Raw genomic sequence first — 144,179 nt, 5'->3', positions numbered from 1 at the left:
TGGGTGGCTCCCCTGTGGTTCATGCGTGCTTCACGCATGGAACATGTGTGTTTCACAGGTTCTTCAGATGTGCGTCAAAGGTGTCTCCCATGTGGTTCCTGCATGGCTCACACATGGTTCGGGTGTAATTCAGGTGTGGATCTCACATGACTCGTCTGGGTCACATATGGTTGAGGACACTCTCACACGTGGTTAAGGCAAAGCTCAGCCCTGGCTCACACGTGATGCAGGCGTGACACAGAACTGGCTCCCATGTGGCTGACACATGATACAGGCTTTGGTCACACATGGCTCACACATGGTTCATGTGTGGCTCATGCTTGTCTGTGGTGTTGGTCTGGCCGGGCTCACATGTGTTTGTGGCATGGGTGGCACGTGGTTCAAGCATGGCAGGCAAGTTGTGCCAGTGTGGCTGACACTTGCGTTAAGTGAGGCTGACCTGTGCTTCAAGTGTGACTGGCACTTGGTTCAGGCCTGGCTGGCACGTGACTTGGCGCGGCTGAGCCTTGACACAGGTGTGGTTCAGACATTGTTCAGGCGTGGCTGACACATGACTCAGGTGAGCTGGAAACGTGACAAAGGTGTGCCTGAAACGTCACACAGGTGTGGTTCACACATGGTACATGCATGGCCTTCGTGTGGTTCAGGTGTGGCTGGTGCATGGTGCACGCATGGGTGGCAGGTGGTTCAAGAGTGGCTGAAATGTGATTCCGGCATGTGTGAAACAGGACTCTGGTGTGGCTATGTGACTCAGGCATTCATCGCCCAGTGGCCATGTGTGACGGAAAGTTGATCACGCAAGAGTCACATGCCGTACATGGGTGGCTCCCACGTGACTACAGGTTGCTGAACCCTGGCTCCCACATACTCAGTCATGGCTGCCACGTGGCTCACGCATGGCTAAGCTATATCTCATGGGTGGCTCCCCTGTGGTTCATGCGTGCTTCCAGCATGGAACATGTGTGTTTCACAGGTTCTTCAGATGTGGTTCAAGGTTGTCTACCATGTGGTTGCTGCATGACTCACACATGGTTCAGGTGTAATTCAGGCGTGGATCTCACACGACTCATCTGGGTCAACTATGGTTGAGGACACTCTCACACTTGGTTCAAGCATAGCTCAGCCATGGCTCACACGTGATGCAGGCGTGCCACAGAACTGTCTCCCATGTGGCTGACACATGATACAGGCTTTGGTCACGCATGGGTCACACATGGTTCAGGTGTGGCTCATGCATGTCTGTCGTGTTGGTCAGGTGTGGCTCACATGTGTTTTTGGCATGGGTGGCACGTGGTTCAGGCATGGCTGGCAAGTTGTGCCAGTGTGGCTGACACATGCTTCAAATGAGGCTGACCTGCGGTTCAAGAGTGAGTGGCACTTGGTTCAGGCCTGGCTGGCATGTGACTTGGCACGGCTGAGCCTTGACACAGGTGTGGTTCACACATTGTTCAGTCGTGGCTGACACACGACTCAGGTGAGATGGAAATGTGACACAGGCGTGCCTGACACATCACGCAGGTGTGGTTCACACATGGTTCATGCATGGCCTTCGTGTGATTCAGGCGAGGCTGGTGCATGGTGCACGCATGGGTGGCAGGTGGTTCAGGCGTGGCTGAAATGTGACTCCAGCATGTATGAAAGATGACTTCGGTGTTGTTGACACATGTGTCAGTCATGGCTGACACGTGACTCAGGCCTTCATCGCCCAGTATCCATGTGTGACGGAAATGTGATCAGGCAGGAGTCACATGCCATACATGGGTGGCTCCCACGTGACTACAGGTTGCTGAAACTTGGCTCCCACATACTCAGACATGGCTGCCACATGGATCACACATGGATCAGCTGTGTTTCATGTGTGACTCCCCTGTAGTTCATGCGTGGTTCCAGCATGGAACATGTGTGTTTCACAGGTTCTTCAGATGTGTGTCAAAGGCGTCTCCCATGTGCTTCCTGCATGGCTCACTCATGGTTCGGGTGTAATTCAGGTGTGGATCTCACACGACTCATCTGGGTCAACTATGGTTGAGGACACTCTTGCAGAGGGTTCAGGCATAGTTCAGCCCTGGCTCACACGTGATGCAGGTGTGCCACAGAACTGGCTCCCATGAGGCTGATACATGATACAGGCTTTAGTCACACATGGCTCACACATGGTTCAGGTGTGGCTCATGCATATATGTGGTGTTGGACAGGCGTGGCTCACATGTGATTTTTGGATGTGTGGCACATGGTTCAGGCATGGCAGGCAAGTTGTGCCAGTGTGGCTGACACGTTCTTCAAGTGAGCCTGACCTGCGGTTCAAGAGTGACTAGCACTTGGTTCCGGCCTGACTGGCATGTGACTTGGTGCGGCTGAGGCTTGACACAGGTGTGGTTCACACGTTGTTCAGGTGTGGCTGACACGCAACTCAGGTGAGGTGGAAATGTGACACAGGCGTGCCTGACACGTCATGCAGGTGTGGTTCACACATGGTTCATGCATGGCCTTCGTGTGATTCAGTTGTGGCTGGTGCATGGTGCATGCATGGGTGGCAGGTGGTTTCGGTGTGGCTGAAATGTGACTCCAGCATGTATGAAACAGGACTCCGGTGTGGCAGATACGTGTGTCAGGCATGGCTGACACGTGACTCAGGCATTCATCGCCCAGTATCCATGTGTGGCAGAAAGGTGATCATGCAGGTGTCACATGCCATACATGAGGGGGCTCCCATGTGGCTACAGGTTGCTGAAACGTGGCTCCCACATACTCAGTAATGACTGCCACGTGGCTCACGCATGGCTCAGCTGTGTCTCATGGGTGGCTCCCCTCTGGTTCATGTGTGGTTCAAGCATGGAACATGTGTGTTTCACAGGTTCTTCAGATGTGGTTCAAGGGTGTCTCCTAAGTGATTCCTGCATGGCTCACACATGGTTTGGGTGAACTTCTGCCGTGGATCACACTCAACTCGTTTGGCTCACATATGGTTGGGGACACTCTCACACGTGGTTCAGGGATAGCTCAGCCATGGCTCACACTTGATACAGGCGTGCCACAGAACTGTCTCCCCTGTGGCTGACACATGATACAGGCTTTGATCATGCATGGCTGACACATGGTTCAGGTGTGGCTCATGCATGTCTGTGGTGTTGGACTGGTGTGGCTCACATGTGTTTTTGGTATGGGTGGCACGTGGTTCAGGCATGGCAGGCAGGTCGTGCCAGTGTGGCTGACACGTGCTTCAAGTGAGGCTGACCTGTGCTTCAAGTGTGACTGGCACTTGGTTCAGGCCTGGCTGGCACGTGACTTGGCCCGGCTGAGCCTTGACACAGGTGTGGTTCACACGTTGTTCAGGCGTGGCTGACACGTGACTCAGGTAAGGTGGAAACGTGACACAGGCGTGCCTGACACCTCACGCAGGTGTGGTTCACACATAGTTCATGCATGGAGTTCGTGTGGTTCAGAGGTGGCTGGTGCATGGTGCACACATGGGGGGCAGGTGGTTCTGTGGTGGCTGAAATGTGACTCCGGCATGTGTGAAACAGGACTCTGGTGTGGCTGACACATGTGTCAGGCATGGCTGACACGTGACTCAGGCATTCATCACCCAGTATCCATGGGTGACGGAAAAGTGATCACGCAGGAGTCACATGCCATACATAGGTGGCTCCCAAGTGACTACAGGTTGCTGAAACGTGGCTCCCACATACTCAGTCATGACTGCCAAGTGGCTCACGCATGGCTCAGCTGTGTTTCATGTGAACCACAAGGTAGCCACTCGTGAATCATGGCTGGGCCATGCTAGAGCCACTTGACAGCCACGTTTGAGTAGGTGGGAGCCATTTGTCAGCAGCGAGTGAGTCACAAGTGTGCCACAAATGAACGACATGTAACCCATGCATGAAAAACATGTCTGTCAGGCACGGATAATGTGGGATGAATGCCTGAGTCACGTGTCAGCCATGCCTGACACATGTGCCAGACACACCTGAAACACCTGGAAGCCATGCGGGAACTGCGCACCAGCTACACCTGAGCCATGTGAAGGCCGTGCATGAGACAGGTGCAAGCCACAGCTGCCTGATATGACAGGCACGCCTGTGTCACATGGCTGCCTCATGTGAGTCATGTGTCAGCCATGCCTGAAATACATGTGAGCCACGCCTGAGTCTCATCTCAGCCATGCCGAAGTCACAAGCCAGCCACAACTGAAGCACGTGCCAGTCCCAATTTAAACACACACCACATCACTTGAAGCACATGTCCACCGAGATGGAGCCACCTGCCTGCCATGCCTGAACCATGTGCCAACCATGCCACAATCAATTGTGAGCCACGCCGGAGCAGCACCACAGCTATGCATGAGCCACACCTCAGCCATGTGGGAGCCATGCATGACAAACACCTGAATCTTGTGTCAGCCACATGTGACCCAGTTCTGTGGCGTGCCTGCATCACGTGTGAGCCTTGGCTGAGCTGCACCTGAACCATGTGTGGGCCATGCCTAAATCATGTGTGAAATTCCTCTTCAGCATTTGTGACGCACACAAGGCATGTATGAGCCATGCCTGAATTACATCTGAACTGTGTGTGAGCCACCACTGAACCATGCCTGAACCAGATGTGAGGCATGCTTGAACCACATCAGAACTGCATGAGAAGAGCCCATGTTCAATGCTTGAGCCACACATGAACCTTAGGTGAGCCACACATGAAGCACAGCTGAGGCATGCATGAGCCAAGTGCCAGCCATGACAATGTGGCGGCCACGTTTCAGCAACCTGGGAGCCACAGTTTTACGAGCTGTCCCACGTGTGACCACATTCCTGCCACACATGGATAAAGTGCGATGAATGCCTGAGTCCTGTGTGGGCCATGCCTGTGTCAGGTGTCCATCGCACCTGAAACACCTGGCACCCATGCTGGAACCACGCACCAGCCACCGTGAGCCAAGTCAAGACCGTGCATGAACCGGGTGCGACCCACACCTGCGTGTTGTTTCAGTCATGCCTGTGTCACGAGGCTGCCTCACGTGTGTCATGAGTCAGCCATGAATGAAAAACGTGTGAGCCACGCCTGAGTCTCATCTCAGCCATGCCAAAGTCACATGCCAGCCACGACTGAACCATGTGCCAGTCCCAATTTAACCACATGCCCGCCTCACTTGAAGCACGTGGCAGCCACGCTGGAGCCACCTGCCTGCCATGCCTGAACCACGTGCCAACCATGTCACAATCCATTGTGAGCCATGCTGGAGCAGCACCACAGCCATGCATGAGCCACACCTCAGCCCTGTGTGAGCCATGCATGAGAAACGCCTGAATCTTGCATGAGCCACATGTGACCCAGTTCTGCTTCATGCCTGCATCACGTGTGAGCCTTGGCTGAGCTGCTCCTGAACCATGTGTGGGCCATGCCTACATCATGTGTGAAAGTCTCCTGCACCATTTGTGACCCACACAAGTCACGTGTGAGCCATGCCTGAATTCCATCTGAACGTTGTGTGAGCCACAACTCAACCATGCCTGAACCACATGTGAGGGCCCCTTGAACTGCATCTGAACCTCATGGGATGCATGCATGTTCAATGCTTGAATCACACATGAACCTCAGGTGAGCCAAACATGAAACACAGCTGAGGCATGCATGAGCCACGTGCCAGCCATGACAGAGTATGTGGGGGCCATGTTTCAGCAACAAGGGGGCCACACCTGTATGCCATGTCCCACATGTGACCACATGCCTGCCACACATGGATAATGTGCGATTAATGCCTGAGTCACGTGTGGGCCATGACTGCGTCATGTGTCAGCCCTGCATCAGAAAATTGCCAGCCACATCTGAATCACCTGTCATACACATCTGAACCACATGTCAACCACGCCTGAGCCATGTGTCAACAGAAACACACCAAGTGTCAGCCACACAGCAATCACTTGTGACTGGAGACTGAATGAAGCATCACATACCACTGGAACCTGTGTGCAACACGCCTTAATCCCATGCCTGAAACACATGACCACAACGTCTGAATCTCATGTCAGACATGCCCGAGCCACGTGGCAACCATGCCAGAGCCACACCCCAGCATGGCGGGAGCCTCACCTGAGACATGTGTTAGCCATGAGTGACATACTCCTGAAGCATGTGTCAGCCACACCTGGCCCCAGTCTGAGGCTCGCCTGAACTACAGGTGAGCCATGGCTGAGCCATACCTGCACCACGTGTGAGCCACGCCTGAATCAAGGGTGAAACACTCCTCAACCATAGGTGACATGCACATGAACTGTGTGTGAACCACACCTGGGTTACACCCAAACCATTTGGGAGCCACACCTGAACCATGACTGAACCACATGAGACACACTTGAACCACATGGGAAACACGTGTGAAGCACACATGTTCAAGGTGTGAACAACAGGTGAACCACAAGGGAGCCACTCGTGAATCATGCCAGGGCCATGCGTGAGCCACATGCCAGCCACGTCTGAGTAGGTGGGAGCCATGGGTCAGCAGCAAATGAGTCACATGTGTGCCACACATGAACGCCAGGTAAGACATGCATGAAACACATGTGTGCCAGGCATGGATAATGTGCAATGAATGCCTGAGTCACGTGTCAGCCATGCCTGCGTCATGTGTCAGCCACACCTGAAACACCTGGGACCCCTGCGTGAACCATTCACCAGCCAGCCCTGAGCCACGTGAAGGCCGTGCATGAACCAGGTGTGAGCCACACTTGCATGATGTGACAGGCACGCCTGTGTCACATGGCTGCCTCACCTGAGTCATGTGCCACCCATGCCTGAGAAACGTGTGAGCCACGGCTCACCAACACCAAAGTCATTCATGAGCCACACCTGAACCATGTGTGACACATGTGTGACCAAAGGCTGTAACATGTGTCAGCCACATGGGAGCCAGTTCTGTGGCATGCCTGCGTCACGTGTGTGCCATGGCTGAGCTATGCCTGTACCACGTGTGAGAGTGTCCTCAACCATATGTGACCTAGATGAGTCGTGTAAGATCCACGCCTGTATTACACCTGAACCATGTGTGAGCCATGCAGGAACCACATGGGAGACACCCTTGAACCACATCTGAAGAACCTGGGAAACACACATGTTCCATGCTTGAAGCACGCATGAACCACAGGGGAGCCACACATGAGACACAGCTAAGCCATGCGTGAGCCATGTGGCAGGCATGACTGAGTATGTGGGAGCCACGTTTCAGCAACCTGTAGTCAGGTGGGACCCACCCATGTACGGCATGTGACTCCTGCGTGATCAGATTTCAGTCACACATGGATACTGGGCGATGAAGGCCTGAGTCACCTGTCAGCCATGCCTGACACATGTGTCAGCCACACCAGAGTCCTGTTTCACATATGCCAGAGTCACATTTCAGCCACGCCTGAACCATCTGCCACCCATGGGTGAACCATGCTCCAGCCACCCCTGAAGCACACAAAGGTCATGCATCAACCATGTGTGAACCTCACCTGCGTGACCTGTTATGCAGGCATGTGTCACGTTTACACCTCACCTGAGTCATGCATCAGCCTTGCCTGAACAACGTGTGAACCACGCCTTTGTCAAGGCTCATCCACGCCAAGTCACATGCCAGGCCGGCCTGAACCAAGTGCCAGTCACACTTGAACCACAGGTCAGCCTCACTTGAAGCACGTGTCAGCCACACTGGCACAACTTGCCTGCCATGCCTGAACCACGTGCCACCCATGCCACAAACACTTGTGAGCCACGCCTGAGCAACACAACAGACATGCATGAGCAACAACTGAACCATGTGTGAGCCATGCATGACCAAAGCCTGTGTCATGTGTCAGCCACATGGGATCCAGTTCTGTGGCACACATGTGTCACGTGTGAGCCATGGCTGAGCTATGCCTGAATGTGGATGCTGTGAACCTGCTGTAAACACAGTGATCCTGCAGTGATTGCAGTGCACCTGCATTTCCTCATCAGCTGGAAGCAGTGTTGCTGCAGTTGTCGCAGTGCCGCCTTCTGTGTCCCTGAAGGTGAATGAAGTGCCCATGCAGTGGAGGTAGTGTACCTAAAGGTTTATGCAGTATGTTGTTATGGAGGATGCAGGGCACATGAAGGTGGAAGCAACATCCCTGCAGTGATTGCAGGGCTCCATGCATTGTGCTGGAATATGGATGCAGTGGTCATGCAGTGGATGCAGTGTCCCACAATGTGCATGCAGTATGTTGTCATGGAGGATGCAGTGCCCATAAAGGTGGATGCATTGATCCTGCAGTGGTTGCAGTGCCCCCTACAGTTCCCTGAATATGGATGCAGTGCCCATGGAGTGCATGCAGTGTCCCACGAGCTGGATGCAGTATGTTGTGATGGAAGATGCAGTGTCCACGAAGGTGGATACAGTGAACCTGCATTGATTGAAGTGCACCTGCAGTGCCACTTCAGCTGGATGCAGTGTTGCTGCTGTGGTGGCAGAGCCAACAGCAGTGTCACTGAACGTGGATGCAGTGCCCATGCAGTGGATGCAGTGTCCCACAATGTGCATGCAGTATGTTGTGACGGAGGATGCAGTGCCAATGAAGGTGGATGCAGGGATCCTGCAGTAGTTGAATACCCCCTGCAGTTTACCTGAATGTGGATGCAGTGATCATGCAGAGGATGCAGTGTCCTTCAAGGTGGCTGGCTTATTTGGTGATGGAGGATTCAGTAATCATGAAGGAGCATGCAGTGATCCTGCAGTCATTGCAGTGCACCTGCAGTGCCACTTTAGCTGGATGCAGTGTCCCTGCAGTGGTTGCAGTGCACCCTGCTGTGTCCCTGAATGTGGATGCTGTGAACATGCAGTGGATGCAGTGATCCTGCAGTATTTGCAATGCGCCTGCATTTCCTCATCAGCTGGAAGCAGTGTCCCTGCTGTGGTTGCAGTGCTGCCTTCTGTATCCCTGAAGGTAAATGCAGTGCCCATGCAGTGGATGCAGTGTACCTAAAGGTGTATGCAGTATGTTATGATGGAGGATGTAGTGCCCATGAAGGTGGATGCAGTGTCCCTGCAGTGGTTGCAGTGCCCCCGGAATTGTGCTGCAATGTGGATGCAAGGGTCATGCAGTGGATGCAGTGTCTCACAAGGCGGATGCAGTATGTTTTGTAGGAGGATGCAGTGCCCATGAGGGTGGATGCGGTGAACCTGCAGTTGTGGCAGTGCCCCCTACAGTTTCCCTGAATGTGGATGCAATGCCCATGCAGTGCCTGCAGTGTCACACAAGGTGGATGCAGTATGTTGTTCCGGAGGATGCAGTGCCCACGACGGTGGATGCAGTGAGCCTGCAGTGATTGCTGTGCGCCTGCAGTTCCACATCTGCTGGATGCAGTGTTGCTGCAGTGGTGGCAGAGCAGACTGCAGTGTCCCTGAACGTGGATGCAGTGCTCCTGAAGTGGATGCAGTGTCTCACAATGTGCATGCAGCATTTTGTGATGGAGTATTCAGTAATCATGAACGAGGATGCAGTGATCCTGCAGTCATTGCAGTGCACCTGCAGTGCCACTTCAGCTGGTACCGTGTCCCTGCTGTGGTTTCAGAGCCCCACTCTGTGTCCCTGAATGTGGATTCAGTGCCCATGCGGTGGATGCAGAGTACCAAATGTTGGTGTCCGTATGTTGTGACAGAGGATGCAGTGCCCACGAGGTGGATGCTATGAACCGGCAGTGATTGCAGTATGCCTTCAGTGCCACTTCAGGTGGATTTAGTGTCCCTGCAGTGGTTGCAATGCCCCCTGCATTGTCCCTGAATGTGGATGCAGTGCCCAGGCAGTGGATGCAGAGTCCTACAAGGTGGATGCAGTATGTTATGACGGATGATACAGTTCTCATGAATGTGGATTCAGTGTCCCTGCCATGCTGGCAGTGCCCCCCGCATTGTCCAGGAATGTGGATGCAGTAGTCATGCAGTGGATGCAGTTTCCAACAAGGTGGATGCAGTATGTTGTGATGGAGGATGCACGGCCCATGATGCTGGATGCAGTGATGCTGCAATGGTTGCAGTGACACCTACAGTTCCCTGAATGTGGATGCAGTGCCCATGCAGTAGTTGCAGTGTCCCAAAAGGTGGATGTCATATGTTGTGATGGAAGATGCAGTGCCCACGAAGGTGGATGCAGTGAACCTGTGCTGAATGCTGTATGCAGTGTCCCTGCAGTGGTTGCAGTGCCCACTGCATTGTCTGAGAACATGGATGCATTGCCCAGGCATTGGATGCTTTGTCCCACAAGGTGCATGCAGTATGTTGTGACAGAGGATCGAGTGCCCATGAAGGTGGATGCAGTGATCCGGCAGTGGTTGCTGTGAACCCTGCTGTGTCCCTGAATGTGCATGCTGTGAACATGCAGTGGATGCAGTGATCCAGCAGTGATTGCAGTGCGCCTGCATTTCCACATCAGCTGGAATCAGTGTCCCTGCAGGTGTTGCAATGCCTCCTTCTGTGACCCTGAAGGTGAATGCAGTGCCCATGCAGTGGATGCAGTGTCACTCCTGTGGTTGCAGTGCCCCTGGCATTGTCCTGGAATATGGATGCAGGGGTCATGCAGTGGATGCAGTGTCTCACAAGGCGGATGCAGGATGTAGTGACGGAGGATGCAGTGCCCATAAAGGTAGATGCAGTGATCCTGCAGTATTTGCAGTGCCCCCTGCAGTTTACCTGCTTTTGGATGCAGTGCTCATGCAGTGGATTCAGTGTCCCACAATGTGGAGGCATTGCGGTGTGTTGTAGTATGCAGTGCTGATGAAGGTGAATGCACTGATCCTCCAGTGATGGCAGTGTGACTGCAGTGCCACTTCAGCTGGATGCAGTGTTGATGCAGTGGTTGCAGTGCCCCCTGCATTGTCCGGGAATGTTTATGCAGTGCCCAGGCAGTGGATGCAGTGTCACAGGGTGGGTGCAGTATGTTACGACAGATGATGCAGTTCTCATGAACGTGAATACAGTGTCCCTGCAGTGCTTGCAGTGCCCCCCGCATTGTCCGGGAATGTGGATGCAGTAGTCATGCAGTTGTTGATGAAAATAATCCATATCCAATATATAAATGAAATTTTGGGTGAGTTTATTCTGAGCTTAAATCTGAGGATTATAACCCGGGAGAGTCTTTCCACAAAGGAACAGAGCACTCCAATTAGGTGGGGGGGTATACAGGGTCGTTATATACCCTCAAAGAGGATGTTTCACATATGATTGGAATGTCCCTTTTACAAAAGTCGTGAGACTACTCTGTAGGCACACCGATTGATGGAAATAGCAGGTAGGTTTTCTGTCTCAGTGAACACAGCAGGGTGGCAGTGTGTTGTCTCCAGTTGGGTGGTCACAGGTGAGGTGGGAGGTGAGTGCAGCAATCAGTTCCTAGCCTAAGGAAAAACGCTAATGTCGGGGGGAAGTTGCATCTTTATCTCAAGGGCCTTTGTTCTGGCCATAGGAAATGTCTAAGCAGATATGCAATGCGTGCACAAAAGCCAGTCAGGCCCTTATGGAGGAAAATAAGAAGTCAGGCCGAATTAGGTTTATACAAAATGGCTTCCTCATATACTCCAATATATCCTATTGCTTGCTATTTTTATTTGTCACAGTGGATGCAGTGTCCCACAAGGTGGATGCAGTATGTTGTGATGGAGGATGCAGGGCACATGAAGGTGGATGCAGTGATGTTGCCATGGTTGCAGTGGCCCCTACAGTTCCCTAAATGTGGATGCAGTGCCCATGCAGTAGTTGAAGTGTCCCACAAGGTGGATGTCGTATGTTGTGATGGAAGATGCAGTGTACACGAAGGTAGATGCAGTGAGCCTGTGCTGAATGCAGAGTGCCTGCAGTGTGACATCAGCTGTATGCAGTGTCCCTGCAGTGATTGCAGTGCCCACTGCATTGTCCCAGAACGTGGATGCAGTGCCCAGGCATTGGATGCAGTGTCCCACAAGGTGGATGCAGTATGTTGTGACAGAGGATGCAGTGCCTATGAAGGTGGATCCAGTGATCCGGCAGTGGTTGCAGTGCACCTTGCTGTGTCCCTGAATGTGCACACTGTGAACATGCAGTGGATGCAGTGATCCTGCAGTGGATGCAGTCCCCCCTGCAGTTTACCTGACTGTTTATGCAATGGTCATGCAGTGGATGCAGTATCCCTCAAGGTGGATGACTTATGCTTTGAGAAGGATTAAGTAATCATGAAGGAGGATGCAGTGATCCTGCAGTCATTGCAGTGCACCAGTAGTGTCACTTCCACTGGCTGCAGTATCCCTGCCGTCATTGCAGTGCCCTGCTCTGTGTCCCTGAATGTGGATGCAGTGCCCATGCTGTGGATGCAGATTATCAAAAGCTGGTTTCCGTATGTTGTGACAGAGGATGCAGTGCCCACGAGTTGGATGCAGTGAGCTGGCAGTGATTGTAGTATGCCTTCAGTGCCACTTCAGCTGGATACAGTGTCCCTGCAGTGGTTGCAATGCCCCCTGCATTGTCCGGGAATGTGGATGCAGTTGTCATGAGGTGGATGCAGTGTCCCACAATGTGGGTGCATTGTGGGGTGCTGTAGTATGTAATGCTGATGAAGGTGAATGCAGTGACCCTGCAGTGATGGCAGTGCACCCGCAGTGCCACATCAGCTGGATGCAGGGTTCCTGCAGTGGTTGCAGTGCCCCTGTGTTTTCCGGGAATGTGGATGCAGTGCCCAGGCAGTGGATGCAGTGCCCCACAAGGTGGATGCAGTATATTATGATGGATGATGCAGTTCTATGAACGTGGATGCAGTGTCCCTGCAGTGCTTGCAGTGCCCCCGACATTTTCCGGGAATGTGGATGCAGTAGAAATGCAGTGGATGCAGTGTCCCACAAGATGGATGCAGTATGTTGGGATGGAGGCTGCAGGGCACATGTAGGTGGATGCAGTGATGCTGCAGTGGTTGCAGTGTCCCCTACCGTTGGCTGAATGTGGATGCAGTGCCCATACAGTAGTTGCAGTGTCACACAAGGTGGATGTTGTATGTTGTGCTTGAAGATGCAGTGACCACGAAGATGAATGCAGTGAGCCTGTGCTGAATGCAGTGCACCTGCAGTGAAACTTCATCTGTATGCAGTGTCCCTGCTGTGGTTGCAGTGCCCACTGCATTGTCCAAGAATGTAGATACAGTGCCCAGGCATTGGATGCAATGTCCCACATGGTGCATGCAGCATGTTGTGACGGAGGATGCAGTGCCCATGAAGGTGGATGCAGTGAGCCTGCAGTGATTGCAGTGTGATTGCAGTGCCCCTTCAGCTGTATGCAGTGTTGCTGCAGTGGTTGCATTGCCCACTTCATTATCCGAGAACGTGGATGCAGTGCCCAGGCATTGGATGCAGTTTCCCACAAGTTGCATGCAGTATTTTGTGAGCTAGGATGCAGTACCCATGAAGGTGGAGGCAGTGATCCTGCAGTGATTGCAGTGCACCTGCATTTCCAGTTCATCTGGAAGCAGTGTCCCTGCAGGGGTTGCAGTGCCGCCTTCAGTGTCCCTGAATGTGAATGCAGTGCCCATGCATTGGATGCAGCGTACCTAAAGGTTTATGCAGTATGTTGTGACAGAGGATACAGTACCCACGAAGGTGGATGCAGTGAGCCTGCAGTGATTGCAGTGCGCCTGCATTTCCTCATCAGCTGGAAGCAGTGTTGCTGCAGTGGTTGCAGTGCTGCCTTCTCTGTCCCTGAATGTGAATACAGTGCCAATGCAGTGGAGGCAGTGTACCTCAAGTTTTATGCAGTATGTTGTGATGGAGGATGAAGTGCACATGAAGGTGGATGCAGTGTCCCTGCAGTCGTTGCAGGACCCCCAGCATTGTGTTGGAATGTGGATTCAGGGGTCATGCAGTGGATGCAGTGTCTCAAAAGGTGGATGCAGTATGTTTTGTCAGAAGATGCAGTTCCCATGAAAGTGGATGCGGTGAACCTGCAGTGGTTGCAGTGCCCCTACATTTTCCCGGATCGTGAATGCAGTGCCCATGCAGTGCATGCAGTATCCCACAAGGTGGATGCGGTATGCTGTGACGGAGGATGCAGTGGCCACGAAGGTGGATGCAGTGAGCCTAAAGTGATTGCAGTGCGCTTGCAGTGCCAGTTCAGCTGGATGCAGTGTTGCTGAAGTTGTGCAGACCCAGCTTCAGTGTCCTGAATGTGGATGCAGGTCCCATGCTGTGGATGCAGTGTCCCCAAATCTGCATGCAGTATGTTGTGACAGAGGATGCAGTGCCCATGAAGGTGGATGCAGTGATCCTGCCGTGGTTGCAGTGCCCCCTGCAGTTTACCTGAATGTGGATGCAGTGCTCATGAAGCAGATGCAGTGTCCGTTAAGCTGGATGCCTTATGATGTGTTGGAGGATTCAGTGATCATGAAGGAGGATGCAGTGTTCCTGCAGTCATTGCAGTGAACTTGCAGTGCCACTTCATCTGGCTGCAGTGTCCCTGCAGTGGTTGCAATGCACCGTCCTCTGTCCCTGAGTGTGGATGCAGTGACCGTGCAGTGGATGCAGAGTACCAAATGTTGGCTGCCGTATGTTGTGACAGAAGATGCAGAGCCCTGGAGTTGGATGCAGTGAGATGGCAGTGATTGGAGTACGCCTTCAGTGTCACTTCAGCTGGATGCAGACTCCCTGCAGTGGTTGCAATGCCCCCTGCATTGTCCTGGAATGTGGATGCAGTGCTCATGCAGTGGATGCAGTGTCCCAAAATGTGGGGGCATTGTGGTGTGTTGTAGTATGCAGTGCCTATGAAGGTGAATGTAGCAATACTGCAGTGATGGCAGTGTGACTGCTGTGCCACTTCAGCTGGATGGGGTATTGCTGCAGTGGTTGCAGTGCCCCGGGCATTGTCCTGGAATGTGGATGCAGTCGTCAAGCAGTGGATGCGGTGTCTCACAAGGCGGATGCAGTATGTTTTGTCAGAGGATGCAGCGCCCATGAAGGTGGAAGCGGTGAACAAGCAGTGCTTGCAGTGACCCCTAGAGTTTCCTTGAATGTGGATGCAGTGCCCATGCAGTGCATGCAGTGTGCCACAAGGTGAATGGAGAATGTTGTGACGGAGGATGCAGTGCCCATGAGTTGTATGCAGTGAGCCTGCAGTGATTGCAGTGAGCCTGCACTGCCATTTCAGCTGGATGCAGTGTTGCTGCAGTGGTTGCAGAGCCAACTGCACTGTCACTAATCGTGGATGCAGTGCCAATGCAGTGGATGCAGTGTCCCGTAATGTGCATGCAATTTGTTGTGATGGAGGATGCAGTGCTCATGAATGTGGATTCGGTGAATCCTCAGTGGGTGCAGTGCCCACTACACTTTCCCTGAATGTGGATGCAGTGCCCATGCAGTGCATGGAGTGTCCCACAAGGTGCATGCAGTATGTTGTGATGCAGGATGCAGTGCCCACGAAAGTGGATGGAGTGAGCCTGCAGTGATTGCAGTGCACCTGCAGTGCCACTTAATCTGGATGCAGTGTTGCTGCAGTGGTTGCAGAGCCCACTGCAGTGTCCTGAACGTGGATGCAGTGCCCATGCCGTGGATGCAGTGTCCCACAATGTGTATGCAGTATGTTGTGACAGAGGATGCAGTGCCAATGAATGTGGATGCAGTTATCCTGCAGTTGTTGCAGTGACCCTGCAGTTTACCTGAATGTGGATGCAGTGCTCATGCAGTGGATGCAGTGTTCCACAAGGTGGATGACTTATGTTGTGATGGAGGACTCAGTGATCATGAAGGAGGATGCAGTGATCCTGCAGTCATTACAGTGAACCTGCAATGCCACTTCAGTTGGCTGCAGTGTCCCTGCAGTGGTTGCAGAGCCCCGTTGTGTCTCCCTGAATGTGGATGCAGTGCATACAGAGTACCAAAAGTTGCTTGCCGTATGTTGTGACAGAGGATGCAGTGGCCAAGATTAGGATGCAGTGAGCCGGCAGTGATTGCAATATGCCTTCAGTGCCACGTCGGCTGGATGCAGTGTGATTGCAGTGGTTGCAATGCCCCTTCTTTGTCCTGGAATGTGGATGCAGTGCTCATGCAGTGGATGCAGTGTCCCACAATGTGGAGGCATTGTGGTGTGTTGTAGTATGCAGTGCCTATGAAGGTGAATGTAGTAATCCTGCAGTGATGGCAATGCAACTGCTGTGCCACTTCAGCTGGATGTGGTGTTGCTGCAGTGGTTGCAGTGCCCCTGGCATTGTCCTGGAATGTGGATGCAGTGGTCAAGCAGTGGATGCAGTGTCTCACAAGGAGGATGCAGTATGTTTTGTTGGAGGATGCAGTGCCCAAGAGGGTGGTTGCAGTGTTCCAGCAGTAGTTGCACTGCACCCTGCCATGCCCCTGAATGTGGGTGCTGTCAACATGCAGTGGATGCAGGGATCCTGAAGTGAATGCAGTGCGCCTGCATTTCCACATCTGCTGGAGGCAGTGTTGCTGCAGTGGTTGCAGTGCCGCCTTATGTGTCCCTGAAGGGGAATGCAGTGTCCATGCAGTGTATGCAGTGTACCTGAAAGTTTATGCAGTATGTTGTGACGGAGAATGCAGTTCGCATTTAGGTGGATGCAGTGTCCCTGCAGTGGTTGCAGGGCCCACGGCATTGTGCTGAAATGTGGATGCAGTGGTTATTAAGTGGAGGCTGTGTCTCACAAGGCGGATGCAGTATGCTTTGTCCAAGGATGCAGTGGTCATGAAGGTGGATGCGGTGAACCTGCAATGGTTGCAGTGCCCCCTAATGTTTCCCATGCAGTTTCCCACAAGGTGGATGCAGTATGTTGTGATGGAGGATGCAGTGCCCACAAAGGTGGATTCAGTGAGCCTGCAGAGATTGCAGTGACCCTGCAGTATACCTGAATGTGGATGCAGTTGTCATGCAATGGATGCAGTGTTCCTGAAGGTGGATGGCTTATGTAGTGATGGAGGATTCAGTGATCATGAAGGAGGATGCAGTGATGCTCCAGTCATTGCAGTGCACCTGCAGTGCAACTTCTCCTGGCTGCAGTGTCCCTGCAGTGCTCGCAGTGTCCCGTTGTGTGTCCCTGAATGTGGACGCAGTGCCCATGCAGTGGATGAAGAGTACAAAAAGTTGGTTGTTGTATGCTGTGACAGAGGATGCAGTGCCCAAGGGTTGGATGCAGAGAGCCGGCAGTGATTGCAGTACACTCATAGTGCCACTTCAGCTAGATGGAGTGTAGCTGCATTGGGTGCAGAGCCCCCTGCAATGGCCCTGAATGTGGATGCTGTGCCCATGCAGTGTCTGTCAGGTGACTCAAGGTGGATGCAGTATGTTGTAAAGTAGGATTCAGTGCCCATGAAGGATGATGCAGTGATCCTGCAGTCATTGCAGTACAGCTGTAGTGACATTCATCTAGTTCTCCACAGTGCTCTTACAGCCTACCGGCAACATCTCTTACCAAGGCCTGGGAAACGCAGTTGCTTCCCACCCCGGATCTCGCTGAAGGAGAACTTCTGCTCTGCCATGTCCTACATTACCCTAAGCCTGCAAGGCACAAACACTGCCTTGGGTCCTGAAGGGGAGAGAGGCCCTAAAGCGTCTGGCTTCCAGCTCTCTGGGAAGATAAGAAACTCACTCTCCACAGAGCTCTTACAGCCTACCGGGAACATCTCTTACAAAGACCTGTGAAACGCAGTTGCTTCACAGCCCTGATCTAGCTCAAGTAGAACTTCTGCTCTGCCGTGTCATACATTGCCCTAGAGCTGCAATGCACAAAGCCCTGCATTGGTTCCTCAAGGGGAGACAGGCCCCAAAGAGTCTGATTTCCAGCTCTCCGGAAATGTAAGAAACAACTCGCTCTCCACAGTGCTCTTACAACCTACCGGCAACATCTCTTACAAAGGCCTGGGAAACGCAGTTGCTTCCAAGCCCTGATCTCGCTGAAGTAGAACTTCTGCTCTGCCGTGTCCTACATTTCCCTAGAGCTGCAAGTTACAAAGCGCTGCCTTATTTCCTCAATGGGAGACGGGACCCAAAGCGTCTGGCTTTCAGCTCTCTGGGAACCTAAGAATTAACTCGCTCTTCACAGTGCTCTTATAGCCTACCACCAACATCTCTTACAAAGACCTGTGAAAGGCAGATGCTGCCGAGGCCTGATCTCACTCAAGTAGAACTTCTGCTCTTCCCTGTCCTACATTGCCCTAGAGCCGCAAGGCACAAAGCCCTGCCTTGGTTCCTAAAGGGGAGACAGGCCCCAAAGCGTCTGGCTTCCAGCTCTCTGGGAAGCTAAGAGACAAATCACTCTCCACAGTGCTCTTCCAGCCTACCGGCAACATCTCTTACAAAGGGCTGTGAAACGCAGTTGCATCCCAGCCCTGATCTCGCTGAGGTAGAACTTCTGATCTGCCATGTCCTACATGGCCCTAAGCTGCAAGGCACAAAGCCCTGCCTTGGTTCCTCAAGGGGAGACAGGCCCCAAAGCGTCTGGCTTCCAGGTCTCTGGAAAGCTAAGAAACAACTCCCTCTCCACAGTGCTCTTAGAGCCTACCTTCAACATCTCTTACAAAGTCCTGTGAAATGCTGTTGCTTCCTACTGCTGATCTCGCTGAATTTCAACTTCTGCTCTGCCTTGTCCTACATTGCCCTAGTGATTCAAAGCACTAAGTCCTGCCTGTTTCCTCAAGGGGAGACACGACACAAAGCATCTTGCTTCCAACTCTTTCGAAGATAGGAAACAACTCGCTCTCCACAGTGCTCTTACAGCCTACCGGCAACATCTCTTACAAAGGCCTGGGAAACGCAGTTGCTTCCCAGCCCTGATCTCGCTGAAGTAGAACTTCTGCTCTGCCGTGTCCTACATGGCCCTAGAGCTGCAATGCACAAAGACCTGCCTTGGTTCCTCAAGGGGAGACAGGCCACAATGCGTCTTGCTTCCAGCTCTTTCGGAAGCTAGGAAACAACTCACTCTAGAGAGTGCTCTTACAACCTACCGGGAACATGTCTTACAAAGGCCTGTGAAACGTAGTTGCTTCCCAGCCCTGATGTCACTGAAGTAGAACTTCTGCTCTGCCGTGTCCTCCATTGCCCTGGGGGTGCAAGGCACAAAGTCCTACCTTGTTGCCTCAATTGGAGACACGCCACAAAGCATCTTGCTTCCAGCTCTTTCGGAAGATAGGAAACAACACGCTCTCCACAGTGCTGTTACAGCCTACCGGAGAGATTTCTTACAAAGGCATGTGAAACGCAGTTTCTTTCCAGCCCTGATCTCGCTGAAGTAGAACTTCTGTTCTGCCATGTCCTACAATGCCCTGGGGGTGTAAGGCACGAAGTCCTGGCTTGGTTCCTCAAGGTAAGACAGGCCACAAGGCGTCTTGTTTCCAGCTCTTTGGGAACCTAAGAAACAACTCACTATCCACAGTGCTCTTACAGCCTCCTGGGAACATCTCTTACAAAGGCCTGTGAAATGCAGTTTCTTCTCAGCCCTGATCTCTCTGAAGTAGAAATTCTGCTCTGCCATGTCCTACATTGCCCTAGCGGTTGAAGGCACAAAGTCCTGCCTGTTTCCTCAAGGGGAGACATGCCACAAGCGTCTTGCTTCCAACTCTTTCGGAAGATAGGAAACAACTCACTCTCCAAAGTGCTCTTACAGCCTACGGGGAGCATCTCTTACAAAGGCCTGTGAAACGCAGTTTCTTCCCAGCCCTGATCTAGCTAAAGTAGAACTTCTGCTCTGCCGAGTCCTACATTGCTCTAGAGTTGGGAGGCACAAAGCCCTGCCTCCAGCCCTCAAGGGGAAGCAGGCAACAAAGCGTCTGCTCTGCCATGTCCTTCATTGCCCTATAAGTGCAAGGCAAAAGTCCTGCTCTGTTTCCTGAAGGGGAGACAGGCCACAAAGCGTCTTGCTTCCAGCTCTTTTGGAAGATAAAAAACAACTCGCTCTGCACAGTGATGTTACAGCCTACCGGGAACATCTCTTACAATGGCCTGTGAAACTCAGTTTCTTGCCAGCCCTGATCTTGCTGAGGTAGAACTTCTGCTCTGCCTTGTCCTTCGTTGCCCTGGGGGTGCAAGGCACAAAGTCCTGCCTTTTTACTTCAAGGTAGTCAGCCCACAAAGCGTCTTGCTTCCTGCCCTTTGGGAAGCTAAGAAACAACTCGCTCTCCACAGTGCTCTTACAGCCTACTGGGAACATCTCTTACAAAGGCCTGTTAAACACAGTTTCCTCCCAGGCCAGAGTCTCTGAAGGAGAACTTCTGCTCTACTGTGTCCTACACTGCCCAAGATGTGCAAGGCACAAAGTCCTGCCTTGTTGCCTCCAGGGGAGACAGGCCACAAAGCGTCTTGCTTCCAGTTGTTTGGGAAGCTAAGAAACAACTCACTCTCCACAATGCTCTTACAGCCTACTGGGAACATCTCTTACAATGGCATGTGAAACTCAGTTTGTTCCCAGCCCTCATCGCGCTGAAGTAGAACTTCCGCTCTACCGTGTTCTACATTGCCCTGGGGGTGTAATGCACAAAGTCCTGCCTTGATTCCTCAAGGGGAAACAGGCCACAAAGCGTCTTGCTTCCAGGTCCTTGTGAAGCTAAGAAACAACTTGCTCCCCACAGTGCTCTTACAGCCTCCCAGGAACATCTCTTACAAAGGCTTGTGAAATGAAGTTTCTTCACGGCCCTGATCTCGCTGAAGCAGTACTTCTTCTCTGCCGTGTCCTACATTGCCATGGGGGTGGAAGGCACAAAGTCCTGCCTTGTTTCCTTAAGGGGTGACAGGCCGCAAAGCGTCTTGCGTCCAGCTGTTTGGGAAGCTAAGAAACAACTCTCTCTCCACAGTGCTCTTATAGCCTACCGGGAACATCTCTTACAAAGACCTGTGAAACGCAGTTTCTTCCCAGCCCTGATCTCGCTGAAGTAGAACTTCTGCTCTGCCGTGTCCTACATGGCCCTAGACTGCAAGGCACAAAGTCCTGCCTTGTTTCCTCAAGGGGAGACTGGCCCCAATGCGTCTGGCTTCCAGCTCTCTGGGAAGCTAAGAAACAACTGGCTCTCCTCACTGCTCTTACAGCCTACCGGCAACATCTCTTACAAAGGCCTGTGACACGCAGTTGCTTCCCAGCCCTGATCTCGCTGCAGTAGAACTTCTGCTCTGCCGTGTCCTACATTGCCCTAGACCTGCAAGGCACAAAGTCCTGCCTTGTTTCCTCAAGGGGAGACACGCCCCAAGGCGCTGGCTTCCAGCTCTTTGGGAAGCTAAGGAACAACTTGCTCTCCACAGTGCTCTTACAGCCTACCGGGAACATCTCCTGCAAAGGCCTGTGAAACTCCGTTTGTTTCCAAGCCTGATGTTGCCACGTTAGAACTCTTCCTCTCCGCCATGTCCTACATTGCTCTAGAGTTGGGAGGCACAAAGCCCTGCCTCCAGCCCTCAAGGGGAAGCAGGCCACAAAGCGTCTTGCTTCAAGCCCTTTGTGAAGCTGAGAAACAAGTGTCTCTCCACAGTGCTGTTACAGCCTACCGGGAAACTCTCATACAATTGACTGCAATGCATTTGCTTTCCAGCCCTGAGCTCGCCATATTAGAAGTTCTGCTCTCAGCCGTGTCTTACATTGCTCTAGAGATGGAAGGCACCTCGGCGGCCTCCACCCCACAATGGGAGGCAAGCCACAAATAGTCTTTCTTCCAGCTCTCTGGGAAGCTGAGAAACAACTCTCTCTCCACAGTCCTCTTCCATCCTACTGGGAACCTCTCATACAAAGGCCTGTGAAACACAGTTTCTTTCCAGCCCTGCTCTTGCCACATTAGAACTTCTGCTCTCAGCTGAGTCCTACATTGCTGTAGAGGTGGGAGGCAGGAATCACTGCCTCTGTCCCTCAAGGGGAGACAGTCCACAAGCTGTCTTGCTTCCAGCTCTTGGGAAGCTGAGAAAGAACTCGCTCTCCAGAGTGCTCTTACAGCCTACTGGGAACCTGTCATACAAAGGCCTGAAATGCAGTTTGTTTCCAGCCCTGATCTCGCCGCCTTAGAACTTCTGCTCTATTCCATGTCCGCCATTGCTCTAGAGGTTGAAGGCACAAAGCACTGAGTCAGTGCCTCAAGGGAGACAAACCACAAACGGTCTTGCTTCCAGTTCTCTGGGAAGCTAATAAACAACTCGCTCTCCAGAGTGCTCTTACAGCCTCCCGGGAACATCTCTTACAAAGGCCTGTGAAACGCAGTTTCTTCCCAGCCCTGATCTCGCTGAAGTAGAACTTCTGCTCTGTCGTGTCCTACATTGCTGTAGAGGTGAACGGCACAAAGTACTGCCTTGTTTCCTCAAGGGGAGACAGGCCACAAAGCGTCTTGCTTCCAGCTGTTTTGCAAGCTGAGAAAGAACTCGCTTTCAACAGTGCTCTTACAGCCTACAAGGAACATCTGTTACACAGTCCTGTTAAATGCATTTTCTTCCCAGCCCTGATCTCGCTGAATTAGAACTTCTGCTCTGCCATCTCCTACATTGCCCTAGAGGTGCAAGACACAAAGTCCTGCCTTGTTTCCTCAAGGGGAGACAGACCACACACGGTCTCACTTCCAGCTCTTTGGGAAGCTAAGAAACAGCTCGCTCTCCACAGTGCTCGTAAAGCCTACTGGGAATATCTCCTGCAAAGGCTTTTGAAACTCAGTTTCTTTCCAAACCTGATGTTGCCACATTAGAACTTTTTCTCTCCGCCGTGTCCTACATTGCTCTAGAGTTGGGAGGCACCAAGCCCTGCCTCCAGCCCTCAAGGGGAAACAGGCCACAAACCGTCTGCTTCCAGCCCTTTGGGAAGCTGAGAAACAAGTGTCTCTCCACAGTGCTCTTACAGCCTACCGGGAAACTCTCGTACAAAGGCCTGTGAAACGCAGTTTCTTTCCAGCCCTGATCTCGCCACATTAGAACTTCTGCTCTCAGCTGAGTCCTACATTGCTGTAGAGGTGGGAGGCAGGAATCACTGCCTCTGTCCCTCAAGGGGAGACAGTCCACAAGCCGTCTTGCTTCCAGCTCTTGGGAAGCTGAGAAAGAACTCGCTCTCCAGAGTGCTCTTACAGCCTACTGGGAACCTCTCATAAAAAGGCCTGAAATGCAGTTTCTTTCCAGCCCTCCTCCTGCTGCATTAGAACATCTGCTCTCAGCAGTGTCCTCCATTGCTCCAGAATTGAAAGGCAAAATGCACTGCCTCCATCCCTCAAAGGGAGACAAGCCACAAATCATCCTGCTTGCAGCTCTTTGGGAAGCTGAGAAAGAATTCGCTTTCCACAGTGCTCCTACAGCCTCCTTGGCACCTCTCATACAAATGCGTGAATCGCAGTTTCCTTCCAGCCCTAATCTCACTGCATTGGAACTTCTTCTCAGCCGTGTCCTACATTGCTCTAGTGGTACAAGTCACAAAGCACTGCCTTCATCACTGCAGAGGAGACAAACCACAAACCTTCTTGTTTGCAGCTCTTTGGCAAGCTGAGAAAGAACTTGCTTTCCACACTGCTCTTACAGCCACCTTGAACCTCTCCTACAAAGGTGGCTTAAACACCATTTCTTTCTGGCCCTGCTCACGCCGCCTTAGATGTTCTGCTTCTGCCACATTTCCATGTCACCAACCCTGCTCACAGCAAATGCCTACATCTTCCCCTTAAGCACCACAGCCTAGTACTTAAGGATTGTGTTTCCAAATGCTTAGGAGCTGAGACACAAGAGGCTTTTAACCACCCAGCCTTGTTCACTGGTGGAGACAGTGTCAGAAGGCACCTATATCAGAAAGGTCCCTTTGCCCTCACCCGTGCCCTACATTACTCTAGAGATGGAGGGCACAAAGCACTGCTTCTGTCCTTGAAGGGGAGACAAGCCACAAATCATCTTGCTTCCAGCTCTTTAGTAATATGAGAAAGAACTCACTTTCCACAGTGCTCTTTCAGCGGACTGGCAACCTCTCCTACAAAGGTGGCAGAAACACCTTTTCTTTCCAGCCCTGATCTCACTGCTATCGAACTTCTGCTTTGGCCACATTTCCATCTTGCCAAAGCTGCTCAGACCAAATGCCTGCATCCCCCCTTAAGCAACACGGCTGATGCCTGGATCATTGTGCTTCCACATGCTCACCAGGAGAAAGACAAGAGGCTTTTAACCAGCCGGCCTAGTGCACTGGTGGAGAGACTGTCAAAAAGCACCTATGGATGAAAGGCAACTTCGCTCTCAGCCATGCCCTACTTTGCTCCAGAGGTGGAAGGCACAAGGCACTGCCTCCAGCCCTCAAGGGGAGACAAGCCACAAACCGTCTTGCTTCCAGCTCTTTAGTAAAATGAGAAAGAACTCACTTTCCACAGTGCTCTTACAGCCCACCGGGAAGCTCTCCTACAAAGGCGGCTGAAACGCCGTTTCTTTCCATCCCTGATCACGCCACTTTAGAAGTTCTGCTTCTGCCACATTTCCATGTTGCCAACCCTGCTCACAACAAATGTCTACATCTTCCCCTTAAGCAACGTGGCCAAGGCCTGAAGAATTGTGTTTCTAAATGCTTAGGAGGAGAGAGACAAGAGGCTTTTAACCACCCACCCTTGTTCACTGGTGAAGACAGTGTCAGAAAGCACCTAGACCAGAAGGCCCCTTTGCCCTCAGCCGTGCCCTACATTACTCTAGAGCTGGAAGACACAAAGCACTGCTTCCGTCCCTGAAGGGGAGACAAGCCACAAACTGTCTTGCTTCCAGCTCTTTAGGAAGCTGAGAAAGAACTTGCTTTCCACAGTGCTCTTACGGCCCACCGGGAACCTCTCCTACAAAGGCGACTGTAACGCTGTTTCTTTCCAGCCTTCCTCTCACCCCTTTAGAACTTCTGCTTCTGCCACATTTCCATCTTGCCAACCCTGCTCACTCCAAATGCCTCCATCTTCCCCTTAAGCAACGAGGCCCAGGCCGGAATGATTTAGATAAATGCAGTGGTGTTGTCATTCTGGATCGACAGTGGAATTCTGTCCCTTGAATGATCTCCTTTTGGGAAACTTTGGTCACTTGGTGTCCTTCCCTGTTTTGGAAGGGAATGCTTCAACTCACACTATGAAGGTGTCTATGAGTACTCTAGTTACTTGACATTCCCAGAGGCTCAAGGCATCATGTTAGATTCCAGTTGCATGTCCTCACTGGGGACAACTCCTGAATGTTGAACCCCCATATTCAAGGAGAGCAGCCCTGTCCTGGGATTCTTTTTGGCACAGATCACTCATTTTTAGTAACTTTCTGAATGGTTCGTTGCAAGTTAGGACAAATTAACCACCTTGATCCACTGCAAGGTGGCCTCCTTCCCATAGTGAATGCTCTGATGCATTTGATTAACACTTTCTCCCAGAAGGGCTTCAGGTACTAAGATGAGTCTTTCTGACATACATTTATATCCTGGATACTCCACAGATGAGGAGTCAAATCTCCATGCCTTGGCTCTCTCTAAATCTTTCTGTGTGTAGCTTTGCTGGAATTTAGCAAAGTCAATTTGGGGAACTAAGGGACCCAAGAGTGCCCTGAAACTCATAGTCCTAGGAGCAGTCTTCACTGCCTGATCAGCCAGTTGATTATGTCGGGCTTCCAAAGTGTCCCCTTTCTGATGTGGAGGGCAGTACATGATGGCTACTGCCATGGGTCATTAATGGCCTCTAATAAGGTGACTATTTCCTGGGAATATTTTATGTCCCTTTTTCCAGCAGTCAAGTGTCCCCTCTCTTTCCATATGGCCCCAGGGGTGTAGACCACTAAAAAGGCGTATTTTGAGTCTGTGCTCTTGTGTCTTTACCTATTTGAAGAGCTTTAGTTAGGGCTATTAGCTCAGCCTCCTGAGATGAAATACCTGGAGGCAGAACTTTGTTTCCATGGTGTGCTGTAGGGTGACAACTGCATACCCTGTTTGATGTTGCCCTGATCCAAGAAGCTGCTTCCATCAGTGAACAGTCCCAAGTCCAACTGCTGCAACAGTTGGACAGTCAAATCAGGTCAGCTCTAGAACACCTGTTCAATGATCTGAAGTCAATCGTGAAAGGGGTCTTGTTGACTCGATGGGTAGAAGGGTTGCAGGTTTTAAGGTAGAAATAGCCTTTAACTTTACTTCTGAGTTGTCTGATAAAGTAGCCTGATCCTGAGGTTAGCCAAGATCCTCCTTTCTGTTCTTTTCTTAGAGGACTCATAGAGGGAGGACACAATGGGGAGTGTGCACCATTGTGACCTGTGCCAATGTGAATTTTTCAGCTTCTTGTAGTATGTTACAGATGGCGGCAATGGCTCAGAGGCAAGACAGTATCTTTGACCACCTGATCTGACTGCGTAGTAAAATAGGCCACAGGCTTCCTGGTGGGTCCAAGGTTCTGAGTCAGGACTCACAGACTAAGGCCCTGTTTTTCCTTTACAAAGAAATCAAAGGGCTTTCTCAAATCTGGGAGTCCCAAGGCTGGGGCAGTTAATAATTTTTCTTTAACTTGATTGTACTTAATGGGGTTCAGGGAAGGCCGTTCCAAGATGCGTCACTCTGGTATGAGGATTATTTCAAGCTGAAGACAATAAAGGCTCAAACTCAGGAAGAACATTTGACATTTCCCCCCTAACTGACTAAAAGAAATTAAAATGAAGTCCTGTCCCTAGGACAGGCCATCACCATAGTTAACTCTGGGTTTCAGCAGACTGGAAAGATCCTTGCTAGGCCCACTCTTATCAAAGTCCTATTTACCATTTACTTTTCCATTTCCATGTGAGTTGTCTTCCTCCCCTTTGAAGCCCCAAATTACTACCCCAAATATCATCCTTGTCTGTAGCTGAAGATATTTAAACAGGCAGCCTCAGCCTCTTTAACTCAGTTGGCTGAGTTACTCAGTTTCTCCTGAGTTTATCCCATGTATACATGCTATTAAACTTTGATTTTTCTCCTGCTGACCTTCCTTTTTAGTTATTTTACCAGCCATAAGAACCCTAAGGAAAAGTCAGGGGGAATTCTCCCACTTCCCTGACAAACAAATTCTGGCACTCTCATGTCCACATCAAAGGCTCGAGGTCTCCTCTCATTAAGTCCTCAAATAGAGATTTTAACATTAATCTAAAGCTGACTATCCAAATTCGACAGAAGCCTGACATTCCTTTAAAAAATCTCCACAATTATCGATGGGTAGTAGGAGTTCCAACTCAAGTGATTGCTTCTCTCCTGTCTTGGAGCAGGATTCTCTGGGCTTCTGACAGTTCAAAATCTAAGTATTTAACAGTATTTGTCACTATTTGTGACACTATCTACCTAGAGATAGCCATCAGATCCTACAAGATTACCCCTTGCCTTCCATTTTAGATGCCAATTGCAAGTCCAGGTTGTCAGCCATCCTTCTGACCAACCTGCCACAGACCAGAGGTTTCCATGAACACCTTCCTTTGGATTTGATTAAACAATTTTTATAGAGCAGCTCACAGAACTCAGGAAAACATTTTACTTAACAGCCAGACCGAAGAGATGCATAGAGCACAATATGTGAGAGAGGGATGTGGAGTTCCCAAGCTCTCTCTGGGTGTGCCAGTCTCCCTGAGTCTCCCCATGTTTGCAACTCACAAGCTCCCTGAACTCCATATTGTACTCAATCCTCAGCCCCTCTCCCTACCTCAGAGGTATAAGGAGGGGGATGGGGCTGAAATTTCCAACCCTCTAATCACACAATTGCTTCCCATGGCTAACAGACCCCACCATTAAGGGCTTTCCAAAAGTCACCTTATTTACATAAGTTCAGGTGTGGTTGACAGGGACTTCTTGTGGATAACAAAAGACACCCATGTTACCATTATTAACCTGCAGTTATTTCAGGAACTGAGGACAAAAGTAATTGTTATAACAAAAGATGCCCCATGGCTCTTATATCAGAAACTACAAGAGTTTTAGGAGCTCTGTGCCAGAAACGAAATGAGGGTTTTTTTTTTTTTACTATAAATCACAATATCACACCAACCTCAGAATTCCCTGCTGAAGGCAAAGAATGGTGACCAGACATCACTTGGTGGTGGGAGGGGTTGAGGATCCAAAAGCATCTTTTGAATCTGGCACTGTATAGCATTGACAGCCATAATGCCTTCAACAAATCTATATTCCCTTGTTTCCAGCCTTTTAATGGGTGAAATGGGTGTGTTCCATGGGAATCTCCTGATCAATCCCTGTTCTAAAAGTGTATTGATTAAAATAAGGGAGTCCTCTTATGGCTTCTGGCTTCAAGGGGTATTGTTTCACCAAGGCCAATGATAGGGGAACCTCTTCTCTCTCAGGCACTGGTGTATCTTTCAATAAGGCCGTGTGTTCAATTCCCCAACTTTTAGGGGCTTGGATCTCTATCTTGTTCCAGCCTAATAGGACCCCTAACTTAGATAGCATGTCCCTCCCTACAGGGGGAACAGGGCAGTCTGGTACATACAGAAAAGAATGCTTCTGTGTTTAGAACCTATTTCACAGGTCAAGAGCTCCAGAAATCTTTTGGTCTCTCCTTTTCCTGATACCTCTTTTATGTCATCAGGAACTATAGCCAACTTTTGGAGTTTCCCCATGGATATCTGGAGCACCTTAAGATATGACGTAGTGTCAGGACAGGGAAAATCCCTTTTCTTCCCTTCTTAGGTTCCTATGGCCAGACTAATAGTAAAACTGACACAAGACCAGGTTAACAGGAGAAAAATCCAGTTTAATACATACCTTTTGGAGAACATAAAGAAATGTTGCTGAGAGAGTGAACAAAACAGGCAGTATATATATCTTTTAAACCAAGAAACATAAAATTGTTGAAAATAGACAGAGCAAAGAAACTTAGGTGTGGGGCATGTAAATGGTGGGGAATTTAGCATGAAATAGTAAATTAGTAAGGTTTGTTTATGCAGGCTTCTCAGCCCTCAATCCCCTAGCTCTGGTGATAAGGATGCAGGGAGAACACCTTTCTCATGGGAGATTCATTTCCTGCTTTCAGGGGAACAGAGACAGTAGGCTCAGAAAGCCCTTTTTGCTCCACAAGTAACTTTAAATCAAAATAATCAATAAGCCATTGTGGCATATTTTGGGGTGGCCTGTCCTGGACCCCAACAATAGGTATTAACTGCACTTCCCTGGGCCTCAGGGTATATAGTCCAAGGCAGTCCCACAGCCTCTGGGACAGCAGAAGGGTTGTCCTCAGGGCCTTGCTGGACCTCTCCTAATTTAGACCAATTAATAGATGGCTGGCTTACTATATGTGTGGCTTTCAAAAGCAGATTCCCAAAATATTCTAGCTTTTCTTGATCATCAGGGTTATTGTGATTCCACTCAGGGTTAGTCCCCAGCACAGCCTTCGCATCAGGCCCGTGAAATTTTGACCCAGGGACTTATTTTTTCTGTTTCCAGCCATCCCACAGGAAAGTGACTGGGGACCCAGCCTCTCCTGCCACTGCTGCCACTGCCACTGCTCATGACTCCTGGGCCAAGCCAGGCTGGCTTGAGCAAAAAGGAGCCCATCTGCCATCAGGATACCCCTCCCACCACGACCATCACTACTGCTGTTGGGGCCACCGCTGCTGCCATGAAGGAGCAGGGAACATGGGAATGCCCCACTCCATCCTCCTCACTACCTTCCAATGTGTGCTGCCTACCCCTGTGACCACCACCACTACCAATATCTCTGAGGACATGTTCATTTTAGTGAACCCAACAAATACACTTACACACACACAAGACAAACGCATCCACACAAAGACAAATCCTACTCCTGCAGGTCAAAAACAAAAGGTGAAGTCTAACAATGCCCTGGATCTCTTCCAAATGAGGGTCCCTGCTTTCACGCATTCAAAATGCAAATAGAGATACAGGGACTGATGACTGGGAGTGCCGTATTGACTCACTGAGCAAATGGCAAACAGACTCCGGCAGGACAAAACACAAGGTGACGTCCAACACTCCCCTGGATCTCTCCAACATGCGGGGCCCACTTCTCACACAGAATGCAAATATAAAGATGGGGTATTCATGACCACACTTCTCATGGTCACTCACCTGACAGGCAAAACCAATTCCTGCAGGACAAAAACAGATGATGAAGTCCGACAGACATCCCCTGGATCTCTCCCAAATGAGAGACCCTCCTTTCCAATGAATCACTCACACAAAATGCAAATAGAGAGACAGGAGATTCACCACTGCACATGTCACGGCAACTCAACTGACAACAGACTCATATACAAGACAAAAGCACACTCACACACAAAGACTGAAGCCCAACATGTTTCACCACTCCAAGGGAGCATCGTGCCTAGGGCGGCAGACACTGGCAGGAAGGGAGGAACAGCAAGGGAAGCCCCCAGGCAAAGACTTCCCCCCAGCCCATGGGGACAGCCAACCACTGAAACCCTCACAAGGGCCATCCAGCCATGGGCGCAAGACTCCTGACTGGCTTGCCAAAATTGATACCGAACCTCTTAATCTCAAGTTTCTGTGCCCGATGCACAGGAAGCCAACACTGAGACATTGGTGGTTAGAAATGGAGAAATATTACTCAAATTGTCAAAAAGAATCAGGGGGAGCCTGGTTTCCCTCAAATCCACCTCCATAAGAACAGAAACAGGGAGATTTTATGGAACTGAGGGACTTGGCAGGAGGAGCTTCAGGGAAACAATTGGGTCACCCCCAATAGACCCCTGGGGAATCTGACTTCCGGGCTTCCAGGGCTGCTCAGAGCTGGCCATTTGATGATCACAACCTCCCCAAAGATATCCTTTTTTTCCTCAAAGCAAGCTCATAATTCCTTGAGCCCCCTGAATCGCCCCTCAAGTTAAACAGCAAAAAGAGTAAATTGGTTTAATGTCTACAGTACCCGTCAGGTACCTGGATTCTTTTCTCCTCCTTTTCCTCACCACCCCCACCCCCTTCTCCAGGGAGCTCCTTATTAAAAATTCCCATTGTCTGGGAAACCTTCTGGACAGCCCAGGCTGAGAAATTCCCCAGGCTGTAGAGAGTGTGTGTCTGGTGCTCAGAGAAGTTGCACTTGAAGTCTAGGTTTTGACTCATCCACGTAGAGGTATGAACCGAGGCTGTAAGAATCAGTGGGCAAAATAAAGGTGAGAAAGTAGAGATGGAAGAGAGGACATTGGTAACGAGAACCTGAGGTTTGACTGTAGGGTAATGTAGTTCAAAATGCCTCTCCCCAATATTTCTTTTTTTCAATTGTTTAAATTTTTTTAAAGATTGGCACCTGAGCTGACATGTGTTGCCAATCTTCTTTTTTTTCTTCTTCTCCTCAAAGCCCTAGAGTACATAGCTGTATATTCTAGTTGTAGGTCCTTCTCCTTGTGTTATGTGGGATGCCACCTCAGCATGGCTTCATGAGTGGTGCTAGATCCATGCCCCAGATCCAATCCAACAAAGCCCTGGGATGCTGAAGCTGAGCATGTGAACTTAACCACTTGGACATGGGGCCGGCCCCTCCAATATCTCATTTTTTAAATCAAGAGTTGGCTTAGTTTTCCAGGGCAGCCCTCACAGCATGACTTAATATGGTGAATTTATACTATTCAATGCACCGTGGAAACCAAACCCTCACTATTACATTGTTTCTCTTTGTTCTGGGTTCCAGCTGGGGATTCCAGAAGCTCATTTTTCTCACAATCCCAGAAATAAAAGTGCTCCCCTCTGACTCTCACTAACAACCCCACTTACATGGACCTACCTTTCTCTTGTGTCCTGATGACAGTGGTGGAAGATGGAGCACTGATGCTTCCTGGCATGGGCTGGACAGGAAAAGAAAGCACCATCTACGGAGTTGGTGGGAAGGAAGAGACAGCAGGAGCAGTCAGGCAAAGCCAGCCCAGGACTGTGATTCTCTATTTTTCTAGTTAAACAATGGTTTATTGCTTGAGTACATAGATAAATTTATGCAACCAGGGAGAGGCTGTGGATGACTCATATTTCCAATTGAGGGAGAGCACTCGTCTAGTCTTATATCTAGCCAGCTGGTAAATGTGGCTCTCAATCAGAATCAGATGGAATTTAGCATCCTTATCCTTTCTGTTCTTCTCAAGATGGTTTCAAACTGCAACAGCTTTCTTAAGTAAGAATTAAGACTTTGAGTCCTTTGTACTTAAGAATTCTCAAGATTTTATTGCCTCTCACAAAACATACTTGTTCAGTGCCATATGAGTTTCTCAGGACCACATCAATTTGTGAGGGAGTCAGGCCCTTATTGGCCAGTTTGTAGATCTGCTCTTTTGTGTCATCAGACATCATCTTCAGCCAGGTGGGGGTGCTGTGGCAGAGGGGCAGAGCCTACTGGGACAAGTCCTTCCCAGGAACATACATGTGACCCATGATGGCAGTGGTCAGGCAGCAAAAAAAATGCCCCAGGGCTGCAGTTCTCAAGAAAAAGCTGGCTCCCCAGGGGATTGGGCAGAGCACTTCTGTTTTTCCCACAAGTGTTACAAAAACTAGTCTATATTATTAATGATTGTTTCTTTTCTTACTCAATATCATTTCAGACTCTATGTCTCCATTCACATAGACTACCAGATAAAAAGCATCACATCAAGTCCTTTTGGGTTGCTTGTTTCCTCATTTCTCTTATTTAATACAAGATCTATTCTGGGTCTTAAGCAGAGCATTGGAGGTGGGAAGGAGCATGTGGTCCTGGTCTACACTGCCATCTGTGGAGAGAAATACTCACAGCTCCTACTACTTGTCCAATGTTTGGAGACGGGATTTTTTTTCATGAGGCTGCCACTTCTGCCTTCATCAGCTCACACGAGTGTGACCTGTAAGTTGGGATTAACACATAGGTACTGCAGTGGACTGAATGTTTATGTCCCTCCCTCAAATTCGTATGTTGAAATCCTAACTTCCAAATGATGGTATTTGGAGGTAGAGCCTTTGGGAGGTGCTTAAGTCATGAGGGTGGAATGCTTGTGAATGATATTAGTGCCCTTAAAAATGAGGTCTTAGATGGCTCCCTTACCCCTTCAACCATGTGAGGACACAGTGAGAAGATGACTATGAACCAGGAAATGGGACTTCACCAAATACTGAATCTTCTGGTGCCTGACCTTACACTTTCTAGCCTCTAGAACTGTGAGAAATTTTTCTGTTGTTTATAAGCCACCCAGTCTGTGATATTGTGTTATAGTAGCCCAAATGTACTCGGACAGGTACTCTTAGTTTGACCTGCACATTTGAGCCAATTAAAAATTGAGTTTTTAACTTAAACTTTGATGTAAAAAATTGAAAAGGGGGCTGGCCCTGTGGCTGAGAAGTTAAGTTCACATGCTCTCTTTCAGTGCCCTAGGGTTTTGCTGGTTCAGATCCTGACCAAGGGCATGGCACCAGTCACGAGGTCATGCTGAGGCTATGTCCCACAGAGCACAACCAAGAAGGACCTACAACCAGAATATACAACTCTATAGTGGGGGCTCTGGGGAGAATAAGAAGCAAAAATCAAAAAGTCTGGCAATGCTGGGCCCCTGCTCCTGTTGCATAATAGTAGGCAGACCCTGAGTAACAGCTGTTCCAGGATGGCATGGCCCATCACTCCTTCATAGTCCTTTACAACCATTGTGCTTCCCTCCTTTATGTCACCTATGTAGCCCATGTAGGCCTCTGAGTTGTAACTCCTGGCCTAGATACAATTATTTTCTGGAATCTTACCTATTCCTATCCCTCTTCCCTGGCCCACCAACCAGCTACTGAGAACAGTATGTAGGTTATTTCTGTTCTGGGAAATCAAAAGCTCTGGTTCTCCCTCTGATGGCCTCTCAGGCTTTCTCTCCCTCATCACTTCAGTCAGGTGGCATCTTTCCCTAGTCCAAAGGAGACTCTACTTTCCTCTTGCTGCTGAATGAAACATTTTGTTTATGCACATAATAAATTCTCTCCCCCGAGGGCTTATGATTTTGGAACACAAAAGCCAGAAAGCTTGGAAGGTTTTTTAAAAAAATTCTGTTACATTCCTTGAGGAAATGAAGGACAGAAATTTCTCAAATAAAGAGAAGGGAATAGGAGGGGAAAACTCCACTGTAACTTAATATATAATAATATTATACAGCCATGATTACTTATTTAACAAAATAATACATGCTCATTGTGGAAGTTGAAACTTTACAGAGGTGATGCATTGGGAAAGGAATGTACCCAGATATCCTTCCACCCAGAGATGACTAGCATTCACATATTCTTTCAGAGTTGCTGTTTGTAATCTTTTTTCAGAAATAGGTTCATACTCCTATATTTCTCTGTAGCTAGATTTTTTCCACTTAACAATATATTGTGAACACCTTTCCATGTCAGTCCATCTGATTTATCTCATCGTTTTTATTGGCAGCAAGATTCTTTGTGTATGATTGAACTACCAATTTCTCCAATAACTAGTGGTGGATCTTTTTGTTGTTTTAAATTTTTATTATAACTGAAGCGGTGAAGGTTCTTGACATACATCTTTACAAACCTTTTAGAAGTATGTCCTGGAAGAGGATCTGCTGGGTCAAGGAACGTGTACATTTAAAATTGTGGTAGACATTGCCAATAAACCCTCCAAATTTTACAGCATCAGTAACACTGAATTAGAATTTCTATTTTCTCCACCCACTTGCCAACATTCAGCTGTACCAAGTAAAACTGATTTCAATCATACTTTGCAATTAAAAATATGATTAAAATGTATTTTTCTGCCTTAGAATCTGGAAGGTAAATCAGTGACATTAGAAAATTTCCTTTAATAAGATTTTTGATGTGTTTCATTTCATGAAAAATTAGCAGAAAGAAGAAACAGGAATGAAGAAGTTACAGAGATTGAATCTAGCCTGGTTTCTAGATGAGACCATGACCAAACCTAGTGATGGAAACCAAGGGGTTGGGCAATTTGAGAAAACCAGAGGGCAAAGAAGGGCAAGGGAGACATATGTTTAGGGGGACACCAGTCAATGGGGGAGAAGCAAGGTCAATTTTGCACTGATATCGTCTTTACACTTAAGTATCAAATATGTGTCCAAAACGTAGTTTCAGAGAATCTTTATAGATTAGTAGGAAAATGTTAGCATAGCAAGAGAGAATGTATAAAAACATTACGTTGAGTCATATGTATCAGCAGGTGGCAGATGGGGACCCTCTCAGAAATGAAACAAAAGAGAAAAAAAGGAATTTTAGTAAATTCAACTCATTTCTCAGATCTAAGTTTAAAACTACGGCTGTGTTCTGAAACACTGCAGATCAGACCAGGTCCCTGGAATCTATTATGTCTCTCTGTTCTTTATACAATTCATCACAATTTGTGATCATTTTATTAATATTCACCTCTCTATCCAACCATAAATTCTAATATTATGTTCCCATTGCCTGATAGAGTGTCCCACATATAGTAAGTGTCAATAAATATTTGATGAATGAAATAAAGAAGAAAGAGAATAAGAGAGGGGACAGGGGAGATGGAGAAAAGAAAAGGGGAAGGGAGAGGAGAGAGGAAGGGAGAGCAGAGGGGAGGAGAGGAGAGGAAAAACGAGAAGAGAAGAGAAAGAAAAAAGAGATGTGGAGAGTAGTACAAACCAGTGGTGTACTCAGGCTGGTGCACACAGTATGGAATGGAATCTCACTGGCTATCTGTGCCTTGGGGAGATGGAGGAGGCTGGAGTACATTAAAGATCTGGGCATTAGGGATTGGTGGATATCCTAGCTTCTTTTTTGTTGACTTTGTTCAGGTCATATTGGCTCATAACGTGGTGTAAGTTTCTGGTGTACATTACTAAATATCAGTTTCTGTATAAACAGCATCGTGTTCACCACCAATAATGTAGTTTTCATCCATCATGATACATATGTACCCCTTTACCCCTTTTGCCCACCCCACCCCTATCCCTCTGGTAACCATTAATCTGTTCCCCTTATCTAAGTGTTTATCTTTCACAGATGAGTTTTGTCTTTCTCTGACTGATGTATTTTGCTGAGTATAATATCCTCAAGGTCCACCATGTTGTCACAAATGGCACGATATTGTCTTTTTTTTGTGGTAAGTACTATTCCATTTTTTATGGTAAGTAGCATTCCACTATATATATATATATATATATATATATATATATATACCACATCTTCTTTATCCATTCACCCATTATGGGCACTTGAGTTGCTTCCATATCTTGGCAATGGTGAATAATGCTACAATGAACATAGGTGTGCAACAAATCTCTTTGAATTGTTGATTTCATGTTCTTTGGATAAATACACAGTAAAAGAATTTAAAGCAAGTTTTAAAAGAACTAAGTGGAGAAATTGGCAGCAACACAATAATTGAAGGAAGTCTTAGCACCCCACTTATGTTGTTTCTTTTTTGTTTTCTTTAAGGAAGTTTAGCTCTGAGCTAACATCTGTTGCCAATTCTCCTCTTTTTGCTGAGGAAGACTGGCCCTGAGCTAACATGTGTACCCATCTTCCTCTACTTTATATGTGGAACGTCTACCACAGCATGGCTTGCCAAGTGGTGTCACGTCTGCACCTGGGTTCCGAACTGATGAACCTTGGGCCGCCAAAGCAGAACATGTGAACTTAATTGCTGCCCCACTGGGCCGGCCCCTAGATGCATTATTGTGTGTGAGCAAACTGGGGAATAAAAATATGTGAAGTGCAGTATTGTTCTTAATAAAGAAGACACAGAAGCAAACAATGCTCATCTAGTTTAAATTCATGAACCAAATCCATAGCAATCAAAATAATTAAATGTCCAAATCTTATGATTGAGCAAAATATATATGTATGTGCCAATCACAAAATGATTTAAACATCACAAATCTAATTATATAAATTTAAAGATTTTATTTTTTCCTTTTTCTCCCCAAAGCCCTCTGATGCATAGTTGTATATTCTTAGTTGTGGGTCCTTCTAGTTGTGGCATGTGGGATGCCGCCTCAGAATGGCTTGACATGAGGTGCCATGTCCACGCCCAGAATCCAAACCGGCGAACCCCTGGGCCGCTGCAGTGGAGCGCACAAACTCAACCACTCAGTCATGGGGCAGGTCCCTACTTATATAAATTTAAAAATCACATAACTAACAATAGGGAGTATAATTTATTTATCCAAGAACATAATGCTAAATTCATTTTATTTTTTCAGAAGGCAAGATGGATGAACGTTGAGGACATTATACTAAGTGAAATAAGCTAGCCACAGAAGGACAAATACTTCATGATTCCATTTATATGAGGCATATAAAATAGCCAAACACATAGAAGCAGAGAGTAGAATGGTGGTGGCCAGGGGCTGGGGGAAGGGGAAATAGGAGTTGCTATGTAATAGGTAGAAAGTTTCAGTTATGCAAGATGATTAAGTTCTAGAGATCTGTACCACATTGTGCCTATAGTTAGCATTACTGTATTGTATACTTAAAAACTTAAGAGTGTGGATCTCTTGTTAAAGTGTTGTTACCTCAATAAAAATATGAAAAGATTTGGAAAAATAGAAAAAAGATTCTAACACTTGATAGTTGTTGCCTCCAGACAGGGTAGAGGGAATGGGAATGGGGAACACTGTATGAGTGCAAATTTATTTTATAAGTAATTATGTAGTACTTTATTAATCTTATCAGGCAAAACTATTGTTTAATGTAGGTTATGGAAATATGGTCTCTATAATGTCATTTTCTGCATATTTACATATGTGTGTGTATGCATATGTATGTAGGTGTGTGTGGGTGTGTTACCTACAAATATTTAGCAAGGTGAAATTTTGTGATCCACGTGATGGTCGTGTCTTATAATTTTATCTGTTTGACCAAGGTAAGTTTATTAATAGCAAACCAAAACTTAGGAAATGTGAAATGCCTCTTGTACAATAAATGATAAGCTTCAAATGAGACATCAAGCTGTAATATAAAGCATCAATAACAATGGAAAGAGTAAAAGCAATACTTTTTTCAAAAAAGCTTTGCAAAATTATGGAAATGCTAACTAGATGAGGAAATTGACAGAGCTGATGTGGGAATGAAAGTATTGTTAACTGAGCATGGTACAGACTGCCTTTGGTCACACAACAGACAATATACAAAGGAAATGACACAGGAAGGAACATGAACTTCAGGTGGATATTTGGACTCTGGAGCTAACCTCAAGGATATAAATTCATTGTAATGAATAGCTCAAAGTTGGGAGAAATCTTTGTAATTTCCTCTGCATTGTCCACAGGTTGTCTGTTACTTCATTATTTTAGAGCCTAGAATGTGCAACATCCTTATTAGCTATTAGGAACACCAAAATGAAGAAAGAACACTTGTGTCCTCCCCTAAAATAGTAAATATTCTATAGAGTGATACACAAGTTGTCTCTGTTTCTTTATCAAAGTTAAAATCTCATTAAAGGTAGAATCCAGCACTGGGAACGAAAATCATATATTTTATTTCAGAATTTTAGAGTGTATATTGTATTCATTCATTCACTTATTCATCATTCATTCCATCAGTCAGCCAACAAATATCTTTTGAACATTGACTATTTCCTGAATGCTATTTTATAAGCTGTTAATACAAACCATTTAGACATACTCTTTTTTATGAAAAAGCTTATAGACTAGCAAATTCCAGACAAAAAGTAAAATAAAAAATGTTGTCGGTATTTATTACAATGCTTATTTTTGCTTGAAGAGAGATCACAGGTTTATATGAAAAAATATATTTTCTATCCAAATAATTTTTTACAACAAGCTGGAAATTGGGTGAGGTATATGATAGGTGCTTTATGAATTTCAATGAAAAATTGATATTCAGTATCATTACAACAATTCATATTTTGAATTTATGTTTTACATCCTCTGATTTTTATGGCAAATACACGAAGGCTTATAGCTTTTTTGTCTGAGGAAGATTATCCCTGAGGTAACATCTGCCAATCCTCCTCTTTTTTTCCGAGGAAGACTGGCACCGAGCTCACATCTGTGCCCATTTTCCTCTACTTTATATGTGAGACGCCTACCACAGCGTGGCTTGCCATGCAGTGCCATGTCCGCACCTGGGATCCGAACCGGCAAACCCTAGGCCGCTGAAGCAGAACATGCGCACTTAACTGCTGCGCCACCGGGCTGGCCCCTGAAGGCTTATTGTTGACATAAGAATTGAGGTTTTGCAAGCCAACCCTGATGGCCTAGCAGTTCAAGTTCAGCATGCTCCACTTTGCTGGCCTGGGTTCAGTTCCTGGGTATGGAAGAACACCAGCCGTGTGTCAGTAGCCATTCTGTGCTGGTAGTTCACGTAGAACTCTAGTTCTAGGACTTAGAACTACAATATACAACTATGTGCTGAGGCTTCGAGGAGGAAAAAAAAGAGGAGTATTGGCAACAGATGTTACTTGGGGTGAATCTTTCCCAGCAAAAGAAACAAAAGAAAAAAGAATAAAGAAAATAATCTTCTATTATTAAAAAGAAGAATGAAGGTCTGGCATTCAATTTTATTCATAATACTCACATTAAAATTAAACATTGGAGCCAGAATCCTTTGTTTTCCAACTGCTGGATTTGCTTGCATCCCTGGGCCAGAAGCAACATTTCCCAGCAAATGTAGGGTTACCATTCAAAACACACAAACAAAAAGTGGAATCATATCATGTGATGGTTATTCAAAATGATCACCTAAGAGAGTCCTGTGTCTATCTCCACTTTTTCACTCTAGTGGAGACTTTAGTAATGAACATTCGATTTGTCTTTCTTTCTGTGGGTAATGAGACCTTTATTTGGGAATTCTGGCCCTCATTCAGCGAATAGGGTCATAAATAAACATCTTTCAGTGTGAAGGTCTTCAGGACTTCAGACACTTCTGAAACTATTTTGCATGCTTCATGCAGCAAGCTCAGGAGTGGGTCTCAACAGATCTCTGTGTACGATTAGGTTAAATCAAATAATTTACTTATTACTAATTCTAGATGTGAAGACCAAGTACCTTGAAAGTTTTATCAATTCAAGTCAGACTCTGCTCTATTGCTATCTGCTCTAGTCTCTTTCCCTAGACTCAAATCTCTGCTCAGTACTAGGTGGACGTGGAGCTGTTATGACCTAAACAATAGAGTCCAGCATCCCTACTGATAAATTACAGGGCTTAGACATATACGGAATAATGAATAGTCGTTATAGGCAGTATATTTCACCTTAATATCAAGAGGAATGTTATCTGCCTTTGAATTGACAGGATTGATGGATGTTTTAGACAAGATAAGAAACTTCTCAAGTGTCTTTAAAATACAAGACTCTATGTCTCTAAGAAAGACCTATTAAATGACTTAACATCAATAAAAACAAATTTCCATTTTGCTCAGAGTGACAAATCATAAGACAGAATGATTCCTAGTGTCAACAGTCAGTCTCTATGTTGCTGGTGGACACCAAGAGCTCATATCAAGACGCAGTTTGTCTCTAATACAACCTAGGCTTAAATAAGTTTCAAATTCTACTGTTAGAGACCAATGGAACATACTCTTGAAATCATTTCAGAAGCTATTTATAAATTAATTTTCAATATTATTTCTCATCCACAATTGTAACATAAAATTATTAGGATCAGGTAATTTTTACAATTTATTGAGAATTTATTTTGGTAGAACTATAAAATATTTCTTTTCATAACAAACTTGTAAAAAACTATATGTAAAATATTAAAATAACTCTTATCAGGAACAAGTGCAAAATCAAACAAGATTCTAAAGAAACAGGAAAAAACTGGGATTGTTCTACAGAATCTTTGTTTCAGTGACATATACTTACTGAAATAAAAAGTCACCCTAGATTTGCCATCGGTTGTATTTCAGTAGAAGAGGGAATTTTAATAGGTCAGGATTTTTGCAAATAGAGCCAGCCCTGGTGGTCTCCTGGTTAAGATTTGGTGTTTTCACTTGCTGTGGTCTGGGTTCATTTCAGCTCAGGGAAGCATAGAACCTGTCTGTCAGTTTTCACCCTGTGTATGCTAGTGCAGTTCCTTTTAGATGTGGTGGTAGGAGACAAAAGATACAGGATAACTGATGCAACACCATCAGATCAGCTCCAGACACAAGCATTTATGGAAAGCTTCACCTAGAATGTTGTCTAAGCAGAGATGCTGATGCTCAGGTCAGGGATATTGATGCTGTCTGTGCCTCAGATATTAATGGTTTCTGATAGGGCTTCCAGTTATCCAGTACTGCAATATTATCACTATGTCTTATTATCAAGACTCCGTAGAGTGTCATTTGTGCTATAGATAAGTGTGGCCTCATTTTACTAATGGCATGCAAGAGACTAGGATTGTAAGAATGGAAATTGCCCCAAGAGCAGACCCTGAGGCAAGGACTTGGGTATACAATATTTATTTGGTAGGTGGTTTCAGGAAGCAAAAATGAGGGAATAAGGAATGTGCAGCTGAGAAGAGAGAAAGTTACTGAAATGTGCAATAAAGTATAGATTACTGTTGTAAGCAACTAAAGATCCATCACTTGAAATGCTTTGACACATCCTTCAGAACACTTCTACATTTCTAGGAATTGTTCAAAAGAAGACTAGGAAAGCTTCAGTGTTTATCCATTGGTTCCTGTCCCTTACTGGTTGAGTACTGCTCCTTGACACATGAGTCTCAGGCAATACCAAACTGTCTTACGTATGGTCTGAGCAAGCTGTCAAGACAGTCTGTCCTCAGGAAAAAGAAGTGAAATTTTCAAAGTGGGAAGCTTCCAGCAAGCCAGAAACAGTCTACCGTGACTGTAGGCCACGTCAGAGGTGGCTCAACGTGACAAGGGATGGGGAGACACAGTGTCTACTACAGTGATGTTTGCAATAGTGAAATGATGACAAAGCCAAAATAATATAACACAAACTTTTAACTTAGGCTATGTCTATGGCACCACAATAGAGGATGTTTAGAAAACGTCCTGCTTGTGGCTCTTTAATATCATCTTCATAAGTGACTTTTAATTCAATGCCGAGCAGTCTAGACACAGGCTCTCAAGCGCATGTGTGGAAGGAAAATTATGACTGAGATCAGCTTGCCAGAAGCTTCAAGTGACATTTTCCTAGGAGAGTTTTTAAACATTCCACTAGAGCTGGGAAAGAATATATCTCACACACAATCAAGCAAAGTACATTGTGGAGAAAAGCTCTGGAATTTAGCGGTTTAGGATCGTGCTAGTGAGAGCAATGACACACATTGCAGTTCATGCCTTCAGTCAGGCTCTCTCTCCCTTGATGTGAAAGCATGTTCCTGCTGAACTCAGCTGCCTGTAGCTGTGAAGGGATTCATCTAAAGAGATTGAAAACCCTTCACTACCTCTGGGACAGATTATCTGTAACTTTCAGACAATGCGGGTATGCAGTTTAGAAAGACTCCTGCCTGTGGCTCTTTAATATCATCTTCATAAGTGACTATTAATTCAATGCTGAACAGCCTACACACAGGCTCTCCTGTGCATGAGATGAAGAAAGACTATTGGTGACCTCACCATGCCAGGAGCTGCAATAGGAGAGTTATTACAAATTTCACTACAGAGGCCAGCCCACTGGCCAGCTTTTTTAAGTTCACATGTTCCAATTCTCGGCGGCCCAGGGCACACCAGTTCGGATCCCAGGTGTTCACATGGCACCACTTGGCACGCTATGCTGTGGTAGGCGTCCGACGTATAAAGTAGAGGATGATGGACATGGACGTTAGCTCCGGGCTGGGCTTCCTCAACAAAAGGAGGAGGACTGGCAGTAGTTAGCTCAGGGCTAATCTTCCTCAAATAAAAATTTCACTACAGCTGGGAAAGAATATCTATAACACATATTCAAGAAAAGTACTCTATACTGAAAAGCCCTGACTTCTACTTGTTTCAGATCATGTAGGTAAGTGCCTCACACATTGCAGTCCACAGACTTCACTCAAGCTCTCTCTCAAATGTCAGGAAAGCACATTTCTTTCTTATTTTTTTTGAAGAAGATTAGCCCTGAGCTAACATCTGCTGCCAATCCTCCTCTTTTTGCTGAGGAAGACTGGCCCCGAGCTCACATCCGTACCCATCTTCCTCTACTTTATATGTGGGACGACTGGCACAGCATGGCTTGCCAAGCAGTGCCATGTCCGCACCGGGGATCTGAACTGGTGAACTCCGGGCTGCCAAAGCTGAACGTGCGCACTTAACTGCTGTGCCACTGGGCTGGCCCCTAGGAAAGCACATTTTCATTGAACTGAGCTACACGTAGCTGTGAAGGAATGTCTCCCAAGGAGACATTGAAAACCTTTCAGTAGCACTGCAACAGACTGTCTGTAACTTTCAGGCAATGCTGTTATATGGTTTAGAAAATCTTCTGCTTGTGGCACTTTAACACCGTCTTCATAAGTGACTTTTATTTCAATGCTGATCAGTCTACACAAATATCTTACACTCACATCATGAATGCAAATGACTGCCACAAGTTAGTTACTGGAAGGAACTAAATGGTAATTTGGGGTATTTCAACTTTTCCACATTGTTCTTCTTCCTTTTGTTATGTTTAGGAGATACCACCACCAACCATCGTGAACTGGAACAGGTCTGACCATGAAAGCTGTGCCTGTGACCTTTGCATTATTTTTAGTGCTAAGATCTCTCCTGGTGGAGCTTAGGTCTTATTACCATCAGCTGCAGTGTGTGTGAAATCATATTTCCCAACAGAGCCTGTGCAAGAGGATATCCACCTCTCTTTTCAATATTCATTCCCCAGCCCAAATAAATGTCCCTTCTTCCCTTTGTATGGGGACGCCATGACTATGGAAATGATTCCTCATGGTCTCCTATTTACCGCAAATATACTTTAGTTTGTGAGACAGCTACTTCTGGTGTAGAGTCTGATTTAGCTCACCAGGAGGGAACCCACTTCGGTTTCGATGACAAGTGGGCTTCCAATGGGGCACTGGCCCCTTCATGGTGCCTGTGCCACCATCTTCATGTCACTGCCCCCTCAGGAGACCCAAGAGCCACACTGAGCACTTTGCTTGGTGGCTCTCTCAATGGAGGAGGTGGTGGCAAACCCATTGCATGGCTATAAGAGGTCTTTCTTTAAGTTGTCTCACAAAAACATGCCTGTTGGGGCCTGGATTTGGGGTTTGAATCCCCATTTGGGGGTTGACAGGCTTAGGGGAGGGAGAGTCGGCTTTGGTTGGAAGGACCACAGGACTTGTCCACTCTGGAAGGGCTGATGCTTGACTCTGGCAAAATGGGAGCAATCCCTGTTGACTACTCAGGGGTTTGAGTCTTTTACAGAAATAATTTCCCTTGAGTGACGAGGTGGGGATTTGAGCTACCCCTGCAGACACTGATTCTGTCTTTGAATTGGGTCTGTGATGGGAGAAGGGCTCCCCTTCGATGGAGTTAAACTGTCCCTGAAGTCGCTGAGTCTGTCTTTGTGTTGGGCCTGTGACCTGAGGAGAGGTCCCCTAAAATGGGGTCTATGCCCCTCTGGAGTTGCTGAGTCTGTCCTTTTTGGTCATTGGTTTGTTTTTGTCAAGGACGCTAGACATCCATATTGTTTTTTCACAGTCTGGCTTTTCTGGACTCCTAGGTCTCCTTTTTCTGTTCCTTGCCCTCCCTTATGACACGTTCCTGGGTGAAAGCTAGCATCCAACAGTTTTCTTTTCCTTTTAATGTATTAGTGACTTGACCTTTGTCTCATTTTAGACTATTAGGGTGCCAAATGTGTTCTGGGCACAGATTTGTGACATCTGAGTCTCCACTAATCATTACAAACAGCGCCTGGAAAGTTGGAAAGAGACCATGAGAAAAGATGCTATAATAAGAGGGGGAGAAATCTCCATCCCAGAGAAAAGCACATTGTGCTGTGTACTCTAGAACTACAAGGTGTTCAAGTGTTCACCCATTGGCCAGAGAGGAGATGGTCTTTTTATATATACAACCTGACTGCAATATTCACTGGAATATAGGTAAATATGTCAAGAAAGGGGCTCTAAAGTTAATGCCATGCTCTAATGAGATCTAAGTTGCAAAAGAAGCAAGAAAGAGGAAGAAATTCCTTATGTTCACTGTATCGAGGCAGTATGCTTCAAAGAAGGGATAAAGGTTGACTCTAAGATTGATTATTCTGAAGAGGCCAACAAGATTGGAAAAAACAAAAATGTGAAACTGAGGCAAGCCGACGTTACCCACATACACCAGATTCAACCCCACACTTAGACCAGTTGGTGAGCCCTAGCGGACCTCCACCTCATCACCCTACCTTATCCCTGCTTGAGCCAGAGGCCGGCACAGGTCCAAACCCCTTGCTGTTCTTCCCTCGCCATCCCCCTAAGGGAAATTGGACACTGGCACAAGCCGAGACCCTCCCCCATTCTCTTCCAGAGTGCAAAGCCAGATTAGGAACAAGTGACACACCTGGGAAACAGCCCGTAAGACAGGTGCCTGATGGTGAGGGGACACTTGTTGATGTGCACGTCCCCTTTTCCACCTCTGACCTATGTGATTGGAAGGCACACACAAAAGGACTGAGCGCTGCCCCAGAGTTCATAAGCCCGACTGAGGGAATCTTCTGCACTCATGATCCAACCTGGGCAGATATTCCAAGCCTGTTGATTACACTCCTCATGCCTGAGGAAAAGTCATCCGTTCCATTTGAAGCCAGAGAACAAGCGGGTAAGGAAGATGACCCAGGATCAGACATCTGCAGGCCTGGTGGACAGGCTGTGCCAAAGACTGAGCCAGGGTGGGAGCCCAATCATTCTGAGGATCGAGGAAAGGGAGGATATTTTCAGGGTCCGCTTCTGAAAGCCATGAAAAGAGTGAGCCATCCACTCAATAAATGGCCTAAATTAAGACAGGTCCAATAGGGCTCTGAGGAAAGCTGCCACCCCCCACACACACTTTGTTCCAGAGGCCACAGGACTGCCTCAGGCGATACACAAATTGGGATCTGGAGGCCCCGGGCAGTACAGTGATCCTGAATCTGTATTTCAGATCTCAGAAGTGCTCCAGACCCCCTTGGGAAACTCCAAATGTTGGCGATCGATCCTGCTACCAGTCCTGCACAGCTACGAGAGGCTGCATGGAGGGTGCTCTATAACCGGCTTGAAGCTGAGGATGCAAAGGAAGACAAGAAGATGAAAAGGCAGGCCGCCCTGCTTGCTGTGGCTCTCCAGTTTCCTCAAGGTAACCTGAGGGAGAGGAGGCATATGCCATGGGTTGGTAACCCTGGCCCCCACCGAGGGGCCAGGAGGAGACCAACAACGTCAGGGGCTAATCGGTATGCGGGCTGCCAACAGGAAGGGCGTTGGTGGCAGGATTGCCCGAACCGTCCCCAGGGAGGGAAGGGATCAAAGAAGACTGAGCCGTGGCAGTTTCCTTTGACTACAGATGAGACGTGATGGGGCTGAGGGATCCCCCCCCCAGTTGGCTCCAGGAGGCCCTGGCGACCTTGGCAGGAAGGAGGAGAGCAGGCTGAATCTTTGCTCCCTAGTGAAGCCATGTTCTTGTGTTGAATGCCCACAAGGGAAACCTTTCTGAAGGAAAGTGTGAACTGAAGGAGGTCTCAGGAAAGGGAGAGACCAAAAGATTTCTGGAGCCCTGGACTCTGGGGAGTGGAATTTGCTTGCCCCTTGATGAGAGACATTTGCATTTATGAAGGAAGTCTCCATCTATAGGTGTGTCTCCCTCTCTGCACCAGGAGGAAGGGGGGATGACCTTATCTCTAGAAACTCTTAATGGGGATGGCAAGGACTTAAGTCTTGTTTATTGTGCTTGTCTGGTAACCTCACATAGCTGACTCCCCCGACCACCAACATGCTCCGGGAAGCATAGAACATCCTGACTTAATCTGGTCTGATTCTTATCTAAAGTTATAGGACCACCCAATAACCAGACCCCACCTGCACTGATACCATCTTAACAACTTCTTACATATTCTTTCCTTTGTCTTGTAAAGAGATAACTCACACACCTATGCTTTAAATTTAGCCCTACTGTCAACTCATGTTTGCAGCAACAGCTCTTACTGCCCATGGATCCTGTCCCCATAGCAGCAGCTGTGACTGCCCATGGGTTCTGTCCCCATGCAGCAGCAGCTCTGACTGCCCATGGGTCCTGTCCCCATGCTTTTCCACACTATTCTCTAAATAAAAGAGCACTACCGGCAGACCTTGAGAGTCCAAGAAATCTTTCATTCAACTCCTCGGCTCACCGACCCTGCATCAATTCTTATTTAACTCACCCAGAGGCAAACCCACTTGTTTAGGTAACACAGGACCTCCCCATCAGTGCTCCCTGGGTGACACCCAGGATCCACCAGTTTGATTTTCCCTTTAAGTATTTAGTTTAGCCTGAGAAAAACAGCCTGAGGAAACTTGGCCTGACCCTAGTTTCGGGTGATTAAGGTACTAAGCTTCCTCTGGGCACAACCTTGTGGCAACTGTATCACCACTAACCTTAGAAGTTTCCCCTGGGATGTTGGAAACAGACCATCAGAAAAGATGCTAGAAAATGAGGGGACCAACTTCCACACCAGAGGAAAGCTCATTGGGCTGCATCCTCCAGATTTGAAAATCCTTTGTATATTCCCCATTGACTCCAGAGGATAATGATCTTATTATGCAACACAGCTGGTTGCAATATTCACTGGAGGATGGGGGAAAATGGCCAGAAAATGAGACCCTAAGTGTTAACACAATACTAAAATTAGATCTATTTTGAAAAAGAACCAAGAAATTGGAAGAAATCCCTCGTGTCCAGTGCTTCATGGCACTACGTCTAAGTGAAAGGTTAAAGGTTGAATCGAAGACTTATCTTTCTGATGAGGAGGATCTGCTCCTCCAAAGAAGGAAACACGGGACTAAGGAAAGCCCACCTCAGAGTCCACCAGCTTTGGCCCCATCGGTAGACCAGCTGGTGAGCCCCAAGAGACCTCTGGAGGATGTACCAGGGCCAAACTCTTTACTGTCCCCCAACCAAGCAATCCTTCCACAGGGAATTCGACTCTCCAACAACCAAAGACCTTCACCCTTTTCTTCTGGATAGTACAACTAGATTAGGAACCAGTTACAAATCAGGGATATATCCCCTAAGACAGGAGCCTGACGGTGAGGAGAAACTTATTAATGTGCACATCCCCTTTTACCCTCTGATTTGTATAATTGGAAGGCACACACCAAAGGATTGAGAGCTGACTCAGAGGAAATCATAAATCTCCCACTCATAATCCAAACTTCAGATATTCAAAGACTGTTATCTACTCTCCTTATAGCTGAGGAAAAGTCAGCTGTTCTGTTAAAAGCTAGAGAACAAACATATAATGAATATGACCCAGGATCAGCCATTTGCAGGCTTAGTGAACAGACTGTGCCAGGGACCGATGTTGGGTGGAATCCCAATGATCCTGATGATCATGAAGAGGAAGACAAGAAGATGAAAAGGCAAGCCACCCTGTTAGATGTGGCCCTTCAAGTCTGCTCAAGGTAACCTGAGGAAGAGAAGGAGTGAGTGACCTCAGCCCCCAACCAGTGACCAGAAAGCCACCAACAAATTTGGGTGTGTGTACTGCAAACAGGAAGGGCATTAGCAGCAGGACTGTCCCAACCATCGCCAGAGAGGGAAGAGATTGAACAGGACCAAGCCACTACATCTTCTCTTGACCACAGATGAGATGTGACAGGGCCATGGGGCTCCCCAGTTGGCTCTAGGGGTGATCTTGGCAGTAGGAGGAGAACATGTTAAAATTTTTGCTCAATACTGGAGCCACATTCTCAGTGCTGAATACCAAAAAGAAAAAGATGTAGCATCAAAGGAGTATCAGGCAAAGGAGAGACCAAAAGTTTTCTGGAGCCCCTTGACCTACGAAACAGGATAAAAAATACTTAAGCGTTTCTTTCTGTATGTACCAGAATGCCCTGTTCCCCCTCTAGGGAGGGACAGACTATCTAAGTTAGGGGCCTCAATAAGCTGGGAAACAGATAAAGTAGAGATCCAAGATCCAAAAAGTTGGGGAGTTGAGCTTATGGCCCTATTACAGGATACACCAGCACCTGAGAAGGAAGAGATTCCTCTAAATGTTTTAAGTTGAGCTAACTCAGAATTATAGGCACAAGAACAGGTGGAGTGAGCAGCCAGTGCCATGTGAGTAAAGGTAAAACTGAAGCAGGTAGATTGCTGGCCCTGGGTAAAAAAATACCCCTCGAAGCCAGAAGCCATAAAGGTGAATCTTTCTTATAATCAATATGTTTTTAGAACCGGGGAATGTAGATTTGTTCAAGACCGTAGTGCTGTCAATGCTGTACAGTACTGGATTTATAATAGTAAATATCTTCATTTTGTTTCTGGCACAGAGATCCAAAAACTCTTGTAATTTCCCATATAAGAGCCATAGAGCCATATTTTGTTATAATAATTACTTTAGTCCTCAGTTCCTGAAATCAATCCAGAGCAATAAAGGGGAAAGAGGTGTCTTTTGTTATTCCTAACAAGACCCTTTCAACCACACCTGCATTTATGTTAATAAGGTGACATTTGGAAAGCCCCTAAGGGTGGGGGCTGGTGTGAGGGAAAATAGGGAAACCTATTGTGAGATTCAGGGTTGGAATTTTCAGCCCCATCCCCCTGAGGAGAGGGGCTGAAGATTGAGTTCAATTGTCAAAGGCCAATGACGTAATCAACTGTGCCTATGTAGGTGAGTCTCCATTAAAATCCAAAGAGGTGGGCTTCAGAGAGCTTCTGGGTTGGTAAACACCCAGGGAGATTTGGGGAGAGTGGCATGCATGCCCAGAGAGGGTCTGGGAGCTTCACATCCTTGCCCCACATATTTTACTCTATGCATCTCTTCCATCTAGCTGCTAAGTAAAATGTTTTCCTGAGTTCTGTGAGCCACTCTATCAAAATAATCAAACACAATGACGGGGCTGTGGGAACATCTGCTCTGTGGCTGGTTGGTCAGAAGCACAGGTTGCAACCTGAACTTGCAATTGGCATCTAAAATGGGAGGCAAAGGGTAATCCTGTGGGACTGAACTCTTAACATGTGGGATCTGATTCTATCCCCAGGTAGTGTCAAAATGTTAAACTTCTTAGCCAGTAAGGGATATAAAGTGTCTAAAGGGAAGGCACAAATATCTAAAGAGACTGTAAAGTACTTGGGGTTCATCATTTCAAGGGGACAACACAGCCTTCCCCTAGAGAGGAAAATGGTAATATGTCAACTTGCTTCACCAAAAATTTGTAGGCAGCTCTGAGGATTCTTGGGGATGGCTGGCTTTTGCTGCATTTAGATCCCTAACTTTGGATTAATTGCTAAGCCTCTCTAGGATAAACTACCAGGGCCAGAAAAAGACTCCTTTGAATGGGATAAGCTATGTCACCAAACTTTCAATAAGCTTAAAACTTGCTAATGGAAGCACCTACACTGGCCTTACCAGACCTGAGCAAAACATTTGACCTATGTGTCTGTGACAGACAGGGAGTAGCTACAGGAGTGCTAACCCAAATGCTGAGGCCCCCTAAAAGCGTGATAGCCTATTATTGTGGCAAAATGATGACTCCCATGCTTGAGAATATCAAGCTATGGTGTTAGGGTCCCCTCAGATTTCTTTAAAACCTTGTCATACCTTAAACCAAGCTACCCTGCTCCCTGATTCCAAGGGGCCTATTACCCATGCTTGCCCAGAAGTGATTGATCAGGTTTACTCTAGCCACAGAGATCTCCAGGGTGAACTATCGCCTAATGTAGAGGAGGTGTGATTTGTAGATGGGAGCACCTTCGTGAGTAACAGACAAGGAAGAGCAGATTATGCAGTAGTGTCTCTGCATGAAACTATAGACGCCAAGGGGCTGACACCAGTCACCTTGACCCAAAAGGCAGAAATAATTGCATCAATCAGAGCTTTGGAATTGGGACTAGAAAAAATACTAACAATATACACAGACCCTAAATATGCTTTCTCTGTAATTCATGCTCATGGAGCCATTTGGAAAGAAAAAGGACTTTGTAACAGCAGCAGTAAGAGAAATCAAACTTGAGCCAGAGATGCTCTGGTGCACGGACCCAAGGATGTAGCTATGGCCATTGTAAAGGCCATCAAAGTGGGTAATCAGAGCATATAAAGGGGAATGATTTGGCAGATGCAGCTGCACAAAGGGCTGCTATATCAGGAGAGCTTCTCCAATTATCATTCATTCACATTCTACCCTTCTATGAATTTACACCAGTGTAAATTCCCCTGATGAAGTCAGGGAAACCACTACACAGGGTTATCAGTGGTCCCCAATAGTCAAGGGCTGGATGATAAACCCATGAGGGAAGATTTGGGTCCCCAAACAGCTTGGGGGCTCCTTAAGAGTGCTCATGATTCTATCCATCATGGAAAAGAAACCTTATATACCTATGGCTGACAAAGGTCATAAGCACCCCAGGTATAAAAGAACTTATTGAAAACAATAACTGGGCAGTGCATTTATCGCCAGAAGAATAATGCATAAACCAGGCCTCCTGTACCTCCCCTGGCCAAAGCAATTCAAATTCGGGGAACTTTAGTGGGGGAAGACTGGCAAGCTGATTTTACTGTTATGTCCATGGTCCCTGGAGGGTACAAATTCTTCTTGGTGTTTGTGGATAAATTTACTGGATGCGTTGAAGCCCTTCCTTGTAGGTCAGAAAGGGTGAATGTGTTAACAAAAGTGTTAAAAGAAATAATTGCCCATTTGGGGTTGCCTAGATCAATTCAGAGTGACAACAGGCCAACTTTTATATCAAAAACAACCTCCAAAGTAGCCAGAGTTTTAAAAATTAAATGGAGGGCTACATGCTGCAAACAGACCACAACTTCTCGAAAAACTGAGTGGGCCAATAAAACTTTAAAGAAAACATAGCAAAATTGTGCCAAGAGATGCAGGAAAATTGGCTAATTTACTGCCAATAGCCCTCACTCAGATAAGGGTAGTTTCAAAAAGCAAACTGAAGCTTAGCCCCTTGGAAATCACCCATCGGAGGCTGTTCCCTAAGGACTCAGATTCGCTACAAACCCAGACAAAGAGGTTTCCATGGCAATCAAACACATAATCAATCTGAAGCAGGTGGTAGAAGAACTCAATAAATATGGAAACTCCTGACTTCCCTTGTCCATGGAGGTCAAACTCCACCCATATGAGCCAGGAGATTGGGTCTTCCTTAAAACTTGGAAAAGTGGTTTGTCCCAAGATCTGCTATGTCCTATTTGGGTAGGGCCTCGCTTGGTGTTACTAATCACACACTCTTCCCTAAACTAAGGAGTCGCCCCTTGGATCCACCACACAGGAGTTAAAAAGGCGCCCAAGCCTGAACATCAAGAGAGGTCATCACAGACACTTGATGACTCGGAGTTTTCCTGCAAACCACTCTCTGTTTTGAAACTCTCGCTTTGGTGACACTATACAGATTAGTAATGACTCCCTATTCACCCCAGGCTCATCCCTGGATCCTAACCAACCCCACAGCAATTAGGGATGGTGTGCTTCTAAGGGGGTGGCATGTTCCTGGGCAGCAAGACTAGGTCCATCAGAGAAGGATAGACAACTCAGTTTCTAGACTATAAAGAGCCGGTGGAATGGGGGGCAAGTATGCCCAGATCCTAAACATATACTAAACACATTGAGGGTATAAAATTACAGGTGGTTGTTATGAACAATTTGGGGCTATGCCTATGGTGAGCCACAAACCTATTTGAGAGTAGCTGGAAATTCAGCTCCTCTTCTGGTCCCTATGACAATGCCCATGCTCAGCAGTCACAGAACATGGACCTTCGACCTGTGCCCCTCAAGAACAAGGCGTAGGATAAAACCAGAGGAGGGATTTGTGTCACCGACTAGTTACCCCGAGAAACTCAAGGGTGGGTATGGATATTTTAACTGTTTTTCCAAGTGGTTATTGTTCCTTATGTTAAGGAGATGCAATCACCAAGCTCTCTGAATCAGACCAAGCCTCATCACAAGAGCAATGCCTATGACCTTTGCCTTATTTTTAACACTAAGATCTCTCCAGGAGGAGCTTAGGCCTTATTACCATAACCTACAGTGTATGTGGAAGCATGTTTTCAAACTGAGCCTGTGCAAGGAAATACCCACATCACCCTTTTGAATATTCATTTCTTATCTGAAATAAACGTCCCTTCTTCCCTTTGTTCAGGGAGGCCATGACTTGGGAGATGATTCCTCATAGTCTCCTATTTGCTGCAAATATGCCTTACTTTGTGAGATAGCTACTTCTGATCGAGAGCCTGATTTAACTCACCAGGAGCAAACCCACATTGGTTTGGTAAAAAAGGGAATCCTGAGAATAAAATAACAAAGTTGGAGGTACCACACTCCCTGATTTCAAAATATACTACAAAGCTATAGTAATCAAAACAGCACTGGAGTGGCACAAAAACAGACACACAGATCAATGGAACAGAATTGAGAGCAAGGTAAATAAACCCACATATCTATGGACAGCCAATTTTTGACTAGGGAGCAAAGAACATACAATGGACAAAGGAAAGTCTCTTCAATCAATGGTATGGGGAAAACTGGACAGCTACCTGCAAAAGGATGAAAGACCATTATCTTAAATCATACACAAAAATTAACTCAAAACGGATTAAAGGACTTGAATGTAAGACCTGAACCATAACACTTCTAGAGGAAAACATAGGCACTGTTCTCTTCAACATCGGTCTTAGCAGTGTATTTTCAAGTACCATGTCTGACCAGGCAAGGGAAACAAAACAAAAAATAAACAAATGAGAGTACATCAAACGAAAAAGCTTCTGTACAGCAAAGGAAACCATCAACAAAACGAAAAGTCAACCTGAAAATTGGGAGAAGATATTTTCAAACTCGTGTTCATCACATATACGGTATGAGTAGTTAATATCCAAAATATATAAAGAACTCATACATCTCAACAACAAATAAACTAAAAACCCAACTCAAAAATGGGCAAAAGACATTTCTCCAATGAAGATATACAGATGGCCAGCAAGCACAGGAAAAGATGTTCAACATCACTAATTATCAGGGAAATGCAAATGAAAACTATCAAGAAATACCAACTTACGCCCATCAGAATGGCTATAATTAACAAAAAAGGAAATAAGAAGTATTGGGGAGGATCTGGAGAAACGGGATCTCTCATACCCAGCTGGTGGGAGTACAGCCACTATGGAAAACACTATATCGATTCCTCAAAAAATTAAGTATAGTACTTCAGTATGATCCAGCTAGTCTACTGCTGGGTATTTTTGCAAAGAACATGAATAGCTAAAGACATATTCACCCTTATGTTCATGGCAGCTTCATTCAGAGTAGCCAAAACTTGGAAGCATTTAGGTGCCCATTAAGAGATGAATGGGGGCCAGCAGTTAAGTTCACACATTCTGCTTTGGTGGCCTGGGGTTCCGCAGTTAGGATCCCAGGTGCAGACATGGCACTGCTTGGGAAGCCATGCTGTAGTAGGCATCCCACATATAAAGTAGAGGAAGATGGGCATGGATGTTAGCTTAGGGCCAGTCTTTCTTAGCAAAAAGAGGAAGATTGGTGGTAGATGTTAGCTCAGGGTTAATCTTCCTCAAACAAACAAAAAAAAAGAGATGAATGGATAAAGAAGATGTGGTATATATACACAATGGAATACTACTCCACAATGGAATACTACTCAGCCATGAAAGAGAATGAAATCTGGCAATTTGTGACAACATGGATGGAACTTGAGGGTATTATGCTAAGTGAAATAAGTCACAGTGAGAAAGTCAAATACTGTATGATCTCATTCCTGTATAGAAGATAAAAATGAGAACAAAGACATAGAGACAGAGATTGGATTGGTCGTTACCAGAGGTTAGGAGGGAGGCAGGAGGCTAAATGGGGTAATTACAAACTTGGATATGGTGACTCATTGTAATTAGCCTTTGGGTGGTGAATATGATGTAACTTACACCAAAATTGAAGGATAATCATGTACACTTCAAATTTATATAATGTTATAAACCAATGTTACTGCAACAAATAAATAAAAAAGGAATGAATATGATAAAGTTGCAAGATACAAATCAACATGAAGACATATGTTGAGTTTCTATACAATAACAAGGAATTTGCTGAAAGAGAAATTGCAAGTGCAATCCCATTTACAATTGCAGCAAAAGGAATAAGCCACCTGGGAAGAAACTTCTCCAATGAGGTGAAAGAACTTTGCACTCAAAAAGTTAAAACACTGTTGAAAGAAATGGAAGACGCAAAGAAATGGAATGATATTCCATGCTCTTGGATTGGAAGAATTAACATAGTTAAAATGTCCATACTTCTTAAAGCAATCTACAGGCTCAATGCAATCCCTACCAAAGTTCCAATGACATTTGTCACAGAAATAGAACAAAGAATCCTAAAATTTATATGGCACAACAAGAGACCCCAAAGAGCCAAAGGAATCCTGAGAAAAATGAACAAAGCTGGAGATATCATACTCCCTGATTACAAAATATACTACAGAGCTATAGTAATCAAAACAACACGGTCCTGGCACAAAAACAGACACACAGATCAATGGAGCAGAATCACGAGGGCAGAAATAAACCCACACATCTATGGACAGCTGGTTTTTGACAAGGGAGCAAAGAACATACAATGGACAAAGGAAAGCCTCTTCAATAAATGGTGTTGGGAAAACTGGAGAGCCACTTGCAGAAGAATGAAAGTAGACCATTGTCTCACACCGTACACAAAAATTAACTCAAAATGGATTATAGACTTGAATGTAAGACCTGAAACCATGAAATTCTAGAAGAAAATAAAAGTAGTACCATCTTTGACATCGGTCTTAGCAGTATATTTTCAAGTACTATGTCTGACAGGGCAAGGGAAACAATAAAAAAAAATAAACAGATGGGACTACATCAAACTAAAAAGCTTCTGCACAGCAAAGGAAACCACCAACAAAACAGAAAGACAACCTAACAATCGCTAGAATATGTTGGCAAACCATATATCCGATAAGAGGTTAATATCCAAAATCTATAAAGAACTCATACATATCAGCTAGAAAAAATTGAAAAGCCCAGTAAAAGAATGGGCAAAAGACATTTCTCCAAAGAAGATATACACATGGCCAACAGGCACATGAAAAGATGTTCAACGTGACTAATTATCGGGGAAATGCAAATGAAAACTATGATGAGATATCACCTCATGCCCGTCAGAATGGCTATAATTAGCAAGACAGGAAATAAGTGTTGGAGAAGATGTGGAGAAAAGAGAACTCTCATACACAGCTGGTGGGAGTGCAAACTGGTGCAGCCACTATGGAAAACAGTTTGGAGATTCCTCAAAATAATTACGAGTAGAACTACCATACGATCCAGCTATTACAATGAAGGGTATTTACCCAAAGAAGATGAAAACATGAACATGTAAATATATATGCACCCCTATGTTCATGGCAGCATCATTCACAATAGCCAAGACTTTGAAGCAAACAAGGTTCCCATCAAGGGCCAATTGGTAAAGAAGATGTGGTATACAACTAGAAGGACACACAACTAAAAATGCACAACTATGGACCAGGGGGCTTTGGGGCGAAAAAGAAAAAATAAAATCTTTAAAATAAAGAAAAGGAGATGTGGTATATATACACAATGGAATACTGTTCACCATAAAAAAGGATGAAATCTGGCCATTTGTGACAACATGGATGGAACTTGAGGGTCCACTGTGCTAAGTGAAATAAGTCATAGTATGGAAGTCAAATATTGTATGTTCTCATTCATAAATAAAAAACAATAAACAAACACATAGAGACAGAGATTGGATTGGTGGTCACCAGAGGTTAAGGAGGGAGGAAGGATGGTGAGAGAAGTGATGAGGCACATGTGTATGGTGATGGGTTGTAATTGGCCTTTGGGTGGTGAGCATGATATACTCTACACAGAAATCGAAATATACTGATTTACACCCCAAATTTACATAATGGTGTAAACCAATGTTACCACAATAATGAATGAATGAATAAATAAAATAAATAAATAAATAAGAAATGAATATGGTAAAGTTGTACGATATAAAATTAACATGCAGAAATCAGTTGCTTTTTTATACACTAACAAGAAAGTAGCAGAAAGAGAAATTAAGAAATAAATCCCATTTACATTTGAAGCAGAAAGAATAAAATAACTGGGAAGAAACTGAACCAAAGAGGTAAAAGACTTTTATACTGAAAATGATAAAACATTGTTCAGAGAAATAGAAGAAGACACAATGAAATGGAATGGTATTCCATGCTCTTGGATTGGGATAATTAACATAGCTAGAATGTCCATAGTCCCTAAAGCAATCTACAGATTCAATTCCATCTCCATCATAGTTCCAATGACACTTGTCACAGAAATAGAACAAACAATCCTAAAATTTATATGGCACAACAAGACTCCAAACAGCCAAGGGAATCCTGAAAACAAAAAACAAAGCTGGAAGTATCACACTCCCTGACTTGATGTAAGTTGACGGGATTGGAAACATTGGCTGAGCCAGTGGCTGGTGTCTCTGATGAGCTCCTGTGGCTCATCCTTGATCTGGAAGTCACTGACATGCTTCCCATTCTCCCCTACATCCCTAATCCTGCCGTCTCCTTCCATAGGTCTCAGGGGTGGGAAAAGCATTAAGCCCCAACATCCACCTCCTTCAACTCTTCCTGGCACTTTTGGCAAATATCAGCCCAATAATGACATTGACCATGGCCAAGCTCCCTGCTGAGCACTTTCATTCATGATCACCTCATTTAAATCCCGTAGAAGCCTCCATGAGGTGGATAAAATGAACATTCCTGTTGTTCAGATGGGGCAACTGAGGCTCAGAGAAGTGAAGCAAACAGGCCAAGAAGTGCACATGGGTTTGAATCCAGGTCTCTGAGGGATGGGTGGAGAAACTAGGACATCCACACAGGGGAAGAGGGGGATCATGGGACACAGTGCTATCTTTGAATCTTTCTAAACTTCAGTTCCTTTGTCTTTAACATGGGGATAATTATAATAATACTTTCCACCACAGTAATGGTGAGGGAATGTGTAAGTCACTTCTCAGAAGTGCTCGATAGATGTTCATTATTGTCACTGTTATTGCTTCTATTCCCAACTCCAGGAAGCCTTTTCTTTCTGGTCAGGGTCTCTTTCCTAGCCTGGGAGAAGAGACAGCCAGATAACTCCCCACTGCTTGTCCCTAGGTCTCTGGCTGTATAAAGCAGGATCTCAGGAGTTCCCTTGGTCTCTGTCTCTAGTTTGGACTACATGTTGGCCACCATCCAGATACTGTTCTCCTCCAATCTGGTGGTGAAGCAAGTGCTTTTAGACAACATCCTGAATGCCTCATCCCACTGCCTGGGTGCAACTTAACTGGTGGTTGATGTGCATGTGACAGGTGCAAGATGGGATTTGGTTTCATGGCTCAAAGAGATGGGGCTGTGAGGAAGGATGGGTTTTCTCAGTAGCAATGTAATGGATGGAGGCTCTGGAGGTGAAAGGGGGTCTATCTAGATACCCATGGAAGTGTGTCATCCAACAGGAGGCAGGAAGAAGACATCAAGCAACTGCACCCAAGGGAATGGCTATTATCACACATAAATTTTTCCAAGTCAAAACATGAAGGATCCTGAGTTGACCTTAGTTATGAGTCATGCATTGTTTCATTCTCATTCATTTATTCAACAAACATTTAAGGGAAGTAAATAGGCACTTATGGTACATTGTGATGATTGCTATAATCAGAGAATTTCAAGAGCCTGTGGGAACCTCAAGGAGGGACACACAGCCATGTCTTGAAAAGTTTTCTGAGGAAGTAATGAGGAAACAGAGATGTGATGGGGAACAGGACCTAGAAAGGGGGAGGAGACGGGGAGTGGTCCTGAATGTGTCTATAACCTAGAGAGAAAGATCAGGGCATATTTGGGGAAGCTGTTAGAAGTTTGGTGAGGCTGAACCATACAGTTTGACACAGGAGAGGTGACAGTTGAGGCTAAAGATGTGGGCAGGGTCTTTGGGCACTGGAATGGTTCATGGGGGGACACTACATATTCAGAGTCCTGCTTTAGAAAGCTCATCTTCTAGGTGGTGTTTGGAGAATGGATTGGGAGGGGGAAGACGACCAGAGGCAGAAAGCCCCATTAGGAACCTAGGTCAGAAAAGGTATGTGACAGATGCCCACTGGGGTGACCAGCACCTGCACTTGCTGACTATGCCCCCCAAGAGGCCCAATCTCCTCTTCCCCCTCCTAGTGAACTCTCATAATTCTTGGTTGGGAGTTGGACAGGTAGACATATGAATGGATTCAATGTGGACAGGGAGATGAAGGGTCTTCTGCAGCCCACCTTTAAAAACCCAGCTCAGGGGCTGGCCCCGTGGCTGAGTGGCTGGGTTCACATACTCTGATTCAGCGGCCAGGGATTTCACCAGTTCGGGTCCTGGGCGCAGGCATGGCACTGCTCGTTGGGCCATGCTGGGGAGGCATCCCACTTGCCACAGCTAGAAGAACCCACAACTAAAAATACACAACTATGTACTGGGGGGCTTTGGGAGAAAAAGGAAAAATAAAATCTTTTTTTTTTAAAAAAAAAAAACCAAGCTCAGGTCATGTTGCCAGGAATAAGTGGACCTGGCTGGAATGACTTCTTTGTCAAAATCTTCTCCTGATTGAGGAATTTTATACTTTCTGTTTATTCTAGGAGTGGAGGCACCATTTCATCTACAGACAGACAAGTCAAGAAGCGATCCCAGTCCCCAGAGTTTCCAGCTGAATTTCACTGTCACCAACCTACTCTATTCCCAGGACATAACCCAGTCAAGCACCACCAAACACCAATAGAACAAGAGAAGTATTGAGGATGCGGTGAGAATGGAGTTGCTTGTCCACTCTGTTCTCATGTAAGGACTGACCTATGGACACTGGGTGGTCAGAGTTTGACTTTTCTTAACAATTAATGGAGACAGGTTCTTATTCGTGTTTTACAAATTAAGAAATAGGTGCTGAGAGTTTCAATAGCTGGCCCAGGGTCACATAGCTAAGTCATAGCCTGGAACAAGACATCCTTTGGTACACATACCTGGTCTAGTGTTCATTGAGACAAGAAAAAATAAATGGGGAAGTTCATTCAGTAGCTGAAAACTCTCAGAGGCCACGGAGCCTGGGATTCTGACCTCGGAAATATTGCCGTGTCTTTCAGCTCAACCAGCTCTTCTGAAACAGCAGTGTCAGGAGTTATTTTTCTGACTGTCAAGTTTTAGCATTCAGTTGAGTTTCAACTCAGGACCTAATGACTCTGGAAAGTTCTCCATCTGTAAAAGTATTCCCATTCCATAGTCTCTCAGTTCTAGCTGTTATGGAAGAGAATCCTTGGAATATAGAACTGTTACCTAAAATCCAGTTTCTTCCTAAACCAGTGAGCCCAACATGTTTTGAACCTCAAGGAAGCCTGTGTGAACTCAGAAGTCATGGAGGTACCTAGTGCTGGGAACCATGGAATATGGTGTGTAGGAATCATGCCTTAGTCAAGATTCATGGAAGATGGGGACCTAGAACCAGTTGACTTAGGATCCAGCAGTCTAACTGTGCTGTTCAGTAGTGTATCCACTAACCACATGAGGCAATTTAAGTTTTTATACACCTGTTGGGATAGGTTCACATACCGTGTGTTCATCTGCTTATCTCTTAGGATTTTCTATATATGATATGTCATCTGCAAAAGGAAATAGTTTTACACCTTCCTTTCCAACCTGGATGACTTTTATTTCTTTTTCTTACCTAACTGCCCTCATTAGAACCTCTAGTACAATGTGGTTACCACATGAGATGAGGGCAGAAATTGCTCTCTTGTCCCTGGTCTTAGGGTGAAATTTTCAGTCTTTCACCATTGAGTATGGTTATTAGCTGTGGGTTTTTCAAGGATGATATTTATCAGGTTGAGAACATTTCTTTCTATTCCTAATGTGTTGAGTGATTTCTTTTTTAATCCTGAAGGATTTGTATTTTGTGAAACCTATATTCCATGTGTGTATTGAGATTATGTGGTATTTGTCCTTTACTCGATTAATACAGCATATTACGTTAATCAATTTTTCAGATAAACTAAACTTTCAGCTAAAGGTGAGAGATTAAGACCTTCTCAAGTCTTTCCTGGTTATGCACAGAGCCCTGCACACTTACAGCCTTCTAGATAACTGCAAATCCACTGGAGCTTTCCAAAGCCCCCTACGGACTTTTCATTCCCACAATTTTTCTTTTATGCTTCTGCTCACCTCTTGCCTGCCTCAACTGGTATAGCTCACTCAGGCCTCTGAAATGTAAAACACTTACCACTGATGTTTTTTCTTCAAGTGCTCTGGGGAAAAGCTTTCCTCACTGAGCAAGCTCTGAGTCAACTAAAGAGAAGCCCTGAGAGTGAAGCTTTTTCAAGGAGCTGCCAGACAGGTCAAATAGTGACAATTCAGTGGGGATGGGTCTTTTGGGAGCTCCAAATCCATTATGGCTGCTAAGATGTTGGTTTTCAGAGCTTCCATGGTTCTGAGACTGACGGTTTTCAAAGTTATTGAGAATATTGTGAGAGCAGGATGTGAATAGTGCAAGTTATAATGCCACAGAGCTTACTCGCTTCACCAAGAATCAAGTTTTTCTTAACCAAACAGTCCTCAGATTGCTGTAAGCCTTTGGTCAATTTCTAGACTTCTGAAAATATTGATTTTGACCATTTTGACCAGTCTTCTCATTTTTTTTGTATTTTCAGAAATCCTTTCTCCAACATTTCCCTGTGACTACTTATTTATAAATCAATTACATTAAATTAAAATACATGAGAAATTTAGCCCTCGTTCACACCCAGTAGGCACATTTTAACTGCTCAATAACAACATAGGACTAATAATGACTGTATTGGGTAGGGCAGACAAATGTTCACATCCTTACAGAAAGTTCTCTTGAACAGGACCTAGAATCAGGGTAGAATTCCAGACACCCTTGTGCATCCCTTGCACCCTTCTAGCTCTGTCCCCACAGTAACCACACTGGGGGACCATCTGTGTAACTTCTCACCATTGATGTGGAGACTGGGCATAGCTGCCATCGGTGAGGAATTCCTGTGACTTACTCAGAATGGTACCCAGCTACAGAGCCTTACCCTGGACAAGATCAGTGTCTTTGTGGATGGGAAGGCTCCCTGGTTACTGGGGCAGGCGTAGGTTTCCAACTTCTACACCTGGGGTTGTTCCTGGGAATCGGGAGGACTGGAGCTGAGAGAGCATGGAACCTCTCAGGCTAGTGGGAGGTGGCATAGTCCCCCAGGCTTTACCCACCATTGAGGGAGAGAAAAGGAGACCCAGTGGAATATAAGAGGCCTTCTCCTAGACAGCTCTGTGAGCTCAGGCTAGTCACCTCCCCTCTCTGCACTCTGTTTCCTTATCTCTGCACTGAAACCCACTTGGCCAGATGGTCAGTGAGGGCCTCTAGCTGTGTGTGAACCAGCATTGACAAGTGAGGCAGGGTGGACCTGTTTCCACATCCATAGGCTGTATAAAAATAGGAATGAGCCTGACTTGGCCCACAGGCTGTAGTTTGCCAAGTCCTGCTCTAGGTCACACGATGCACTAGAGCTTTCTGCAATGATGGAAATGTTCTATATCTGTGCTGTCCAGTGCATAACTACCTGTGGCTATCGAGTACTTGAAGTTACATTATTGTGACTAGGATTTATGGTTATCAATTTCTAATGTTACTGAGGTACCAGATTTTTAATTTTACTTAATTAAAATTAATTTTAATTTAAAAAGGCACTTGTTGCAACTCCACATTGGACAACACATCTATAAGAATTTGGCTGGAGAGAGGTTGCACAAGTAGAGGGACCTGAAACCCTCCCCCCATGCACAACAGGTGGCATGTGTCCAAACCCTCCTGGAGTTTATGTTGTAGTTGGTAACAACAATGATAGGTGATTGGAAATTATAAATTATGTGATGTGAACCAATCCATGATTGGGAGTGGTAATCTGAGAAGGCTTCTTGGAGGAAATTACGTTATAAGAGAATCCTCAAAAATGAGTATAAAACAACTCAGTAAAGGAGAAAGGGATGAATATTCTAGGCAGAGAAGAAAGCGTTTGAGTGAGAATTTACAAATTTAGAGAGATCCCATGGGCTTGCCAGTTATGATGACCCATTCTCCCCACGACCGTCATAAGATGGCCCAGCCCAATTTCAGTTTTCCGGGCCCAGAGGTATAAGTTTGATTTAATTTTTTACTCTCTTGTCGTGCGATAATGGCCTTGACTATGTAGCAAAATTCCCTGATTTTTCAGAGGTGCAATATGGGGTTGAAACATCACGACGTCTACTTGACTTTAATATTTCTATGAAAATATCCATTTTCATTGAAGCAAGGGTGGCAAGTGTTAATAATTTACACATTGGAAGAAATATTGTTTTAATTGGCTAAAATATACATTGTTAAATCTAGGTGATGGATGTTTATGATATTGTTCTACTTTTCTGTGTTTGAAAAGTTTTATTTAAAAAAGTAAAACACACATGCATTCTCAATTCCATTCACTTCCAGGGTATTCTCCCAACAGAAATGGTGCCTTGACTGAGAATTCTCATCAACCTCAAGGAAGCCCCAGCCCAGGGTGGGGAGGGAATATCTTGATGCTCTGACCTATAAAAGATAACCATGCAAACAGGGTCTTGGGTGATGACAAAAGTTGGCCAACCCATGTCAAGGAGTGTTGCAACACAGTGAGGGGACAGCAGCCCTGGGAGAATTACAGGAGGTGGCTCACACCAGCAATTGTCTGCCATATCTCCTCTTCTAGACCATCGTTCTCATTTGCTTGGCAGGATTCATGGTGCTCATCACATGCCGGATCTGCTGTCTCCTGGCAAGCAGGGAAGTGTTGCTTGTCTTCTTACTATTGGGTTGTAAGAGCTCTTTATATATTATAAATACATGTGCTTTGCTAGGAATATGTTTTGCAAATGTTTTCTCCCATTGACCACTTGGTATGCAGAGCCCCTTTAGAGATTAAATTAATAGTGAAATTATCTACCTGACTCTTAGTGACTCACTCCCACATCCCAGATATTTCCATCAACCCAAATGGTCATGTGCAAAAATAAATAACTCAGAAAACATATCCACCCACCACCAATTCCTGATTTCCAGTTTTTACTCAAATGCTCATACTATAGATACTCGTTCCTCAAGATTGGAAATAATGCCAGATCACCACATCCTCACCTTCATTTCTCTTCTCCTCTTCATTCTCTTGTCCTGTCATCCCAGGATTCCATGGGCTATGATCTCAATAATTCCCTTGGAATGATCCAAACTTTCTTACTGCTCATATGTGTCTTGTAAAACTTCAAACCCAGAAGATCCTGCTTATCTGCCATGGCTTACCTGCTGCTGGTCTTATGTTAACTGCTAAGAAAAGCACATAACATCTGTTGGTACCACTGTATATCCAATATCATCTACCTCAACTGGGAAGCATCCATAAAGCCTGGAAATTTTACTTTCTTTTTATGTGTCAGTAATTTACAGCCTGTTTTTAATATTACCCACTTTCCTTATTCTTTCATACATATTCAAAGTCACTTAACTTGCCTCACATTTCACAGAGAAATTGCTGTCTATAACTCCTTCTCTGTAGTGGTGAACCATTGAGAAAAGGTCATCTATATTCTGTGTCTCTGTCCCACCACCTCCTCACACCCCCCACATTCCATCTGCTCTCACTATTCTATGGGTGATTCCCTTGGTAAGGCCGCACTGACTCCTTTCTTACTAGACCCAAGAGAGACTTTTCATTATTCATGCTACGTGATCCTTAAATGGAAATCTTTTAAGTATGTTTGCAACAACTTAGAGAAGTGAATCTTATGTTACAACTGTCAACATCATAATATCTCGATACATAGAATGTATATCTGAAAAAATTCAAGTTACAAATGGAGATTATGCTACAGCTGGAAGGTACAAACTGGATTTGTGGAACCAATAAAAAAAAACCCAGAATGTAAACTCTCTCATTACTGATTTTTATATAGATTGCATGCACGAATGATAATATCATGGTTATAATGGGTTAAAATATACTATTAAAATTAGGTTCAGCTGTTTTTTTTTATTTTCTTAAATGTGGCCACTAAAAAGTTTTGATTTTATGTTATAGAGTGTTAATGCTACTATTGGACAGCACTGGTCAAGGCATGAGTGAAAATAAAGCACAGAGAAAGTGGTTAGGGGGCCCCGCTCGGTGGTGCAGCGGTTAAGTTCGCACGTTCCGCTTCTTGGCAGCCTGGGGTTCACCAGTTCGGAACCCGGGTGTGGACATGGCACCGATCTGCAAAGACCATGCTGTGGTAGTCATCCCACGTATAAAGTAGAGGGAGATGGGCATGGATGTTAGCTCAGGCCCACTCTTCCTCAGTGAAAACAGGAGGATTGGCAGTAGTTAGCTCAGGGCTAATCTTCCTCAAAAAAAAAAGTGGTTAGGGAACATTTTTCCCAAGAAAAGGAGTGTACTCTGGCCCACACTGCAAGAGGCAGTAAACACTCTCATTCACACACACACACACACAAAATGAAACAAATGTCATCCTAGAGTCCCACCACTACTTCTCAAGTGGCATGAAGTTGCACTCCTACATAGTCCTAAATGGACTAATCTCAAGAAAGTAATCAGAAATCAAGATAATTTACCAATTAGGAAGATCTAAAACCAGAGACTAAGGGTCAAAATCTTTTGTGTGAATTTTCCATCAATGGCTTCTGTTATTAATTCAATATGCTAGGGAGACTCTTTGAAGGAGAGTTGATTTAAAACTCACTTTTTCTTTACTATGTAAATGTATACAAGATATGTAAAGAATAATTGGATTACACTAGCCAATCAATGAAAAGGACATGATAGAATACAAACATCACTGCTATAAATCACTACTGGATTAGCGAATTGGTCAGGGAATAGATGACATTGGATTAATTTGGACCTCATTAGGATGATTCTGACTTCATGAACCATCATATTGCAGGTATTATGCTAGGACCTATGAAACAGCCATCCCCCAACACACACAATTTAACTATCAAGGCCCACCAGCAGGACTAGTCCTTGCTGACAACTCCCCTGACTCCACCCCTCTGACAACACCTGGAAGTTTTACACAAATCCCACCCTGTCACTGCATGCTTCTACCTGCCACAGGCCAGGGAACCGTTTCTACAAGGCTCATGTTCTGTGCATGCCCAGATCTGGGAATGACAATTCTCCTTAGTGTGAAGAAAAGGATCAGAGTGCAGACCCTGTGAGCTGCAGCAGCTGGGGTTTGTGACAGAGAGAAGAGAACCTTCAGAGGGTATCATCACTAGGGTCCAAGAAGCTCCAGTGATTCCTGGATAGTATCAAAGAAGACGCTTAAGGACAGAACACATAGGTTTGGGTGTGATTCTGCTTGGGAATGCCTGTAGGATGACATATGTGACAGTGGTAAAGCATTCAACAGTGTTGTTCATTCTTTTATTCATTGTATGTCATGGAGTGCTTTCTACATACATCCGAGCACTAGCCTCACCCTCTGGAGCTTATGAACAGTGTCAGAAGATTTTTTAAATTTTATTTATAATGCATAGATACAGTGCTTATGATATGCTAGGTGTTCCAAGCATTTTACAGACATTAACTCCTTTAATACTCTCCATGACTTTACAAGTGGGTACGCTTATCATTATCGCCAACTGACAGATGAAGAAACTGAGGCACCAACGACATAGTAATTTGCCCAATACACATATCTAGTAAGTGACTGTGCTGGAATTTGAGCATGAGATGTTTGCTCCATTTTCTATGCTCCTAATAATGATATTTGCCCTCCAAAGACTTCACACATTGAAAAGATTTGATCAACTTATCCATTTTCTTGGTGTATTCAATAGCCTATCTTATCTGTTTGAAAAATATAATACCTGCATAGAAACTATTGCCCATACACACCCAAAAACATTTACTATGTACCAGGGGACTTTAGGGAGAATAAGCAAAAAAGAGATTGGCAACATATGTTAGCTCAGCTGTCAATCTTAAAAAAACAAAAAACTTAGACATGATCCCATCACCTTGGCTGTATTAAGTTGTTCAGAAGCCAGCAACTAACCACATCATGGTTACATGAGGATATGCACACCAGGAGGCAGGGAGCATTGGGAGCCATTGTGAAGAACACATAGGCCAACATGAGACACTTGGGTCCATAAAACAGGAGACCCTGGAAGGTTTAATGCCAGTGGATGATATTAGATGAATATCTGAATTTCATTTAATTTCAACCCTTTAAAGATGCAGGCCTGAATATGAGGCCTGGAGGGGCAGTGAATTTCCCAAGATCACACAGCTGAAACCCAGGCCAGCTTTGAGAGCTAGTCCATAGTATATCCCACGCTTTCCTGTAATTATTTCATCTGTAAGTTTGTGTATCAGACACATGTGACGCTAGCCCACAGGTATTGTAGATGTCATCTCATATACACCTGACCATCTGCCTACGTAGTAGTTTTGAGCATCATCACCGTTGTGCAAGTTGGGAGAGTGGGGAAGCCCTGAGAGGCACAACGCCTTTTCCAGGACACAGAACTGGTAGAAAAAAAGAGGTGTGAATTCAGTTCTGTCTCCTCAAAGCTAGAGCCCTGGCTTCATCCCCAAGGAGCTGTGGGCAGGGTTGTAATAGATATTTTTGTACAGTTATGGAGATGACATGGGCAAGGAGGATGTGCAGTCAAGAGCCCTGAAGACTCAATGCCTCAGCACAACGCCTTGGGAGAATAACACAATGTCTGCCTGTTTAGCACTCAGCAGAGTGCTGTCCATTTGAGCATTCAGCACAGTGGTTGGTGAGCACTCAGCATAACGCCTGCATGTTGAGCACTCAGCACTGTGCCTTCCTGTGACAAATAGAAATGGCAAGCAATAGGACATATTGGAGAATATGAGGAAGCCATTTGGTGTAAACCTAATTCAGCCTGACTTTGTTTTTCCAAAAGGGCCTGAGCACAGCCAGTGAGCACACATTGTATACCTGCTTTAAAACATTTACTATGGCAAAAACAAATGGCCTTAATTAAGATAAAGGTGCAACTTCCCCCCACATTGGCATTTCCTTAGGGATAAGCATCTTTCCTTAGGCTAGGAACTGATCGCTGTGCTCACCTTTGACCACCCAGCTCACCTGTGACCACCCAGCTCGAGACAGCAGACCTGCCACCCTGCTGTGTTCACCGAGACAGCAGACCTACCTGCTGTTTCCATCAATCACTATGCCAACAGAGCAGTCTCACGACTGTTGTAAAAGGACATTTCAATCCTATGTGAAACATCCTGTTTGGGGGTATATAACCACTCTGTGCACCCCACTTCTTTGGTGCCCTTTCTTCCTTTGGGAAGAAGGGCCACAGGCCATGGTCCTCACATTTTAGCTCAGAATAAACTCACCCAAATTTTCACTTATAGATTGGTTATGGATTATTTTCATTGACACCTGTGAGAACGCAGCACTGTGCATGGTGCTCACTCAGCCTAGTGCCTTCCTGGTGAGCTCTCAGCACAGTGCCAGGTGAATATTCACAAATCTCACGCCAGGTGAGTGATAAGCATAGTGTCTGCCTGGTGAGCATTCAGCACAGTGACAGCCAGATGAGTACTCAGCATAGTGCCTACATTATGAGCATTCAGCAGAGAGGCTGGTGAGCAGTCAGCACAGTTCCTATCTGGTGAGGACTCAGGATATTGCCTGTCAGGTGAGCACTCAGCACAGTACCTGGTCAGCACTCAGCAGACTACCTGCCTGTGGAGCACTCAGCAAAGTGCTTGGGGAGCACTCAACATGGTGCTTCATGAACACGCAGCACTTCCCATATTTGCATTCCTAGCCCTGGCACCTCCATTCCCAGGTCTCTTTCTCTGAGGCCACCAACAGATTTCTTCCTCAGGCACCTCTGCTAGACATTTCCTATGAAGGGAAGAGGAAAAACTTGAAGACCCTTTTTCTCTCTCTGACTCAGTACCCCACACTTCTCCACTCCTATCTCATCCCTCCTAGCCCCCAGCATCCAGAGAAAAACAATGAAGCCTTTTGTCTGGGGCTCTCCAAACAGTGAGATGACCCACATATCTGTGCTGATCCACGTGACCCTCAACCAGTGAGCCATTCCATGGGAGAAAATTAAATAGGAGGAGACTAAAATTCCAGTTCTAGTTTCTTGCTTATACCATCATAGTAAGTGATTAAAGCCTTAACTCCTTCATTTTGGGTTTGTGTTTTTAATCAGTCACTCTGACACCTGGCGGTTCAGCTGTCTCTCTCTCAGCCCAGTTGATCTCCTGATGCTATCTTTATATAATTGTGTTACAAGATTCAGGAGGATAAAAGACAAGTTTAAATATTCTGTTGGAGGGGCTGGCCCCGTGGCAGAGTGGTTAAGTTCACGTGCTCCACTGCAGGTGGCCCAGTGTTTCATTGGTTTGAATCCTGGGCCCGGACATGGCACTGGTCTTCAAACCACGCTGAGGCAGCATCCCACATGCCACAACTAGAAGGCCTCACAACAGAATGTACAACTTCCTACTGGGGGGCTTTGGGGAGAAAAAGGAAAAAAATTAAATCTTTTAAAAAAATTCTGGTGGAGAAATGGAACATAAACTTTAAAAAAGACAAAGTAAATTTGGAGAAATGAAAATAAAAATTCTAAAACTGACAAGTAAAATAATATTAAGAACTCAATTGATGTGTTTGAAAGTACGCATCTTAGAGACAGCTAGGGAAAAATTAATAAGCAGGATAAACGGTTGGAAAGAAATCCAGAATAAAGTCCAAAGAGGCAAAATTTTGAAGAAGAGAGAGAGAGACCATGAGAATGAAATAGAAATAATTCTCAAATGCATTCAGCTATTACCACAGGTTAAAGAGACACATGGGCAGCAGCAATATTGAACTGAAAATGACTAAGCATTTTTAAACTAATGAATGACTACTCCATAGAGACAATAAGCTCAGTGGATCACAAGCACAACAAAAAACAAATTCCACATCTACAGTGAGTATAATAAAATCACAAAAAAGAGAGGAATGAAAAGACAAAGAGAAAACCTGAAGGCAGTCAGGAGGGGGCAAAAACAGGAAGGAGAGGAGGAAATAAGGAAAGAGAGAAAGAACAAATTCAACTGATATCTCATTTTTCAACAGCAAAAATGGAAGCTGGATCACAGTGGGAAAAAAATAGCTTTAATGTGCTGAAACAATAAAATGACAAACCCAAGAACTGTAAAGAACTGTAAAGAAAACAAAAATGTCTTTTGGAAAATAATAGAAAAACAAAAACTGAAATTTAGCATTAATGTGTTGTGGGGGAGCAGAATTTGCTACCCCAAAATGTGTATTTTTGGCTTATTTTTTTAAAGATTTTTTATTTTTTTCCTTTTTCTCCCCAAAGCCCCCCAGTACATAGTTGTATATTTATTCTTCATTATGGGTCCTTCTAGTTGTGGCATGGGGGACACTGCCTCAGTGTAGTTTGATGAGCAGTGCCATGTCCACGCCCAGGATTCGAACCAATGAAACACTGGGCCACCTGCAGAGGAGCGTGCGAACTTAACCACTTGGCCATGGGGCCAGCCCCTTGGCTTGATTATTTTTAAGAACAAAAGACCAAGAAGATCCTTTGACTTTCCCCCTAACTTCCTAAAGTAATTTAAGATAGAAAGTCTGTTCCAGGAAGGAGCTCTCACCATAGATAACTATAGTGTAATATGTATTAGGTGTGGTAGACAGGGAGGAGCCTAGCAAGGCCCATTTGATCAAAACACTCCTCATGTCCCACACTCTCTGCCAAACATGGCAAACATTTGTTGACCAAACATTTACTTTTCCTTCTCTTACTGAATTGCCTCCCTCCCCTTTGAAGTCTCAAACCACTACCCTCAAAACCCTCTTTTGTCTTTAGCTGAAGTATTTAAGGTATTTAAGGTGGTGGCTCCAGCCATTTTGGGGAATTACTCAGTTTTCCTGGGCTTCTCCCATGTATATATGTTCTTAACTTTCTTTGATTTTCTCCTGTTATTCTTTCTCATGTCAATTTAATTCTTAGACCAGCCAGAAGAACAAAGAGGAAAGAGGAAAATTTCTTGCTCCCCTAAAATATCAAACTGAAGGATAATAGTGAAGGATATCTTTTGAGAAAAAGGGAGAAAATCTCAGGATGGAGAAGTAGGAACAACGTAAGAACAGCAAAATTAATAAATATGTGGGTAGCTCCAAATAAATAATCTATAAAACAAAGATAATATGTGATAGGCTTCAAATATATTTTTTCATATATTACATTTATAGTTTTATAGTTATATGATAATTTAAGTACACAACAATAATAATCTAGAAGTCAGAAAGAGGTAAATGGGATTCTTGCACCTTCTGGGAAGAAGGTATAAATACTAATTAATGTTAGACCTTGATAAAGTAGGGTAGCCACTAAGATAATAGGAAAAATATTTACTCCCCTGAGAAGAGAGAGCACACAGGAACGACAAGGGAGTATTACTAGAGATGTGGTGGAAGAGCAGGAGCAGGAGGAGGAAGGAGGGGAGGAATCCAGGAGAGAAGGGGTGTCTGGAAATCCAGAGGAAAGTGTTTCAAGAAGGAGGGAGTGTTCAATTGTATAATCTGTGTCAAATGCAGCTAAGGTTGAGTGAGATGAGAGCAAAAACTTAACCTTGAATTTAGCAAAATGGAAATCATTGGTGACCTGGAAAAAGCCATTTCAGTGAAGTGGTGTGGAGAAAACTCCTGAATTGGTTCAGGAGAGAACCTGAGGAGAGGCAGCTTGAATGGAGCAGAGGAACAGAATGGGAAATGGAGAGGAATCTGGGGTCAAAGGAGGTCTGCCTGTTTAACACACATTAGGGCATGTTTGTACATGGATGTTGGCAAGGAATCATCCCAGATACAGGACTACAGCACTCTGAGATGCAGCCTGAAAGGACTTCCCAGTCCAATTTTACTCAAAGTTACCACTTTAGGTCAAGATGGTGGTATAGGCAGACTCTGAACTCACCTCCTCCCGTGGACACAACAAATCTACAACTACCCTTGGAAAAATTACCCCTAAGAGAGAACTGAAAACAGGATAAAAAGAACCCGCACAAAAAGGGACAGGGCTGACTGAGGTGGAAGAGGCAGAAATTCCTTTCTGGAGAGAAAAAGACCACCGTCTAGCAGAGATGCCTCACGGCCAGCTGGAAGCAACCTTAAGACTAGCCTCCCCAGGCACCTGCAGCAAGAGCAACATGAACAGAAGGGCACATATAGCGCACACAGGGGACACTCCTGGAACATTTGGAACTGGTGATGAGAGGGAAGCAAACTGCTGGACCTCATAAGGCATCTCTTATATAAGCCCACCTCTCCAAGATCAGGAGATGTAGCTGGCATACATGATACATAGATATAAGCACAGAGAAAGAGGCAAAATGAGGAGATAAAGGAATACACTCCAAGTAAGGAAACAGGATAAAATCCCAGAAAAACAACTAAATGAAACAGAAATAAACTATCTACGTGACAAAGAGTTCAAACAAAGAGTCATAAGGATGCTTGCTGATCTTGGGAGAAGAACTCAGTGAGAACGTCAACAAAGAATTGGAAAATATAAAAAAGAACCAATCAGGGGCTGGCCCTGTGGCCAAGTGGTTAAGTTTGCGTGCTCTGCTGCAGGCGGCCCAGTGTTTTATGGGTTTGAATCCTGGGCACAGACATGGCACAGCTCATCAAACCACGCTGAGGCAGCGTCCCCCATGCCACAACTAGAAGGACCCACAATGAAGAATATACAACTATGTACTGGGGAGGGGGAAAAACTTTAAAAAAATAATAATTTAATTTGAAAAAGAATCAATCAGAAATGAAGAATACACTACTAGAAATGAAACCTTCACTAGAGGGACTCAATAGCAGAGTAGATACAGAAGAATGGATCAGCAAGCTGGATGAAAGACTAGAGGAAATCACACAAGCTGAACAGATAAAAGAAAAATAATTTAAAAAGAGTGAGGGCAGTCTAAGGGACCTCTGGGACAACATCTAGCATACTAATATCTGTGTTATAGGTGTCCCAGGAGGAGAAGAGAGAGGCAAAGGGGTAGAGAATCTATTTGAAGAAATCATAGCTGAAAACTTTCCTAACCTAAGGAAGGAAACAGACATCCAAGTACAGGAAGCACAGAGAGCACCAAATAAGAGAAACCCAAGGAGGCCCACACCAAGACACATTATAATCGAAAGGTCAAGAATTAAAGATGAGAGAGAATCCTAAAAGCCACAAGAGAAGGGCAACAAGTTACATACAGAGGAAACCCCATAATGCTATCTGCTGACTTCTCAGCAGAAATTTTACAGGCTAGAAGGGAGTGGCACGATATATTTAAAGTGCTGAAAGGAAAAAACCTACAGCCAAGAATACTCTACCCAGCAAGCTTATCACTCAGAATGGAAGGAGAGAGAGTTTCCCAGACAAGCAAAAACTAAAGGAGTTTATTACCAAGAAACTAGCTTTACAAGAAATGCTAAAGGGACTTGCTTACATGGAAAAGATAAGACCACAAATAGGAATAAGAAAATTATTTTTTAAAAAAACAATAAAATCACTGGAAAAGGCAAATATACAATAAATGTAGCAGCTAATATGAAGGTCAAAAGACAAAAGTATTAAAATTATCTATTTCCATGATAAGAGGGTAATGGATACACATGCAGAAAAAAAGAGGTTAGATATGATATCAAAAACAGAAAATGTGGGATGAGGGGAGTAAAAGAGTAGAGCTTTTAGGGCCAGCCCAGCGGCGCAGTGCTTAAGTTCACATGTTCTGCCCGGGTTTTGCCAGTTCAGATCCCAGGTGTGGACCCATGCGCCACTTGTCAAGCCATGTTGTGGCAGGCGTCCCACATATAAAGTAGAGGAAGATGGGCATGGATGTTAGCTCAGGGCCAGTCTTCCTCAGAAAAAGAGAGGAGGATTGGCAGCAGATGTTAGCTCAGGGCTTATCTTCCTCACACACACACACAAGAGAGTAGAGCTTTCAGCAAGAGGTCAAACTAAAGAGACCAGCAACTCAATAGTGATCATGATACATGTAGGCTATAATATATGAACCTCGTGCTAATGACAAACCAGAAACCTATAATACACGAATAATTAATAGAAAGGAACCCAAACATAATACTAAAGAAAGCCATCAAACTATAAGGGAAGAGAGCAAGAGAAGAAAGGAACTGAGAAGAATTACTAAAACACCCAGAAAAAAAGCAACGAAATGGCAATAAGTACATTCTTATCAATAGCTACTTTAAATGTCAATGGACTAAGTGCTCCAATCGAAAGGCATCGGGTGGCTGATTGGATAAAAAAAGTCAGTGGATACAGAGGAAATTATTAATAAATGCTATTTTGTATCAAGAAAGAAAAAGTACCAGCTCTAAGAGAGAACACTAACACCTTCCCCCTTAGCTCTTTCAAGAACGCACTTAAGATAAAAGCAGTGCCCATGCCCACAAGTTCCTTTAGCTAATTATCAGAGCATTGCACACTATTTGTTGACCTTCACTGGAAGAATGGCTGCAGTGGACTTGCCGGGATGAGTTCTCTTACATATGAAGGGGGATCAGAATAAATAGTCTTAGTTGCAAAATGATATATTCTCCTGGTAAGAAAATAGATTCTTCATCACAGTAAATGTGGTGGCCACAAGAACTACCAGCTACAGGGAGCAGAACTGACCAATGGCCCCAGCTGCTGCTCTGAAATCCATCATTTCTTTGTGCTGAGGCCACGCCTCCCACGAGCTCTTCCCAGCCCATTACTGAGCTCAGCAGGGATAGCGTGGCTGCCCTCTTCCTGAAAGATGTGAGCTGCAGGATTCCTCTATTGGTTGACTTTGGTTCAAGGTTGTCCCCCCTTGCCAAACTTTCCTTTCCTCAAGTCAGACCTCCATCACAGTCTGACAGCCCTGCCAGCTTCTCTAACTTCCACCACAATTTCTCTCTGAAATATTTCCCCCCCAAAATGCTTGTCATCTCTCGGATGATCCAGATTAACGTTGTAAGCAAAACAAGAAAATACTCAGTTTTCAAAAAATTTTTGCATCTATAATAACATCTATTCCTTATAAATATCTAATACATTACACAAAAGGGAAATTGTAACCCCCACTGTTTGGATGAGGAAACGAGTTAAGTGATTTAGCCAAGGTCAATTACCTTTTTTTTCAGTAGCTTCTCCATTTCCTAGTCTTCCATGATCAGTGTTCAGAAAAGAACTTTGAGTTTGCTTTCGCTTTTGATTATTATTTCCCTACTATGAACAACAATAACACTAAGCAGGCACTGTGTAAGTGCTTTGTATATATTCAACTTTTAATTTAATCCTCACAACAACTCAGGGAGGTAGATACTTCCCCCTTTATATATATGTGAGGAAATAGCTCCCAGAAATTAAATGACCTGCTCAAGGTCACTCACCTACTAATCAGAAGGCCTAGGACCAGCCCCTGACTCTAAATCTAGTGCCATTAGCACTAATCATAACACATCATACCTGTCAGCATTTTACTAAGCACACCTACATTCATTAGGAAGTGGGATGGGCACCTACCAGCAACTCCTCCTGCAGAGGTCTGGAGTTGACAAGAGCCAGGGAAAGGAGCAGGTGGTGATAGGAGGTGACAAGGTACAGGCAAAGGTGAAGATGACTAACCTTCTCCCAACTGCTCCATCTCAGGTTGCAGAAGAGTTGCTCATGGCCACCTGTACTCCAAGGGGCCTTATTTCAAAGAAAGTGTGGAGGGAAGTAAGTTTTTATTTAAGAGGTTGCAGCAATTATTTTTGCAAATAATTCTCATAAAAATGTTAGGAGATGTGACCCAGCTCCCTCCCACCTGCCAGCCATGGAATGGGGAAGAAAGTGTTAGACACTCAAGATTCTCCATGGTCCAATGTTTAGCCTCCTCTCCAGCTTCATCTCCCCTCATACTCTGTTTTACTTGATGCTTAAATACAACAGCATCCTTACGGTGCTGTCACATATCTCTGTACATTCAGTCATGTAGTTCACTGTCTAGTTTACCCTTCCTTCCATTCCCTTGGTGAACTCTTACTCATTTATCCACATCTCAGCTCAGCCACCATATACTTCAGGAAGTCTTGCTCAACAACCAAATTGAGAACTCCCAGAGGACGCCTCCTCTGTGTTCCCCTATCCTACCCTCAGTGCTCACCTCGCCTCAACATTTCCCTTATTACATGAGATTATCTCACACTAGAGATACAAACAAAACTATCTCCTTAAAACCTCACTCATACCACGTCACTCTGGCCCATAAGTGCTTCAAGAGGCATCCTATGGGAGGTAAGAGAAGATACAGGCCCCATGCTCTGGCCTTTAAGGCCCTAAATGGCCTGGTCCCTGACCATCTCTCCAAACTCCTCCTTTGTCCTTGCTTACTGTCATACCACTGTCTGTTTTCAGATCCATCACACTGCCAAACCCTCTCATGCCTTAAGACTTAGTTGTTCCTTTTTATTCTCCAGGGCTTTGCTTGAAAGTTGTCTTCTTACAGGCACCTTCCATCTCCACCTCAAGAACTATCATCCTTTCCCACTGTTCCCTATTTCTTTTCTTCACTGCAACCACAGAATTTTATAAGTAAGATATTTATCTACTTATTCATTTATTGTTTTCTTGTTATTTAAATCTCTAATTTAGTGGAAAACACACCCTCAACTCTTCTTGCTACTGGAAAGCACAATCCAGGCTTTTTAATCCGTATCCTTCCAGGGTGTTTGGTGCACTGTTACATCCTCAAATTTGCCAAGTAAATGAATGAGCAAGCAAAGTTCAGGAATGACATAAAAAGAGAAGGAATTACAAAATAGCAGAGATTTAAAGAAATTAAATATTGGTGTTAGTTTCCATAATGACTTGCATTGAGGGAACTCTGAGTGCTTTAAAAATATTAATTTACACTCTGTTCACAGGAAGAACTCATTATCTCTAACTTACAAGCAAAGAAAGTCAGCCAAATGAAGCGACTTTTCCAAAAGGAATATAACGTGTTAAATAGGGAGCTTAGTCTAAACTCTAAATAGCTTTATTTTATACCCTGCCTTGTTCCCAGAGGATTTTAGATGGCTTTGAGAGACACAGATAGTTACACAATTTAGCATGTTCACAAAAACAAAACAAGCCAGTTGCTCAGGAGAAGCACAACTATTCCTGGTACAAGGTCTGAAAGAAACTTCTTTCTTGGGTCCACACAAAGGGCAGAAAACCACATCCTCAATCACATCCTCCAGGCAATGAAGCAGTGGGGCTCACGGGGTTGTTTGAGGCACTCCTCAGTGTGGGCCGATGGCGTGGGGCCAAGGCTCAGATCCACAAAGCAATTCTCCAAGGAACCAGATCAAGACAGCCAGGTGTGCGATTCTCTGATGGCCTGTCTTAATCCAAAAAGAACATCTGGAGATTCTGGAGGAATAATTTAACAGCACACTCTTCATACGCTGGGCTCTGTGAATTTTACTTTTCACCCCAAAACTTCTAATAAGTATTAAGTAACGGTGAAATTGAAAGTGACAAGCATCTGGAACACGGTCAATGTTGTGTAACAACGAACAGCTCCATCTGATTTATCAGTCAGATGACCTGGGGAAGGGTATATTAGCTAAGGTGTAGGTTAAGCTGTTCTAACAAAGAGATCCCAAAATACAGTGACCTAGATAAACCACACGAACATTTTGGGAAAAAACACTGGGAACTTCTGGTCTTGTTGCCTGTGTTAACTAGGCCAAGAGGCCCATGGTGGGTAAGGAGGTCCTGTGGACCCACTGAGTGGGGCCTCAGAGAAGGGGCTTGGGGGTCACTTACTGGGCTTCCGCATTTCCTGTCTATAGTGCAGGAATTAGAGCTGTCCGCTGTGATGTTTCCTCCTTTTAATACTATGGCTGGGGCTGTTCTTCTATGAGGCATGACCAAAGTGTAGACCCCTCAGCTGGGAGTTCTCCACTGTGAGGGTTCCAGTAGCCCGACCAGATGGAGGGGATGGAGGGAAAGGTGGCTTTGAAATGCAAGTTCCACCTACCAGGGTCCCAGTATTTCCATTTTAGCCACTGAACTTTTATCAGCCAGGGAGCTTTTGCTGGGTTTCAAACTGCCTCAGGAGCCCTCAGGAGCTGGCCTCAGGCGCCATTAATTAAACCAGCTTTAGCCAGGCAGCATGGCTGCAGGGTCAGAGCGTGGAGGATGCCGGGAGGAAGGGGAGGGCCGTGAAGGAGCGCAGAGCGTGGTGGGCGTGGGGAGCTGCAGGAGGGGAGGGGAGTGGAGGAACGCACAGCGTGATGTGCGTGGCAACCGGCATGATGGAGGAAAGGGTTGATACACTGGTGCTCTCCTAAGCGCTATAAGCAGCAGTGACTGCGACTCCTTTCAGCCCTCAGGCCATGGAGCAGCTGGCCTGCCGCTGCAATTTGCTCTTGCCCTGAATATTTGGGGCGGGACCTTCAGCCTGCGTGAGGCCTGAAGAGGATGTTCCTGCCACAGAAGGCATCCAAGTCTTATGGCAGGCACCGCTGTCACGCTCAGACATCTCAGACTTGGTCTCAGGCTCAGCTGCTGTCTCTATGGGGCGGCTGTGGACTCTTCAGGTGGGTCGGACTCACTTTGGGTGGGTCGGAGCTGGGGTGGGGTGAGCACAGCTCAGCAGGCAGGGATGAGGGGCAGTGTTGGGGATGGGGTGGAGGGTTCTGTGGCCATTTGGGGGTTCCTGGAGTGACCATATACAATTGAGAGGCTTCTGTTACCTGTTATCAGATGCATAGGACTAAACTACAATGATAACAGATGCTTGGAGGTCCCAGAGAAAATTGACAATGGAAACCTCACTGTAGGTGGGGCAGGCGAGGGCCATCCTTCTGTATAGAATTATCAGGGACCCTTGGGTTGTGTTTCTGGACCATCTGTCCTTCTACCTTGTAGTGAACACAGGGAATGTGTACGGATAAGAGACAGAGGCTGCACATGCCGATCCGTGTTCTCTAAGTCTGTTCCATTCTGCAGAATGGTCAGCATGGCTTCATTCAAATAACGTACTTATTACTTATGTGTATTGAGTGTTTGATATAAAGGAAGTGCTTTGCAAATTAGCTCATTGGATCTGTCAACATTTGTAAGAGGTTGTTAAACCATTTCACAAAGGAGAAAGGTAAGGTTCCTATAGGGGAAATGTTTACATATAATCACAGTTATATGTCACAGGCAATTGATATTGCCTGCTATGTGATGAGTCTGTGATTTACTTTAAATTGGTGAGGAGAGTCTAGTTATGTATTCTTAAGTTGACAACCAATAAACTATATTAAACGCGCCAGTTTGTAAATGAGATTTACCATATTTTTGGGAAATGTCCAGTTTCTTTCACATTGCACATCATGTGATATTCCTTTATAATGAAGCTAGTATGTATTAAGGCTGTGTACAGACTGTATATACGTTTGTAGTTATGCATGAATAACACATGCCAGATCAGCACAGGGAAGCGTTTGGCTAGAACCCCAAAGAGGACTTGAGCTTTCTATACCTACAGCCTCCTTTCCCCAACTCTATCATGTCAACTTTCTGCCCCTGGACTCTGGTAGAGATGTCCCCGTCTCAACCAGAATGTCCACAATGTTTTAGGAATCAGCGACCTTCATGGATGTGGTTGTGGACTTCACCCAGGAAGAATAGGCCTTGGTGGGCGCATCCCAGCAAAAGCTATACAGAGATGTGATGCTGGAGAACATCAGTCATCTTCTCTCTGTTGTTGAGTCTGTCAACAAGGACTTATTTACTCAAGTATCCAGGGAAGTTTCCACATATCATGCTCCCCTCTCAGCTCTCATTTTTATTCTTTCATAACACAACTACGAGAAGGTAATTCTGTTTATTTATTGATTTAGTGACATGTAACTTGTCCCTTCACTAGAATATAGTCTTCTTGACCACAATTTTATGTTTTTGTTGTTGCTCTATTGCCAGCACCCAGAACAGTGCTGAAAACTCAATGGATTTTTTTTAAATAACTAAACAATAAGATTAAACAATTCCTAAGTAATTATTCTGTTCTAAGCAGCAATCCCAGAGTTTGAGACCACAGTAGAAAAAATAACAGGCAGGCATAAACTTAGGTTATTCTGGATTAACTAGAAACATTTAATTCCTCCCTTGTTGAAAACACTGGGGATCTTTACTCTGTGAGCTTGCTCGTGCACATCCACGAGTTCCTCAATGCTTTGGGCTTGGTGTCACGGTGTTCCTCCTGCTCTGCTCAAGGACTTACAAGATTTTCTTCAATGCTCACTTAGTTGTTCATTGAGATCCTGTCCTTGACTTGAGGAATATGTATGGTTCTTAAAACACAGTTCAAAATTCAAGTGGCTTTTTCCCATGAACAGGGTGGCAACTCCACAAATAAGACACAATTTCCCATTGGAGCAAGGAGAGAAGTTGTGGAGGGAAGAAAGGGGATTCCCACAAGGCCTGAAGCTGGGTAAGCTCCAGGCATGTGTGTTCACTATGAGAAGAAGCCTAGTCAGTGAGGGATCAGGACCTTGGTAATGCCAACTGCAGGTTTCCTTAAGTCAATGGTCTTTTCAGGAAAGTATGAGAATCCAGTGGGGAAAAATTCTCAATGTTGTCATTATTCCTAGCATTTGTCAATGTCTTTTATTTATAGTTTATGTCCTCTTTGGATCAAAAGTTTCATATTGTGAACTTTGCCCTCATCCCTTCCCCTTGATGATTTCTTCTCTCATAACCTTACCAAAATCCGTCTTAGTTTTCTCTTCAATCTTGAAAACATTTTGTAATTGACAGTGCCCTAAAACATGTTTTTAGACACTAGTACATTGCTCCATTTCACATTCTTGCCCTGTGTAAGGGTCAATATTTGCCTTGCATGCTGTATAACACTTGGGTTCCCTAATGCCTCTTGAGAAATTTATTTTTTAATTGACTTTAGGCAGGAGAAGTAACCTTTAAAACCAAGAAATGGTACCTATACCAGATATCTGCAGGAAGGATCCATCTAACTGCACAGTGATGGTAAGTTTCTTGGGTTGAACCCTGGTCCCCTACATTAGAGGCCTGGGAATGGGATGATTACTAGTAAAGCACAATAACGGGACTATAATTTGAGTTGGGAGTAAGTGCCATCCCAGCAGAAATTTTTGCATAATTTTAATTTAGGAAAGATATTGACCTGAGCTCAGAGCTATAACCTGAGATCTTATAAAAGGACAATTGTATAAACATGGCTCAAATACCTAGTCTATGAAACACAATGAAGTTACAAAATTAACCAACTGTACAGTTGAGGTGTTATAAAGAAGAAATCTCTGGGCTGGTCCAGTGGCACAACAGTTAAGTTCACACGTTCAACTTAAGTGGCCCAGGCTTCACCAGTTTGGATCCCGGGTGCAGTATCGGACCACTTGGCAGGCCATTCTATGGCAGACGTCCCACATATAAAGTAGAGGAAGATGGACACAGATGTTAGCTCAAGGCCAGTCTTCCTTAGCAAAAAGAGGATTGGCAGCAGATGTTAGCTCAGGGCTAATCTTCCTCAAAAAAAAAAAAAAAGAAGAAGAAGAAGAAATCTCAATGCATGCAAGAGAGTAACACACCGTGCATATGTAACTTACATGGGGAAGGTTTTTAACCAGGAACTATGACTGACTGATTAGCCTAGAATTCATACATAGAGAAAAGAATGAATGAACGTCTGTGGGCAGTCTTTTAAGTGCCTCTTATCTCCTCCAATAAGCAGAAATCTCACATTAGGGAAGAACCCATTGAATAGAACTAGTGTGAGATGCTTTCACTCACAGGTTCACGGTGAGTTAACATATGTGAAGTCACGTGGGCCCAGGAGGCCCACCTCCATAAGCTGTTGGACCAACTGAGGCAGCAAAGCCATGAGGAAACTCTGAAGTTTCACCTGGAAAATACCCAAGATATTCTCCAGAACATGAAATACTGATAGGCAGACCAGATTCAAAAAGACAGAAGGGGATGGCCTGAAATCCATAATTAAGGTCAGATGAAGCCTGCTTAGGAGGCCAGGGGTGTGCCCAGGAAGTTCAAGATGAAAATCTTTCCTCTAACTTCGGAGAATGTTGTGGACTTTGCTGCTCTGTTCTCAGCCAACTCAGAAGGTTCCAGGGAGGATTTTGATCTGAATAGTTTATGGAGGGAGGTTTCAAGGCCATGTAATTTAAACAAGTGCAGTCAAAGAGATGGCTGTAAGTCAAGAAAGCAGGGCTCCTGGAGTGGTGAGAGTCACTAGGACAGATGGGAGATATGGGGCGCTGGGGAGGGTGTGGGTGCAACAATGATGCACTCCTCGGGTCCCCAAGATGCCAGATGTCTGGGGAGCAGCTGCCACCATGGCCTTTACCACTGCAGCCACCGCCAGTGCCATTTCCCCAACCACCAAGAACACCACTGCAGTAGGCTGGACAGGGAAGTAAGAAGTAGGTTCCAAGTTCACCACTGTGGTCTCAAATCTGGACCTGGGCACGTTGGGATTGGGTCTGATAGGAATCGTGCGTGGGGCAAGAGGAATTACCCTGAGGCAGGGGCATGAAGATCCCTGAGCTCCTCTCCAAGTGTCATTTGTTGCATTTGCATCTGTTGAGCTGAGGTGGATCCCTGCCCTAGAGGTGACCAGAGTCAGCCCACTCCACATGCCACACCACAGGGGGGCCCCACCCCACCCAATGCATCCCAGGAGGCTGTGGGACACCACCCCCGCTGCTGGTGCCCTTGCACCGGCTGCTGCCAAGTTCATCATCCTCCCTTGGGAGCCCGGCCTGGCCTAGGAGGGGCCCGAATGTGGAGGGGCTGAGACACAGTTTGGGCACACTAGCTGCCTGGCAGCCTCCTGCTCCAACCAGGCTGATGACAACTGCCAAGGTACTTTCAGGTCTCAGGATCCTTTTCCCCATCCTAGACCCTGGACAGAGACATCCCAGGAAGCTGGAATGGTCAGCTTCCTTCAGACAAAGCAGGCTCCTCCAGAGGATACGCCTCTCCCTGTGCCCTGCCACAGTGCACCCAGGGAGATGGCCAGGGTAAGGCCTGCCTTGGCCCTTAGTCATGGATTTCTCTCAAGAGTAGAGCTCTAGGCAGCAGGAGGGCATGGCTTTCATAACTCCAGAGTGAAGGGAGGTGCCTGCCCATGGAAGGGCAGGCCTGCCAATTTCCCCACTATTTCCGCAGGGGGCATGGCATGCCTAGTGTTGCCACACTCCTTTGGTTAGCGTTCCTGAGCCCTGTTGACTTGTCAAACATTTACTGCTCCCTGTGTTGAAAAGTTCCTTCCTGACGTGAGGCCTTGTTCTGTCAAACAATAAAGGAGGCCCCGGATGATCAGCATGCAGGAGGGATAGCCTTGCCCTGTCCCCTGGTCCCTGATAGGCAAAGAGGGGCAGAAAGCTATTTTCAAAGGATGGAAGTGGGACCTGAGCAGTAGGGGAGAAGGGGATGTGAGACACAGTTGTAGAACTTGTGAATCCCAGTTCACCAGCAGCTGCACCCGGCCACCACCAGTGGGCTCCCCTACACTTTCAGTGCCACAAGTACCTGTCCTTCAGCAAGCCCAAGGGCCTTCCTGAGACCAGTCTCCTTTGCTGTGCATGTGTAGATAGAAAGAAGGGTTTTCCCTCCATGGAGCAGGGCTTCCAGAGTGCTAAAAGTCAATAGGACCCATGGGATTAGTCAGTTGGGGAGGGGCGGGTGCACCCACCATCCTCTCTTCATTTCCCTGACATCCTAGATCTGGTGAGAGTCACTTGAGGTTTCCATGAAATTAGTGGAGTTCTCACTGTGTTGTAGGGGGTCTTGTTGAGGTAATTGTTGGCCTCTGTGATATCAGGTCTCAGTGAGGTCAGATGGGGGTCTCTATAATGTCACTAGAAGTTTCTTGGAGGTCATGGGAGTTCTTTGTGTGTTCAGGGAGTTCTCTGTGAAATCAGGAGACCTCACTTTGAGGGAGGAGGGGTTTACCATGAGGTCAGTGGAGGTCTCTGGGTGGTCAGACAAGTCTCTGTGTGGGCATGGGATGTCTCTGTGTGGTCAGGGGGAGTGTCTAAAGTGTCAGGGGATGTCTCTGTTAGGTCAGCTGAGATCTCTGTCTGTCAGTGAGGGCAGAAGGGGCCTCTATGAGGTCAGAGATGGTCTCTGTGAGGTCATGGTGTTACCAAAATCAAAGTGGGTTGAATCCTTGCGAGTTAAGCTGGGATGAGTACACTAAAGCTATTTGGGGACATAAACCTTGCCTCGTTTGTTTGTCATCCAGCCCTTGACTATTGGGGACCACTGATAATGCTGTGTAGTAGCTTTCCTCACTTCATCTGTAGTAAGTTCACAGAAGGTGTCAGTTCACACAAGGGCAGTGTGGAAATTAATGGTAACTAGAGAAGCTCTCCTGATGGAGCGGCCATTTTTGCAGCTGCAGCAGCCACATTATGTCCTTTACCATGGATCCCGGCTACTTTCTTGGGGACCTGTACCACTTCTAGCAGTTTAAGCATCTCTGGCCCATGTTTAACGTCCATGATTCACTCTGGAGACCTCTGTGGCTGGAGGTCACTTCGGGGCAGGCATGGCTTAAAGACCCATTGGAATCAAGGAGAAGGGCAGCAGGGTTTAAGATATGACAGGATTTTAAAGAAATCTGAAGGGAATCTAGCATCATATCTTGACAGTGCAGTATTCTCTTTTGGGATAGCCAGAGGTGTCCTCAGTCACTGGTAGACTAGAGAATTGATGTAGGGGTTCAAACCCTCATAGGTAGGCCCATAGCCAATTTTTTTTGCTTTCTTGATTAACAAGCAGGTGACAGCTACAGCTCTCAAGCATGGGGGCTATCCTTTCACCATGGTGTCTAGCTTACCCATTCAAAAGCGTCCCTTTCTGGTCCCCGTAGTTTATCAGAGAGGCTGATAGCCATGCATCCAATGTAAAGGATCCAAAATAGAAAAAGCACAGCCATACCTTTAGACACCTTATATCCCTTACTGGTCAAGAAGTTGAACATACTTAGCTCACATCTGACTCTATCCTCCTGGGGATAGAATCACACCCCGCAGGATTATCCTTCTCCCTGCCCCCATTTTCGATGCCAATTGCAAGGTCGGGTCGTGACCTGTGCTCCTGACAAACCAGCTGGAAGACCTCAGGTTCCCACCACCCCCTCCTTGGGTTTGAGTGCTCTGATAGAGCGGCTCACACAACTCAGGAGAACCTCTCACTTCTGAACAGCCACATGGAAGAGGTGCATAGAGCAAAACATGTATGGCAGGGAGGAGGAGCTCCCAGGGCCTCTCTGGGTGTGCCACTCTCCCCAAACCTCCATGTGTTCGCCAACGCGGCAGCTGTCTGAACACCGTCCTTTCGGAGTCTAACGGAGACTCCATTGCCTAGGCATAGTCGATTACAGTCATTGGCCATTGGCTACTCAACGTGGTCTTCAGCCCCTCTTGCCCCCTCCCCCACCCCAGGGGTGGGGGCGGGGACGGGCCTGAAACTTCCAAGCCCGGAATCAAATCACACAGGTGGTTTCCCCAGCACCCAGGCCCCACCCTTAGGGCTTCTCCAACACTCACCTCGTTAACACCAGTTCAGGTGGCGTTGAAAGGGGCTTGTTAGGAATAACACCAGACAAACCACTTCACCTTTCTGGCTCTGGACTTATTTCAGGAACTGAGCCCTAAAGTAATTCTCATAACCAAAGATGTGCCATGTGGCTCTCATATGGGCAATTACAGGAGTTGTAGGCGCTCTGTGCCAGAAACGAAGGGAAGACATTTACTATTATAGCCCCAGGAGCACACAGCATTGAGAGCACTAAGGTCTCGAGCAAATCTAGATTCCCCTGTTCTGAAAACTTACTGATTCCGGGAAAGCTTCCTCTTTATGGCTTCTGGCTTCAAGGGGTATATGTTTTACCCGGGAGCAGCCACCTACCTGCTTCCGTTTTACCTTTCCTGGCGTGCCACCGGCTGCTCACTCCACCTGTCCTTGGGCCCATGGTTCCGAGTTAGCCCTGCTTGAAACATGTAGGGGAATCTCTCCCTTCTCAGGGGCTGCTGTATCCTGCAAGAGGGCCATCAGCTCACCTCCCCCACTTTTTGGCGTTTGGATCTCGGTTTTCTCCTGTTCCCGGCCTGTGGAGGCCCCTAACTTACAGAGCATGTCCCTCCCTAGAAGGGGGTGGGGAAGGGGGCATTCTGGTACACACAGTGAGGCAGTTTTGACCCTGTTTCACAGGTCCAGGGCTCCAGAAATCTTCTGGTCTCTCCCTTTCCTGAGACCTCCTTCAGTTCACACTTTCCTTCAGATAGGTTTCCCTTGTGGGCATTCAACACCAAGAACATGGCTCCACTAGGGAGCAAAGATTCAGCCTACTCTCCTCCTTCCTGCGGAGGTCACCGGGGCCTCCTGGAGCCAACCGGGGGAGGGGGTGTCCCTCAGCCCCATCACGTCTCATCTGTGGTCAAGGGAAACTGCCACAGCTCGGTCTTCTTCGATCCCTTCCCTCCCTGGGGACGGTTCGGACAATCTTGCCACCAACGCCCTTCCTCTTGGCAGTCCGCACACCGATTAGCCCCCGACATTGTTGGTGGCCTCCTGGCCCCTCGGTGGGGGCCGGGGTTACTCACCCATGGCATATGCCTCCTCTCCCTCAGGTTACCTTGAGGAGACTGGCGGGCCACAGCGAGCAGGGTGGCCTGCCTTTTCATCTTCTTGTCTTCCTTTGCATCCTCAGCTTCAAGCCTGTTATGGGCTATGGAGCACCCTCCATGCAGCCACTCGTAGCTGTGCAGGACTGGTATCAGGACCGATAGCCAACTTTTGGAGTTTCCCACGGGTGTCTGGAGCACTTCTGAGATCTGAAATACGGATTCAGGATCACTGTAAGGCCCCGGGCCTCCAGGTCCCAGTTTGTGTATCGCCTGAGGCAGTCCTACAGCCTCTGGAACAAAGTGTGTGTGTGTGTGTGTAGCTGGGGGAGCCGGTTTTCCTCAGGGCCCTATTGGACCTCTCTTAATTTAGGCCATTTAATGGGTGGCTGGCTTACTCTTTTCATGGCTTTCAGAAGCGGACCCCAAAAATATCCTCCCTTTCCTCGATCCTCAGGATCATTGGGATTCCACCCTGCCTGTCTCTTGCACAGCCTGTCCACCAGGCCTGCGGATGTCCGATCCTGGGTCATCTTCCTTACCCACTTGTTCTCTGGCTTCGAACGGAACGGATGACTTTGCTGCAGGCATGCTAACCTTCTCCTCCAGAAGCCCACAATTCATATGGCGTGAGAATTCATATGGAGTGAGGATAATAATATTGTTAATAAAGTTATTTTTATTATTAATAGCTAACAATTGTATAGTGCTTACTATATTCCAGGCAATATTCTAAGTGCTTTCTAAATATTAACTCTTTTAATCCTTGCAAGTGCCCCATGAGGTAGGTATTATTTCTTTCAAATGAGAAAACTGAGGCTCCAGAGAGAGGCTAAAACCAATATGTAACTGATAAATGAATTCATCAGTAAAGCTGAGTAAAATGCAGGCTCTCTGCCTTTGGAGTCTTGGTTCTTGATACTCTATACCTATGCTCCTGCAAGTCCTATGAAACCCAGAAGCTTGTATGATGGTGGTGAGGCACAGGGGCTTTAGGCAAACTGCTGAGTTCCACAGCTGACTCCACCCTTGGCTTGGTACTGAACACAGTCCTCGATTTGAGAAGCTCAGTATCTACTGCCCTCTCCTCTAGGACCCAGGAGAGGTGTGGATTCAGATGCAAATATGGGGAGGCTTTTAAGTTCTAGGGGCAGGCTGTAGCCAAAGAAGCTCAGGGCCTGCAGGTAACTTCTCACCAGTTTAGCAGCTCCCCTACCCCTTCAGCCCCCATGCATGCAGAAAGGCAGCATGAGCCTGGAATCACACAGGCCTAGATGGAAATCCTGGCTCTGAAATGCACTGGCTTTGGGTAACAACTTAGGCTTCATGATCAAGGTAAAATCAGAGGAAGATGGTGCTGTTGAATGAGCATCCCAGCAGCTGAGTTAAACGGTAACCAAAATGACTGCCTGACTCAGGGGCATAAGGCTTTAATGCACACACACTTCACATGTCCCAGGCACAGGCTAGACATTCTACATGGCTCATCCCATTTCATACTCCCAATAGCCCCAGGAGTTGTGTTGTTCTATACCCACTTCACAGATGAATAAACTGAGGTTCAGAGACCTTAAGTAGGTTGTACCAAAAGTTGGGCTTCTTTGAATCCTTGTTACCATTATGGGCTTAATTGTATCCTCCCAAAATTCATATGTTGAAGCCCTGACACTTAGCACCTCGGAAGGTGATTGTATTTGAAGACAAGGACTTTAAAGTGGTGATTAAGTTACATGAGGCCATTAAGGTGGAGCCCTAATCCTGTCTGACTGGGGTTCTTGTAAGAGGAGGAAATTTGGAATCACAGGGAGACATCAGGGATGCGCTCACACAGAGGGAAGAACATGTTAGCACAGTGAGAAAGTGGCCATCCACAGGTCCCCTACTATCAGCACATAATCAGGAAGGGCAAAGAGGTTTTCTAGTGCCATGTTGTCCAGAGGCTTTATCTCATATTAGGTAACTCCTAGCAGCTCTGAAAAATACATGTTATGAGTGTGGAAATATCAATGGATCTGGGACTTCGTTGTTGCATTATTGTCATTTCTCAGAGGGTCAGAAGATGTTATAGGCATAAGCCTGTCTCTCCTAAGAGGGCCTGGAAAGAAATTATAGAAAGTGTAGAAGGCAGGACCTACTTCTTCGATAGCTCATTCCCAGATTCGGGCTAATATCATATCTTCATTGGATTATTAATGTTTCTTGAGAGTGCTACTTCATCAACTTTCTCTTCCCTGCCTAGGCCTTCAGCAGCTGATACGGTCATCAGCTGTCTAGCTTGTGGCCCTGCATACCTATACCTTACCTATCCATATGTCCAAAGTGACATGAAGCTCAGGAGGCCATATTTTCTGATTTGTGGTATCATTTTAGGAAAAGTTTTATGAGGTATAAACAAAGCAAACTAGTTAAAAATCTAACAATCATTTTTATTTGAAGAGAATAAGATCACATGACATTAGAACTCCTCTGGAAAACCCAGGACATATATCTCACAACTTGCCTGACTTTTTTTTTAAAAGATTTTATTTTTTCCTTTTTCTCCCCAAAGCCCCCCGGTACATAGTTGTATATTCTTAGTTGTGGGTCCTTCCAGTTGTGGAATGTGGGATGCCGCCTCAATGTGGCTGGATGAGCAGCGCCATGTCTGCACCCAGGATCCGAACTGATGAAACACTGGGCCGCCTGCAGTAGAGCACACTAACTTAACCACTCTGCCACAGGGCCGGTCCCCTTGCTTGACTTTTGATAGGTAAGAAGGAGATAGAAATTCTTACCAGTGGCTATCTGGTTGCTAGAAACAGAAACTGCCCTTTGTTAACATAAGCAAAAGAAATATTTTTAAAGGCTATGGAATAACATATAAAATTGAGGGAAAATAGAACTTCAGGAAGAACCAGAACCAAAAAATAATGAGAGATACAGAGACAGAGACAGAGAGTGGAGGGAAGGGAAGAAGGGAGGGAAGGATGGGTGGAGAAAGTGATAGAGTTAATTAAACAAGGTGGCCACAGCATAGGCTAAGGGAGGGTATGGGATATTGACAGTAGTCCGTGATCCCAGAGAAGAATGTATTTATATATAAATGGAGGAAGGATACTGGACAAGCAAGTATAAGTGATTTTCACTAACAAAGCATTCCTAAAGTACTCATAAGCATTACATGACTCCCTGATTGTTACATGCACAAGTATTGCTCAATGAAATTCCTGCTTGGGGACTTCACCAAATGTCATCTATTTACACTCAACACCCATTTCTATCCCCTTCTACATTCTTTCTTGTGTTGCAGTACTTCCCATATTTGAGAGGGCTGAAAAGAACATTTCCAAAACTCCCTTGATGCCACGGTTCTAGAATTGATTTAAGTTCCATCAATGTAATGCAGTTACATGAGATTTGAAGGCAGAAGGGGTAGTGAAGGGCAGCAGGGACATTTGATATATTTATTTTCCTGCATTGGTAGCAACTCCAGGCCCTGGCAGGCATCAGTTTTTCCAGTGGCCCAAAGGCACTTTGCACTGCCTAGTCACCAACCTCATGGTCAGGGGCACTGAGACATCAGGGAGAATTTCCTGCAGTTCCCCCATCTCTGGACTACATCTGCTGAGGCCTGACCCTGAGCCTGAGCCTAGCAGCAGACACCAAATTCCATTCTACTAGCCCTTGCAATAATTCTGTGGATGTCTAATTTCCTATAGTAAAGCCCTTTCTAGTGGAGATACTTAAGTAGTTTCTGTTTCCTGCATGCACCCTGAATGATACAAGTATCAAAAATCTCCTTCAGCATCAATTTAATTTCCAGCTTTATTGCACATTCTTTCAGTGCAACGATATGGTTCACCCATCTTATGGCTCCTTTCCTTGCACAGATGACAGAGTTTTCTTGAGTAATTGAGCAGAGCTTCCTCTGACTTGCCTACAGGTGAGTTCAGTTATTTTGTTCCTTGAGACCACTCCCATTTCCCAGAACTATTGTTGACTATGCTGCTTAGCTTCAGTGGTTTCCTTGTTGTGTTTCATCTCCTTATTCCCAGAAATGTAGATGCCTCACCAGTGACGAAACACTAGGAATGATGATTGCCCTGATGGCTGTTCTTTTAGGCCAGTTGGATCATAAAAGGCATAATTCTACAAATATTATTATATAATGAAGCAGTCTCTGGTGATAGCCCTGTGATAGGTACACTTATAGAAGAAATTAAAGTTGGTATTATGTGTTAGAATTTCAGTCACATAGTCCCTTGGATCTAGGAATCCCAAAGCTAGGTACTTATGTTACTGATATCTCACAAAAAAATCCTCTCAGATTTACATATAAGTTTAGTGCAGGAATTTTTTTGGTAAGTGTTTTTAAAAATGAAAACAGCAAAACGATCCTTCAGGGACCATTTAATTGAGTTACAGTATATTCAATTGATAAAAGTATTCAGCTGTAAAATAGCATGGTTGGCTCAATACAGGAAGATTTCCAAGATGAAATATTAAGTGAAATTATAAGGATGAATTGCACAAAATATTTAGCAATTAGCAAGTTTTGAGTATGACAGGTGAAAAAATATGCATTGGTATTAACTACACACATGAAGTGTTCACTAATTCCCCTTGGGATCAAAATACAAGGTTCTGAGAGTTTAGAGTGGGGGAGGGTGGTATATCATTTTGTATTTCAGTGGAGAAAGAGAAACATTACCAGGTATTTTAAACAGAGGGAATTTACAACAGGGGATTGTGGGTTGGTTATGCCAGGATTGGACGACTGAGAATGAAGGTATTCGTTTCCTTAAGGGTGCTGTAGCAAATTACCGCAAACTTGGAGGCTTAAAATAATAAGCATGAATGAAAAAAGTGAATGAAATATACAAAAAGAAGTGTATATGAGACATATAGGAAATGCTGACAATACCCAGTACACATGTAATCAACGTTTCAGAAGGACAGTAGGAAGAGAATGGAGCTAAAGCAATATCTGAAACAATTATGGCTGAGAAATTTCCAAAAGTTATAAAAGACTTCAAGCCACAGATCCAAGAAATACTATGAATTCTCATGAAGACAAATACAAAACATTTAGAGCCCATCAAACATGGTATGGTCTAAGGTCTAAAGGGGTATTTCACAATAAGGAAGTGTGGGTCCAACTTTGCTTCTCTTCATTGTGGGGCCTGTGAGTGAGGGAGAGGAAGAAGCAGCAATCATGGAGCAGGGCTATATCATGGCTGCTGATGGGGGATAATTAGGAGGGAATGAAGATAGCCTCAGAGGCTCATTGATCCCCTCAAACATTTCTTGAAGACCTGTAACTCAAGATTTGACAGAAAAATGGCTAAGAGTTTGGCTTCCCTTTTATCAAGGAAAAAAATACCTATAGTAATTCTTACTTAGAACTACTTATACAAAGGGACAGAGAACCCAACTCAGTTGGTATAGACAATGAAGAGATTTTGCTTTATGTAACTGCAAAGTCTGGCAGGAGCAAGTGTTATAGGTGTGGGTTGATCTAACCATTCAGGTGTCAAAATCAAGGATCTGCTTTCATTCTGGCTCTCTGTTCTGCTTTACTTGGTGTTGGCATAATCTCTAGGCTCTACGTGGTAGTCCTCCAACTTCTCCAGGTGGGCACTCCTCTGCAACAGCAAAATAGCCATAGCAGCTATGTCATCATATCTGCATAGCTCCCTCTTTTTGTAGGTCTTTCCAGGAAGGAGAGAACATTACTAGCTAAGAAATTATAGCAGACATCTCCTCTCACCTCTGAGTCTCAGATTGAGTCTTATGCCCATCTTTGAACCAAGATCGTGATTGAGATACCACATTAGTCTTCTAATTGGTCTCTAAGCAGAGACCAAGTTTAGAGTCAGAATTGGGGGTTAATCCTACCAAACCACAGCACTGGGATGGGGGAGGAGTGGTCTCCACAAAGCAAAATATAGTTGCTAACAGTAGAAGTGGGTAATCACCAGAGGAGTAACAAATGCTGGAAGCCCCCCCCCCCAAAAAAAATCAACTCAAATCACACGGCATGACACTTGACCCACTTCTCTTCCCTTTTCCTTCTAGGTTAGCTCGGCTCTCTTCTCAGCTGTTGCTTGAATGCACCAAACACCTCGCCCTTGAGGCCTTTGCTCTCCCCAGAGCTTTATCCTGGAATGCTCTTTCCTCAGACATTTGCTTGGCTTTCTCCCTTGTTTCTCTATTCACGGCTCTATTTAAATGTCACTTCAGAGACATTGCAAAATATCAAAAATAGCAACTGCATTTCTCTCTACCCCCATAATTGGCTTTGGTTGTGTTTATAGCATTTATCACTATTTGAGATTCTTTTATGTCTCTCTTTGCCCTCACCACTGGAATGCACTCTCCATGAGAAGATTCTCTCTTGCTCATTGTTGTATCATGGTGCCTAAAACAGTGCCCAGCATGTAAGCATTAAACAAATGTTTGTTGAATGAATGAATGAGAATCCAAGACCTAACTCCACCTCTGTAATCTTAAGCAGGGAACTGAAGCCTTTATTGCCTCTGTTACCTTATCTGTCAAATGGAGATGCTTTCTACCACAGAGCATTATTCTTCAAGTAAGAAAATGTGTGGGAAATGTCTGGCATGTACAGATCTTTGATATATATTATTCTCACAAATATATATATATAGATAGCTAGCTATATTCTCACAAAGCTTCATTCAGTGGACCCAATGAGGCCAGAATTCTTTATTTAAATCGGTTGTTATCAACCCTGGTGTCACTTTAGGATTACCGAGGGAATTCTTCACAGGTGTTGAGCTTGGTTCTCACCCTGAGTCTCTTATTTAATTGGCCTGGTGTGATGCCCAATCATTGGCAATTTTTAAAGCTCCCCAGCTGGGTCTAATATGCAGCCAGTGCTCAAGACCACTAATTTCTAGTCACTGGTGGGCTGATGGCAGGGCTGGATGTGTAACCCTCAGACTCATGGAAGCATTGTAAAACCTGGCCCTTCCAACACCTGGAAATCTCTAGAAGCCAGCTTGGCTTATTTTCTCCAGTACAAACCTTCAACTGGTGGACTACACAGACGATCCTTCCCACTGTGTTAGAAAGAAAAAACATCAGCTCTGCCTCAGATTTCTCAAATGATTTTCACATGTGCAAACCATGACCTGTTTCCATGCTTGTAGATGTTAGGGGGGAGAAAGGGAAGCTTAAAGGAGACCAGGGAGACTAGTGTGTATTTTCTTCTAAAGAAACTTTTAAAAGTGCAGAGAAACTGGCCTGGGACAAGATCTAGGATCTAGATCTTATACTAACAGGGATGATGCATGTGAGCAGTGCCCAGAAAAATTCCTGGCCCATCGTAATTAGTGTTCAATTAAGCAAACTAGACTTGCCTAAGGTGTTATGATAATAATGACACAACAAACAATGAATCCTTTTTTGAGCATCTTCCCTGCGTTAAGTATTTTAGGTAGGTAATTTTTTACCTCTACAACATTACTGTAAATCACTGGTTTTCTCCCCTTTCACAAGTGGCAAAATTAGGATCCGAAAGCTTGCGGCTGGGAAAGGGAAGACTCAAGATTAGCATTCAGGGCTGACACCAAAGTTCATCTTCCAGCCTGTATACTATATACTGTTTCTAGAATCCCCTTAACTCAAACTCTATGACTCAGAGCAACCTGAACCTTTTTCACCTGCAGTAAACAGAAAGCTTTTCCTTCACATAAAATAATGTAAATAGTGATAAATGCTGTGAATACAACCGAAGCCAATTGTGGGGGTACTGGGTTAGAGATGCTGTTCAAATCTCATCCCATTCAGAACCTCTTACTATTGATAGGAGAGGGAAAGTGGAAGAGAGAGGTTTTGCCTGATCTTTGAGGCATACACATGTGTGGAGAGAGGGGGCAGAAATGCCTGGTTTTCTGTTAAGAGGTAGGGCCATGGGAGGAAGCTGTTGCCCACTCCCCAAACTGTGCAAGTCCTCCTGATTCAGGGCAGTTCTACAGGCTCTTGTCTCTGCTTATCTGGAACTCTCTGCTCCTTATGAACACCCACCATCACCTTTGCCTGGAAATTCCTATTCATGCTTTGGATCCACAGTTTAAGTGTCACTTCCTCCAAGAAGCCTCCTCTGGTTCTCCACCTCTCCCACCCCTACCCTAAAACAAAATATTTTCACATCTTATTTTGTTGTGTTTATGGTAGTTTGTAATTAAATAATTTTGAGTAATTGTTTAGTGCCTACCTCCCCTTTGTCAGCTCCATCAGGGCAGGAACCAGATCTTTCTGATCTACCTCCATATCCCCATTGCCTAACACAGTGCCAAACACATAGAAGGGCCTCAACATTTTATTTGCCTGGCTGTAAGTGTTACAATGAAGAGACCAAACTTAACCCTTCCATTTTTTCTTTCTTTCTCGGGAAACAAAGGAAAGGGAACCTCTGCCACTCCAGTGCAGCCTGACATTCCTGAGATGCCTCAAGGCACAACTGAACATATGGTATGCACCTGGGTATGGGGAGCTTGAGGAAGAGCTTCACTCATCTTTCACCTTCTATTCTCTGGTGCTGGATGGGGTCCTCCTTTCTGTTTTTTCTGTTGTTGTTCATTTATTTAATGATTGGCCCTGAGCTAATATCTGTTCCTCGCAGCAGAACAAACAGCACACAGAGCTCCTGTCCTCCCCACCGCTCGCCCCAGGCGCCAGGCTGCCGCCTGGGGTGTAGACGCAGGGAGGGTCCTGTAGGGGAGGAAGACATTTCCTCTTCCCAAATGTGGGTTCATCTGGCCGGAGAATGAATTAAATTCACATGAGACAGAATAGCAAGAGAAAATTAAACAAAGCTTTATGAGGAACCATGGCCCGGGGCCTTTCTTCCCGAAGGAAGAAAGGGCACCCAAGAAGTGGGGTGCACAGAGCAGTTATATACCCCCAAACAGGGTGTTTCACATGTGATTGAAATGTCCCTCCCACAATAGTCACAAGATTGCCCTGTCGGCACAGTGCTTGATGGACACAGCAGGTAGTGGTCGGCTATCTCGGTGGTGGGCGTGGCAGGAGGCAAGTCGATTATCTGGAGCTGGGTAGTCACAGGTGAGCCCAGCAATCAGTTCCTAGCCTAAGGAAAGATGCTTAATCCTTAAAGAAATACCAACGTTGGGAGGGGGAGGGAAGTTACAGGAGGTTACCAGACAAGCACAATAAAATGCAGATTTAAGTCCTTGCCTTTGGTATTAAGAGTTTCTAGAAAGAAGGTCATCTCCTTTCTTCTTCCTGGTACAGAGAGGGAGGCACCTTTTACAGATAGAGATTTACCTTACAAATGTAAATGTGTCCTAAGAAAGGGCAAGTTCCATTCCTCAGAGCCTCCTTCCCTGTCCCAGTTTATCAAAAGCAATCAGCCTCAAATAATCCTGATGCCAAAGAGACGTATCTTGGGGTGGCCAATTTCAGGTCCCTACAGTACCCCAGGTCTGACTGAGCCAGCGCGCAGGGCCTCCTCCCAGGGAGACCCTCGGAGACACAGACCGTGCCCTGGGAAGAGCAGTCTGGGAGCGATCCAGCGGCCGCTCATCAGCAGGGCAGGCGAGAGGGTGGGAGAATTGGGCCCGAGGGAGGCCGATGCCTGGAGCGCAGACAGTCGGGCCCAGGTGGGGCCCTCCGTGCCCCAAGGGACGCAGGGAGGGGACGGTGCGGCTGCACTCCCGCACCCCATCTCACGGCCCACCCGCTCCGGCAGTCCTCGTGGGCCTCTGCCTACCCGGCGGGGACACTCAGGACCCGGGCCGCCCTCCCCCCGACCCCGTGAGGGACTGTGGGGCCAGGGGCGTGGCCAAGGTCATAGCCAGGGCCTTACGTGCCCGGGCTCCATCCTCACGCACTGCGCGTCAGCCAGTGCTCCTGATGGTGCCCTGGGGACAACCCACGCCCACCATCCCCCCACCCCGGGTGACAGCAGCGCCCCCTCGGGGGCCCGCAACCCGCAGGAAGCAGCAGCTGCCAGAACGCAAAGGAAAGCCAACGAAGGCGAAGGTACGTGAACGCGAACAGTCCGTAGCCCTGGCCGCCCAACGGGACGCGCCGCGCAGAGCGGACGCCGCGGAGCGCCCTGCACGGTCCCGTCTCAGCAGACGCCGCACGCACGATGCCAGCGGGCGAGCACAGGGCAGCCACTCGCCGTCCACAGCCACGCGACGGTCCAGACGCGCCCCCGCCTGCGCCCCGCCGCCTCTTCCAGGGTCCCCTCCATCCCGGCGTGTGGCCTCAAGACTCCAGATGCTACCTGCCCGCCGGGGGTGGGGGGGTGGGGGGGTGGGGGGCTCCTGGGCCTTTGGGGAGAGACTCCGGATCCCCGTATCCCCAAGTCCCCACTTCACTCCAGCTCCACGTGGGGCCCCGCCCCTATGGCCTCCTCCACCCCTCGCCGCCCAGCCCTCTCATTCGCTCCGCCTCTGCTCCCTCAGTGCCTCCTCTCTCCACATGGCCGCTCCGCCCTCCCCTTAGGCCCTTGGCTCTTTCCCTCATTCCTCGGCCCTCCCTGCCCAACAGTGGCTCTTTCCCTGGATCCTCCGCCCTGTCGTCGACGCTCAGTCCTTTCCGTAGACACTTGGCCCTCCCCTCCCCACCCGGCTCTCTTCATCAATACAGTGCTTCTCAGACACCCTCGGCCCTTTCCGCCACTCCTCGCTGTCTCCATGGGCACTCGGCCCTCCCCTCCCCCATGCGGCTCTCAGTACAAGCTCTGCCCCTCAGACACCCTCGGCCCTTTCTGTCTCCCCTCAGCTCTTTCCTTCATGACTCTGCAATTCGGACACTCTTGGCTCGCTCGGCCAGCTGTAGGTTGTTTCCGTCGCCCCTCGGCTCCCCGCCCGGATGCAGGCGTCTAAGTTCAGGCTCAGCCCACGGGATGTGCTCCTGTGCGCTGGGCGGTGGCTGCGTCTGTTCTGAAATCGCAGCTTGCAGAGAAGTGTGCACTGGGGAAGGCGCAGCACAGTCAGAAAGCAGGGGACATCTGGAGATTTGTTGTCTGGACCGTGGCAGCCTGTAGCTGAGAGGAACAGAGAAAGGGGGCAGGGGTCAGAGGTCAGAGAGCTGGGCAAGGCCGTGAGCTCAGCAGAGTCAATGCGGGGTGCATTCGGGAAAGAAAACTCAGGGAGACGGAGCCGCCCCTTGTGTCCAGACTCGTTTGGTTTCATGACTGATGAGGAGTTTAGGCTGGTTACTTTTAAAACTTCAGATGAGAAGCAGGCTCCGATGACTGGAATTTGGTTGCTCTTTGAGAGATATTTGCATTTGTGAAGGAAAGGGGGATAACCTTGTAGGGACCTGAAATTGGCCACCCCAGGATATGTCTCTTTGGCATCGGGATTGTTTGGGGCTGATTGCTTTGGATAAACTGGGACAGGGAAGGAGGCTCTGGGGAATGGAACTTGCCCTTGTTGGGACATATTTACATTTGTAAGGTAAATCTCTATCTGTAAAATGTGCCTCCCTCTCTGTACCAGGAAGAAGAGAGATGACCTTGTTCCTAGAAACTCTTAATGGGGAAGGCAAGAACTTAAGTTGGTTGCTGTCTGGCAATCTCATATAACTGATTTAGGGTGGTGGCTTCTGACCTTTACTTAATCCGATTTGATTCTTGTCTAAAAGTCATGGGATCACCCAATGACCAGACCCCACCTGCACTGATACCATTTTAACTTTTTTTCATTTTCTTTCCTTTGTCTTGTAAAGAGATAACTCTCACACCCATGCCTTATAAAATTAGCCCTAACCCTCAACTCGGGGCAGCAGCAGGGGCTCCTCCTGCCCGTGGGCCCTGTCCCCATGCAGCAGCCTGACTGCCCATGGGTCCCGTCCCCATGCTGGCAGTAGCAGCTCTGACTGCCCATGGGTCCTGTCCCCATGCTATTCCACACTATTAATAATAAAAGAGCACTACTGCCAGATCTTGAGAGTCTAAGAAATCTTTCTTTCGACTCCTCGGCTCACCCACCCCACATCAATGACCATGTAAGAGGCCTTTCCTCCCCTTGCCTGACCCATCCCCCTGCAGGTGGGTCACATGGACCTTGCCCTCTTGGCCCCTCCATGTGACTCCGTCTGTCCACTGTTCCTGCCAGCCCATCCTGAGAAAATCCTTCCCCTTCTTCTGTCTCATGTCTCCCTGCCACCCCAGCTGTCCTGGTGGAGTCATGAGTGGTCCTCATTTTACAGATGGAGGAAATGGGTGACCAGCTCCAGACACACCAGCAGCTGGAAGCTGCTGCCCAGGGGTCCCCTCAACTTCCTCCTCATCCCCCCAGCGACACCTTTTCTTCCAGCCTGGCTTTCTTTGCACCTCCTCAGTGGACACACTGTCCTGATGCTTCCTTCTCTCTTACAGCCTCAAGCACCATCTCTGTGCCTGGACACCCTCTCCACCCCCAGTCTGCTCTGAGCCAAGGGCCTGTGCTCTCTGGGAACCGTCGATGAAAAATAATCCATAACCAATCTATAAATGAAAATTTGGGTGAGTTTATTCTGAGTTTGAATCTTAGGATTATAACCCAGGAGAGTCTTTCCACAAAGGAACAGAGCACTCCAAAGAAGTGGGGGTACACTGGGTGGTTATATACCCTCAAAGAGTATGTTTCACATATGATTGAAATGTCCCTTTTACAATAGTCACGAGGCTCCTCTGTCAGCACAGCGATTGATGGAAATGGCAGATAGGTCTGCTGTCTTAGTGAATGCCACGGGGTGGCAGGTGTGTTGCCTTGGGCTGGGCGGTCACAGATGAGCACTGCAATCGGTTCCCAGCCTAAAGAAAGATGCTTAATCTTTAAGGAGATGCAAACGTTGGGAGGGGGAGAGAGGTTGCACCTTTATCTCAAGGACCTTTTGCTGTTGCCATAGGGAATCTCTAAAGCAGATATACAATGCTCAACTGCCTCCATCAGGCCCTTTTGGAAAGACAAGGTCAGGCCAAATTAGGTTTACACAAAATGGCTTCCTCATATACTCCAATATATCCTATTACTTGCCATTTTTATTTGTCAGAACCTCCACCCAGGTGGAGTTGGCTCCACGCTGTCCAGTTCCTCAGGTTCTCCATGCCAAACCCTGCTCCCTGGAGCTGATGAGGGACCATCACCCAGGAGGGGTGTGTGAGTTTCCTGAGGTAGCTGCAACAAGTTACCACAAACTGGGTGCCTCAAAATCCATCCTCTCCCGTCCTGGAGACCAGGGGTCTGAGGTTAAGGGTCGCAGGGCCGTGCTCCCTCTGGAGGCTCCAGGGGAGGGTCACTACTCCCTCTTCCAGCATCTGGGGCTCCAGGCATCCCTGGGCTGGTGGCTGCCTCCCTCCTGTCTCTCTCTGTCCTCACATGGCTCCTCTGTGTCTCTCTGTGTCTTTGTTCTTCCTCTGTCTCTCTCTTATAAGGATCCCTGTGATGGCGTTTAGGGCCCACCCAGGTTACTCAGGATAAACGCCTCAAGATCCCTAACTTAGTCACATCTTTTATCACCATATCCCATAATATTCACAAGTTCTGAGAATGAGGACACGGACATATGTTTTTCGGGGGGCCACCATTCAACCCACTGCAGGGTGCAAGCTTGAAGCCTTGGAGTCCTCGACTCCTCCATCTCTCGGGCCCCAGCATCCCACTTGTCACCAGTTCCCGACCGCACCACTGACAGTAGCTGTTTCCCTCCCAGTCCCCAGCACTCTCCTAGTCCGGGCCGCCATTGTCGCCAGGACGACTGTGCCAGCTTCCTATGGTCTCCCTGCCCCCTGCCTCCTGCCTCCGCCATCCTCCACAGATCAGTCAGAGTGACCCTTGTAGGAGACGGATCCTCACGGCCATTCCCCACTCCATGTCCTTTGGTATCTCCGTGGCCCTGAGAACACAGCCCACCCTGGCTGCCCCTCAGCTTCTCTGCCTACACCCTCCGCATACCCCTCTCCCAACAGCAGTGACTGTCTGGTCACTTGCCGTCCGTGCTCTCACTCACCTCCAACCTTTGTGTGTCCAGTTCCGTCTTTCTAGAATATTCTTTGACCCTCCCACTTCCCCTGATTTCTGAGTGAGAGACCTCAGCTTCCGCAGGGGACCTCCCATGTCCTTGCTGGGTTGGTCTTGTCATCCTTACCCAACACACCTGACGCCTCCGTGGTCATTCCCTCCCAGAGTTCCCAGCCATCTCCTCCTTCCAAGTAGATGTGGCTGCTCTTCCCGAGTCGTGTCCCAGAGGGACCTGGTCTCCTCTCCCACCCATGGGACTGTCAGGGGATGGACAGGCTGCGGCTGCTGGTACGTCTCTTCAGTGAGTGGGGCAGCAGGGCCCGGGCCCAGAATATGCTCTCGGGGGACAGGAATTGTCAGAACCATGTGCTCCTCGTTGGCTGCTCGGGCCAAGGTGACTCTTCTCCTCACATGGGCCCCGTGTGCCAGAGAGAAGGTGGATGAGCAGCCCCTGCACAGTGCCTGAGTCAGCTTCACGAGGGGCCGGGGGAGACACCCGCCCAGAGGAGGAATGCCAACTGACACCAACACAGCAAGAAGGGGCAGCAGGCCTGAGGGTACTCCTTGCCCACCCTTCCACCCCATAAAAGGAACCCTGAGAGCCCCACCCTGTGCTTCCACTCCCAGCCACCTGCAGCGGAGCCAGCAGTCCAGGTGGAATCCCTGACCCACCTTTGCTGATCTGACCGTATCTGGATACTTAGCAGATTCTGCTCAGCACGGGCTCAGCCTGACGTGCCTCACACGGTGGCCGAGGGGAGTCAGGGCCTGTGGGCCAGGGCAGGCTCAGAGGGCAGGGGGAGTGTGTGCACCTCAGAGTCACCCCCGAGGACTCCGGAATACGGCTGCTGGAATAGGGGAGTCTGAGTCCTCAAGGCGGGGGCTGGAGGCCAGCGTGAGACCCCGGAGCCCTGCCCGATCTCCTCTGGGGAGCTGGCCTCCTCAGATCCCTCTGGAGCCTGGGCCAGAACAGGCCATGGGCTCCCACTGCCCCAGGGAATATGCTGGCTCCTGGTGACCAGGGCTCCGATCCCCCTCTGAGCCCTGGGACCTCCTCTCTGCCCCTCATCCTCTACCCCAGGCTCATCCTTCCTCCTGCTCAGGCTGTGCCCTTGGTCCCATCTCCTCAGGTGGGTCCCCCTCCTCTTGTCTCCCATCCTGGCAGCCCCTCCCCCTCCCACGCCAGCCGCCCTGGCGGAGCCACTCTTCCTCCTCCATTCCCAACTCCCCTCTCTCCGCATTTCAATCCTTCCTGTTCTCTCTGCTTCCCAATCTTGCAGTTCTCTTTCCAGTGATTTCTAGCAGAAATCAGTGAAGTGTGGTGGCTAGCTGGCTTCTGGAGGCAAATTGCCTCTTTTGTTCAAATCTTGCCTCCGCCAATTATCTGTGAGTCCTTGGACAAGTTATCAAAGGTCTCTAAGCCTCCTTTGTCTGTCTCAAAATGGGATCGCAACACGGTCTACATCACAGGCCTCTTGTGGGCGTGAAGGTGCTTAGGGTGGGCCCAGCACACCAGGGTGCGGGGTCCATTTGCTGTCGTCACGAGGACGATCTGAGGCAGCAGCAGCTCTGGCTGTGAATGCCGACCCCCTTCCACCGGGTGGTCTCCCCGGGTATGTGCCCCCCACCCGGGTTCCCAGGCCCCTGGAGCAGAGGACCCTGGGACTAGCACACTTGCACTGGCAGGGCCACTCCAAGAAGGATGGAGCCCCTACTCCATCACCCCAGGAAGGATGGAGCCCCTGCTATGTCACTGATGACAACACCAGGGACGCAGAAGGGCCACCAATGCCCTCCAGTGGCAGCTCAGACCCATGGAGACAGAAGGCGAGGTCACTGCAGGGCCTCACAGGTCAGAGGTCAGCAGAGCCTCCACAAACCTGAAGCCCCATGTGCTCCCAGGGCGGCACATGCCGGGCTTCTCTTCCCCTGGGCCTCGGGGGACAGGCAGCCTGAGCCCCCCCCCCCCCCATGGGCTCCACAGAGCAAATCAGGGGACGAGGCTGAGGGAGTGTGTCGGCTGGATGGGAAGCTGAGGTGGTGCAGGAGTCCGGAGCCCCAGGGGCAGCCTGGGGTCAAAAGGACAGGGGCTCAGTGGGCGCAGGTTTGAGCCATGATGCCCAGGTCTACATCTAAATTTTGCCACAGACTGGCCGTGAGTTCTTGGGCAAGTTATCAAGAAATGGAGACTTTATATACGTTTGTGTGTATGTACATAAATCTACCTGCTGTCCGGTGTGATCCTCAGAACAGTGCTGTGCGGTGGGCAGAAGTCACCCCCTCGTATACACACGCTCATATGTATATATCACATACATCTATTTTCTAAACCTGAACCCTCTGCCCTCACTTCCTATGTCCCACAATAGTGCCTTCCTCACTGGTTTGCTCTGCATTCTAAACGAGTTGACACATGAACCGTTCAGGATGGGGAAGGGCCAAGAGTGCTGTGTGAGCTCTCCAGAGGCGACCAGCTCCTACGACATTTATTAAGGTGAATTCTCAGAAGCTGGGTGGTTCCTCCCCACCTCCAGCACGTGTTGAGGGTCAAGTTAACAACAGGTAGATGGCGGTGACCAGACCCACCCAGGAGAATAACACTCAGACTCTCCAGTCCCCATCTACACAGTCTAGTGACTGTCACCATACTTCAGATGCACTGGGATACTTCTCCTTCATTCCAGCCAAAGAATGTATTTATTCAGAATTCTTATATAGACCTCACGGAGTTCAAAGTCACCTGTGATCCAGGCAGAGACCCATCCTTCATCTAATTCCGACTTGAGTCCACTCAAAGGAAGTAGGCTACACAGATGCAAAAGCACCATGGGGAGATCGGGGTAGGGGAGTTTTCATTTTACATTGGAAAGAGAGATGTTAGCAGGAGCCCAGAACTTCCAGATCCTGCTGAACCTCAGAAGTGTCTCAAACTCCAAGAGCTCCATGTGGCCTCCAGCTCCCGCCCCTGAGACCAATGTTCCCAGGAGCCTCTGACCTCAAGGACCCACAGGGCGTGGGCTCCATCCTCCAACAAGAGCCCGCCCCTGCCCAGACCACCCTCTCCAAGCCCCGCTCACCAGGCCAGTTGCTCGGCCCTGGCCCCTGGTGTTTCCGTGGGGGCCACACACCTGCGTCGGATCCCATGCGCTTCCCTGCAGGGCAGCTGCTCTGGGTGACGCCTGCTTCTGCGTGGGAACCGCAGGGAGAGAGAGACCGACTTGTAGGGGTTAGGGTCAGGGTTGGGGCAGCTTATGTTTGGGGTTCAGCCCTGGGCAAATCCCAGGTCGGGGTTTGTGGTTAGGGTGGGGTCTCAGGTGAGGGGTGCAGGGTTTACAGGGGTCATGAGGTTTCTGCAATGCTGTATAGTTTACTGTTTGCAGACCTTAGCCTTAGGGAATTCCTGGTGAGGGTCACAGCTGCGAGTTAGGGGACACATGTGTCAGGGTTCTGGGTGAGTGACAGAATCCCTGAGAGAACCCATCCACCACCTCACGTGCCCTCAGCACCTCTGCAACCTCAAACTCCCCCTTAGCTGGGAAGGGCTCAGGAAAGGGCTTCCCTTGACTCTCAGGCTCCCTAAGAGCCCAATTTGCCCCAGGACTTGGTCAAAACTCCCCCTTATTGTAACGTGCCCACTGGAACCAGGTCGTCCAGCACGGTCTTTAAACCCTGTTGCCCCAAGTCACCCAGTGGACTTTTCAGCACTGTTTGAATTTCTCCATCAGCTTTCTGAGTGCAGAGAAAAGGCACCACGCCATGGATGATCGATAGTTTCCTTCCTAGAAGATTTAAAAGCTATTTTTGCAACACTTAAGCTTTTCATCAAATGATGAACAAGTTTTACCTATTTGTTTCATTACTGGTGATAAATTTGCCAACTCCAGGTCCACCTGTTTTTTGTGAACTTGCCCAAAGAAAACGGCCCCCATGTTGTACACCGCAGGGCAAGGCACTCACAGGTAAAGGTCCTAGGGCCTCACACACCGAGTCATCTTGGAACTCAGCTCTGGACCCTGCTGGCAGGTGTGGCATCCACGCTGGGCAAGAGCCCTGACACTGTGGGGCTGCCTGGCCCAGGATCCCCTGCTCCTCCTCAGCCCTGGACCCGGCCCTTCTGTTGAAGACACATCTCCACCTGTGCAGAGACCTGGCTTTCCTTCTCTGGAGGGAGGGCTGATGCCCAGAGAACAGGCCCAGGAGGTGGTGATGCCCCCCTGCTCAGCCCCTCTGTTGGCATCAGGCCCTGGGCACTGGCCATTTATACTCACCGTGTGCTCCCCCACTCCAGGCAGGTCACAAAGGGCCCCCAAAAGTTCACTCCCAGTGACCCCATCCCTGGGGGACCCCCTCAGTCTGCCCCTCCTGGGCATCTGTGCGGGAAGACCTGTCCCATGACTCTCCTCTCCTCCAGCCCCCGCCCCCTCACCCCATCCCAGAGCCTTGGTTCAACACACTGAATGATTGAGTCTGGGGGCAGCGACCTGCCCATGAGTATGTCCACTACATGGGAAATACATAAGGGGCCCGCAGGCCCAGTCTCACTGTACTGCTGTCTCCAGGAGCCAAGGGCGTGTGAACCCATAAACCCTAGGGTGGGGGTGGGGGGAGAGGAGAGGCGCCATGGTCATTTGGTGTGGTCTGGTCACTCCCAAAGCTGCAGCTTTGTTCCCACAAAACCCTGCCCTGGGGTTTCCATGGTGACTGTAAACACACCTCAGACCCTGGAGATGCAAGCACCCCTTTTCTCTGACAGCTTCTCCCACCGGATACCTGGTCATCCAGGACCGTACATGGAGCCCTGAGTTGTGGGGAGTGAGCTACATGCTGGATGGGGCGTGAGTGGTGAGAGTCCAAGAAAGGGAAGGGGCCACACCAGGGACCAGGGCAGTTGGTCTGGATGAACAGCGCGTGGGGCTGTCTGGGAACGACGCCTCACCCACACAAATCTGCATGAGTACCAAAAACCAAACTAAAAAACATTTAGAAAGCTATGGCCAGAATGGCTCAGGGTCCTCCTGTGGTCACTCTGTGAAAGCAGGCCAGGGGACACAGCTGGGGTCCTGGAGGAGGGCGGATCTCTAAGACGAAGAGCCTGAGTCCCTAGATCCAGCAGTGGCAGGGAGGACTGGCCACAGGTCAGGTCACCGTCGGGATTCCACGTGAGTTCCAGTCGGATGACACTGTCACAGCAGCTGCCGCCATCTTAACGCATGCCCTCTCCTTCCTCTTCCATACAGAGCAGGAGTGCACTCGGGGCAGCCCTGCACTCTGGAGTGCTCACTCGACTAAGTTTCAAGTAGAAGGGCCGCGTGCGATTTCCGGGGAGGATCTGGGAGGGAGGCAGCAGCCCCTTCACTGCCATCTCCTCTCGCTGCAGCTGTGGAGCATACATGTGATGGTCGGAGCCCTCAGCCGTGGGCTGGGAGGTGACTTGAGGATGGAAGCCACTGGAGGGCAGCAGAGCAGAAACTCGGGGACAGGGTCCTCATGTTGGCAGGGTTTGCTGTGCCCGCACAAGGATGCCTGTCATTTATGGATATGTGGTGACTCCTCTCTCCCACCCTGAGGTCTCCCTCCCTTTTGATCTCTCCCTGGTATGTCGCAAAGCAAACCCTACATGCTGCACTGGGGAGGGGATATAAACCTCTGAACACTTAATCAGGGTATGTCATACTTGTAAAACATCTGAAAACGGTTAAGTTTATCATTTTTTTTTAAGATTTTTTAATTTTTCCTCTTTCTCTTCAAAGCCCCCGGGTAGACAGTTGTGCATTTTTAGTTGTGGGTCCTTCTAGTTGTGGCATGTGGGATGCCTCCTCAGCGTGGCCTGATGAGTGGTGCCATGTCCGCGCCCAGGATTCGAACTGGTGAAACCCTGGGCAGCCAAAGCAGAGCATGCGAACTTAACCACTCTGCCAGGGGGCCGGCCCCTGTCGTCTTTTTTGGTAATGAATTCTTAAAGCCTACTTTATCCCATTTTTCTGGAAAATACCTGCATCTCCTTCGTATCATCTTCAACAACACTGCTGTGAAACTAAGTAGACTCCCTATGTCTGTGAAATTGCTTTACAGGATAAATTATACTGCTCTTAAAACAGTTTGAGAAGCAACCTGACAGGCAGTGTTCGATACCTGAGTCATCAGGAGCCGGACCCTGACTGTGAGTATACTTACATCCTTTGCTTACTGAAAACAGGAAGAAACGGAGCAATGCACAGAATGAGTATGTGGCCTGTGCTGTAGTGTGGACTGCAGGAGCTTCTAGAAAGGCCAAGCTCGGCTCTGCAGGCGCTTGTGGGTGGCTGGAGCTGCCCTCCTCATCCTGGCACATCCTCCTCCACTCCATGCACTGGCCACCCACCCAGGGCTTCTCTTCTTTCACATCCTACTTGGCTATTACAAAAACAACTACGAAAAGTTTTCCAAAAGAGAAACCTAGTAATCTCAATTTCTTTCCATTTGATGCCTGCTACAATAGGCCACTTAAGACTCGAATCACAGCACAGCTGTGCTCTCCATGCCTCATAGTGCTTTACTTTTTCCCCTAGATATCTGCGTATCTAGCAGGCGGGACAGTCGCCAGGGCAGGCTGCTCATGGTCAGGGTCAGGGCTGCAGTCAGGGTCAGGATGGAGATAGGGCTGGGGTAGAGACAGTGAGGACGGCTGGGTCTAGGGCGCGGTTGGCGTTAGTGCCACCAGGGAGGAACAGGGCTGCCACCTCTGTTTCCCGTCTGCATGGAGCTCCTGTCCTCCCGCCCGCGCCCCGGGAGCCAGGCTGCCGCCTGTGGTGTAGACGCAGGGAGGGGACCCCGGGTCTGACTGAGCCGGCGCGCAGGGCCTCCTCCCAGTGAGACCCTGGGAGACACAGACCGCACGCCGGGAAGAGCGGCCCCGGCAGGACCAGCGGCCGCGCGAGTGCAGGGCTGGCGCGAGGGCGGGAGGGGTGGGCCCGAGGGAGGCCGCCGCCGGGAGCGCGGACAGTCGGCCGGGGCGGGGCCCACCGCTCCCCGAGGGCTGCAGGGAGGGGACAGCGCGGCTGCGCTCACACACCCCGTCTCACGGCCCACCCGCTCCGGCGGTCCGCGTGGGGCTCCGCCTCCCCCCGGCGACGGGCACTCAGGACCCGAGCCGCCCTCCCCTCGGCGAGAGACTGTGGGGCCAGGGGCGTTGCCAGGGCCGTACGTGCTCGGGCTCCGTCCTCTTGCCCTGCGCGTCAGCCGGTGCTCCTGAGGGAAGCCGGTGGCGCCCTGGGGACAACCCGCGCCCGCCATCCCCCTACCCCGGGTGACAGCAGCGCCCCCTCGGGGGCCTGCGACCCGCAGGAAACAGCAGCCGCCAGAACGCAAAGGAAGGCCAAGGAAGGCGAAGGTACGTGAACACGAACGGTCTACAGCCCGGGCCGCCCGACGGGACGCGCCGCGCAGAGCTGACGCCGCGGAGCACCCCGCACGGTCCCGTCTCAGCAGACGCCGCACGCACGACGCGGGCGGGCGAGCACAGGGCAGCCACTCGCCATCCACAGCCACGCGACGGTCCGGACGCGCCCCCGCCTGCGCCCCGCCGCCTCTTCCAGGGTCGCGTCCCTCCCGGCTTGCGGCCTTGAGACCCCGGATGCTACCTGCCCGCCGGGGGCGCGGGGGCTCCTGGGCTTCTGCGGAGAGACCCCGGATCCCCGTGTCCCCGAGTCCCCACTTCACTCCGGCTCCTCGTGCGGCCCCGCCCCTATGGCCGCCGCCCGCCCCTCGCCGCCCAGCCCTCTCAGTCTCTCCGCCTCTGCTTCCTCAGTGCCTCCTCTCTCCACATGGCCGCTCCGCCCTCCCCTTAGGCCCTCGGCTCTTTCCCTCATTCCTCGGCCCTCCCTGCCCAACAGTGGCTCTTTCCGTGGATCCTCCACCCTGTCGTCGACGCTCGGTCCTTTCCGTAGACACTTGGCCCTCCCCTCCCCACCCGGCTCGGTAGAAGCTCTGCTCCTCAGACACTCTCGGCCCTTTCTGTCTCCCCTCGGCTCTTTCCTCCAGAACTCTGTGACTCGGATAAGCTCGGCGCTCTCGGCCAGCTGGCGGTTGTTTCCATCTCCGCCAGGGCTCTGCGATTCCCAAAACCTCGGCGCACTCGGCCAGCCGTCGGTTCTTTCCGTCGCCCCCCGGCTCCCGGCCCGGATGTGTTAGTCTCGCTTCAGGCTCAGCCCGCGGGACGCGCTCGTGTGCGCTGGGCGGTGGCTGTGTCTGTTCTGAAATTGCAGCTCGCGGAGAACTGTGCGCCAGGGTAGGTGCAGCACGGTCCTGGTGAAAGTCTGGGCGTGTGGCCGGGCGGGGACAGTGGAGTGGGGCCTGGGTCAGAGATCGGCCTCAGGATCAGGGCTGTAAGCTTCATGGATACATGACAAGCAACAGGGTGGACGAGCGCCCGAGGGAGCCATTTGGGTTGAAACGAACTCGGCCGGCACTGGTTTTCCCGAAGGGGCCTGGCCTGTGGGGTGCGCGTGCATCCGCTTTAAATGTTGACTGTGTCCCCAAGACAGGAGAGATCCGTAAGGATGGGGATGCAGCCTCCCCACATCGGCGTTTCTGAAAGGAAAACCGTCTCCCCCTAAACTCAGGATTGAGTGCCGACCCGGCTTCCTGAGACCTCCGACCCGCTGTGTTCACCGACCTGCGGTGTCAGCAAAGCCTCTGGTGACAAGTGAAGGGACATCCCTGTCATATGTGGTGGATGCCATTTGTTCTAAAACCCTATGTAGCCGCTCTGTGACCCCCTTCTTTGGTGCCCTTGCTGCCTTGGGGAGAAAGGCCCCAGGCTAGTCCCCACAGCTGCTCTATAGTAACTCACCCAGTTTTCAGTGGTAGATTAATTATGGAGTATTTGCGGTTAGGGTTAGGGCTGGCATCAGGGATGTGGTTAGGGTAGGGGTTGGGGTCGGTGTCAGGGTTTAGGGTTTAGGCAAAGGTTTAGAGTTTAAGATGGGGTCTGGAATTAGAGGCAAGAGGTGAGAAGAGCGGGGTGAGGGTGAGAGTAAGGGTGAAGGCGAATTTACGGGTTGGGGGTTAAGGATACAAGATACGGGTTAAGGTTCGTGGTTTGGGTACAGGTTCTGGGTTGGGATTAGGATTAGGGTTAAAGGTATGGTGATGTTTGTCGTTAGGGTTAGGGAATTAGGTTTAGGGTTAGGGTTGGGGAGATAAGTTTTAGGGTTAGGGTTTAGGGGTTAGGATTAGGGGTAGGGTTAGGGTAAGGTTAGGGTTAGGATTAGGGTTAGGGTTAGGGTGAGTGTTAGGGTCAGGGCCAGGGCCAGGGTGAGGGTTTGGGCTATGGCTAAGGCTAGTGCTAGGGCTAGGGCTACAGTTAGGGGTTAGGGGTTTGGGGTTAGTGTGGTGGGTTGGGGTAGGGGTAGGGTTAGGGTTAGGTTAGGGTCAGGGTCAGGGTGTGGATCAGGGTCAGGGTTAGGCTTAAGGTAAGGTTAGGGTTAGTGGTTAGGGTTAGGGGTTAGGGGTTAGGTTTAGGGTTAGCTGGGAACCTTTTTTGAAGTATAATGTGCTAGCTTCATCACCACTACCTGACCCCCGAAACAAGATTGTGTCTTAATAAATCCATCAATCTGGATTTTTTTTTTTAAGATCTCTAGTGATTGTGATGTGCAAACCAGCTTTGAGAGTGTCTCTCTTGGGGTGTTTAAAGGCAGAGGGGAGAACCTTGAATCTGAAGAAATTTTATCTACAACCTTTAATCTGTTTATAGGCTCTTGTTACAGATAAAAGTGTTCTTAAGTTGTCAGGAAGGGATATTTAACATTTCATCCTTTCTCCTTCCCAGCATTTGATCCTCCAGCTCCCTTTATCACTCGTGTTTTGAACACAAGTGCGATGAAGGAAACCTTTAAAAGCTACATGGAATTGCTTGTCAGTGTTGCCCTGGACCCCGACACGATGCAAGCCCTAGAGAAGAGCAACGGTATATAATCTGCTGAGTAGCACTTCCTGGGTCTTTGTTGTTCTTGTCTGTTAGTTGTGCGTTTAATGTATGTTTTTTTTATCAGTTAACAAATTCATGATATATTGATTCTATACAATGGTCATATCTTTTCATTAATTATCTGAATATTTGAATAACTGTATATTGAATGTATTTTTACTGATCTCTACTCATGGCAAAATTATATAACTATCTGCTAGTTTCTTTCAATTTTACGAATCTTTATGAGCTTTACAATATTTCACTCAGTGTCTGTATTACATGGAGGGTCCAGATGTCAATATATTGTGTTTTCTAATAATTAGATGAACTGGATAATAATGGTGTAAAGATTAAAATTGTATATTTGCGTCCAGTAAAAGCTATATCACAAAGTAATTATTTCCTAATCAGTTAGTACTAAAACAATATATGCATTGTTTTATATTCATTAATATTATTCCTTTATACTCTTGCTTTATTAATCTTTCTTATAGTAAAGTAGGGATGAAGTTGATATATAAATAAACTATATAAAATATATCTAATGTTGCTCACTAATGTTTACCCTTCAGCTACTATAGCATTCACCAGGGACAACTAGAAAGATGAATGAAAGGATTAATGAGCCAGTTTCTATTACCCTTCTTCTGTCAAAATGATTCTATGGGTGTAAGATCAAAAGACAATAGCAAAGCATAGTCAGTAACAATATACTTCAACAGCAGTGCCTAAAAACATGTATTGTTTTATTATTTCCACATACTTTGACATATGTTATTCTACATTAATCCCAGAACAATTTAGCCATTTTGTGGATGAAGACGGTGAGAGGCTCAAAGAGATTAAGTGACTTGCTTAAGAGCCCACAACTTGGAAGAAGCAGAGAAAGGATTGAAGTCCAAGGTTTTCGAGTTCCTGATCCATTGCTTTTTTGACCATATAATCAAAGACAGTAATCTGTACATCAGTCATTTTAGAGTCATGTAGGGCTGGAAGGGACATTAGAAAGTACCTGGTTTAAAGCATTTATTCATTTATTTATTTACCTTTTTGTCCAAAAGATTGGCCCTGAGCTAACATCTGTGCCAATCTTCCCCTGTTTTATGTGGGATGCTGCCACAGTGTGACTTGACGAGTGGTGCTAGGTCCACATCTGGGATCTGAACCTGCACACCCCGAGCCACCAAAGTGGAGTGCACAAACTTAACCACTATGCCACTGGGCTGGCCCCAAAACATTTATTTTGTAGATGAAGGTTCAAAGAGATAAAATATATTTCCTGAAGTTATAGAATAAGTTAGTGGTAGAAGAACCATTATTAAAACCCAATAGTTAATTCCCCATGTTGGCTTTTTGCCATTAAGTGTTTTCCCTGTCAATCAAAACTCCTTGCATCATAAAATATGCATCTCTTAGTAGTGGTCATTTCTAGGCAGTTGTATTTTAAATGACTTTTTCCCCTACTGTTTATCATTGTTTTCTGATTTTTCTCCATTTAATATAAGGGGGAAAGATTTTAATGGTTATAATACTTTAAAATAATCCACAAATGTTTAAAACTTGTTTTTGTGAAATGTAAATTCTTGTAGTATTTGAATTGATTTAGTCACTACTGGAAAGATAAAAGAAAACTATCAGGTGTGTTCTAGTGAGCTTAGAAAGCATTGCACACTAAGGACCTTTTCTTCAATTAGAGGAGGTGTTCTTCTGATGGTCACTGTGCTTGTGTTTGTATTCCAAACATTTTATTGAACTATGAAACCAGTAACCAGATTCTGAGGATTATATATACATTTTCAGAAAAGTCATTAGTATTATAAAAATATGTTGTTATACTGATAAATTAAGAAACAGTCTGTATTCTAAAGTCTTTAATACAGCACCAAAAGTAATTAACTTTACACTCTGGAAGGGCTTTTCTCAAACGAGCTTAAAGTTTCAGGGGTGACAAAGAAAGCACAAAGCTTTGAGTAGGATCTTTGTCATACTTTTAGTTTCCTTCTCTGAAATAACTCTTTTGACTCTTCCCTTGTATTTTTCACACTGGATTTTGATCATTTTTCTTCTCCTTAAACTGTAGTGAATTAAGAATATCATACTTAGTATTTTATAAAATTTTATAATGTTAGATAAATTAATATCCTGTAATACTCTTACTGTTCAGATGGTAAATGAGATCTGGAGAAATTAGGCAGTTGCCCACTGGTCATGTCGTGTGTCAGTTAATTCTAGAGGCAAGGACAGGTTAGAACGCAGGGCTTTCATCCTGTCCACACACTGCGCTGCTGCTTTCTCACTCAGCTAAGGTCTTAATAATGTTTTGAGACAAAGACAGATTTTTAACAAGCTTTTCTGTTGATAGTTTATCCTATTCCAATAAATTTTTATCTTGTTTTAGATGAGCTACTTTTGCCTCATATGAAAAAATAGATAGCATGCTGAATGATAATCGAAAGAGACTTCTTTTGAATCTCCACTTGGATCAGTCATTCAAGGTATTTCCTTCAGATGATTTATTAGCAAAACTCAGTGGCCAATCATAGTCTTAAGCGTAATAGGATGGAAAATTTATGAAAGTCATTTTCAGTTTCATAAAATTTTCAACCAACAAAAAATTTGATTTTTATTCATTGTGAGTCTGTTTAGCTTGTCTTTTTATTGTATTAAGCACATTCTTAGTGTTAATCATTTGCTTTTTTCTGCTTAAATTCATTTTTCAGGCTTTTATATTTTTCTAGTTTTCCTTCTATATAATAATTTCCAAATGTTTTCAAAAGTACTTGCTTTAAACTACTGTATTCCAACCTTGTTTTTCTTCTAAACCTTTTAAAAATTTTCTCATTTCACCTGTAATGAGAATTGGTCTAGCACAGTTGTTAACATTCCCTTTACTTGCGTGCTTTACTCAATATCTGAGCAAAAATTAATTGTCACATAATAGGGGATATGTGTGTATCCATTGATTTATCTTGGCACTACAAATTGGTTTTGGTGTTATCAGAAATATAGAACAACAATAAGCTAATGTAAACTCAGAAAAATTGTGATAGAAGCTACTTAGTAGTCAGAAAATTTCCAGCTTATTCAAAGTATAACATACAACACCTGGAATCATTTGATTATATCTAGCTTGGGAGAAGTTTTTTTATCCATTTGTATAGTTTTTTTTTTTTAAATAGACTTCAGTTTTAGAGGAGTTTTAGGTTCACAGCAAAATTGAGCAGAAAGTACAGAGAGTTCCCATATACCCCATCCCCACACATGAACAACTTTCCCCGTTATCAGCATCTCTTATGGTTCACTCTTGCTGTTGTACATTTTAAGGGTTTGGACAAATGTACAATGACATGTGTGTATCATTATGGTCTCATACAGAGTAGTTTCATTGCCCTGAACATCCTCTGTGCTCCGCCTACTCATCGCTCCCTCCCTCCTACCTTTGGCAACCACCGATCTTTTCACTATCTCCATAGTTTTATCATTTCTAGAATGTCATACAGTTGGAATCAGACAGTGTGTAGCCTTTTCAAATTGGTTTCTTTCACTTAGTAATATGCATTTAAGGTTCTGCCATGTCTTGTCTTTTCTCTTTTAGAGATTGACACCTAAGCTAACAATTGTTGCCAATCTTCTTCTTCTTTTTTGTTTTTTTCTTCTTTTTCTCCCCAAAGCCCCCCAGTACATAGTTGTACATTCTAGTTCTAGGTCCTTCTGGTTGTGCTATGTGGGACGCTGCTTCAGCATGGCCTGATGAGTAGTGCCATGTTTGCACCCAGGATCCTGGGCCGCCGAAGTGGAGTGCGCGAACTTAGCCACTTGGCCACTAGGCCGGCCCCTTCGGTGTTTTTTCATGGCTTGATGGCTCATTTCTTTTTAGCACTGAATAATATTCCATTGTCTGGATAGACAACAATGTATCTATTCTCCCACTGAAAGACATCTTGGTTGCTCCCCAATCCTGGCAATTTTATCAGGAAAGCTACTATACGCATCGTGTGCAGGCTTTTGCATGGACATGTTTTCAACTCCTTTGTGTAATTTGTATAACTTTTTCACATCCCTATTTTATCTGTGAAACTTGACTTCATTTTTGCTAGGTGACCCCAAGCTCTGCTGGTAGTCCTATATTATTCACTGACATGCACTTGCTGAGAAAAAAGTCAGAAGCTAGTAAGAAGCCCAGTACTAAGAATTTGGTCTACTGACTCCCAGTCCAGTATTTTCTGCTTAACTGCTGTCTTCAAACGAAACAGCCCTTTGGGAAATGTCATGTTTTCTTCAGACAATAGGATGTTGTTAGATGGGTGTTTTCTAAAAATTTTCTAAATCTTAAAAATGACCAGTTTGGGCTAACTGTTTTTAGAATGTCAAACCAGTTCTCTGGTAACTTGCATTAAAATAAAGCCACCACTTGGAATTTAATGGACTCAGTAGATATTTAAAACTTATGCAATAGTTTATGATGAAAACTGAAAAATTAGTTTTCATGTTCTTATTTCACAGAAAAAATTTCTAATTTTGAAATTATACTTATTAATTTTGATAATTTTTATTTATAGTAACTTGCATTTCAAAGCCAAAATATACATTATTGAAAGTTAGAATGATTTGATGTAAAATATTACAAACAGTATATTAGAAAAGATTTTCTATTTTTTGGAAATGATTAGCACCATTTTCCATGATGATCTTGGTAATTTTAGGAATCCTAAAGCCTTTTGAAGTTCTGTTTTCATTTGAAATCCATGTACTCCCAGTCATCTTGTGCTTATTAGAAAGATTATTTAAATATTCTCTTTTCATCTCCATTGACCTGGTGTTCATTATTTCCAAATCTGGAATCCTTATTTTGTCTTTAAGTTCCATTTGTTGTAAATAGTAATTCAGGGTCCAAAAGTTTTCAAACCTGGGCATGTTTTATATGGAAAGCACCAAACTATGTAATAAAAGCACAAATAATTTAAGAAAGAGAAGGAAGCTAGAAATTAATGATAGCTCACTCTGGAGGAAATGCCAAAGATCCTATTATTTCTATTTGATGAAACCTAAACTTAGTTCCCTCCTACACTTATATCTAAAAAACAGACTATCTGTTAAAAAATGTCCTGTTTCAGGGGTCACAATGCCAGGTGCTTAGGCACTCAAACAGAATTTGGAAGAGAGTGGCCTTGAAGGTTGTAACTGTTTATAAAACAATTGAGCTTATTGAATGAGAACTATGTTCTGAATAATAAATATAAGAAAAAATATATAATGGGAGCACTTGAACCTGTTTAGTGTCAAAATAATAAATGATACTGGTAACTCACTTTAATTTTTTAAAACAATATTTAAACTAGTTAGATTTAGCTACAAATATTATTTAGTTAGCGTTTGTAGCTTTTTATTGCAAGATGATTTGCCAAGTAGGTTAGGGCATAAATATGCCTGTGGGTTTTAAAGAATGGACTGGAATTGGTTCTGCCGCATGGCCACTAAATTATCACTAAATTATCACTAAATTATCATGCTTTTCCTGTGGTCAGTGAAGCAAGAGAAGTGATAAAGCCAGAGAAGCATCTTGTTTTCTTCTGTTCTCATCCTGGGTCAGATGAATTCTTCATAGCAGGGCTTGGCTAAGTTTCAGGGTGTTAACAGTGGTTTAATTGGTAGAGCTTTGAAGAAACTTACATGTGTCCCTCTTTCTCCTATCATGAAACCAGAGAGGCATGACTCGAAAGAACTCTCTGCCTCATTCGGGAGTCCCCACAGTGTCACAGGCTGTTGCTTAAAGCAGGTCATGAGGTTGGCCCAGATTCAAGGGCTGGGGAAATAGATTCCACATCTTGATGGGAGGAGCTGCAAAGAATTTGTGGCCATGTTTAAAACAGCCACCTGTGTATGTATATGTACGTGTATATTGTATTTATTTACCACATCCATCAATCCCCACACATATGCTTGTGTGTGTATATGTACACATATGTATATATTTCCATATTTTTTAAAATAAATTTTGAGTGGCTAGAAATAGTTTAGATTATTTTTCTTCTGATGTGAATTATTTTTGCTTTATTTTAAAGAGTGCTTTGGAAAATTTTCCTGAACTAACAACAATTACTCAAGACTCTAAAGCAAAAAGTGGGGGATCTGCCATTTCTAAAATCAAAATGAATGGCAGAGCTTATAATAAGAAAACTCTAAGGACTTCTAAGACAACCACTAAATTTGCACAAGTGAGTATATATTGATTGTTGTAATTATACCTTTTCCAGTTGTTAATATAATTCCTACTTAAAACATTGAAATAAGCAAGCAGTTTACCATGTTGTTAATTGTGAAGTTTTTTCAGGTAGAAATGAGCAGCTCTGGCCTAAGGAAGAGGGACTTGGTGTTAGTCTTTGTCTCCAATGCCTAGCACAGTATCTGGCAGACAGTGGGTGCTCACACATTTTTTAAATAGACTAGTAAGCAAGGAATCATCCTGTGCCTGCATTTGTATTTTTTTCTATAGTTTTTCTGTCATTGGATGCAAATTCAGACAGAGAAGTGAGTGTGCACACTTCCCATAGGATTCAGTGTGGATTCCATCTGCAAAATTATTAAAATTGGAATCCATTCAATTTCAAACATGGTCTAAATTACTGCTTTTTCAGAAAACAGCTTAGCAACATATCAAGTCCACATCGAAGATGTATTCTGTAGAAACATATTTACAAATGCATAAAAGCATGCATTTGCTCATTGCAGAATTGTAAGAGCAGTTCAGTTATGTATCATCACTGTGAGACTAGATAAATAAAGAGCCATTCAGATAATGTAATGCTATGGACTTTTCAAAAAGAAGAGGTAGATTCATTTGTTCTTTCACTAAAATTTTTGAATGCCCATGGTGTGCCAAATACAGTTCTAAGTACCACAAATAAACGGTGAAAAATGGTCAAAAATCCCTGCCCTCATATAATTTATATTGGGGGGGGCATATGTAATAAAGAGAAAGATATCCAAGTTTTAGTTACGTGAAAAACTAGTTATAAAAAAGAAAGTTGCAGAACAATATGTATAGTATGATTCCCTTCTCTTTACAAAATTAGTGTTGTTAATATATGTTTGGGGGGACATGGAAGAATGCATAACTGTAATGCTGTTAACCTCGTTTATCTCTGAATCAAGAGATTATAGGATTCTTTTGCTTTATAAGTCATATGTTTACTGTGTAAATTTTTGTATAATGTTTCATTTTTTGGAATAGTGTATATTTATATTCAGGAAAAAGAATGAAGATTTTAAAATACAATTTAAATTCTTTTTTTGAATAAGCTCCTGTTGATATTAATACAGGGTAATGCCTAGCCATAGAAATCATTTTTAAGATTTCCATTGAGACTTTTGGTCTAGTACTTTTGTAAAAGTATTGTTAGCTCAGATTGCTCCATGAAATAAATATATCTGTAAGCTCTTTTGTTTTTATAGGAGTTTGCTGTTGATCCAGAGAAAATACAGTTGTATTCTTTATATCATTCACTACATCATTATAAATATCTTGTTTATCTCATATGTAAAGAGGTAAGTATTTTTCACTTATTTTAAAAAAGAAATGTGTGTTTTTCCAAATTTTAAGGAGACTGTAGGTATAGTACTTTTTAATGTTTTAAAGGCAATTGTTAGAAAATGTGTCTATATTCTCCTGTAAATAGTAACAAGACGACTTATTGTTCAGAGTCTCTGTCGTGTGTTGTGCTCAGTGCTCAGAGTAATCTGAGGCTCATCGCCTCTCACAGAAACTGTAAGTGGTAATGTTTTTAAGCTGTTAGAGCTTGCTGTACATTGCCATAATAAATGGTCCTTTGCTGCATGTTCTCTCATAATGTATAATGATTCTGCTGTAATTTGCTTCAGTCACTGCTGTCTTCTTTTCACTAGCATGGCCTTATCCCACTTAATTGCAGAGAAATAGGGCATTTGTTCCCTGGCATGAAGAAATGATAATTAAAATTTAATGTTAACTATTAAATACCATAATTTGAGTTGTCAGAAGTTATGTATGACAATAATACCGTTTTTGGATTGGATATAAGGATTAATTTGCTTAGAGGTTAAATGACTATAGACATTACTACCTTTTTTGACCAGCACTATCAATTTTTTAATCAAAAAAGGTGAAGTTGGCTCAAGGCTGTACCTGATATGTTTGATCATGGTTTAGTGTGGAAGGTTGTTCATAAATCGAACCTCTGTCTAGCAAAGGAGAAAGTAAAGATGGTCATGTAAAATATGGTGACTGCTGTTACAGTGCTTCGAAATGCAGAATTGACCCCCAAATTTGCCTTTCAGCTTTTAACACAATTGAAAGGAATTGAGAAAGTTTGAACCACTTTTCCTAGCCTTCCTCCCTGCCCCCACGGAGCCAAAAATGATAGTATTAAACTTAACCCAAATTTATTTGAAATAATCCTTTTCCATGGATAGATTTTTCCCAAAAAAGATTCCTACTTGTAGGTGACTTAATCTCTTTTCATTCAGAATATAGAAACAGTAAGCCCTTGTGAAGAGCTTATAAAGTGATAAGTATAAGCTAATGTGCCAATTCTCTTTATTTTAGATTTCTTCTGTGCAGAAAAGAAATGAAGATTTAGGACAGGAAGAAATTGTTCAACTTTGTATGAAAAATGTAAAATGGGTGGAAGACCTATTTGAAAAATTTGGAGAACTTCTAAATCATGTTCAGCAGAAATGTTCCTAACAATTTCCACAAAAGTGCCGTCTATTTTGTAGCACTAATGAGATGGCGGAGAGGGGTGATCAAAGAGAGTCTAAGGCCTCAGATAATCGAATATCAAGCAGTGGACTCCTGCAGGCCCACCTGCTCCGATCAGGGAACTGGCATCGTGACCTCTGCTGAAGGACAGTGGTGCTGCCAAGGCATTCAGTCCTTTGGAAGTGGACCTAAATCCCACGACATGTGTATCCTAATGAATGATTTTTCTATTTTGTAAACCATTGGGTAACTGAGTTTTATTTTCAGAAATGTTTTTTGGCAAATGATGAAGCAGGCACTAAATACAGTTTTTCTTTATTGCTAGAGAGATAACACTTAAGTAACTTGATAATTTTTTCCTGACTCTGACTAAACACCAGGATGAAAGAAAGAGGGCAGAAAGCCTATGTTTGCATTCATGTCTGGCCACGAAATGGAAAGTATTGTACGTTATGAAAACAGATCTGGTGTGATGTGACATTTTGTACGAGAATATCAACAGTTTAAAATATGAAATTCAGAAACTGCATTCTGCTTTACGAACTCCTATTACTCTTAACATGTTCAGGAAACTGGATGTGGAATTGATGCAATTCTATGACTGCTTTTCGTGTCAAATTATGTTGTGATGAAAAAAACAATGACATACTATTTTCCCTATCTCAAAGAAAAGTATTTTCCTTTATACATTTTTTCCTTTGGAAAAATTTTCAGTCGTACATTTTATTTTACTAATAGTTGTATTTTTCACAAGGAAAGTGTTGTGGTTATAATTATATTTGATGTATCTGTACTGCACTTTTCATTATTTTCAGTAAATCTTATTTAGATATATATTGAATTTCTATTGTGAATTCTATCTTGAGGTAACCATTTTTGTTTATACAGATTTCCTTCAGTGTTATCCAGAATATGCATTTAGTACTAGAATTAGTTTAGGTTTATAAATGGGATTGTTAGACACTGCAGTCATTTCCTGATTCATGAAAATAAATTTCTTACTAAATTAGCACTTGATTAACTGATTTATCAAAATAAAAATCTAACCACATTACACATTTTGAAGAATAAACGTTTAGTAGACTTCATGCAGTGTTAAAGACAGCTTACCTAACTGAGAACTGGAAGTGATGGAGCTCTCCTTTGGGTGCCTTTCCAACCTTTAGATGTATATCGTAGCCTTCTTTAGTTCGATAGCTAGTGTTTTGAGTCATTTGGCTGAGACAGTGAACGTATTAGGTTCAACATGACCTTGTATTTTATTTATGTTTGCCAACAGGATGCCTTATTTGTTTGAGAAAAAGATTTACTAGTGTCCTTCTAAATGATCTCCTTTTTTAGGATTCTAAAGATGTTGTTAATCATCCTACTTGTTTATTTTCCCACCATTTAGTGCCTTAAGTCCTATCCAGAAAGCAGTGTTACTGCTTAATGCCCAAATAAGACATGCGTATGTGGATATTGCTGTTGTCTTGATTTTGAGTTAATAGGTCAACTTCTAATAGCTAAAACCTCAGTAAACTGGCAAAGAATTGAAGGTAACACGTGACTCAATTTGAGAATGAAACCTTGTGGCATTGGGTGAAAAATCAGTTTTTGAGGTAAACTTAACATATTGTTTCTGATGGTTATCTTTTTAAGAGCAATAATCCTTAATCCAACAATCCTTGCACCTGCCTTTAGACAGGATACTCAATAATAGCAGTTTCTCTCAAGGGTTAAATGTTCGATTTCTGAAAGTTTAAAACAAAAAAACCGTTTAAGCAGCTTATTTGGAAAACAAAAGTAACTTATTTGATTCATTTTGCCTAACTCAAGTGAGAGAATATCAGCAATGAGCATCATACAATTAATTTTGCTAAATGGAGAAGAGTAGGAAGCAGCCGTATTTCTTTCTGATATTGACTCTGGCTAGAATTGGTTGCTTTCATTTCCAAAGTGCACAGCAGATACTGCATCTCCTAATGTAGTGTTACAAGTCTTTATGTTACTCCCCCAGCTTACTTTCCTGAATCATTGTTGGTTTAAATATTTTAAAAAGTCGTCTTGCATTTAGGGTAACTCTTGAAGTACCTGTTTGAAACCACTAGCCACATTTTCTTCATGATAAGACCCTTAGGAAATAGAGATGTTTCTTGTAGAAAATAGCCCATTTCCTTTTCAACTACAGTTGCCCTCCAACTGTTTGCAGTTGAATTCATTTTAGTAAAACAAGTGTTTTTGTGATATCAGAGGCCAAGTCTATAGGACTGCCTGGAGGAGACCTGGTTGTAACTTTGCACCGTCCTCTGTCATGTGATCCACATAGCATAAACAGACATCAAACTCCAGGCCTTAGAGAAAAGTGGGACACTTATGACAGCTATACATCAGTCTGTCCTTGGGGGTGATGTCAAATACCTAGCTGGTTAGCCTTCACAGTCCTTGCCAGGCAGTTTGAGATTTATAATAGAAATAACTTTAGGTGGTGGATTGAGTCAAAGAGGTAAAGCACATGTTGCACAACCCAGGAAAACATTTTTAAGAAAGATTTGATTTTCCTACCTTCTGATATCTGAAAATTATTTTGTATAAAAAATCATTTTGTGTTGGTGTTTATTTCTAGTTCACATTACTGTTTGGAGAAGCAAGCAGGCTCCTGCTTTTCATTTGCATGATGGCCAGTTTCCACTACTTGAGCCTCTGTTGAAGTCATAAATTTATAATGATTTATGAATTATCATAGTAGTTCAACAATAGAAACTGTCCATTTTTCTATTACACTTTCAAATAGAAAACATTGGTAAGATGGGAAAACTTTAATTATAACGGCTTAAAAAATGTCCCGATTATCTTTAAATTTCTAAATTTCTTTAAATTTCTAAAATTTAAAACTCATAGATGATTCATACATTATTACTGTTTTCAAAGCTTTCATCACATTTTTTAAAGCCTTACTTTCCTTTTAATATGTATATTTATTTTCTTTAAAGCAGCTATTTCCCAGCCTGTGACTTTGGAGATATATCCATAAACCAATACAGCAGCAGGGTTATTGAGTCAGCTTTGGGTCTCAAGAGTTGCTTCAGATGTACACGTTTGTGAATTTTATTGTATTTGTAGAATACAGTTTTTGTTTAAAGACATAGTTCCATCTGTTTCTCAAGACTGCTTTTCAGATAGAGTGAAATATCCCAGGATGACTGCTTCTAATTGTGTCAGTTGCACTTGACACATAACTGCACAAATGAACAATGTACGCTTTTGGTTGTGCATTAACTTACATGTACAACCTTTGGCATCTGTGTTCACAAATGCATGTTTTTGCAAATCACCTTTCTTTATAAATGACAATAATTGAAGTTAAGGACACAAAGAAACTTGCATTTGTAGTCCAGAATTTAAGTGGCCCATAATACGATGTATGGAAATTGGAAATGTGAAGGACAGTTTTGTATATTTATTACTAACTCAGATCATTAAAATGAAAACAATTTTTTAAACAACAAAATCAGAATGTTTTGGGGTTTGGTTTTTTTTTTAAGAATTGAAAACTATTACCCAAAAGCATCATCTTGTTATAGATTCCTCACATAACACTCATCATCTCACAGTGTCCTAAACCAGTTACTAGATATGAGTGCTATAGGGCCCACCCATCTTTTTCTCAAATGGCTGTGTCAACATTTGATGAAATATACAGCCTCAGCTGACAATAACAGAAAATACTTGAGTTTCTATGTTAAGATACAACTCTTTTAGCCCTTTTCCACCCATAAAGAGGTATAAATCCACTGTCACTTTACTAATTTTTATTTGAAAATACAGACAATCCTCCACTTTAAATGGTTTGACTTACAAGTTTTCCTCTTTATGATGGTGTGAAAGCGATACACGTTCAGTAGAAATGGTGCTCAGAAGTTTGAATGTTGATCTTTTTCCGGGCCAACGGGATGTGCACGATCCTGCCTCGCAATGCTGGCAGTGCAGGGAGCCTCAGCTCTCAGTCCCTCCGGCGATCACGAGGGTGGACAGCCGATACACTGCAACCACTCTGACCCCAGTCACCCGTTTTGTTTCCCACTTTCAGTGCAGTATTCAATCAGTTACAAGAGATACTTGACACTGTATTATCCAGCAGGCTTGTGTGAGACGCTTCTGTCTGACTGTGAGTGTCACCGTAGGCGAGGCTAAGCTGGGACATTTGCTAGGTTTGATGTACCGAATGTATTTTTGACTTAGGATGTTTTCAACTTAAGATGTTTTATTGAGACATAACCCCATCGTAAGTTGAGGAAGATCTGTACTGCAAAGTTGGAAGTAATTTCTAATAACTAGATTTTTTTTTATTATCTATACAAGCTATTGAGTAGGTAAAAAGGAGTTTGTCCTGACCCTTTCATTTTCAGAATAATAGCATTTTGCCTTAACTTTCTTATAATATCTTTAAATATTAAATATTTCAAGTAATAATATTGTCAGCATGTTTGTTGTGTTTAGGTTTGGTGTAAAAGCACTTTTCATTCCTTGATTAATTGTATGCAGTTCAAAAATCTTTAATCAGTGATCTCTATCAAAAAAAATTTTTTTTGAGGAAGATTAGCCCTCAGCTAACTACTGCCAGTCCTCCTCTTTTTGCTGAGGAAGGCTGGCCCTGAGCTAACATCCGTGCCCATCTTCCTCTACTTTATATGTGGGATGCCTACCACAGCATGGCGTGCCAAGTGGTGCCATGTCCGCACCCGGGATCCGAACCAGCAAACCCCGGCTGGTCGAGAAGCGGAACGTGCGAACTTAACCGCTGCACCACCGGGCCGGCCCCTCAAAAAATATTTTAAAGTTCTGTAACATCCTTGTTTTGTTATCCATTGGTTGCTGAAATTGCTGTTCATTTTAGTATTTTCCACAAAATAGTTTAGAAAACAGTCACTATTCAAATTACCAGTATGCAAGCCTAAACGATAGCCTTGATCCCACACTGCTTTGTCAAGGTCTTGTGCCTCAGAGAAGCTCTAAACGCAATTATTTAACCTGACTCTTCTCAAGGAAGATGTGAAAGAGGGTACTTCTACTCTTTGTTTTCCATGTGGAAATGTTTTTATTACCAGAAAAATAAAGTGACTCCTTCGTGCTTTTTTAAAAAAAGTCATAGAATATAAAAAAGTGTAAAGAAAAAGGTCTAAACCACTCTACCAAATCTCGACACCAGCCTAAAATATGCTTTCAGTCTATGGAAAGGGTACAAGATTAGGTATTAGGAACTGGTGGTGTGACTTGAAGTAAATTCTAGATTTCAGAGATGCCCATGTTTAAATGAAAATTAAAAGGCACGTTTCAAAGTGAAATAGAAAAGATCTGGATTATTGATCATGTTAGGTTATGTATATATCTGTTCAGTTAGCATGAATAATTTGGTGCTGGCAAGTTTTAAATAAAAGGAAGATAAAATTACCTGTTAGTCTTTTGTTAACCTTATCTATTTTGTAATGTTAATCAGGAGTCTGCAAAAATAACTTATGTTTTACATATAATTTACCTGTGATGCGTGGAGAGCTTATTGTTTTCTCTCACATCCATTATAGATGTTCTTTTAATTTAGCTCCTTAAAGTATTTAGAATAAGGCAACAGTGAAGATCATTTAAGACAGAATAAAAAATAATGGAGATGGTAGAAATGTTTTTCTTAAATTGCAGCCAGTTATCTTTGTCCTCTCGTTACCCTCTTCACAAGCTTTCCATGGCTTTCATTGCCTTTAACCCAAACTCTGTCACAGTGTGCAAAGCCCTTTATGAAATGTCCCTCCTTAACTTCCCCTGCCCTTCAGGAACTTCTTTAAATTCCTCAAATGTGTGTGTGTGTTTTTGCCTCCAGTCCTTCATGTTCCCTCTGAACTGTTCCTTCAGATTTCACTTTAATATCATTTCTGTTGAACTCGATTGGATGCCCTGTGACTCCTCCAGTGCAGCATTTACCACACTCTGGTGGTTGCTTGATGGCTGGTCTCTTTTGTGCTCCATCTTATCTCCTAATGAGAGGACCCTTGGGTGTTTTCCTCACCATTGCATTCCTAGCATCTAGTGCAGTATCTGATCTCATTAAATATTTGCTGAATAACTGGATATATGAAAGGAGAGTTACAGGGACCATTAAAAAGGTAAAACAGGAAAGTATTCATTGCATTTTGCAATAAAGGCATTAATGACCTTAGCAATAGTAATTGCAACATCAGAAGAAAATGGCAGTACCAAGAGTTTGTATAATGCAAAAATTGCTGGTAATTTTAAGAAAAAGTGGAATGTGGTGGCCACCATTTTTTACATTTTGTCCTCATATGCAGAGAGAGCCCTGGTACCAGGAATTCACATTTCTCTTATCTTTTGGGCTGGAGACTCTCCAGCTAGAATAATCAGGGAAGAAAGTCCTAGTTAAAGTTGGTGTTTCTGTTAGATGCATTCATTGTGAGCAAAGTCCTCTGGTGGGAGAGTTCATTTACTGGGGAGGATCAGGAAAGGCTTCATGGAGGCCGTAATGATTAAGCTGAACCTCAGAGGTCGGGAGGATTTTAACAGAGGTGGATGAGCAAGACGGCAATATATTTAGTTTGTATCAGGAGAATGGTGTCCGCTTCTGTTCTGCCACTAGCTCTATTCTCAGGCATGTCCTGTGACACTTAATCTGGATCTGTTTTCTCATCCTGAAAATGAAGCAACAAATAAAGTCTTAAGCTATTAATGTTCTTTAATTCTAGATAGGGAGACTGGAATGTTGGGAGAAATGCCCAGTGGTTCAGTTTGGCAGAGCCTAAAGAGAGAAACAGCAGAAGAGTAAGTATGGAAAGGCCTTACTGCATTATTTACTATCTTGTACTAACTTGCAAGACTTTCAAAATATTTAAGCAACTAATTTGTACACTCACCCCACCATCAGCTCTTAGTGCATCTTGTGACGGTAGTGTGAGATTAATTAGAAACATGTCTGATATCAGCAGTCAATTATGAAGTATTTAAGGACTGTAGCCAAATAGTCTTCATCTGTCTCCAACAGCATGGTCTTGTACACAATAGGCACTTAAAAGGTATGTGTTGAGTAGATAGTGAATAGATAAATGAGGGTTTATTTGGGTACGGGTTAGGGTTCGGGTTGGGGTTCGGGTGAGTGTTCAGGGTTAGGGTTCGGGTTCGGGTTAGGGTTCGGGTTCGGGCTAGGGCTAGGGCTAGGGTCAGGGTCAGGCCTAGGGCTGGGGCTGGGGTCGGGGCTGGGGTTGGGGCTGGGGTCAGGGTCAGGGTTGGGGTTAGGGTTAAGGGTTAGGGTTGGGGTTGGGGCTAGGGCTAGGGCTAGGGGTTAGGGCTAGGGCTAGGGCTAGGGCTAGGCCTAGGGCTAGGCCTAGGGCTTAGGGTTAGGGCTAGGGCCAAGGCTAGGGCTGGGCTAGGGCTAGGGTTAGGGTTAGGGGTTATGGTTAGGGCTAGGGTTAGGATTAGGGCTAGGCCTAAGGCTAGGGTAGGTCTATGGCTAGGGTTAGGGTTAGGGCTAGGTCTATGCTTAGGGCTAGGGCTAGGGTTAGCCTTAGGGCTAGGACTATGTTTAGGGTTACTACTATGTTAGGGTTAGTGTTAGGACTAGGGTTAGCGTTAGGGTCAGGCTTAGGTTAGAGTTCAGGTTCGGGTTCGGGTCCGGGTCAGATTCTAATTTAGGGTTAGGGCTTACGGTTAGGCTTAGGGTTTAGGGTTAGCGTTATTGTTATGGATAGGGGTTAGGGTTAGGGTCGTGGTTGGGGTTAGAGTTGGGGTTGTGGTTGAGGATAGGTGTTAGTGTTGCCGTTAGGCATTAGTGTTGGGTTTGGTGTTAGGGTGAGTGTTAGCTTTAGGGTTAGGGTCTTGCTTTAGCTCTTTTGGAAGCCGAGAAAGAACTCGCTTTCCACAGTGCTCTTACAGCGAACCGGGAACCTCTCCTACAAAGGCGGCTGAAATGCCATTTCTTTCCAGCCCTGATCACGCCGCTTTACAACTTCTGCTTCCTCCACATTTCCATCTTGCGAACCCTGCTCTCAACAAATGTCTACCTCTTCCCCTTAAGCAACATGGGCGAAGCCTGAAGGATTGTGTTTCCAAATGCTTAGGAGGAGAGAGACAAGAGTCTTTTAACCACCCACCGTTGTTCACTAGTGGAGACAGTGTCATAAAGCACCTATAGCAGAAAGGCCCCTTTGCCCGCAGCCATGCCCTACATTCCTCGAGAGCTGGAAGGCACAAAGCACTGCTTCTGTCCCTGAAGGGGAGACAAGCCACAAACCTTGCTTCCAGCTCTTTAGGAAAATGAGAAAGAACTTGCTTACCACAGTTCTCTTACAGCGTACCGGGAACCTCTCCTACAAAGGCAGCTGAAATGCCGTTTCTTTCCAGCCCTGATCTCGCCGCTTTAGAACTTCTGCTTCTGCCACATTTCCATCTTGCCAAAGCTGCTCAGACCAAATGCCTACATCTTCCCCTTAAGCAACGGGGCCGAGGCCCAGATCATTGTGCGTCCACATGCTCACCAGGAGACAGACAAGAGGCTTTTAACCTGCCGGCCCAGTGCACTGGTGGAGAGATTGTCTGAAAGCACCTATGGAAGAAAGGCAACTTCGCTGTCAGCCGTGCCCTACATTGCTCTAGAGGTAGAAGGCACAAGACACGGCCTCCAGCCCTCAAGGGTAGACAAGCCACAAACCGTCTTGCTTGCAGCTCTTTGGGAAGCTGGGAAACAACTCGCTCTCCACAGTGCTCTTACAGCCTACCGGGAACCTCTCCTACAAAGGGCTGTGAAACGAAATTTCTTTCCAGCCCTGATCTTGCCACATTAGAACTTCTGCTCTCAGCCGTGTCCTACATTGCTCTAGAGGTGGAAGCCACAAAGCATGGCCTCCATCCCTCAAAAGGAGACAAACCACAAACTGTCTTGCTTCCAGCTCTTTGGGAAACTGAGAAACAACTTGCTTTCCACAGTGCTCTTACAGTGTACCGGGAACCTCTTCTACAACGGCAACTGGAACACCATTTCTTTCCAGCCCTGATCTCACCGCTGTAGAACTTCTGCTTCTGCCACACTTCCATCTTGCCAACCCTGCTCTCAACAAATGCCTACCCCTTCCCCTTCAGCAACACGGCCGAGGCCTGAAGGATTGCATTTCCAAATGCTTAGGAAGAGAGAGACAAGAGCCTTTTAACCACTCACCTTTGTTCATTGGTGGAGACAGTGTCAGAAAGCACATATAGAAGAAAGGCAACTTCGCTCTCAGCCGTGCCCTACATTGCTCTAGAGGTGGAAGGCACAAGGCACTGCCTGCAGCCCTCCATTGGAGACAAGCCACAAGCTGTCTTGCTTCCAGCTCTTTAGGAAGCTGAGAAAGAACTCACTTTCCACAGTGCTTTACAGTGTCATGTGATTAAAAAGGGAGCATAAATGTGGTTTTTTTCCAGCTTCTGAATCACAGCTATCACGCTGCTTCTTGTGCCACATTTCCATCCTGCTAACCCTGCTCAGACGAAATGCCTACATCTTCCTGTTTGGCAACAGGGCCAAGGCCAGAATGTTGGTGCTTCCACATGCTTAGGAGGAGCGAAGCAATATGCATTTAACAAACAGCCCTTGTGCATTGGTAGAGAGAATCTCCCTCACAGAGAAGAACACTTTCTCCCAGCAGGGCAAATCAGCAGCAGGAGGGAAACCATCTCATAGGCGACCTAACAAATCACTGTAGAGCCAAGACACGTTGTGTCTTGCTTGCTATCCATGAGATCACAAGCAGGAGAAACACTCTTGCTTTTGGCTCTTGGAAAGACTGGATGAACTCCTGCAGCATTGCAGTTGCTTTCCTTCAGGGAAGCATCCCTGGCAAAGAGCAACTGAATTGTCCACAGGTAGTCAGAAAGCACCTATCTCGAAAGGCACATTTGCTGTCAGCTGTGCCCAACATTGGTTTAGAGCTGGGATGCACCAAGCATTCCATCCATCGCTCAAGATAAAAAAAAAAGCCACAAATTGTCTTGCTTCCAGGTCTTTAGGAAGCTGAGAAAGAACTCTCTTTCCACAGTGCTCTTACAGAGTCATCTGATTGAAAAGGCAGCAGAAACGCGGTTTCTTTCCAGCTTCTGAATCACAGCTATCACCCTAATGCTTCAGGCACATTTCTATCTTGCTAACTGTGCTCAAATGAAATGCCTACATCTTCCCCTCAAGGAATGGGGTCGATGCCAGAACGTTGGTGTGCCCACATGCTTAGGAGGAGTGATAAAATATGCTTTTAACAAACAGCACTTGTGCAGTGGCAGAGAGAATCTCCCTCACAGAGAATAACACTTCCTCCCAGCTGGGCTAATCATCAGCCAGAAGGAAGCCGTGTCCTAGGCGACCTAACAAAGCAGTGTAGAGCCAAGAAACAATGTGTCCTGCTTGCTCTGGGTGAGATCACAAGCAGGAGAAATTCTCTTGTTTCTGGCTCTTCCCAAAACCTGGATGAACTCCTGCAATATTGCAATTGGTTTTGTTCAGGGAATCGCTCCCCAGCAAAGAGCAACCAAAATGTCCACAGGCAGTCAGAAAACACCTGTCTCAAAAGGCACATTTGCTGTCAGGCATGCCCTACATTGCTATAGAGCTGGGACGCTCAAAAGCATTCCATCCATCCCTCAAGATAAAACAAGCCACAAACTGTCTTGCTTCCAGCTTTCTAGGAAACTGAGAAAGAACTCCCCTTCCACAGTGTTCTTACAGCGTTCAGGCAACATCTGGTTCAAAAGGCAGCAGAAACATAGTTTCTTTTCAGATTCTGAATCATGGCTATTGTGCTGCTGCTTGTGCCATATTTCCATCTTGCTAACCCTGCTCAGACGAAATGCCTACATTTTGCCCTTTAGCAACAAGGCTGAGGCCAGAACACTGGTGCTTCCATATGCTTATGAGGAGCGAAACAATATGCTTTTAACAAAGAGCCCTTGTACACTGGCAGAGAGAATCTCCCTCATCTAGAAGAACTCTCCTTCTCAGCAGGGCAAAACAGCAGCCAGAGGCTAACCATGTCACAGGCCAACTAACAAAGCAGTGTACAGCCAAGACAAAATGTGTTTTGCTTGCTCTCCATCAGATCACAAGCAGGAGAAACACACATGCTTCTGGCTCTTAGCAAGGCCTGGATGAACTCCTGCATGATTGCAGTTGGTTTCCTTCATGGAGGCACTCCCCATCAAAGAGCAACTAAAATGTCCAGAGGCAGTCAGAAAGCACCTATCTCAAAAGGCACATTTGCTGTCTGCCACCCCAAATCTTGGTGTAGAGCTGGGACGCACAAAGCATTCCTTCTGTCCCTCAAGATAAGACAAGCCACAAACCGTCTTGCTTTCAGCTCTTTTGGAAGCTGAGAAAGAACTCGCTTTCCACAGTGCTCTTAGAGCTTCCCGGCAACGTACCAAATGAATATCACCTTCAAACGATGAAAGAATTTTGTGCTGAACTCTGCTTGCAAATAGTTTTTCAGGAACATTTCCATATAAGACATCGACCATTTCACTTCATGCATATCAGAATATTTATTACCTGCATTCAATGAAAGAACACTGTTTTGAAATCAGCTTGCTTTTAGGTGTTATGTAACATCTTCATATAAGTCATTTCAAGAATTTGGGTATATCATACTGAACAGCTACCACTTTCATACAATGAAAGAACACCATAGGTAGCTGTTTAGGAACATTTTCATGAAAGACTTATCATACACGTCACTGCAGGCATGACACAATATCCATTCATTCAATGAAAAACACTATTGTGAAACCAGCTTTCTTGTAGCTGATTGGCAACATCTTCAGATAAGGCCTTTCTACTTTCAGTATATGGCTAATACTCAGACATCACTTTCCTAAAATTAAAGAACGCTGTGCTGAATCCACCTTGCAGGTAGCTGTTGAGGAACATCTTCATGTAAGACTTATAAAACATTCACTATAGCCATGACAGAATATAAGATATATTTACTCAAATAACAATGTGGTGAAACTAGATTGCTTGTATCTGTTTGGAAATATCTTTATATAAGGCTCTTCACATAAGTGTATGCCATAAAGAATGGCTATCAGGGGCCAGTCTGGTGGTGCATTATGAAAATGAAAGAACACTGTGCTGAACACAGCTCACAGGTAGCTCTTTAAGAATATCTTCATATAAGATTTATCTAACTTTTCACTATAGCCATGACATGATATCTATGACATTAATTCAAAGAAATAACACTATGTTGAAAAAGCTTGCTTGTAGCTATTTAGGAATATCCTCATATAAGACATCAAATATTTCTCTTGAGGCATGACAGAATATATATAACATCCATTTTCTGAATGTACACTGTGGTGAAAACACAGTGCTTGTAGCTGTTTAGGAACATCTTCAAATAAGTCCTATCGAGCATTTCACTACAGATGTGACAGAATATCTATAACATTCACTTACTGAGAGGACACTGTGGTGAAACCAGCTTCCTTGCAGCTGTTAAAGAACATCTTCATGTAAGTTTTTTCTAGCATTTCAGTATGTGCCATACAGAACTGTTATACTTTCTTACAATGAAAAAACATTGTACTTAACTCAGCTTACAGGTAGACTTCTAGGAACATTTTCATATAAGGCTGAAAATTTCACATGTGTGAGAGAATATCTATTACATTAATTCAATGAAAGATCATTATTGTGAAACCAGCTTGCTTGTAGCTCTTTAGCAACATATTCATATAAGAGTTTTCTGACATTTCAGTATATGCCATACAGAGCAACTATCACTTTATTATAATGAGAAATCAGTGCACTGATCCCAGCTTGCAGGTAGCTGTAGAAACATTTTCATATATGACATAAAACATTTCACTTCAGCTATTGGAAAATATCTATAAGGTTATTCAATGAAAGAACACTGTGATGTAACCATGTTGCTTGCAGCTGTTTGGGATGATCCTCATATAAGGCTTTTCAAACATTGCAAGCACGTGCCATTCAGAAAGGTTATCACTTCCATAAAATCAAAGAACATTTTTAGGAACCTAGCTTGCGGGTAGCAGTTTAGAAATATCTTTGTATAAGTTTTAACAAATATTGCACTACACTCACACCAGAATAACTGTAATATTGATTCAAAGAAAGATCACTGAGCTGAACCCTTGCTTGCCATCTGTTAAGGAACATCTTCTTAAAATACTATGAAACATTTCATTACAGATGTGACAGAATATCCATAAGATTCATTCACTGAAGGAACTCTGTGTTGAAATGAGTGTGCTTGTAGCCATTTAGGGACATCTTCATATAAACCATCTCAAACATTACAGCACATGCCCTATCAACTGGCTAACAATTTCTAAGAATAAAAGAACACTGTACTAAAGGCAACTTGCAGGTAGCTCTTTAGGAACATGTTCATATAAGACAAACATTTCACTACAGGTAGGAGGAATACCTATGACATTCATTCACTGAAAGAAAACTGTGGCGAAACCATGTTACTTCCAGGCATTAAGGATCATTTTCATATTAGTGGATTCAAGCATTTAGGTATAGGCCTTACTGAATGAAATCCCTTCAAATAACGTAGGAATATTGTACAGATCCCAACTTGATAGTAGCTGTTTTGGAACACCTTTATAACACATTATAAATTTCACTGCAGGTGTGACAGAATATCCATTGCACTCATTCAAAGAAAGAAAAATAATGTAAAGCCAGCTTTCTTGTAGCTGGTTAGGAACATCTTGATATAAGACTTTTCTAATATTTAAGCATATGCCATACAAAATGGCTATCACTGTCTTACAATGAAAGAACACTGTACTGAACCCCGCTGCAGGCAGCTGTTTAGGAACATCTTCATATAAGACTTATTAAACATTTCACTACAGGCATGACAGACTATCTATAACACTCGTTCACTGAAAGAACACTGTGGTGAAGCCAGATTACTTCTGGCTGCTTAGGAATGTCTTCGTATAAGGCTCTTCAAACACTTCATTATGCCTACAGAATGGCTATCACTTCCATATCCAGAAAGAACGTTCTGATGAAACCAGTGGCTCTTTATGAGCATTTCATTTATGTCTTATCAAACGTTTCTCTACAGCCGCAACATGATATCCATAACATTCATTCAAGGAAACCACACTATGTTGAAAAAGCTTGCTTGTAGCTGTTCAGGAACACTCTCACATAAGACATCAAATAGTTCTCTTGAGGCATGACAGAATACGTATAACATTCATTTTCTGAATGAACACTGTGGTGAAAACACCTTGCTTGCAGCTGTTTAGGGGAATCTGCAAATAAGTCCTATCAAACATTTCACTACGGGCATGATGGAATATCTATAACATTCACTCATTGAAAGAATGCTGTGGTGAAACCAACTTCCTTGTAGCTTTTAAGGAACATCTTTATGTAAGTCTTTTCTAGCATTTCAGTATGAGCCATAGAGAACAGCTATACTTTCTTAAAATGAAAAAACATTGTACTTAACTCAGCTTTCAGGTAGACTTATAGTAACATTTTCATGTAAGATTTATTGAAAATTTCACAACATGTGCGACAGAATATCTATTACATTAATTCAATGAAAGATCACTATTGTGAAACCAGCTTGCTTGTATCTCTTTAGAAATACACTCATATAAGTCTTTTCTGACATTTCAGTGTATGCCATACAAAGTAACTATCACTTTATTACAATGAAAAGTCAGTGTGCTGATCCCAGCTTGCAGGTAGCTGTAGGAACATTTTCATATATGATATAAAACATTTCACTACAGCTATAGGAGAATATATATAAAGTTTATTAAATGAAAGAACACTGTGGTGTAACCAGATTGCTTGTAGCTATTTAGGAGTATCTTCATACAAGTCTTTTCAAACATTTCAGTGTATTCCATCCAGAATGGTTATCACTTCCATAAAATGAAAGAACAATGTTAAGAACCCAGCTGGAAAGTTGTTTTTTAGAAACATCTTTTTATAAGTCTTAACAAATATTGCACTATGGTCATGACAGAATAATTTTAATATTCACTCAAGGAAAGAAGGATGAGCTGAACCCTTGTTTCCTAGTATCTGTTTAAGAAGAACTTCATAAAATACTTAAAAAATTACACTACAGACTTGAAAAATATCCATAAGATTCATACACTAAAGGAACTCTGGTGAAACAAATGTGCTTACAGCTGTTTAGGGGCATATTCACATAAGACATTTCAAACATTTCAGTATATGCCCTACAGATGACCTATCAATTACTAACAATGTGAGAACACTGTTCTAAGCCCAGTTTGCAGGTAGCTGTTTAGGAACATGTTCATATAAGACTTAACAAACATTTCATTGCATGTGGGACAGAATATATATAGCATTTGTTCACTGAGAGAAAACTGTGGTGAAACCATCTTACTTGCAGCCATTAAGGATCATCTTCATATTAGTCATTATAACCATTTCAATATTTGCTGTTCTGATTGAATATGAGTTTCAAACAATGAAAGAAACACTGTGCTGAATCCAGCTTGCAAGTAAGTTTTAACTAACACTTCACTACAAGTGTCACAGAATATCTGCAACATTGTTTCACTGAAAGAACTCTGTGGTGAAAGCATCTTGAAGCTATTATTAGGAACATTTGTATTTAAGACATTTCTCACATTTCAGTATATGCCATAATGAATGGGTATCATTTTCCTACAATGAAAGAACACTGTGCTAAATAGAGCTCACAGATAGCTATCTAGGAACGTTTTTACATAAGACTTATCAAACATTTTACAATAGTCGTGACAGAATATACATAACATTCAGTCACTGAAAGAAAACTGTGGAGAAACAATCTTGCTTGTATATATTTAGAAACTTCTTCATGTTCACCATTTCAAGCGTTTCCATATAAGTCATACTGAATGAATATCACTTTGAGACAATGATATAATGTGCTGAACCCAGATTGCAGGCAGCTGTTTAGGAACCTTTTCACAAGAGACTTATCATACATTTCACTACAAAGTATCTATTACATCCATTCAATGAAAGAACACTATTGTGAAGCCAGATTGCTGGTAGCTAATTAGGAACATCTTGATATAAGGCTTTTCTAATATTTCAGTTTATGCCAAACAGAATGACTATCATTTTCTTAAAATGAAATAACACTGTGTTGAACTCATCTTGCAGGAAGCCATTTAGGATTTCTTCATACAAAACACCAAACATGTCACTACTGCTCTGACAGAATCTCTGTAAGATTCATTCACTGAGGAACACACTCTGGTAAAACCAGATTGCTCATAAGTTTTTAGGAATATCTTTATATAAGGCTATTCAAACACATCATATGCTATACAGAATGATTATCACTTCCATTAAATTAAACAACATTGTGATGCAACCAGCTGGCACATGCTATTTATGAACATTTTGTGTGTGTCTTATCAAACGTTTCTCTGCAGCCACAATGTGATAATTATTACATTCATTCAATGAAATGCTGTGTTGAAAAAGCTTGCTTGTGGCTGTTTAGAAACATCTTCATGTAAGTGTTCATGCAAGTCTTATCAAACATTTCACTACAGGCATGACAGAATATCTATAACATTCAATGTCTGTAAGAACACTGTTGTGAAACCATTTTGCTTGTAGCTACTTAGGGACATCTTCATAAAACTTATCCAGCATTTCACTACAGGTGTGATAGACTATCTATAACATTCATTCACTGAAAGAACATTGTCTTGAAAACACCTAGCAAGTAGCTCTTAAGGAACATCTTCACATATGACATTTCAAACATTTCAGTATATGCCACATGGAACAGCTATCACTTTCTTACAATGAAAGAGCATTGTGCTTAATCAAGCCAACAGGTAGCTGTTTAGGGATATTTTCACATAAATCATATCAAACATTTGACTACAGATGTGACAATGTCTATAACATTTGTTATCTGAAAGAAAATTATGCAAAAACCATCTTCTTTTCACTGTTTAGGAACATCTGCACATAATACACTTCAAATACTTAAGTATATTCCACACAGAGTGACTATCATTTTCACAAAATGAAAGAACACATGCTGAATCCAGTTTATAGGTAGCTGTTTAGGAACATCATATAAGATATCAAATATTTCACCACAGATGTGACAATATCTAGAACATTCACTCACTGAAAGAACACTGTGAAGAAACCATCTTGCTTGTTAGCTGTTTAAGAATATAAATAAAAGGCTCTTCAAACATATCACTTTATGCCATACAGAATGGCTATCATCTCCATAGCCAGAAAAGAATACTGTGATGAACCCAGCTTGCAAGTAATTGTTTATTAATATTTTGTTCAAGTCTTATCAGACATTTGCCTACAGTCATGACAGGATATCTTTAATGTTTATTCAATGTAATAACAATACATTTAAAAAAATTTCCTTGTAGCTGTTTAGAAACATCTTCATGTAAGACTTATTAAACATTCCTTTGCAGGAATGACAGAATCTCTAAACATTCACTCATTGAATGAACACAGGGATGAAAGCAGTTATCTTGTAACTGTTGAGGAACACCTTCATATAAAGCTTTTCAAGCATTTCAGTATATGGCATACAGCATGGCCATACCCTTCTTACAAGGAAAGAAGGTTGTGTTTAATAGCTTTCAGGTAGATTATTAGGAGTATTTTTATATAAGACCTATTGAACATTTAACTACAGGCATGACAGAATATCTATTACATCCATTCAATGAAAGAACACTATGGTGAAAGTGGCTTGGTTTTACTGTTAAGGAAGATCTTCATTTAAGTCCTTTTCAGCATTTCTGTATATGCCATACTAAATGGCTGTCACTATCTTATGATGAAATTATTCTGTCCTGAACACATCTTGTTGGATTCTATTTAGGAACATCTTCATATAAGACCTTTCTAACATTTAAGTATATGCCATACAGAATGGCTCTCACTTACTTACAATTAAAGGACACTGTGCTGAACCCAGCTTGCTGGTGGCTGTTTGAAACCTCTTCATATAAGACTTATGAAACATTGCACTATAAGCATGACAGGATATGTATTATACTTATTTAATAAAAGAAAGTTATTTTTATTCTAGTTTGGTTTTAGCTGAATAGGAACACCTTCATATAAGGCTTTTATAATATTTCAACATCTTCATGTAAGACTTATTAAACATTCCTTTGCAGGAATGACAGAATCTCTAAACATTCACTCATTGAATGAACACAGGGATGAAAGCAGTTTTCTTGTAACTGGTGAGGAACACCTTCATATAAAGCTATCTGAAGGGCTATCACTTTATTAAAAGGAAAGAGCACTGTGCTTGACCCAGCTTATGGGTAGCTGTTTAGGGACATCTTCATAAAAGACTTATCAAGCACTTCACTACAAATGTGACAGAATATCTATAACATTCATTCATTGAAAGAACACAGTGGCTTTAACAGTTGTCCCAAAACAGCAGAATACACATTCTTCTCAAGTGCACATAGAACATTGTCAAGGATAGACCATATGTGGGAAAATAAAGCAAATCTCAAGAAATTTAAGAAGACTGAAATCATATCAAGCATCTTTTCCAACCACAATGCTATGAAACTAGAAATCACCTACAAGAAAAAGGCTGGGACAGTCACAAGTAAGTGGAGACTAAACAACATGCTATTTAACCATTGGATCAATGAAGAAATCAAAAGAGAAATTAAAAAATACCGATAGACAAATGAAAATGAAAATAAAACATACCAACTCTAATGGGATTAAGGAAGAGCAGTTCTAAAAGGGAAATATATAGCAATACAGGCCTACCTCAAGAAATTTTAAACAACTCAAATAAGTAACCTTAAACCACATCTAGAAGAACTAGGAGAAGAAGGACAAACAAAGCTCAAGAAAGCAGGAGATAAATAATAAAAATTAGACCAGAAATAAGTGAAATAAATAAACAGTAGAAAGTATAAATGAAACTGAGTTGGTTCTTTGAGAAGATAAACAAAATAGACAAACTTTAGTCAGACTCACTAAGGAAAAAATAAATAAGGGTCAAATAACGTTAGAAACGAAAAAGGAGAAGTTACAATGGCTACCACAGAAATACAAGGAATTATAAGAGTATGCTATGAAAAAACTAGTGTGCCAGCAAATTGGACAACCTAGATGAAATGGATAAATTCTTAGACTCATACCACCTCCCAGAACAAAATCAAGAAGAAATAGAGAATCTGAATAGACCAATCACAGGGAAAGGGATTGAAACAATAATAAAAAAAAAAACCTCCCAGGGCCAGCCCCATGGCCTAGTGGTTAAGTTTGGCCCAGCTTTGGTTCCAGGGTGCAGACCTACACCACTAAACCACTCATTGGCAGCCATGCTCTCGTGGTGAACCACATGCAAAATAAAGGAAGATTGGCACTAATGTTAGTTCAGGGCAATTCTTCCTCATGAAAACAAGTCCTCCCATAAAACAAAAGTCCAAGGCCAGATGGCTTCTTTGGAGAATTTGACTAGACAATCAAGTAAGGTTTAATACCTATCCATAGCAAACTTTTCCAAAAAGTTAAAGAAGACAGAACACTCCCTAACTCATTCTATGAGGTCAACATTACCATGATACCAAAACCAGAAAAGGACAACACAAATAAGGAAAATTACAGGCCAATATCACTCATTAACGTTGAGGCAAAAATCCTCAACAAAATATTGATGAACTGAATATAGCAATACATTAAAAGGACCATACATCATGATCAGGTGGGACTTATATCAGGGATGCAGGGATGGTTCAACATCCTCAAATCAATCAGTGTGATACATCATATTAACAAAATAAGGAATAAAAATTACATGATCACCTCAACAGATGCAAAATAGCATTTGACAAGACCCAACTTCCATTTACAACAAAAACTCTCAAGAAAATGCGCATAGAAGGAAAGCACCTCAACATAATAAAGGCCATATATGACAAACCTACAGCCAACATCATACTCAATGGGGAAAAAACTGAAAGCCATCCCTCTGAGAAGAGGAACAAGACACAGATGCCCATTCTTCCCACTTCTATTTGAGATAGTACTAGAGGTTTTGGCCAGAGCAATTAGGAAAGAAAAAGAAATAAAAGGTATCCAAATTGGAAAGGAAGAAGTGAAACTCTCATTGTTTGTGGATGACAAGTTTCTATATATAGAAAACCCTAAAGAATCATTCAGAAAACTATTAGAACTAATCAATAACTACAGCAAAGTTGCAGGGTACAAAACCAACTTTCAAAAATCAGTTACATTTCTATACTCTAACAACTAACTGGCAGAGAGAAGTAAAGAAGAATAAAATCCTATTTACAATCACAACGAAAAGAAAAAGTATCTAGGAATAAATTTAACTAAAGAGATGAAAGATCTATACACTGAAAACTATATGGCATTATTCAAAAACATCAAAGAGGACTTAAAGAAATGGAAAGAAATTCCATGCTTATGGATTGGAAGAGTAAACATAATTAAAATGTCCATATTACTTAAAGCAATTACAGATTCAATGCAATCCTAATCAGAACTGCAATGACATTCTTCATGGAAACAGAACAGAGGATCCTAAAACTTATATGTAAAAACAAAAGACCCTGAATAAACAAAGGAATCCTGAGAAAAAGGTCAAAGATGGAGGCATCACAATCGCCGACCTCAATATGTACTGCAATGCTATAGTAATCAAAGCAACATGGTACTGGCACACAAGCAGACACAGAGATCAAAGGAACAGAATTGGAAGCCCAGAAGCAAAACTACATATCAACACAAAGCTAATATTCAACAAAGGAGCCAAGAACATACAATGGAGAAAGCAAAGTCTCTTCAATAAATGGTCTTGGTAAAACTGGACAGCCACATGCAAAAGAATGAAATTAGACCACTGTCTTGCACCATACTGAAAAATTAACTCCAAGTGGATTAAAGACTTGAATGTTAGACCTGAAACCGTACAACTGCTGGAAGAAAATGTAGGCTGTACACTCTTTGACATCAGTCTTAGCATTTTCTTGAATTTCATGTCTACTCAGACAAGGGAAACAAAAGGAAAAACTAACAAATGGAACAACATCAGACTAAAATACTTCTGTAAGGCAAAGGAAATTATGAACAAAATTAAAAGACAGCCCACCAAAAGGGAGGAAATATTTGTAAATCATATATCCAACATGGTACTAATTTCCAAAATATATAAAGAACTCATTCAACTCAACAACAAAAAGATCAAACAATCCTATCAAAAAATGGGCAGAGGATATGAACAGATATTTTTCCAAAGAAGATATACAGATAGCCAACAGGCACATGAAAAGATGTTCAACATCACTAATTATCAGGGAAATGCAAATCAAGACTACAAAAAGATACTGCCTTACACCAGTCAGAATGGCTAAAATTACCAAGACAAAGCATAACAAATGTTAGAGAGGATGTGGAGAAAAGGGAACTCTAATACACTGCTGGTGGCAATGCAAACTGGCTCAGCCACTAAGGAAAAGAGTGTAGAGATTTCTCAAACAATTAAAAATACGAATGCCATACAATCCAGATATCCCATTGCTGGGTACTTATCAAACAACTTTAAATCAACAACTCAAAGAGATTTGTGTATCCCTATATATTCATTGCAGCATTATTCACAATATCCAAGACAAGGAAGCAATCCATATGGCCACCAACTGGTGAATGGATAAAGAGGACATGGAGTACATATATAAAATGGAATACTGCTCATCCATAAAAAAATCAATATCATTTCATTTGCAACAACATGTATGGTCCTAGATGGTATTACATTAAGCAAAATAAGCCAGACAGAGAAGGCAAAAACCATATGATTTCTCTCATTTGTGGAAGATAAACAAACATATGGATAAAGAGAACAGAGTAGCGGTTACCAGAGACAAAAGGCACTGTGGGGAGGGTGAAAGGGATAAAGGGCCACATATGTATGGTAATGGATAAAAATAAGACTTTGGTGGTGAACACGATGCAGTCTACAGAAACTGATCAACGATAATATACACCCAAAATTACACAATGTTATAAACCATTATAACCCAAATATAATAATTTTAAAAAATACTATTTGTTAAACTAAAACACAATAAATTTACCTTATTTCAAAAAAAAAGAGAACACTATGATGAAACAAGCTTTTCTAGCTCTTTATGAACATTTGCATATAAGACATCAAAAATTTCCCTACTGATCTGACAGAATATCTATAACACTCATTCAGTGAAAGAACACTGTGGTGAACCATCTCATTTGCAGCTGTTTAGGAACATCTTCAAATAAGTCATTTCAAACTTTTCAGGCTGTGCCATACATAAAAGCTATCACTTTTTCTTTAAAATGAAAGAACACTGTTCTGAACCTAGCTTGCCAGTACCTATTCACAAACTTCTTTAAAAACTCATTAAACATTTCACTACAAGAATGACAGAATTACGTATAACATTCATTAAATGAAAGAACACTATTGTGAAGCCAGCTTGCTTGTACCTCTTTAGGAACGTCTTCATATAACACTTAAACATTTCCCTACAGACATGACAGAATATCAGTAACATTCATTCACTCACAGAACACAGTGGTGATACTGGCTGGTTTGTACCTGTTAAGGAAAATCTTCATTTAAGTCTTTCAAGCTTTTCAGTATATGTTGTACAGAATGACTATCATTCTCTTGCAATGAAAGAACACCGTGCTGACACCAGAATATCTACAACATTCATTCACTGAAACAACATTGTAGTGAAACTTTCTTGTAGTGTTTATGAACATGTTCATACAAGACATTTCAAACAAATGTATATGCTGTACAGAATGGCTATCAAATTCTTACTGTGGAAGAACACTATTCTGAACCAAGGTAGCAGGTAGCTATTTATGATCATCTTTATATGACTTAGCAAACATTTCACTAGAGACATAACAGATTATCTATAACCTTCTTTCACTGAGAGAACACTATAGTGAAACCATCTTGCCTGTAGCTGTTTAGGAATATCTTCCTATAAAACATTTCAGACTTTTCAGTATAAGCCTCACAGAAAGACTATCGCATTCTTACAGTGTAAGTACACTGTGGTTAAGCCAGTTTGCTTGCTGCTCTTCAGGAACATCTTAATAAAACACAACAAATAATTGACTACAGGCATGAAAGAATATCTAACATCCATTCACTGAAATGACACTGGTGAAATCATGTTGATTGTAGCTGTTTAGAAACATCTTCTTATAAGACATTTCAAACATTTCTGCATATGCCTTACAAAATAGTTATCATTTTCTTACAATGAAAAAACACATTGGTGAACCATCTTGCTTGGAGCTGTACAAGAAGTTCTTCATAGAAGATAGCTCACACATTTCAGTGTATTCCCTGCAGAATAGATGTTACTTTCTTACCTTGATTGTACACTCTGGCTGACAAATCTTAAGTAGATGTGTAAGAAAATCTTCATATAAGATGTATGAAACATTTCACATAAGCAGCACAGAATATTTACAACATTCATTCATTGAAAGAGCATGCTGTTTAACTGTTTTTGTTGTAGCTATTTCAGAATATCTTCATATAAGACTTACCAACATTTCACTAAAGGTATGAGAGAATTTCTATAACATTTATTCAATGAAATAACACTGTGGTTAAACCATCCTACTCATGGCTGTTTAGGAACATCTTCTTAGGAGACAATTCAAATATTTCAGTATAAGCCTTACAGAATGCCTATCACTTTGTAGGAATGAAAGAACACTGCAGTGAAAACATCTTGCTAGAGGCTGCTTAGGGTCATCTTCATATAAGAAGTTTCATACATTTCAATAGCTGCCTTTCAGAACGGTTATCATTTTCTTAGAATGAAAGATCATTGTGGTGAAACCATCATGCTCATAGCTGTTTACGTACGTTTTCATATAAGACTTATCAAACATTTCAATCTATGCATGAATGAATATCTGTAACATTCATTCACTAAAATAACACTTTGATGAAACCATCCTGCTTGTAGCTGTGTAGGAACACTTTATTGTGAGGCAATTCGAATATTTCTGTATACGCCTTATAGAATGACTATCATTTTCTTACAATGAAAGAACAGTCGTGAAAATATCTTGCTTGAAGTTGCTTAGGAACATTTTCATACAAGACATTTCAGTACATTCCTTACACATCAGCTATCACTTTCTTACAATGAAAGAACACTACAATTAAACCACCTTGCTTTCATCTGTTAGGAACATCTTCATACAAGATCTGTCAAACATTTCACTATAGGTGGGACAGAATATCTATTACATTGATTCATTGAAAGAATACTCTGGTTAAACTGTATAGCTTGTAGCTGTTTAGGAACATATTCCTATAAGACATTTAAATCATTTCAGTATATGCTTTAAAAAATGGCTATTACTTTCTTAAACTGAAAAAACACTGTGTGAAACCATTTTGCTTGTAGTTGTTTAGAAACATCTTCATAAAAGACACTTCAAACAGTTATTATTGCCTTACAGAATGGCTATCACTTTCTTACACTGAAAGAACACTCTGGTTAAACCATCTTGCTTGTGACTGTTTAGGAACATTTTCATATGAAATCACTACAGACATGAGGGAATATCTATAACATTCATTCACTGAAAGAATATTGTGATTAAATGATCTTGTTTGGAGCCGTTTATGAACATGTTCA

At 44.7% G+C, this 144,179-nt stretch overlaps 1 protein-coding gene and 1 pseudogene across 27 annotated transcripts; one reads left to right on the top strand and one right to left on the bottom strand.

Annotated features, from left to right (window-relative positions):
- Nucleotides 1-31,810: 31,810 nt before the first annotated feature.
- LOC123281820 (small ribosomal subunit protein uS15-like) lies at nt 31,811-32,270 on the bottom strand (annotated as a pseudogene).
- A 45,433-nt stretch (nt 32,271-77,703) lies between these two features.
- Nucleotides 77,704-124,867, top strand: LOC106828660 (collagen alpha-1(I) chain-like). 27 transcript variants are annotated; one of them, XR_011495985.1, is made up of 14 exons: nt 77,717-77,816; nt 78,445-78,658; nt 79,689-79,925; nt 80,447-80,541; nt 81,013-81,095; nt 95,145-95,215; nt 99,102-106,670; nt 106,798-106,885; nt 108,049-108,991; nt 110,537-110,674; nt 113,076-113,172; nt 116,740-116,892; nt 118,130-118,222; nt 119,259-124,864. XR_011495985.1 is itself a non-coding variant. In XM_070491453.1 (3 exons), the coding sequence occupies exons 1-2, from the start codon at nt 96,133-96,135 to the stop codon at nt 99,188-99,190; spliced, it is 705 nt and encodes a 234-aa protein (XP_070347554.1). In that variant the 5' UTR covers nt 95,222-96,132; the 3' UTR covers nt 99,191-99,227; nt 106,922-107,052. The 27 variants fall into 27 exon arrangements, 2 of the variants coding, with proteins under 2 accessions (XP_070347554.1, XP_070347545.1); XR_011495990.1 differs by lacking the exon at nt 77,717-77,816 and adding an exon at nt 90,607-90,659 and having other exon boundaries at nt 78,339-78,658; nt 119,259-124,865; XR_011495991.1 differs by lacking the exon at nt 77,717-77,816 and adding an exon at nt 90,561-90,659 and having other exon boundaries at nt 78,339-78,658; nt 119,259-124,865.
- The last annotated feature ends 19,312 nt before the right edge of the window (nt 124,868-144,179 follow it).

This window comes from Equus asinus, chromosome 2 (assembly GCF_041296235.1).
Source record: "Equus asinus isolate D_3611 breed Donkey chromosome 2, EquAss-T2T_v2, whole genome shotgun sequence".
Taxonomy (NCBI): Eukaryota; Metazoa; Chordata; class Mammalia; order Perissodactyla; family Equidae; genus Equus; species Equus asinus.
Note: the sequence above shows the minus strand (reverse complement) of the source record. Positions and strands in the feature narration are given on the sequence as shown.

Coding starts and splice junctions, on each gene's coding strand:
- LOC106828660 (XM_070491453.1), top strand. CDS start 96,133: ATGCCAAAGAGACGTATCTTGGGGTGGCCAATTTCAGGTCCCTACAGT. Junction 96,749..99,101: donor GAAAGCCAACGAAGGCGAAG/GTACGTGAACGC, acceptor TCTCTCTTACAG/CCTCAAGCACCATCTCTGTG.